The sequence below is a fragment of the Natrix helvetica genome (assembly GCF_964273705.1).
Source record: "Natrix helvetica genome assembly, chromosome: 4".
Lineage (NCBI taxonomy): Eukaryota > Metazoa > Chordata > Lepidosauria > Squamata > Natricidae > Natrix > Natrix helvetica.
In genome coordinates, this window is record NC_138550.1 from 771,342 (window position 1) to 885,618 (window position 114,277).

At 53.7% G+C, this 114,277-nt stretch overlaps 6 protein-coding genes across 14 annotated transcripts; 3 read left to right on the forward strand and 3 right to left on the reverse strand.

Annotated features, from left to right (window-relative positions):
- The first annotated feature begins 3,538 nt into the window (after positions 1 to 3,538).
- RHOG (ras homolog family member G) lies at positions 3,539 to 18,078 on the forward strand. 2 transcript variants are annotated; one of them, XM_081952682.1, is made up of 2 exons: positions 3,539 to 4,117; positions 15,577 to 18,078. In XM_081952682.1, the coding sequence occupies exon 2, from the start codon at positions 15,612 to 15,614 to the stop codon at positions 16,185 to 16,187; it is 576 nt and encodes a 191-aa protein (XP_081808808.1). In that variant the 5' UTR covers positions 3,539 to 4,117; positions 15,577 to 15,611; the 3' UTR covers positions 16,188 to 18,078. The 2 variants fall into 2 exon arrangements, with proteins under 2 accessions (XP_081808808.1, XP_081808809.1); XM_081952683.1 differs by lacking the exon at positions 3,539 to 4,117 and adding an exon at positions 13,852 to 13,940.
- A 1,693-nt stretch (positions 18,079 to 19,771) lies between these two features.
- PGAP2 (post-GPI attachment to proteins 2) lies at positions 19,772 to 29,393 on the reverse strand. Its single transcript, XM_081953162.1, has 5 exons — positions 29,096 to 29,393; positions 28,752 to 29,004; positions 27,199 to 27,305; positions 21,503 to 21,611; positions 19,772 to 20,898 (listed from the first exon to the last, which is right to left on the reverse strand). The coding sequence occupies exons 1-5, from the start codon at positions 29,264 to 29,266 to the stop codon at positions 20,768 to 20,770; spliced, it is 771 nt and encodes a 256-aa protein (XP_081809288.1). The 5' UTR covers positions 29,267 to 29,393; the 3' UTR covers positions 19,772 to 20,767.
- A 266-nt stretch (positions 29,394 to 29,659) lies between these two features.
- NUP98 (nucleoporin 98 and 96 precursor) lies at positions 29,660 to 69,240 on the forward strand. 6 transcript variants are annotated; one of them, XM_081953148.1, is made up of 33 exons: positions 29,660 to 29,947; positions 33,268 to 33,370; positions 34,419 to 34,520; positions 34,617 to 34,796; positions 35,457 to 35,596; positions 37,023 to 37,130; positions 38,333 to 38,519; positions 38,883 to 39,043; positions 39,905 to 40,042; positions 40,559 to 40,643; positions 43,662 to 43,754; positions 45,333 to 45,473; positions 46,111 to 46,244; positions 46,845 to 47,032; positions 48,254 to 48,370; positions 49,975 to 50,270; positions 51,596 to 51,709; positions 52,687 to 52,825; positions 55,196 to 55,373; positions 55,790 to 55,954; positions 57,062 to 57,238; positions 57,542 to 57,698; positions 58,434 to 58,857; positions 60,109 to 60,335; positions 61,451 to 61,720; positions 62,886 to 63,043; positions 63,136 to 63,279; positions 64,107 to 64,246; positions 65,041 to 65,262; positions 66,376 to 66,617; positions 66,731 to 66,885; positions 66,988 to 67,099; positions 68,111 to 69,240. In XM_081953148.1, exons 2-33 carry the CDS (start codon positions 33,295 to 33,297, stop codon positions 68,326 to 68,328), a joined length of 5,388 nt encoding a protein of 1,795 aa, XP_081809274.1. In that variant the 5' UTR covers positions 29,660 to 29,947; positions 33,268 to 33,294; the 3' UTR covers positions 68,329 to 69,240. The 6 variants fall into 6 exon arrangements, with proteins under 6 accessions (XP_081809274.1, XP_081809277.1, XP_081809278.1 ...); XM_081953151.1 differs by having other exon boundaries at positions 60,109 to 60,332; XM_081953152.1 differs by having other exon boundaries at positions 60,109 to 60,329.
- A 1,256-nt stretch (positions 69,241 to 70,496) lies between these two features.
- CHRNA10 (cholinergic receptor nicotinic alpha 10 subunit) lies at positions 70,497 to 79,829 on the forward strand (the record flags this gene model as incomplete). Its single annotated transcript, XM_081952362.1, has 8 exons — positions 70,497 to 70,665; positions 70,854 to 71,051; positions 71,338 to 71,491; positions 72,262 to 72,317; positions 74,410 to 74,555; positions 75,958 to 76,112; positions 77,038 to 77,570; positions 79,291 to 79,829. 8 exons carry the CDS (start codon positions 70,497 to 70,499, stop codon positions 79,827 to 79,829), a joined length of 1,950 nt encoding a protein of 649 aa, XP_081808488.1.
- A 3,938-nt stretch (positions 79,830 to 83,767) lies between these two features.
- On the reverse strand, positions 83,768 to 90,072 carry ART1 (ADP-ribosyltransferase 1). 2 transcript variants are annotated; one of them, XM_081950617.1, is made up of 5 exons: positions 89,996 to 90,072; positions 88,754 to 88,813; positions 87,594 to 88,338; positions 85,310 to 85,348; positions 83,768 to 83,902 (listed from the first exon to the last, which is right to left on the reverse strand). In XM_081950617.1, the coding sequence occupies exons 2-5, from the start codon at positions 88,802 to 88,804 to the stop codon at positions 83,823 to 83,825; spliced, it is 915 nt and encodes a 304-aa protein (XP_081806743.1). In that variant the 5' UTR covers positions 88,805 to 88,813; positions 89,996 to 90,072; the 3' UTR covers positions 83,768 to 83,822. The 2 variants fall into 2 exon arrangements, with proteins under 2 accessions (XP_081806743.1, XP_081806744.1); XM_081950618.1 differs by lacking the exon at positions 89,996 to 90,072 and adding an exon at positions 89,574 to 89,629.
- A 1,663-nt stretch (positions 90,073 to 91,735) lies between these two features.
- On the reverse strand, positions 91,736 to 107,796 carry LOC309391820 (short transient receptor potential channel 2-like). 2 transcript variants are annotated; one of them, XM_081952611.1, is made up of 13 exons: positions 107,719 to 107,796; positions 105,271 to 105,963; positions 104,021 to 104,233; positions 101,886 to 102,050; positions 100,198 to 100,372; positions 99,260 to 99,463; positions 97,598 to 97,760; positions 97,264 to 97,356; positions 96,084 to 96,276; positions 95,118 to 95,245; positions 94,657 to 94,726; positions 93,496 to 93,628; positions 91,736 to 92,542 (listed from the first exon to the last, which is right to left on the reverse strand). In XM_081952611.1, exons 1-13 carry the CDS (start codon positions 107,743 to 107,745, stop codon positions 92,082 to 92,084), a joined length of 2,718 nt encoding a protein of 905 aa, XP_081808737.1. In that variant the 5' UTR covers positions 107,746 to 107,796; the 3' UTR covers positions 91,736 to 92,081. The 2 variants fall into 2 exon arrangements, with proteins under 2 accessions (XP_081808737.1, XP_081808738.1); XM_081952612.1 differs by lacking the exon at positions 101,886 to 102,050.
- Positions 107,797 to 114,277: the final 6,481 nt, after the last annotated feature.

A 114,277-nucleotide genomic window follows, 5' to 3' on the forward strand; every position in this document is an offset into this window, starting at 1 on the left:
AGGCCTGCCTCCCTTTGTGGTTAACCACCAGCTCCCTCCCTCCCTCCCAGGGGCTGCCAGGCTCCCAGCCCCCCAGAGGCCCCTTCCGTCCCCGAGGGCCTGGCCTGGGCAGGGAAGGCCACCCGAAGGCTCACCCCACAAAGCCCGGGACCCCCCCAGACCTTCAGAGCCCCCCAGCAGCAGAGCCGGGAAGGGAGGGAGGGAGGGGGGCGCCTGTCTCCCTGGCGGTGTGAGGCAGGTGGAGGGAGACCCAGCCAGGCTGGGAAGGGACGAAGCCCCGCTTGCTCGGCCCAGCCTCCCTTTCCCCCCCCCCCCCCGGCCCAAGAAGTTTTCCCAGAGGCAACTTTTCCTCTCGCGCACCGCCCGACGCCGCATGGCAGCCGCCGAAGGACAGCCGCCCGCCGGGGCTTTGGAGGAGAAAGGGCCGCTCCAAGGGGCGCGCAGGGAGCAGAAGGGCCGCGGGGAAGGCGCAGCGCTCCGGCCGAGCGAGCCTTTCCCGCGGCCACTGCCAGCGCGGCCTCGGCGGGACAGAGCGCAGGTCCCGGCGGCGGCGGGGGGGTCTGCAGGGGCGCCAGAGACCCTCGCCCGCCTCCCGCACCTGCTGCAGCCGCCCAGGCGAGCCTGCAACTCAGCGCAACGGACGCAAGCGGCGCCCCGCCAGACGCCCCGAGCGCCTCCCGCTCCCCGGCACGGGGGATGCTGGGCACGGGAGTCCGGCAGGCAGGCGGGGCTTCTGGGCACGGGAGTCCACCGCCAGGCAGGCAGGCAGGCAGGCAGGCAGGCAGGCGCGTCCGCCTAATTGGCCCCGGAGCCTCCCTTGGAAGCAGGGGATTCTGGGCACGGGGGTTCCTCGCGAACAGAGGATTATGGGTCTGGGAGTCCTGGGCCCAAAGTCCCCGTGGAGCCCCCCCTCCCAGGAAAGCCTCCGGCGACGACCAACCTGGGGGGGGAGGGGGCCCCACCGGGGGGGGTCCTGGAGGAGGCGGGGGAGGCTCACCTTCTAGCCCGGCCTGGTCCAGGTGCGGCCCGGGGGTCGAGTGGGGGCCGGGGGGGCCCTCGGCGGGGCCCGGCGGCGGCAGCAGGACGAGGCCGCAGAGCAGTCCCAGGGCGATGCGGCCCCACGGCGCCATGTCTCCGGGTCACCTCCGCTCCCGCATCGGCAGGCCCGGGGCGGCCTCGGGGCGGCAGGTGGCGGCGCGTCCGGTGCAGCTCCGGCCAGGTGAGCCCCTCCCGGAAGCGGCGCGCCCTCGCCGTGCTCCCCCGCCCGTGTGGTCCGTCCCCTCCTCCCCCCGCGGCGCCGAATGGTCTCTCCCGCCCGCCGCTCGCGCACCAAGTCCGGGCAAGCGCCAGGGGCGTGGCCGGGCCCGCCCCTTCGCCTCCACCGGCCAATCGCGGCAAGGCTCGGCCGCGGAGAGCGAGCGCCTGGCCGGCAGCGGCCCCTGGCGGCGGAAGGAGGAGCGGACGCACGTGGAGAGGTGTGCACGGAGCCCCCCAGCGTGGGAATCTCCGGCAATCGCGGCTTCCTCCTCCTCCTCCGTGTCAAGGAGCGCTTGGACGCGCGTCGTAAGATTGCACGACGCGCACAGGTTGGGCTGGTGGGAGGTTGAATGGACGGGTGGACAACACTGACGCCGTTCTCCCTTATCCGCCCGGGCTTCTTCCCTAAACAAACCATTTTTTCGCACTATTAAGAGTCCGTTCAACGCGGGTGTTCAAATTCGGCAATTTTGAGACTTATGGACTTCAACTCCCAGAATCCCCTAGCCAGCAAGAGCGGGGAATTCTGGGAGTTGAAGTGCACAAGTCTTAAGGTTGTCGAAGTTGGCCATGCATGCAAAAAAACTGGAGCAAAATTAGGCTTTCCAGGCGCCGTCCGGAGGCGCGAAAGGAACACCGCCTTTCTTTCCCTTCTGCCGGGAAAACCCCTCGGAGGACCCGCCCCGCGTGGTCGTGACTCGGAAGAAGGAAGTCCCGGAGCTGCTTTTCGGCTACTTTGTTGCAAATGGCAGTTACCCTCCTTTAGAGCCCCCGGTCTCCCCGGCTGGGATCTTCCCCGCCCCCAGCGACAATCTGCCCGGCGGCCTCCTGCCTTCGCCCAGCCGTAGCAGGCTCCTTGCAGCCCGGGCGGTGGCTTGCTTGAGAAATCAAAGGTTTTAAAGAAGTCTTTTGTTAAGGGCGGGAAACGGATCGCCAAAGAAAACCAAGAGCTTCGTGTGTGGTTTTACAGCTTTGCAGGTCGATGAAGTGTTGCAGAATAATTCCAAGAAAGCTTTTCTTGGTATTTCAAGGAATCGCCTGTAGCTGATCTACCTGTACACAGTAAATGGCAGGCGATGCACTTAGGGTAACTTCAACAGCCCCCCTCAACAACAGAAATGAATGCTTGCTTCTCTCCCTCCCTCCCTCTTCTTTCCCTCCCTCTCTCCCTTTGTTCCTTCTCTCTCTCCCTCCCCCTTCCTTCCTTCCTTCCTTCCTAACATAGTTGGAAGGGACCTTCCTGCTCAAGCAGGAAACCTTACACCCTTCCAGGCAAATGGCTGCCCAATCTCTTCTTTAAAACCTCCAGTGTTGAAGCACCCACAACTTCTGAAGGCCAGCCTTTCCACCGATGACCAGTCAATGGTTCTCACTGTTAGGAAGTTTCTCCTTAGATCTAGGTTACTTCTCTCCTGGATTAGTTTCCATCTGTTGTTTCTGCCTTCTGGTGCTTTGGAGAATAGGTGGAGCCCTCCTCTTCCTTGGGGCAGCCCCTCAGATACTGGAATGCTGCTATCATGTCTCCTCTCCTCTTTACCTTCATTAGGATCCACATACCCAGTTCCTGCAAACCGTTCTTCCTGTTTTTGCCACCAAACCCTTAATCATCTTTGTTGCTCCCCTCTGCACTCTTTCTAGAGTCTCAACATATATATATATATGTTTCGGCCAATCCTGGGCGGCTCCCAGGCAAAGATTAAAAGACCTATAAAATTATTGTGAAAACTATCAAACACCAGCAGTTAAAACATAAAGCATGAAACCAACAAACATTTGGCACCCACCACTGCTGCGACTCTGCCGTCTGAGCATCTCCCTTCTCCCTTGGGGGAGACCCAGATCTTTTAAGGCCTTAAGGGAAGAGGGCGGGCTGGGGGAGGAGGTGGTCCACGGAGCAGGGACTGGCGCGAAAAGGCACCTGCCCAACTCCCATCAGATGGCAATATTCAGGGGAAGGGGCTCGCCCTCTGACTAAATAGGTCTGGGGGCACATGGGGTCTGGGGAAAAGCAGCCCTACAGGTAGCCTGACCCTAGACATGTGGGGCTTGGAAGGCGCAGCAGAAGGAAGGGGGGGGACCCAAAAGACCGGCTCTGCAGGCGCCTCCCGTGGGTCGAGGGGTTCCTCGGTTCGGGGATCCCGGCTGAAGGCTCGGGTGGCGCCCTGCAGGCGAGGCTTCTCGGCGCGGGCGGGGCGTCTGCGCCTCGTGCCGGCAAAGCGACCTCTAGAGCCGCCCGTCTCGCAGCGGCGGACGAAGCCGTCGGCAACGCAACCCCTGGACCCGACCTTCGGAGGCCGAAAGCCCGGGGAAGACGGGAAGCTGAAAGGCCGGGCCGCCTTCCCCGCCCCGCGCGGCCGGAGGGAAGGGAGGCGCTTCCCCAGCCTTGGATCAGAGTGCTGAGGGGGGGGCTTCCCTTGCGCCCCATCCAGGCGCAGGGAAGTGCGACCCGCTCTCCCGCCTCCCTCCTTCCAAAGACCCCCGAGCGTCCCAGGCGGCCCGCAGCCCCCGCTTTGCTTTTTCCTCCTTGCTGGAGAGGGGGCGCACCTTATCCGCACGCGGCAGCGGCAGCGGCTTTCGCCCAGCCCGCCCAGATGTTCTACAGCCCCCTCCCCACGGCCGGGGGGCTTCTAATCCCGGGAGCTCCGAAGCCAAGAAGGGGGGTGACCGTGGCCGGCGGGGGTCCTCCGCTTGCCGCCGCTCCGCCCTAGCCCCGGTACCCCCTCTCCCTCCCCGGGGCGGGGGCGGCGGGAAAGTTCCCCGTCGGCGGGCCGCCCCGCCTCGCGCACTTCCTCTGGCCGCGCAGACTTCCTCTTGCGCGCCGCCCGGGAGCACCGCCGCCGTCCGCTCGCCGTGAGCCCAGGTTAGTCTCGCCTCGCCCCGCCCTCCCTGCCCCCACCCCACCGCCCGGGACCCCCGCGGACGCCCCCAGCAACGGCGCCTCCTGCCTGCCCCGAAGCCCCGCGCGCCCTGCCGGCCCGCCCAGCGCAGCCTCTGCGCCCCCTTGGCCCGCGCCCCCAAAGGCAACCGCGGCCGCTGGAGCCCCGAACGGGCGGGGTCTCCGGGCCGGTTCGCTTCCCCCCCGCCGCCTCCCTCGGCGCCCTTGAAGGGGCTGCCTTTCTTCCGCCTGGGACGACTGGGGGGTCCCGGAGGAAAGCGGTCCCTTCGTGCGCCCGTCGCTGGCGGAGGGTCGCCGGGCGGGGGTCTTGCTACTGGCGCGACGCCGGGGGGCTTCTGGAGGGAAGCCGCTTCAGGCCGAAACTAAGCCCGTTGGGTCCAAATAGAGGCTTAGGCGGGCCGAGTGGGGGAGAACTTGCCGAAGGGGCGCTTGCCCCCGCAATCTCCCCCCCCCCGCCCGGCTTTGGAGCCGATCAGGTGAGGGAGGCAGCCGGGGACTCCCGGGTGAGGAGCTGTCCTCCCTACTTGGGTTGCGGTAGACTGCCTGGCGCGGGGAAGCTCGATTCCTGCTCCAAAGAGATGCTCTTTCGGGCGTAAACGCAACCTTTGCGCCTCCTGTCTGCGAGGGTCGCCTTGCCTTCCGTCGGCAGAACGAGGAGGTCCCGAGCAAAAGGGGGGTCGAGGGCGGACCCCGCGGTGGAAGAGCCGCTGTCTCGGGCGGGTTGGCGATTGGAGGGGGGGAGCCGGGAGGAGAGATTCAAAGGGGGGGGCTCTTTCGCCCGTAGCGGGAGTTGATTTTGGATTATCAAATCCCAAGGGAGGCCAAAATCCGGCCACCCTCACGTGACATAGGATCTGATGGGGGTCAGGGATGGGGGTGGGTTCCCCTTGCACGGATACTGCTTTAGCAGAGCAGCTTTGGGATCCAGAAAGCCCCCACCCCCAGCTGGAAGCAATTGGGGAGGGAGAAAAGCTACAGGATAACAGAGTTGGAAGGGACCTTGGAGGTCTTCTAGTCAAACCCCCTGCTCAGCAGGAGGTCCTGAACCGTTTCAAGCCTCTCTCTTTCTTTATTACTCTGTTCCCACCCAGGGAAATTGGGGGAGGGGGAGGGGACACATCAAGGCTGGTGACTTCCTCCCAGCCTCCCTCCATTTCTCAGTGTGGATGGTGCCTTCCGCTCTCAAAATCTGGCAGGTTGCTTGTTTGCCTCCCTGTTTAACCATGCCGGCTACATGCCGGCTAGATGCCGGTTAACCTTTCCCTTTTCCTAAGACGTCCTCCCGTCGCAACCCTCCCCCCAAAACACTGAGAATGCTGACTTGTCTTTTCCATCCCTCTGGGGGAGGCTGCCCGCTAGAGCCCCAAGTTCCTTTTCTGGACTTCCCCATAGGCCTCCGGGGCCTCCTTCCTCCTGCCTGGAGACAGATTCCCCTGGCTGCCTCTTTCATACACGCCTGACTCACCCAGGGAGGAATCGCAGTCCTGCGCCCCCCCCTTGGGGTATCCCACAAAGATTGGGGGGTCCCTTATGAGAGGATCTCTCCAGTCTGTTGGGGGGGGGTGATAGCATTGAAAGGGTGCAGAGAGGAGCAACCAGGACGATGAGGGGACTCGAGGCTAAAACATAGGATGAACGGTTGCAGGAACTGGGCCTGGCTGGTGTAGTGAAGAGAAGGACCAGGGGAGACAGGAGAGCATCTTCCAATATGGGGGGGGGGCTGCCCCGGAAAGGAGGGGGGGGTCAAGCTATTCTCCAAGGCACCCGAAGGTCAAACAAGGAACAATGGATGGAAACTGAACAAGGAGAGATTCAACCTAGAAATAAGACAAATTTCCTGACAGTGAGAACCATCAACCAAAGGAACAGAAGTTGCCTTGTGGGAGCGTCATCCCTGGAGGCTTTCAAGAAGACACTGGACTGCTATCGGTCAGAAATAGTGTAGAGCCTCCTGCTTGGACAGGGGGTTGAACTAGATGACCTCCAAGGTCCCTTCCAACTCTGTTATTGTGTTCTTGTTCTGTTCAGAATTGACGCATGATCTAACTGACCTCCTCCATTGCACCATTATACAGAGTTGTCACAATGCATGGGATGTGGGGCTGATGAGACTGATAGAAAGAGATGCCCCCTCCTCTCATGTCATTGTTGACGCCCCTCTTTTCCGCCCCCATTCCCATTTGCCATGTCCAGCCTTTCTCCCCGGAATGTCGTCTCAGTCGACCAGCAAAATTCCCTGCAGAGTGCCAAAAGGTCAAGGGTGCGTGGGGAGAGGGGGGGGGACAGACCAGTGAGTTGGAAAACCCAGTTACCTACTAGCCTTGGTTAGTTAGCAATTGGGCTTAGCTCACCCCTCCTGCGAAGGGTTCTTCAGCTGTGGTCCCAGGTTTCAGAGTACAGATTAACAGAGTTGGAAGGGACCTTGTAGGTCATCTAGTCCAACCCTAACCCTGCCCAAGCAGGAGACTCTACACCGTTTCTGACAGATGGTTTTCCAACTTGGGAAAATGCCCTCCCTTGGATGGGCGCTGTCAGTGCATTATAGGCTTTGGCATCCTTTTTTGTGATGGTGGAATGGGGGCTATGCCATCTCACGACCACCGGGTTCATTTTCCCCAAGGTTGGCAGCCGTGTTCGTCCTGGACAAGCTCCTAGGGGAGAGAGATCCAAAGCTGGACGGTTTTCTTGCAGACATTTCATGACCTGTCTAGGTAACTTCATCACTGCTAGAAAGGAGTGGAGATTGCAGGCAGGAGGAGGAGGAGGAGGAAGGCTGCAGGGTCCTTGGTGCCCTCTGAGCTTGGTGCTTTTCATACAGACGTTTCAGGACCCAACTAGATAACATTGTCAGTGCTGTCATCGTCATCATCGTGAGCACTGATGATGTTCCCTAGTTGGGTCATGAAACGTCTGCAAGAAACCCACCCAGTTCAAAGGGCACCGAGGACCCTGCAGGGCCACCCTGAGCTCCAGATATTCCCTTCTGGAGATGCCCAGCCTCGGCTGAAGGACCCGCAGGTGGGGAATGATGAGGCTGTGCCGAGGGCCGGTCCTTCAGCCATGCCTCGCCTTATGACCCCAACGGAGCCCTACATTTTTGTTTGGGACATTTGCTCCATTTTAGGGCCTTCCTTGCCACCGTTGTTAAGTGAATCACTGCAGTGGTTACATTACTAACACGGGAGTTAAGCGAATCTGTCTTCCTCATTGACCCTACTTGTCAGAAGGTCGCAAAAGGGGACCACGTGGCCCCTGGAACCGTCATAAACATGAGTCAGTTCCCACGCTTCTGAATTTGGGTCCGGTGACCCTGGGACTCCTGCAACAGCCAGAAGTGTGAAGACGGTCGTAAGTCAGTTTTTTCAGTGCCATTATCGCTTTGGTCACTAAATGAACTGCTGTAAGTTGAGGACTACCTGTCTCTCTTCACCAGGACCATTTGTGGTGTTTCCTGCTGTGGCTCGCAAGGCCCCTTCCCTGCCCCCGTCACTCCTCCCCAGCACAGGGATGGGGTTCCAAAGGGCCTGCAAAAGAGATCGATAGGCAGCCAGAGAGCCGCACCTGATGCCTACGGGAGCCATGAAAAGAGCTGATGCCATTCTCCACCCAGGAGCAGCTCAGGATGGGGTGACCTTCTCTGTCCCCAAGGCCCTCAGCTGCCTCTTCCTCCTCCTCCTCCTCTTCCTCTCCTCCTCCTCATTTCCTCCTCCTCATTTCCTCCTCCTCCTCCTTTCTTCCTCCTCATTTCCTCCTCCTCATTTCCTCCTCCTCCTCCTTTCATCTCAGGAAGCCCGTGCCTGGCAGGATCCTCCTTCCTGCTAACTCTTCAAGGCCCGCACTGTCCCAGCCTCCAATGGCCCCATCCTGATTCCAGCTAAAGTGGGAAGGAGAACGAGGGCCGTTTGTGACTTCCAGGCCTCGGAGCTCAGCCACCCGAAGAGCCGCTTGGCATGGGAAGTGCAGCACATTTGCGGGGGGGCAGCTGTGTGTCCCTGGCTGGCCCCAAACACCTCCCCCCACCAGGGCTCCCCCATAACAGAGTCTTGCGGATTTGGGGTCCCTGAGTTCCGTGATCCAGCTTGATGGTGCCTTGTAAGTCCTGGGTCACATCTTAGGGTAGCCTCTTTCTCCTGGGGGGGGAGGGGCTTTGGCCCACCCTCCTGAGTGTGGGGGTGATGCCCAGTGCATGCAGGCACCCCCAGGGCTGCCCCGATGGGAACAAAGCAGGGCCTGGACCAGGGGTTGGGTCCGGCAGGCACTGCTGCTTCCTGCATGGCCACACGCTTGGTGCGCAGGGCAATTAAGATCCTTCTGCACATGCGCAGAACTGGAAAGGAAGATGGCGGGGCCACTGGGGAACCGGTTCAAGGGCGTGGCAGGCCTGGCTCTCTGCCGGTTCCAGCAACCCAGGCCACCAAACCACCAGCAGTTCAGAACCCATCCCTGGTCTGGGCTGGCTTGGTCGCCTTTAGCAACTGCCCGTCTCCCCCTTTGCTCTGAGGGTGGGGGGCTGTGGGAGCGGATGGTCAAGGGTTGGGACAGCCGTTCATCCTCTGAGGGGTGCAAAGGTCCTGCTTCGGATCCCAAAGTAATTGCAGTGTTTCAGGAGGGGATGATTCAGCTCAAGACCCAGCCAGGAGCCAAAGGAGCTCTGTGCTATGTAGAGGAGGCCCTCGGGGGTTTTGCCCCTAGGCACGGGAGGGGGGGGCTGTGGTCATCAGGGAAAGGCCAAGCAGACCTCTGCCGGGAAAAGGGGCTTTGGCACCTGAATTAGTCCTGAGCAGCTTTGGGGGTCTCCTTCCCCAGGCTCAGGGGGGCTGCCTGCCAAGTTCTCCCCTTGGGCTTGCCTCGGAGGAGGAGGAGGAGGAGGAAGACTGTGCGCTCCTTGGTGCGCTCCGAGCTTTGCTGTTTTCTTGCAGACATTTAATTACCCGGAGTGGGACTTGCTCTCTGCTTATCTGTGGAACTGTTGCCCTGCCAGTGTTGGTGGGAGAGTTCTCGGTCTTTCCTTGATGAGGCTGTTGAGAGAGCAAGACCCCTCCCTTCTAGCTCTGATGACGTTCCCTAGCTGGGTCATGAAACGTCTGCAAGAAAACCATCCCGCTCAAAGAGGGACGGGGAGGGGGCTGTGGGCTCCTTGGTGCTCTCTGCCCTTGGCTCTTTTCATGACCCAACTAGGGAGCCTCATCAGTGCCAGGCTGAGCTTGGGAGGCAGAAGCTGCCAATCGGCCCAGAGAAGAGGGGAAGCATTTGCATGGCCCCAAAGGTGGGGCAAGAGAGGAGGGGCCTCCGCTTGCGCCACGTCAAACAGATCCTGAGCACTCAGGTTCCTGGCAAGGGAAGACAAAGGCCTTTGTGTGTGGGGGGGGGGCAGGGCAGCCTCAGCCCTCTTTGCATAGCATTTGCACACAGGTGCAGCCTTTGCGTAAGATGGGGGGGGGCAGGAGGAACGGCCTTAAAGGCAGGCGGGGATCCGAGAACTGAGAGTAGCAACACTTTTTAAGGGACCCCCATTCATGGGGACCCTCTTCCCAAAACAGGCCTTCTGCCATGGGATGCCTGACCTCATCTAGTCCACTCCATGGATGCTGGCACCGGTGCCCAGCACCTCCAAAGGCCTTCAAAACCTCAACCTGGGTGGGCTGTGTCCCCCTTCAGAGCTTGTTAGAGGATTTGGGGGTGCTTGTTGATCTCTGAGCTTGATTATGTCCCTGCAGACGTTTCATGACCCAAATAGGTGACATCATCAGTGCTGGAAGGGTGGGGGGGGGGTTGGTTTCTCCCTTACACCACTGATGATGTTACTGAGCTGGGTCATGAAACGTCTGCAAGAAAACAGCCGACCTCAGAGAGCCCCAAGGACCCCACAGTCCTCCTCCTATCCACAACCCTCCCTCCCTCCCTCCCTCCTAGCACTGATGAGGTTACCTAATTGGGTTGTGAAACAGCCTGGCTCAGAGGGCACCAAGAAGCCCACAGCCCAACCCTGAGCTACAGTGTTCTCTTCTATTCCTGCCAAGGACCCTTTGGGGCTTCTGTGAGACCCCCAAACGTGCAGGGACATTGGAAGCGCCTGGCCTGGCTCCGCTGGGCTCATTCCTGCCAGTCATTCAGAGAAGCCGGCGGTGTTGGTGAAGTTGGGCAAGAGGCTCTGAGCCACTCCGGAAGCAGACTCGGGCAGGGCCTCCTGGGGGGGGCGGGGGGGGAGAGAAGAGGGTCCTGCACGTGCATTGCAAAAGCGCCTCTCGGCTGCACCAGAAGAAGCCGGGAGTCACACGCTCCCAGCACAGGAAGGGGAAGTGATGGCGGCACATTGGCTGAGATGTTGGGCAGCCCTCTGAGACTTTGAGGAAGGAAGGCTCTCTGTCCTGGCCCTTATGGGGGAAGGGGGGTCCCCCAGAACCCTCCCTGGAATTGGGATCCGCCAGGGGTTGGGTGCTGGCAGGTGGCAGGAAGGCCTCCCCCCCCCCCCATGGCACCAGGGGACACTGAGTCACAGGGAAGAAGTCAGGTTCAAACTGAACACGAGTCAGCAGGGCCTCAAAAACTATTTAATTTGATGATTGATGCAAATTACATCAGCTCAATCCAACTGGACACCGGCCCTCCTTGCAATATCGGTGTGTAGGTAGTCCTCGATTTACAACCATTCATATAGTGACGGGCTGACATTACAATGGCACTGAAAAACCGGCTTAGGACCAGGCGGTTGCGTTGAGCTCCGAGGTTGGCGATTCGTCTGCAAACGTTTTGCCACCATCTGAGGAGACGTCGTCCGTGCGCTCTGAACTGGGCTCCTCTGTCCAAGCGGCGGCCTTTCAAAGCCTTTGGATGTGATGCAAATCGGGGAATGTGGTTTGTTCTGAGTCGTGGATTAATTTCAGACAAACGAGCCCAATTCAGAGCGCACTTATGACGGTTGCTGCGTCCCCAGGGGTCACATGATCCTCTTTTCCAGCCTTCCCAGCTGGATTCACTTAACAACCATTGCAAAAATGTGGTAACATTGGGCACGACTCTCTTAACAACCGCCTTGCTTAGCAGTGGGAATTCTGGTCTCAGTTGTGGTTGTAAGTCGAAAACTCCCTGTATAGAAACAAGCAATAGTAATAGAGAGGAGTTCCACGGGTTAATTGTTCTAACTGTCAGGAAATTCCTCCTCAGTTCCAAGTTGCTTCTCTCCTTGATTAGTTTCCACCCATTGCTTCTTGTCCTGCCTTCAGGTGCCTTGGAGAATAGCTTGACTCCCTCTTCTTTGTGGCAACCCCTGAGATATTGGAAGACTGCTATCATGTCTCCCCTGGTCCTTCTTTCTCTTAAGCTAAACATACCCAGTTCCTGCAACCGTTCTTCATATGTTTTAGTCTCCAGTCCCCTCATCCTCTTCCTTGCTCTTCTCTGCACTCTTTCCAGAGTCTCCACATCTTTTTGGTTCTCTTGGAGTTACTACTTGATCAGTTTCCGTCCATTGTTCCTTGCCTGGCCTTCAGATTCTTTTGAAAATAGCTTGTGGTGCATTGATGGAGCACCCACAATTTCTGGTGGCAAGCTGTTCCACTTGTTAAACGTCCTCACGCCTCAGTTTCTCCTCAGTTCTAGGTTGCTTCTCTCCTTGATTACTTTCCACCCATTGCTTCTTGTCCTGCCCTCAGGTGCCCTGGAGAACAGTTTGACTCCCTCTTCTTTGTGGCAACCCCTGAGATATTGGAACACTGCTATCATGTCTCCCCTAGTCCTTCTTTTCGTAAGATTAGACAAAACCCAGTTCCTGCAACCGTTCCTCTTGTGTTTTAGTCTCCAGTCCCCCAATTCTCTTTGTTGCTCTTCTCTGCACTCTTTCTAGAGTCTCCACATCTTTTTTACATCGTGGCGACCAAAACTGGATGCAGGATTCCAAGTGTGGCCTTACCAAGGCCTTGTAAAGTGACATTAACCCTTCACGTGATCTTGATTCTCTCCCTCTGTTGATGCAGCCTGGAACTGTGTTGGCTTTTCTGGCAGCTGCTGCACACGGCTGGCTCCTGTTTCAATGGTTGTCCACTCGGACTCCAAGATCCCTTTCACAGTTACTGCTATTGAGCCAGGTACCACCTATACTACACCGAATGTACTACAAGCCTTCGGTTTTTCTTGCCTAAGTGCAAACCCTGATTTTTCTCAACACTGAGAAAAGGGTCCCAAGGCATCTTCAGCTGCCCCAGCCCGGCTGGCTTCCTGTTTAGATTTCTGCAAACTGCTCTTCACTTCCGCTTCTCTCTCTCCCTCTCCCTCCCTCTCTCTCTCTCTCTGTGCGAGGTGCACCACGCCCGCCCTCAGCCCCTTCCTCTGCAGATGCGATGGGAGGGGGAAAGGGGGTGGGGGGAGCAACTCGGGGTTGTCCTCCCTTCCTCTTTGGGGCCCAAAGGGCCAGAGGTCGAGTAGGAGAAGGGGTCTGGTAGCCCCTCTTCTCACTTCCCCAAGGAATAAAAAGCAGAAGTTTCGTGAAGGGCAACTTGTTCCCTGAGATGCTGCGTCTCCCCAAAACTTTGGCCTTTTAGTAAAACATACAGGTAGTCCTTGAGTTACGACACAAAATTTCCATTGGTAACTGAGAAGAGTTGTCGAGAGAGTTTTGCTTCATTTTATGACCTTTCTTGCCACAGTTGTTAAGTGAAGCCCTGCAGTTAGCCACGTGGTTGTAAAGTGAATCTGGATCCCCATTGATTTTGTTTGTCAGAAGGTTGCAAAAGGGACCCCCGGGACACTGCGATCGTCATAAATATGAGTCAGGGGCCAATCTGAATTTGGAGCTGTAAGGTTGCTATAGCGGTCACAAGTGTGAAAAATGGTCACAAGTCACTTTTTCCAACGGTCACTAAATGAAAGGTTGTAAATCGAGGACTTCTGAGCTTCTTGAGAGGTGGGGCTGGTGGAGTCCTGCTGATGTTTGGTTCCGTAGTCCGACATGATATTCTCTAGGGCAAATAGGGGGAATGCTCAGGAGCCCTTCCGCAAGAGAGACGCCGGGGAGGAAAACAAGGGGGAAGAACCATCTGGAAGCCCAGAGCAGCCTGGAGGACCCCCCCCCCCGGGGTTATGGGGAGCTGATGCAAGTGGGGTTCCCTGTTTGAGAAAGAAAAGCCCCAGGGATTCTTCTTCCTAGAAGGAAGGCAATGGCACTTCAGTTGGCTGAAGACAACCAAGAAGGACCGGGGGGGGGGAGGGGGGGAGGAAAACAGCCTTCCAGTATTTGAGGGGCTGCCCCAGAGAGGAGGGGGTCCCACCTATCCTCCAAAGCCCCTGAAGGCAGGAGGAGGAGCAACGGGGGGGGGGGGAGAGAAGCAACCTGGGACTAATGAGAAACTTCACCAGTGGAACCGAAGTTGCCTCCAGAAATTGTGGCTGCTCCTTCATCCCTGGAGGTTTTCAAGAAGAGGCTGGGCAGCCATTGGACTGGAACGGTCTAGGATCTCCTACCTGAGTAGGGGGATGGATTAGGAGACCTCCAAGGTCCCTTCCAGCCCTGTTACTCTATAAACTTTGTGATCTTCCAAATGGTGCAGCCATCCCTACTGTGACTAAGTCCAGCCATCTTCCTCCTCCTCCTTTCCTCCTTCCTCCCCTCCCTTCCCCTTCCTTCCTCCTTCCCCTTCCTTTCCTCCTTCCTTTCCTCCTTTCCTCCTTCCCTCCCTCCCTTCCCTGTATCTAGTCATCCAACATAAGAACTAGCAATCAGCCCCTCAACGTTTCCAGAGACATAAATCACTTCCCGCCACTCCTGGGGCATCTTGAAAGCTCATCAATTCAGGTGAGAAGAGCTAAAGTGTGAAGTGTTTATACGGTGCCCCCCTCCCCCATCCGCCACCAGGCTTGTTAAAGTCTTACACTTTAACCGTCAATTTACTGTAAAACTGTCAGCTCAGACAAACGGCACCTCCTGGAAACGCTTACAAATTGATTTCGCATCGCCCACCAAGGCAGGTGACACCACAATTCACAGGGAAAGGAAAAAGGTGACAAAAGCGTTTGTACGTCGTTTTTTCATTGCAATTAGGAAAGGTTTCTGCAAGCCGATTGCGTGAATTTGGCTGCGAAGGAAGGAGGCTGGGAGGGCTGCGGCCAAGCTGCATAATCTTTGGTCGCTTGGAGAAAAGTCCCTGGACTGGGCTCCCTGGGAAAAGCCGAATCAGGCCGCTGGCCAAAATCCAGCAGAGCTGCTTTCAAGCGGGACGGAATAGTCTGAGAAAGAACTGACCAGCAATCTCTGTCTAAAGCCAGGTTATCCAACCTTGGCCACTTTTAAGACTTGGGGACTTCAACTCCCAGAATCCCCCAGCCAGCATAGCTCAGGCACCAGCTTGGCTCTTTAGGCCGGGGGGGGGGGGTGTCTCCAAATTCAGCAACTTTAAGACTTCTGGGAGTTGAAGGCCACAACAAGTCTTAAAGTTGTCAAAGTTGGACCCTGCCGGTCTAACAATGTGTGGCCGCCCCCTTGTACAGAGGGCAGGAAGTGGATCATGTGCCCCCACCCCCATTGAGGAAGACTGCTCCCCCCCCCCCACAGAAGAGCCTTGTAGCAGTAGACAAGTTCCCCTCCCAGACTACGGGAATCCCCCCAGGTGATGGGCGACCTCTGCAAGGCTCACGCCATCTCTTGCTCCAGCAGCCTCCGGGGGCTTTTGTGAGCCTCGCCTGGGAGTTCGAAACCTGGAGGTTAAAGCAGCCCTCCCAGCCCACAAGATATTAGAACGGGGGAAGTCTATAAAAACGGAAATGCTCCCTTGTTAGGGATGAATGGGCAGCCCTGGGCATGGCGGTCTTTTTGGTGCCTCCAGGGGGGCAGAGAGGAAGAGCGGAGCAAGTCGGGAGGGGCTGAGGAAGAAGAGACTGGACTGCCATCCGTCAGAAGTGGTGTAGGGTCTCCTGCTAGGCGGGGGTTGGACTAGATGACCTACGAGGTCCCTTCCAACTCCGTTAATCTGTAATCTGATGGGGCCACTTACATATATGCAGATAGTCCTCAACTTACAATCGCAATGGAACCCAAAATGTATGTTGCTAGGTGGGAAATTTGTTAAATGAGCTTTACTCCATTTTATGACTTTCTTCATTACCGTTCTTAAGTGAATCAGTGCCATGATTGAGTTAGTCGCACGGTTGCTAAGTGAATCCGGCTTCCCCATCGACTTCCCTCATGAGAAGGTCTCAAAAGGTGACCCCCTGGGACGGTGCGACCGTCATAAATATGAGTCAGTTGCCCAGTGTCCGAATTTTGATCACGGGATTGCTGCAACGGTCATAAGTGTGAAAAACGATCCCGTGCCTTTTTTCGGTGCTATTCTTAACTTCGAACAGTCCCTAAACAAATGGTTGTAAATTAAGGACTAGCAGGACGTCTGTGCCAGCCTCTTCCCAGCGTCTCCTGTTCTTTCTTTCTCCCGCAGGTCGCTGAGACGGAGCGCCCTGGAGAGCCGCCGCAATGCAGAGCATCAAGTGTGTGGTGGTGGGTGACGGGGCGGTGGGCAAGACCTGCCTGCTCATCTGCTACACCACCAACGCCTTCCCCAACGAGTACATCCCCACCGTCTTCGACAACTACAGTGCCCAGAACACGGTGGACGGCCGGACGATCAACCTGAATCTGTGGGACACGGCCGGCCAGGAGGAGTACGACCGGCTGCGCACCCTCTCCTACCCGCAGACCAACGTCTTCATCATCTGCTTCTCCATCGCCAGCCCCCCCTCCTACGAGAACGTCAAGCACAAGTGGTACCCGGAGGTCTGCCACCACTGCCCCGACGTGCCCATCCTCCTGGTGGGCACCAAGAGAGACCTGCGCAGCAACCCGGAGGCCCTGAAGAAGCTGAAGGAGCAGAGCCTGCTGCCCATCAGCCCCCAGCAGGGCGCCAGCCTCGCCAAGCAGATCCACGCCGTCAAGTACCTGGAGTGCTCGGCCCTCAACCAGGAGGGCATCAAGGAGGTCTTCACCGAAGCCGTCCGGGCCGTCCTCAACCCGGCCCCACCCAAGCCCAAGAAGCCCTGCCGGCTGCTCTGAAGGGGGCCCCTGCCCTCTGCTTATGCCCAGGCGCCCTCTCCTACTCTGCTTGCCCAAACTCTGCTTCCAAGGGTGGATCTGGGACCGGCCTGCTTGGAGCACTTGCCCAGGCGTGGAGCCTTTTTCCCCAAGGGCGGGGGGGAGGCAGAGGCCAGGATGACCGGCCCTCCACTTACGACCAGACTTCCCATGGCTAAGAAGTGTGGTTGCTAAATGAGTCACACCTGATCCCTTCGCCTTCTATTCCAGCCCCTAGGGCTTCACGGCACTCCCTGGGCGGTTTTACACAGCCAGCTTCATTTAACAAGCAAAATAACAGAGTTGGAAGGGACCTTGGAGGTCTTCTAGTCCAACCCGCTATTCAAGAGGAGACCCAACAATCTGGGTCCTCATTTCACCGACCTCAGAAGGACAGAAGGCTGAGTCAACCTTGAGCCAGTCAAGATCGAACCCCTGACAGTGGGCAGAGTCAGCCTGCAATGCTGCACTCTAACCACTGGGCCACCGGCACTCCATAGTTAAGTGAATCACTGCTGTTGAAAGAACCAGGCGGTCGTTAAGCAAATCCCCCATTGACTTTGCTTGTCAGGAACCGGCTGAGGAAGTCGCCCGTGGCAACCACGTGACCGCGAGAGGACGCCACAACTGCCTTAAGCACCTGCCCAAGTGCCCGGATTTGGATCGGGAGGCCGTGGGGATGCGGGAATGGCCCTAAGAACAAGGACTGGCCCCAAGTCACATTTTGCAGGGCTGTTGCAACTTTGGTCACTAAAGGGTGGTGGCAGCTTGGCAAAGCTTCCCATTCCCTGGATGGTGCCCGGAAGAGGCGCCCAGAGGGGCTTTTCCAAGGGGCCGCTGGGGTTTCCCTTGAAGACCTTTCGCTGCTCCTCATCCGAGAAGCTTCATTGGAGCTGAAGTGAAGCGTCTGGAAGGAAGAAAACGCCCCTCTGGGGCCACTGGAGGACTGATGCGCTTCCTTCTCCACACACCCTGGCCTTCCCCCTTGGCCTGCTCTTCCCGGGCAGAGGTGCCCTGCGATCCACTTTCTCTCCCTCGCGCCTGGGACCGCTTGACAGAAAATCCGCCCCAGGAGGAGGAGGGTAAAACTGAAAGCGCTCCAATCCCTTGCACTCAGTGCCGCCTGGCCGAAGGGTCCCTCAGACTGTGGGGGGAGGCCAGGCGCGCCTTGCAGAGTCGAAATATGGGGGAGTTTTGGCAGCTGCCAAGCGCGATGCCCCTTCTGCCACCTCCTCCTCCTCCTCCTGCTCTACATCCTGTTTACAAAGGAAACGCTCCGTTTTCAGCGCTTCCACCGCCTTCCTTTTGCGCAGACTCTCCGTGGGCTTTCCACTCCCACAGCTCTCCGCCGCCGCTGGGCCTGCAGCCTGGGCCTTTTCTCCTTCGCCTTCCCCTGCCAGAGGTCCCGGGGCATCTCCTGAGCATGTCAAGAGAGACTCCCTGCGCATGGCCACCCAAGGCAGCCGGGTTCTGCACATGCTTTGTGTTGAAAGAGGAAAGGCCCAAAGACCCCCAATCCAGATGCTTCCCACCCCCTCTCTCGGACTTGGCGAGGCCCGGCCATTGGTCAGCCAGAGTCCACGGTCGTAGGGACTAGAAACTTGCCGGAACGGCTTGGAGGTCAGGATTCTCAATGCTCAGGTAGACTTTTCGGATGTTATGGCTCTCAGCCCTTGTGGTGGGTCGTCCCTCCCGGAGTTTTCTTCATTGGAAAGAAATACGGGAGTCTTGCTGCCCACACGCCCCACCGAGGCTTCCTCCTCTTCCTGTCCAGCTCACTGGTTCAAGAGCCGCCTTTGGCCTGGAAGCCTCGGGGAGGGGGGGGGCTCGTCCTACATTCCCTGCACCAGGGTCTTCTGGTCACCCCCCCTCAATAAAGATGGCAACTGCCCCCGTGTCTTTGAGGCTCCTTCCAGGGTCGATGCGGGGTCTGCCGTATCCAGGGGTCTCTAGGGCAACTCGGGAGAACTTCACGCAAGGTAACTCCACTCTAGGCCTTGCCCTCTCTTGGCATTATTTGCAGTATCATCAGTGGATGATAACGGAGCAGTAACAATCTATGAGTAATAACCCAGTTTCCTCGCAGCCAGTTGTCCCCCCACGAGGGGTCCCATTCCATTGGCCAGCTCTGCAGGCGGTCTGGCCAGCTGCAAGGACAGAGGGGGCCGAGTCACTCAAAGCAACTCATTCCACTTCCGTGACGCGAGTGACCGCTTCACTGCTCCTGCCCATGGAGGTTCCATCAAGGCTCTGGCGCTTTGAGGAAGGCAGTCTCTTTGCCTTTTCTAAATGCCCCTTTCTAAAAGGACGGCTGGCGTTTCATGGCTCGATTGAGTTTGTGCCAGGCCGGCTGGTGCAGGATGGGGAAAGTAAGGGCGCCCCCTGCCCCAAAGGATTTCAGCCTGGAGAGGGGCAGCCCCTGTAATCCTTCTCCAAGGTCCAAAGCAAGGTGGATCCTCCACTCAATGGTGTCACCTGGTTGCTTTCTTCTATTGGAAGGTGGGTTTTGAACTCGGGACCACTGAGGTCTGCTCCTTAAAACAGGCCCCAGGAGGAGGAGGAGGAGGGAGACGTCAAGCTGGGAGTGGAAGCCCACCAGCCTCGAGGCCCCCTTGAGGTCCATGCAGAGAAGGGGCCCTGCTCTTTCTAAAAGGTCCCCTCCACGGCAGACATAACCGATCCCAAGGAGGCCGCGCCTCTGGGAGCTGACTGGCAACTTCTGACCACATCCACCTTCAGGCTGGCTCCCAATGGTCCAGCTGGCCAGCCCAGAGCATCCCCCCCTCCCCTCATCATGTGGCGCCGTGTTCCACTGGCCAACAATTTTTGCACTCATGAAACTCCTCACGATGCCTCGCCTGGCCTTTTAGCCTCACAGGTAGTTCTTCCCTTACTACCACAACTGAGGCCAAAATGTACGTTGTTAAGGGAGTCTTGCCCATTTTATGACCTTTCTTGCCACAGTTGTTAAGTGAATCACTGCAGTGGCTTAGTTAGCGACATGGGCATTAAGTGAATCTGGCTTCCCCATTGACTTTGCTTGTGAGGAGGTCACACAAGGGGATCACGTGACCCCAGGACACTATGACCGTCATAAATATGAACCAATTGCTAAGCGTCCGAATTTTGATCATGTGACCACGGGGATGTTGCAACGGTCATAGTGTGAGAAGTGGTCATAAGTCACTTTTTTCAGTGCCTTTGTAACTTCAAACGGTCACTAAATGAACCGTTGTACGTCAAGGGCTCCCTGTGATTTGTTGCCCCCTGAGCCAGGCCTTCTGAGTCCCAGAATTCCCCAGCCTGTCACAAATGATAGAGTTGCATGGGGCCAGAAGGACCCTTTTCTCCAGGGTTTCTCAGCCTGGGCAAGTTTGAAGAGAGATGGACCACAAGTCCCAGAATTCCCTAGCCAGGTTTCCTCCCCAGTGGGGGGAGAACAATCCATTTCCCCAGATGTGTGTGTGTGTGTGTGTGTGTGAGAGAGAGAGAGAGAGAGAGAGAGAGAGAGAGAGGAGGGAACTGATGGTGCACCCCCTCCTCTAAAGCTACCCAGGGAGCCCTCCTTTTAAAAAAATACTCCTTGCTTTATTTTGTGGGGAAAGTAAAAAGTAGATGAAGAGACATGATCCGTTGAGGCAAATGGTTCTGCAGGGGGATGGGAGGAAGGGGAGATAGAGCCGCTGCAGGGGGGCCCCGGGGTCCCACTGTCCGAAGGCCTTCAGAGGGGGCCTTTGGGGTTGGGCCCACCGACTCTGCCACCGCGCAGGAGCCTCCCCGCCTTCTCTGTGGGGCAGCCCCTCAGCTCAGCCTCCCTTCTCCTGGGGCAAATCCATCTCCCGTCCCACCCCCCCTTCCGGCTTCAGAGGAAGCCCAGGCCTTGTCCAGCCTCCCCTGGGCCCAAACCGTTCAGCAGAGCCTCTCCTTTGGTGGTGGTGCAAGCCCGTCTCGGCCACGCAGCCACCGCACAGCAGCCCCCCCCCCCCCGATCCTCCTCATCTGCATCTTAGAGGGGGGGAGGACACACACAACACACACTTTGACCCTTTCCCCAGCTTCCCTGCCTCTGGAAGGCAAAGGAGGCAAAGCCGGGAGGGCAACACTGTCAGACCACCGCAGCCCCCCCTCCCCCCTGCCTGCGGGGAGATCCATACCAAAGCTAAACACCGAGGGGAGGGGGCAGTCTCAAGAACCTCAGCCCCTCCTGCCCATCGGCTTCGCCTCCATGACCCAACCGTGCTGTCACCTTCCTTGTGGGCAGCAAAAATCCCAATGGGGGAAACCGAAGGGGCCCAGATGCCACTCCCCCCGGAGGGAGCCTTTCCCAAGGAAAGGGAGGGGCCCCGCCCCCTCCGTCCCGGAGGCTAAATGCCCCCCTCCCCAGTGGGCAGTGGCTTCCAACGTCCTTTGGAGAGCAGCAAGTGGGGGGGGGGGCTGGGAGAGTCATTTCCTGGGGGGCTCCTTCTTCCCCAAACTCCCCTCCTTCCCAAAGCGGCAGCATTGCCCCCCTTCTCCCCCATGAAGAGGTTCCTCCACCAGCTGGCCGGTCAGTCCCTGGCTGGCTAGAAGCGCTTGTCCTCCAGCTGGGAGCTGACCACCAGCTCCTTGTTGCCAAAGTCCCACCAGGCGGTCATGTGGAAGGCCATGTTGGACAGGACCACCAGGTACTCCAGGAAGGCGAAAACCGTGTACACTGCAAGAGGAAGCAGAGGCAGAACAGGGCATCTTAAGGCTGGAAGGGGCCTCAGAGGTCTTCTAGTCTGGCCCTGGCTGGCCTGGGGATCCTGGGAAAGCTGCCAAACCCACCATGCCCAGGACGTCCTGGTCCACATCGGGAAGACCACCACTTGCGTTCAACATCCGCACCTCCTCCCTTCTGGCAGCCAAGAGAGTTCCTGGCCATGCGCAAAAAACCTCCCCGCGGGGCTTCCAGGGGCCTAAAGCTGAGTTTCTGAGCCTGGGCTTTTCACTCCATAAAACCTGTGGGCCCCCAAGGAGGGTCTCTGGGCCCCCAAAAGGTCTCCTGGCTTTAATCACTCTCACTCCGTGAAAGGATGGATGCCTCCAAAATGGCCTCCGTCCCGATTTAACGGCCTAATAACGAAAGGCCGATAGGACTATGTGGCCTGTTGGATTGTTTTGACGTCTTGGGAGGCCCCTGGAGCGGAATTCCTCTTCTTCGCCTGACACCCCCCCACCCCCTCTAAAGGCTTCAGCCGTGGGAAGGGGAAGCAGAGAGCAAAGGGGGGGGTCTGAAGGAGGGGGGCCCAGGGGGTGGGGGGCAGGGGCTGCCTCACCTCCAGCCTCACAGTACAGGTTGTGGCGGAAGTAGCAGCAGACGGCCAGCAGGAAGGTCAGCAGGTTGAAGAGGAAGAGCCACCACTTCCACTTGTAGGACTTGCGCTCCTGCGGAGAGAGACCGGGATGACACCTCCAGCCCCCTCCTCTGCGCAACCCCCCCCCGTGCCCTCCCTCCGTTGCCAGCCCACCCTGGGGCATCCACACTGGCACAGTATCCAGGGTGTGTGTGTGTGTCTTCTCCTTTGCCAGCAGAAAGGAAAGCCGGGGGTTCATGGGGGTCTCTTTGGCTACCTCGATTGTGATTGGAACCCCTGGCCTTCCTCCTCCACATCTGGCCATGCTGAAACTGTCAGCGCTGAAACCCCGAATGTTTACAAGAAGCCAACTGGGAACTGCCCACCGGCAAGGAGTTTGCGACTGACGACCACAGTCGAGCCCAACGTTAAGTGAGACATTTGTTAAGTGAGCTTTGCCCCTTTTGCCTTAGTTCCGGGGGGGTTGGGGGGTTGCTCCTGGTTCGGCCTGGATCGGTGGCGGGCAGGGGGGTCCGCCCCCCCGGCCAGACACTTCTGCATGCGTGGGTGGGAGCACACCCGAACTGGTAGCAAAAAAATTAGCAACCCACCACTGCTCAATTGTTAAGTGAATCACTGCAGTCAATAAGTGAGTAGCCCGGTCGTTAAGTGAATCTGGCTTCCCCACAGACTTTGCTCGCCAGGAGGCCACAAAAAGGGGATCACGTGACCATCGTTGGTGTCTGCCAGTCGCCAAGCCCCCGGGTTTGGATCACGCGACTGCGGGGATGCTACAACGGTCGTAAGTGTGAAACGTGGTCCTAAGTCACTTTTATTTAGTGCCATTGTAACTCTGAACGGTCCCTCAATGAAGACCCTCTGCTTCTTTGCAGAATGCGTGGGAGGCTTCAGGGGGAGCAGGCCGTGGCTGAGGCCAGAGAAGGCCCAGAGAATGAGGACTGGGAGCTCCTCCTCCCTCCTGGTCATTCCAGGTAGATTTCCAGAAACTCACCCCCCAGGCCTCCCCCTCCCAACTGCAACTGCCCCGTGGCTCCCCTGGCCCCTCGGTGGAAAACTGCTGAACTGCCCCCCCCTCCCTCCCTGAATGGTATAGGGGAGAAGCAGCCGGGCGTTCCAGAAGAAGAGCAGCTTTTGTCCAGCTGCTGGTCAGCTCTGCAGGCGCCTCTGGCAGGAGCCCTCAATGCAGGGCTAGAAGGGTCTTTGGCCTCCCGCAGCTGCCCTGCAACCTCAGCGCCTGGGCCAAAGCCTTGCCTCCACTCCCCGGCTGGAAGGGACCTCGGCAGGAGACCTTCTAGAGTCCCCGTGAAGCAGCTGCCCTGCCTTTTCTCCAAAGCCTCCAGTGATGCAGAGGACCTGCGACTTCTGGGGGCAACTTCTCTTCCACTGCTTAATCGTTCTCGCTGTCAGGAAATTCCTCCTCAGTTCCAGGTTGCTTCCCTCCTCGGTTCCTTTCCATCCGTTGCCTCTCGTCCGGCCCTCGGGGGCTGTGGAGAACAGGATGACCCCCTCCCCTCTTTGGCAGCCCCTCAGATATTGGAAGATGCGATCACTCCACCCCCACCCCCCGTAATGGTGAACCTATGCGCGCGTGCCAGAGGTGGCACAAGATCCCTCCCTGGGGGTACGCGTGCCATCGACAGCTGCTCTTCTGGGTTGGCCATAAACAGCCCCAAAAGAGGCATGCACAGGCCAGCCAGCTGCTCTTGGGGTTTCGGGGTGCTCTAGCACGCACAAAGACCAGCTGGCCCGTGTACATGCACATGCCGGAAACCCCAGGACCAGCTGGCTGGCGTGCGCATGCCTCTTTTGGGCTGTTTATGGCTGCTTTGGAGGCCGAAACCGGAAGATCGGCTGGCATGTGCACCGGCCAGCTGCTCTTTGGGTTTCTGGTGCTGCAGGGAATGCGCACGTGCGCACGATCCGCTTTGGGCCCTTGGTGCCGAAAACGTTGACCATCCCTGCCCTCCTCCTCCTCCTCCTTTTCCTCCTTCAAGTGGACCTTCCCAATTCCTGCAACCGTCCTTCCTAGGTTTCAGCCTCCGTTGGCCTCGTCCTCTTTGTGGCTCTAAACCCCCTTCACGGCCAAGCGCAACTCCGGCCCTGCTGCAGCCGGAGCCAATCCCGAAGAGCTGCGGCTGCAGAAGCAGACCCTCGGATTCTCTCCCTGGCTCGGCTCTCTTGAGGCAGACAAGTGCAACTAGGGTGGTTTTGCACAGGGCTTTATTTAGAGCAGACAGGGGGGCGGGGGGAGGGGTTGGGGAGGCACCCCCCGTGACCCTGAGAAGCAGCCACTGGTAGCATCACAGGCACCGGCTACAAATAGCCCATGCGGCGGCGGTTTCAGTTTGAGAAACTTTGCAGAAGGAACTGCGCTCTGGAGGGGGCTGAGAAAGTCCCCCGTGCATCATCTCTCTTTAGCAACCTCTGCAAACCCCCCCCCCCCCCCCGTCTCCCTCGGATGCCAGGAGGCATCTTTCCCCCTTTGGGAATTTCCTCAAGCAAAACACCCACTTGGTTGAGAAGAGCAAACACGGCGGGCAAAAGCCGGGCCAAAGCGTGAGAGTGCAGACCACCTGACCCCAAAGGCCCCAAGCGGCCTGGCAGGAAAGGAGAGGCCTCTGCCGGCACCTCTTTGGCTCAGGAGGGGGCCTTGTCTGTTCAGGGGTCTTCAGCAGGTGGTCTCAGCTGCAGCAGCCGAGGGGGAAGGGGGCCTGCAAACTGAGACAGATTCACACATGCAAAGAGAGCCATCCCTCCCCAGGGGGCCTCCCGAAGTAAGGCCTCCTGGTTACTAGCTGTATCTACTACCCATAGTCCTCAATTTATGACAATTGAGCCCAAAACCTATGTCGCTAAGTAAGAGACTTGTTGAGTTATGCCCGATTTTACGGCCTTTCCTGCCCTAGTTATTAAGTGAATCACTTCCGCTCTTAAGTTAGTAACACGGTCGTTAAGTGATTCTAGGCTTCCCCTGGGACTTTGCTCGTCAGGAGGTCGCAAAAGGGGATCGCGCGACCCCGAATCGTCATAAATACGAGCCGGTTGCCAAGCATCCAGAGTTTGATTAGAAGACCACGGGGATGACGGAACAGTCATAAGTGAAAAACCGTCACAAGCCCCTTTTTTTTGCAGTGCCATTGCAACTTCAGACAGTCACTAAACGAACAGCTGTAAGTTGAGGACTGCTTGATGTGGACTGGGGGTGAATTTCCGAAGGAACCCCCCCCCCATTTTCTTTTCCTCCCCATCCCCCACCCCCAAGTCTCCCTGGGGCTTCTTGGGCTGGGCACGGACCCACAGGATCAGGCCCCGGGCTTTGGAGGAGGGGGGAAGGGGGGGGCTGGGTGCAGCTCAGGCTCAACTGAGGACCACAAACAAGCTGCGATGTGAAAGTTCACACAGGAAGTGGCAGAGGGGAAGGGTAACCGCTGCACTTGTGCCGGCTGTGTGCAAATCCTCCTCAATGGGGGTAGAGGGCGCCCCCCCCCTCCCTCCCTCCCTAGGGCTGGTCTACCGGAGGGGAGGACTCCAGGCCCACAGAGCTTTCTTCCAGTACCTGAGGGGCTGCCCCACAGAAGAGGGGATTGTGCCTTGTTCTCCAAAGCCCCTGAAGGCAGGAAGAGAAGAAGCAACCTGGAACTAAGGAGAAACTTCCTGACAGGGAGGACAATTTAATCCGTAGGACAGAACTTCTGCCTCCAGAGGTTGAGGGGGCTTGATCCTCCATCACTGGACAGCCCCCTATCTGAAACGGTCTAGGGCCTCCTGCTTGAGCAAGGGCGTTGCAGGCAGAAGGAGATCCTCACTTCATAGAATGCTAGGGCCAGGAGGGGCCTTTGGAGGTCTTCTAGTCTAACCCCCTGCCCAAGGCAGGAGCCCTTATGCCATCCTGAGCGAATGGTTGCCCGATGGTTCTGCCTGAAAGGGGGAGAGTGATAACAACAGAGTCCCCGGGATGCCTCCCTGACTCCGAGGGGAACCGAGCCAGCCTTCTGTTACGCAGACACTTTCCATCAGCCGGGTTTCCTGGCCTACCTCGAAGGGCTGGCAGCAGCAGTTAACTAGCTGGATATTTCTGGGATTAAACCCTGTCAGGTGGAGCAGCCTCCTGTTCCAGAGCCACACTTATTAGGAGGAGACGGGTGGGGGTCTTGGGCCTCCCGCAGAGAGGCTGGGCTGGCTGTGGGGAAGGGGTGGGGGGAAGGGGGGAAGCCCAACATTCTTGTCCAGAAGAGAGGGAAGGAGGGGGAAAGAGATGGGGAGGGATAGGAAGAGGAGGAGAGAGGTTAGGAAGGGGAAGAGGTAGAGAGGAATAGGGGAGGGGAAAGGGAAGAAGGAAAGGGAAAGGAGAGGAAGGGAAGAAAGTGAGAGAAGGGAGGGAGGGAGGGAGGGAGGGAGAAAAGGAAAGCGAAGTAGGGTGGAGGTAAGACAAAACAGGTGTATGGGATGGTAAGCAAAGCAATCCCGATCATATATTTTAATTTTTTATATGGAAAAATGAATGTTTAAAGTGTTAAAAGGTGATAAGAATAATAGCTGTATACTTGCAAATGTGGGTATGAGACTAAAACTTTAAAAAAAAACTTAAGAAAAAAATAAAAAAAACCTCCCTGCTCTCCAGGGGATTCTGGGAGTTGAAGTCCACAAGTCTTAAAGTGGCCCAAGGTTGGAGACCTCTGCCCTAAACCTTCTGGGACCCCAACCCACCCTCCCCTCTTCCCCCAATTAAGCTCCAGCCAGTAAAAACAGCAGCCCCAGGAGCAGAAAGCAACCAAGGCAAGCCAGGAAAACTGCCCCCTGGTGGCCAAGGACCATCCTTTCCCTCCCGCAGCCGGCAGAATCTCCGGATCAGCCCCCCAAAGCCAGGATTCAGTTCAAGGGGCCCCAAGCACAAGCAGGAGACCGGAGGTGGGGGGGGGGGGGAGACCCAAGGGCTTCTTGTACCCGGCAGGCACCAGTCCAAACAATATGGCAAGGATAAAGCTAAGCAAGGGGGGGGGGGGGCTACAGAGAGCCAGAGGTTTCTTCCAAGGATAAAGACTGCAGCCCCCCTCTCCACTTGGGATGAACTACGGGCAGTGGGAGGCCCTTTGCAAAACTCCCAGCCTGGGACAGCGTGCCAAGGACATTGACCTCGGATGCCTTCCCCCTCCAGCGAAGGATTCTGGATCAAACCTGCTTCACCAGACTGGGAGCTGCAATCGCCTCTTCGCAGGAGGAGGCACCGAGCGACCGCCATAACAGCCCCTCCCAACAAAAGGAGGCCCAAGGACCTGCTGGCCACTTGGCTCCTACCTGGCGCAGGGTCAGCAGAGGTCAGGCAAAAGAAGGACACGGCAGGCAAAGCCTTAAAGCCCAACATAGGTCAGAAGTGCCACCTCAGGGGTCGGTCTGCCACGAACCCTGGAGGGAGGCTGGGAGGGAGGGCCAAGCCTTGGGGAGTGAGGGGAGTGAAACAGAAGAGTTCTTGGAGGGAACGGAGGGGCTCCTGGGTTGTTTGCCTGGGAGCAGAATCCCCACGCTTAGGAGGGGATGTTTGCAAAAACGTCTCTTTTAGAACCGACCGGAGAGTGAGAGGCAAACAATGGGAAGGGACCAAGGGGGGGAGTGATAGGCAGCTGGTGGGGGGGAGGGGGGGGTCTAGGGGGCATTCTTACCTCGGGACTGATGGCATACTTCTTGGTTAGCCGCCAGAGGAGGCAGGTCAGGAACATGTGTCCGAGGGCCGAGACAATGAAGAGGCCGAAGGCATGTTGGTGGAAGCCTGCAGGGGAGACAAGGGGGAAAGGAGTGACGGTGTGGGGGAGGCGGGGAGGTTGGGGGGAAGAGAAGGAAACAGAGAGGGAGGGGCTGGGGGAATGATGGGGGAAACAAGGACAGGGGTGCGTATGTGGGGGGGGGGAGGCGGGGAGAAAGAATGAGGGGGGGCAGTCAGGGAGGAAGAGAAGGGGAAGGGAAGGAAGGGGTGTGACAGGGAGGGAAGACAAGGGGGCTTTGGTATTGGTGAGGAGGGGGTGATGACTCCCATGGATGTAGTTCTCTCTCCAGGTGTCAGCTGGAAGGAGGATGAGCCCTCCCTGGGCATGTCAGGGAGTTGGTCGATGGCTCCGAGCAGCCACCTGAGATGGATTTGGCTAAAGTGCAGCTCCAGCAGGGAAGCCCTGAGGCTCCGGGTGGGGAAAGCACGCAGGTGGAGGAGCTGCCTTCCGCATCTGATCGCAGGGCAGAGCAAAGGCAGGAGCAGAGAAGGTCAGCCAGATTATGGCGTTACTCTCTGGTTTGGAAGCATTTCTGCTTCGGACAGGAAGGTGCTGCCGGGAGGGTGAGGACGGCAGAGAAGATTATTGGCAGTTGAGGTCCATCTGTCCAGCACATGGCATACAAGCGACGCTTGCCCAGAGTCCGCAGGACGCCACACGCCCTCTTCACAACCCCTTTTCCTTGTTGTGGTCCCCGAAGTGGAACATCCAGATTCAGCCGCAGTTTTGCTCCATGGAGCATCAACCTTGGGGACGCTCAAGCTTCCGCTTTCCGCTATGTATTCAAGATGGACAGGGACTTTTGTCCGTACGTACGTATGTGTATGGACGTAGGTATCCATACATCATGTGTCTGTGTGTGTTGTGTAGATGTTCTCTTTTGGCAGCAGGCCAGAGGGTTTCACTCTTCATGGGTGTGCCCAGAGTAAAACATGACCGTGAAGGTGATCTTATCTTACCCGAGAGGAGAAAGCCTCGCCCTTTTTGAGAGGGGGGGGGGAGGTGGAAGCTGGCTATTGAGCACAGCAGGCAGACGGAGGGGATGCTGGGAGCGGAGGGCCTCTTTCCCTTCTGTGGGTCCTTGCCTTGAAGTTTGGGCCTCTTCGGCTGGGGCCTTGGGCGCTTCCCTTGGCCTCATCGGAGTGGCCGCTGGAGGTCATCAGGTTGGAGCTGGTGCCGGCACTGGACTTCCTGGGGGGCTCCCATTCAGGCGTGGGGGCCTTGAAGCCTTCTTGCACTGGTGGGGGAGGGGGTGAGAGAGAGAGGAGGGGGCACCACAAAGGGATGACGGGGAGGGAGGGGGGAGACGGGGGGGGAGGGTCGTGCCCAGTGTGTGGGAGAGAGTGAGTGGGGCAGCAGACTGAGGGGGGGGCTGGCAGAGGGCATGGAGGGGGGAGACGGGAGGGGTCAAGGGTCGTGCCCCTCCCCCCACCCTCCCCTCCCCCACCTACCGTGGTTCTCGGCGGAGGAGACGTAGGTGAGCAGGAGGAGGCCCAGGTTCTCGGCCAGCGACAGGGCCAGGACGGCGTGGCAGAGGCGCGGGTAGCGCGGGTGAGGGCAGGGGCAGGCGCGGTAGTGGCGCCAGTAGACGGAGGCCACCAGCAGCCGCGGCGCCGAGTGGAGGCCGATGCAGAGGCGCCAGACGTAGCGCTCGGGGGTGGCCGCTCCGATGGCGGCGCTCAGGGACGGCAGGTAGTTCGGCACCTGAGGGGGGGAGGGGAGGGGGGCTCAGCGGGGGTGGGGGTCTCTCCTCCCCATCCCTCCCTCCCTCCCCCCCGTGGCCCCCGCGACTGACCCCGCAGTGGGTGGCGGTGGCCTCCTGGAAGTGGAAGAGCAGCGACCAGGCCAGGCAGAAGAGGAAGCCGCCCAGCGGGCAGCCCACCGTCCCGGCCGCCAGCCAGGTGAAGCGCAGCCGCAGCAGCGCCCCGTCCCGCTCGCGCTCCAACGGCAGCGCCACCTGCAACATCCCGCTCGCCTCCTCCGCACTACGGATCCCGGCAGCCTCGACCGCCGCTGCACCGCCCGGGGATGCCGGGAAGCGTAGTTCCCAGGCGCCTCCTCCTCCGCCGGCGCCGCCCGCTTCCGGCCCCGCCTCCTCCCGGCTGCTATGGGAACGAAGCGCACCCGCTTAGGCCCCGCCCACTTCCGCCGTCCCCCCACCCCAGCAACAGGGCGCTGCGCTCCCCAGCCAATCGAAGCGTCCCAGGGCGCTCTGTGGCGACGGACGTCAGGAGGGACGGCCCGGCGGATTGGAGACAGGGCGACGTTTGGGGGACGGTTTAGGGCCCGACCAATAGAAAGCCAGCGCGAGGCGCCGACGTCGGGAGAACGGAGCGCCAATGGGAGCTCCGGGGGAAAAGGCAGCCAATCGGAAGCCTCGCCGCCCTGACGTCCCGCACGGATGAGCGTCGAGCGTGCGTGTATGACGCACTTTCGCCGCTGCCGCCCCCCCCCTCCGTCGCGACCTCTCGATCGGCTGAGGCGGGTATCGTGGTGGCGGAGCCGCCGCCGCCCTCCGGCTCTCCGTCGCAAGAGGCGCCGCTGCGAGCGAGCGAGCGCTAGGCCGGGCCGCGGGCCTTGAAGCGAACGCCGCCCTTCCCGTCTCCCTCGTCGGGAGGCCCAGCCTGGACGAGGAGGAGAAGAAGCGGTGAGGGGGGGAGGGGGAGGGGGCTTCTGGGAAAGGAAGGAGGGGCCGCGCGGCTCTTAGGCGGTGGGCGGGGCCTGTCCGTCACGTGCGGCCGGCCGAGGGGAGCGCACGTGCGAGGCCCGACGGGGTGTGTGTGATGGGGCGCCGTTCAGTCTGCGGTGGTGGGAAGGCGGCCCATCCTGGCTGGTTCACGAGAGCGGCGGGGGAGCCGTTCTGCGTCCCGAACTGGAGCCGAGGGGGGAGGAGAGTCTCCCGCATCCGCGTAAATGGGGCCGAGGGCGCCAGGACCCTCCCTCCCTCGTGGGGGGTCTGGGACAACCGGCCACGGCCTAGACGCCGCGGGACAAGAGCTACACGGACATCAAGGAAACGCTGGGGTAGAACTATTAAAGCAGCCCCCCCCCCCCCCCCCACTGTAAGACTGGTGGACTTCAACTCCCAGAATTCGCCAGCCAGCTCTGCCAGCAGGGACAGCTGGCTGAAGAATTCTGGGAGCTGAAGTCCACCAGTCTTAAAAAGGCCAAGTTTGGGGACCCCTGCATTAAAGGAAGGATGCAAAAGGAAACTGGAACGAATTTATTTTAAGTAATGAAATTGAATTGGTAAATTGTCTTGTGGTGAGTTGTCCCCTCCCCATGGCTCTCAACACCCCCCACCCAGAGCAGAGGTGGCCGGGGGAATTCCCCAGGAAGGGAGCCAGACGGCGAGCAGACCTGCCGTGAATGTGGTTTCCGGGCCGTTCCCTCTCTTGGAAGGCGGAGGACGTAGGAAAGGAATCCCCGCCTGCAGGAAGCGGCAGAGCCTCCAAGTATCCACGGAGCTTCTCCTCCATCCGGGCTGTGCTTGTCCCGAAGGGGCTTTTTCCAAAAGGCAACTGGACTTCGTTTTCCCTTGAAGACGTTTCCCTTCTCACCCCAGAAGCTCCTTCATTTCTGACAGGATGGTGGAGGATGGAAGAATTTATACTCCTTGCAGTCCTCTGGGCGTTGACACTCTCTCCCTGAGTCACCAAGGCTGCTTGGAGGGTTATCCGCACCTATGGGGCCACCCGAATCAAAGTGCAAATGTGTGTGGCACCTTCTTGGAGTTGCTGAGAGGACTGGGTTATAAACAGGAGATAGGTGGTGTCTATCCCTTCTCCTCTCTGGAGGGAGAGAGTGGCCTCCTTGAAACCCTGGAAAGGTGACCCCGAGGACACAGATACACCTCTAAGTGGCTAAAGAACTCTCAGAAAGAGTGCTAATGACCAGGTGACTGCAAGGAATATAAATCCTTCCATCCCCCTCCATTCATTCAGTCAGAACTGAATGAAGCTTCTTGGATGAGAAGCAAAACCTCTTCAAGGAAAAACAAAGTCCAGTTGCCTCTTGAAAAAGCACCTTTGGGACAGCAGAGTGTATATTCATCAAGAGTTGATTGCTCAACTCGGGACACAGCTGGAGAGCTTCAAGCAATGCGCGTGGACATGGGTTGGTTCATGTGTCACGCTGGCAGATGAAGCCAGGAATTCTTTTAGTTAGACTAGGAGTTCGTTTATTAAATTGTAAGTCTTTATCATATATATATCAATCTTTATTATTTTTATAAATAAGGCAGCGGACATACCTATTGCGCTGCCTTCCTCCTATTTTTCCCACAACAACAATCCTGTGAGATAGGTTGTGCTGAGAGAAATTGGCTGTCCAAAGTCCCCCAGCCAGCTTTCATGCCTAAAGTGGGACTAGAAGTCACCGTCTCTGGACTCTAGCCTGGTGCCTTAACCTCTAAGTCGACTTCTGATGTAACTAAACTGGACAAAACAGCTTATTTCAGCAGAGTATAGCACTTTAATTTTGCTATAGGTTTATATGACGTACCACTTGTTAATCAGTTAATAATCTTACATAAATCAAAGGGGGGAGGGGGGAAGGCAACTAGCAATTCTGGGATAAATTTTCCTATTCCAAGAAATAGCCTGTGTACAGGAGGAAACTTAAATCATCCCTTCTCAGAGACGCTGTAACAATCAGGTTTTAACTGCTTTCCTAATTGCATTAATTTTGGGGCAAATCAAATTGACCCCTGCTAATCATCAGCAAACTCTTACTAGATGTCAACAGCGTGTTGGGGTTGAATTCTTTGGACCTGCCTGTGCTGAGATTAGATCAGACGCCGGCAATTCCATATTGCAATTGGACCAGTTAGTTTTTTCATTCTAAAGGAAACTAGGAAAACCAGAAGGTTCTAGTTTATTCTGTGCAGAAAGCCTGGGAATAAAATACATTCAGCTGCTTCTGCTTGGTTAATGGGCTAATCTGGGCTGGGAAGAATCGGTCAGGTCTGCTCCATTGTGCCTTACAGAGACATTTTCTAGTAGCATCTGGGTGGCCCCTCCGTGCATGGGGAGGGTCTTTCAAATATGATTGGCTGAGATTTTGAAGAAACATTGTGAATGGCGGGGGAAGGTTGACAGCACTAATAAAAATAAGACATATAGCTGCTTGCATCATCATACACTAGAATATTTTACAACGTAAGAGATTGGCATGTCGGTCTCTTTCCGTCTTGAGTCTAGAAGAGAAGTATTTGTGACATTCTGGAAATACTTTTGTCCTAAAGAGATAATATATGTCATTTCTTTATGAATTTAATACTCTGGATTGGTCTCCAAGTCCAGAGGATTAGTCTCCCCAGCTTTCGGACTCATGCTGGAGCCCATCCTCAGAGAATTTCTCCTCTAGCACAGGGGGTGCTTTGGACTGTTTAGTCTGTGGTATTTATATGGTGCCTGTTGTGTGTGGCTTTTAGATGTTGATTGGGGTGTTGGTGGCTGGCTATTAAGTTGTTGGCTGTTGTTTCCTTGCGCTTCCAAGCGCCCACCACCACTACTCCTAGTACTTGACAAGCTGGTGGTAAATCAGCACTCCCGTTGACGGGCCATTTCCCAGGCTTCAGTCAGCTGTCGTTGTGCCTGCTCATCCAACAATCTTCATGGCTGCAAAATTGGATGTATATCCTTGTTTATTGCAATGAGGCCACCCATTTAATGCTTGTATGTTATAACAATTCCTTTTATTTTTAATAACAGTACCCTATGGTCATTATTTCCAAGACCCTCAGCAGTCTGTTATTTTACGCTTTTGTGAATCTGAGCCAGACACAGGTTAAGCAGTTTTGTCCTCTCAGGTTTTTCTCTTATACTTTAAGTTGTCCAACATTTTTTAATCCAGCTTGCTTCACATGTATTCATGACATTAAACCATCATTCTTTTGCGGGGGAGAGGGGAGAGCAACCTAATACAATCTGAGTTTGTCTAAAGTTTTTATTTCTTCTTTTTCAGGTTTTGAGACATTGAAATAATTTCAACATGTTTAATAAATCTTTTGGAACGCCTTTTGGTGGCAACACAGGGGGATTTGGGACAACTTCAACTTTCGGGCAGAGTAAGTGAGAGAGAAGGGAGGGACATTTTGGCCCAGATGGGTCATCTTTTTCCCTCCTAGCATGCTCTTTCTTTGAATGATGGTTTGAGGTTTTAATTTTGTCTTTAACCACCTCTCTGATGGAAATGCTTAAACAACATACTTTAAATTTTAATAGTAGTTTATCTTTGTGAACTACATAGAGCAGGGGTGTCCAAACTTGGGAACTTTAAGACTTGTGGACTTCAATTCCCAAAATTCCTCAGCCATGCTTGCTGGGGAATTCTGGGAGATGAAGTCCACAAGTCTTAAAGTTCCCAAGTTTGGACACCCCTGACATAGAGAATAATATTTGGCAATCTTACATGGAATGTAGAATATTTTCTTTACAGAAAATATTCTCAATATTCTCAACTTAAAACAGTTTGCTTAATGACCGTTCAAAATTATAACAGGACTGAAAAAAGTCACTTATGCCCATTTTTCACACTTACATCCATTGAAGCATTCCCATAGTCACGTGATCAAAATGTGGGTGTTAGGCAACCGGTTCATATTTTATGACGGTCGCAGTGTCCCAGGGTCACGTGATCCCGTTTTGTGAACTCCTGACAAGCAAAGTCAGCAGGGAGCCCAGATTCGCTTAATAGCTGTGTTACTAACTTAACAACTGCAGTAATTCACTTAACGGTGGCATGAAAGGTAGTAAAACGGGACAAAGCTCACTTCACAACTGTCTTGCTTAGTGACAAACATTTTGGCCTCAGTTGTGGTACGATGAGGACTATTTGTATAACGTGAATGTGGGCGGGATGGAACTGAGCTGAAAGTGTTTTATTTAACGTTCTGTTTTTTAAATGTGGGAAGCCGCCTTAAGGCACTTCTTAATGATCACGTAATGATCCCTGGAGCCTCGGCATTTAGAAAGACGGGGCTTGCAAACCCACCCTCTGCTATTTTCTTTTTAAAAAAAGTTTGCACTCTGGCCTGAAAGCGGCCATGGCAGCAGCTGAATTTCAACCCTTTTGTACCCCTCCCCACCCCAATGCCCCCTCTTCCCGCTTTGCAGATACTGGCTTTGGAGCGGCCAGCGGGGGAGCCTTTGGGACGTCTGCCTTCGGATCCAATAGCAATGCCGGAGGACTCTTCGGTAACACTCAGGCCAAGCCAGGTACACAGAGTCCCCCTCCCTCCGCCTTTTATGCCCCCCCCAATGTCCCCCTTCCCCTCTCGGGTGCCTGATGCGAGGGCTTCTTTTTGGTTGCAGGAGGGCTCTTTGGGGCAAGTACTTTCAGCCAGCCAGCCACGTCATCCACTAGTACCGGTTTTGGTTTCGGCACGTCCACCGGAACATCCAGCGGGCTGTTTGGGACCGCAAGCACAGGGGGAGGCCTCTTCTCAACCCAGAGCAATGCCTTCGCCCAGAACAAGCCGGTGGGGTTCGGCAGTGAGTATGGCTGCCTCTCTAAAGGACCCTGGAAACACCCGTGCCTGGTGCCATTTCTGCTTTGTGGCCCTGAGCGAAGGAGGCCCCTGGGCCTCTTTGAGGGAAGACCCCTGGGCCCTGTTGGGAAAGTGAGGTTTGTAAGGTTCACCGCGCTTGGGTCAGGCAGAAGGAACTAGAACAATGCCAGCGCCCTCAGCTGATCAGAGAAGTTGGGGTTTGGTTTTATTGCTGGTCGCCTCGGCAGACCTGAACTCCGTTGAGACCTCTGCCAAGAGCCTCCGGTCCTTCCCTGCAGTTTGGGTGGACTAAGCATCAGCAAGAGGAGGAATGAAACAGGCCTCTTCCCCTTCTCCACCCTGTTCCCTTTGGGCCCCCAAAAGGGTTCCTACATCCTCTAAGGGGTTTTTTTGGAAGGCAGAATTCCCTTCCGGATGATGGATTCTTAGCAAACATGGAAGCTGTTTTTCTTCCCCGACTCCCTGCAGAGGACAGAAAAGGTGGCCCTCATCTCCCCCTGCGTTCTTGCCTTACCCACCCACCCAGGAAAGACAAATAGGCAGGGAAATTGCCCCCGTCCCTGAATAAAAGAAGGTTTAGTTTTATCTGTGATACATTTGGACAGGGCTTTTATTTTATTTTATTTTTTATTTTTTTACACAGATTTTGGGACAAGCACCAGCAGTGGAGGGTTGTTTGGCACCACTAACACAGCCTCCAACCCCTTTGGGGGCACCTCTGGCTCCCTTTTCGGGGCTACAAGCTTTTCCGCCGTCCCTACTGGCACCACGATTAAATTCAATGTAAGTCCTGTTCACGGGCCCTTATAATGAGCTTTCCTGGCAGAGTCCCTTTCATTCTTGATGCCGTTCACTGCCATCGATAAGAGAACACAATTATCACGAATCCCTCTCCGACATCTGTCTTTCCATATGGGCCAGCTTAACTATCTTTAATTTATGGTTATAAAGTTCTTGTCAAGATGTCTTTCAGGAAGTATGCTGGGGAATCTGGATTAATTTTGCTGCTCTGGAAAACTCAATACTGAATGTTGTAAATGGTTCTGTTTGTGTGTAAATTATTGGAAGAAGGGAGAACGAGAATAACAGCTGTGCTTCTCTTTGTGGGATCCCTGGTGCTCTCTGAGCTTTGCTTTTCTTCCAGACTTTTCATGACCCAACTAGGTGACATTAGTGGAGGAGGTGTGGGGCTTGGTGTCTCTTTATATACTGGTGGCTTGTCCTGTCAGTGTTGGGAATTTTTCAGTGGTTCCTTAATTGGGGTGGTGTTTGCTGCTGGATTGTTGATCTGGTATTAATATCGATCTCTGCTTAGCTGGGTGTTGATTGCTGGTCAGGAGGCAAGCCACTGTATATAAACAAACCCCACTCCTTTCTAGAACTGATGGTGTTCCCTAGTTGGGTCATGAAACATCTGCAACAAAACCACCAAACTCAGAGAGCACAAAGGACTCCACCGTTCAATCCTGAGCTACAGATATTTTCTTCAACTGATGCAGCTCATCTCTTGAGGAATGGCACTATGACAAAGTGTTCTTTGCATATAGAAACTCTCACATCAAACCTCAAACCAAGGCAGGATGAGAGGCAGTTCTCTGCACAAGACCTTGGAAAGCTGCTGCTGGCCAGTGCCCATTGCCCTGAGTCCCGTGCACCCCCCACCCCACCCCATATTCTGCCTTGGCCTCGGGTGCGAAAGAGGGAAGGATGGGGGGCATTCATCGGCATTGCTTTAGGTAGGGCAGAGGCCCCTTTAAGGGGTGGATGGAATCGCCATTCTTGAGGGTTCTGTAGCAGTTGATGAAGTAGAAGATGGCGAGATCGGCTAAACGGGGGGTCTTGGGCCTCTGCAGAGGGGGGAGGTGGAGCTTTCCTGCTCACATTCCGTCTGAAAGGGCAGCAGCAGACAGAGCCAGAACCATGAAGGCTGCCTTCCAGGTAGGGAAAGCAGAACTCGGAGCAGAGCCCAGGCAAGGGGAGGGTGTGACCTGCCCTGCACAGCCAGGCAAGGGGCATCCAGAGGGCAAATTCAGTGACAGGCAACCTAGGCCTGCAGACTGACTGGTTCCCTAGCAGGATTTCCTGGATTGTCTCGGATCAAGAGGCTTTAGCCCTTGGAGGTCCCATTCAAGCCCATAAGGCACCACCAGTGCATGACTTCTTCCAGGACTTGCATTTTCAGTGAGTGCCTTTGTCGTTTCTCTTCCAGGCACCAACCGGTACGGACACCATGGTGAAGTCTGGTGTCAGCACCAACATCAGCACCAAGCATCAGTGCATCACTGCTATGAAGGAGTATGAAAGCAAATCGCTGGAGGTCAGTGTGGGCTGGAGGCCTCGGGGGGGAGTCACAGAGGAGAGGAGGAGGGGTCAGCCTCTTTTCCAAAGCACCAGACAAGTAGCAACAGATGGAAGCTGCATCGAGGAGAGAAGCAACCTAGAACTTGCTGGAATTTCCTGACAGGGAGAACAAGGAGTCCGTGGAATGACTTGCCTCCAGAGGTTTTGGGAGCTCCGTGGCTGGAGGTTTTCCAGAAGAGGCTGGGCAGCCACTTGTCCGGAATGGGATAGAGTGTCCTGCTCGAGCAGAGGGTTGGATCGAAGACCTCCAAGGTCCCTTCCAGCCCTAGGATTCTATGATCCACCCATCTTATATCTGGGGAATTCTGGGAGGCCTAACCTAGAAATAAGGAAGAGTCTCCTGACAGTGCAAACAATTAACCAGAAACAGAAAATAATGAAGATTAGTAGAACTGAAATCGGACTATATTTAGACAAATAGACAAATGAGGACAAGGAATATGTTTGTAAGATCAAGGTAGCAGTGTACGAAAAGAATGAATTGTATTTGTGGTTATGTCAAAATATGTATGGAAATGACCAAGCCAGGAAGAGCACCGTGTCCAATGTTTTTAATCTGGGTTTAATAAAAACTTATTTTTTTTAAAAAAAAAATTAACCAGGGGAATGGCTTGCGTTTAGAGCACGGATCTCAAACTCGTGGTGTCACGTTGCTGTCGCGTGATGCTTCATGACCTACCTTCCCTTCGCGGAGCTGGGGTGGGCGTGGCTTGCGTGTGACGCATCCAGCCTGCGGGCTGCCAGATTGACACTTCTGCTAGAAGTTCTGGTGCTCCACACTGGAGGTTTTCTAGAAGAAACTGGGCAGCCGTTTGTCTGAAATGTTGCAGGGTCTCTGGCTCAAGCGGAGGGGTCGGACTAGAAGTCCTCCAAGGTCCCTTCCAACTCTGGTGGTCTGTATTCTCCTAGAATAAAGCCCAGTTGGAGGGATTCACACAACTCTTCAGTCCCATTCTAGCTTAGCTGCACCTTCACCCAGTGTCAGAACAGCCACGTGGGGTTGGAAGCCCTTCCCTTTGAGAGCAATGTGTGTGTGTGTGTGTCCCCCACAACTCCTTTCCAGGTGTATGTCCCGTCCCCCCCACGCCTTCAAAGGCTGCCATTCCTGCTTTTGGAAAGTTGGCCCCTCTGTCCGCTCATTCAATGTTTCCCCTCCAGGAGCTCCGTTTGGAAGACTATCAGGCCAACAGGAAAGGCCCCTCCAACCCAGTGGTGGGAGCTGGAGCCACGCCGGGCTTGTTTGGGTCGTCAACCGCTACATCCAGCACGGCCACAGGACTCTTCGGCTCCTCCACCACCAACACGGGCTTTTCGTACGGGGCAAATAAAACAGCCTTTGGAACAAGTAAGTACCCATGGACTGGCCTTGCTGTGGCCAAGCTGGCAAAAAGCCCACTCTCAACTTTGGTGCTGTTGCTGCAGTCTTTGGTCTGACGGGTTTCCCAACCTTGGACACTTTAAGACTTGTGGACTTCAACTCCCAGAATGCAGAGTTGGGAAGGCCTTCCCTATGTGAAGTGTATCCGTCTATCCCTGATCGTGTGTCATCCCAAACTGCTGGATAATTTCAGGCAGAGTTTAAAAAGCAGAGGGGAGAGCAGCCCAGGGGCGCTGCTGTTTGAAGCCCCTCACACACTCTGGGTGCTTCGAACTCGGAGCTGGTTCCAGGAGAGGATTGTAAAAAGAGACCGTCATCTCTGTGTTGCAGGTACCACCGGTTTTGGGACAGGCACCGGGAGTCTCTTTGGTTCGACTCAGCAGACGCCCAGCCTCTTCAACAAACCTTTCGGTCAGCCCACCACCGCCCAAAACACGGGTTTCTCGTTCACCAACACCAGCACCCTTGGGCAGCCCAACACCAACACGATGGTAAGAGGAGGAGGATCACGTTCGGGAAAGCCCCTAGGAGTGGTAGGACAACTTCTCGCTTCAGACAGGCCTTTCTGGGACACTCCTGTCTGTCTCATCTTTTATGGAACTCTTGAAGAGTAGTTCAGGCCTTGCCCTCAGCCATTGGGTGGCTCGTAGGGACCGACAGATGAGAATATTTGTAGCTCATGGTTGAATTTTGGTGCTCCTTGGTGCTCTCTGAGCTGGGTGGTTTTCTTGCAGACCTTTCATGACCCGGCTAGGGAACGTCAACAGTATCAAGGATGTTCCCTAGTTGGGTTATAAAATGTCTTCTAAGAAAACCATCAAACTCTGATTGCACCCCACAGTCATCGTCCTTCTTGTCTCCACAATGCCTCTCCCTCCTAACACTGATGATGTTCCCTTTTTGGGTCATGAAACGTCTGCCAGAAAACCACCAAGCTCAGAGAGCACCAGGGACCCCACGGTCCTCTTCCTCCTCCTCCACTCTGCAAACCCCACTCCCTTCTAGCACTGATGATGTTACATAGTTGGGTCATGACATGTCTGCAAGAAAATCACCAAGCTCAGAGAGCACTGAGGACCCCCAAAATTCAACCCTGAGCCTATACCATTTGTCTGAAATTTGTCTGGGGTGGACTAGAAGACCTCCAAGGTCCCTCCCAACTCTGTTATTCCATAACTCCTTCTTCAGTTTAGCTTCTGCCCAGTTCAGCGGAATCAGCTCAAGCCCTCTCCCCCCCCCCTCCCAGCAGGGGTTGGTTCCTGTGGAGGTCTGCCCGGGTCTCTCTCTCTCTCTCTCCTGTTCTTGGATCCTTGGCAAAGGGTCTCTGTCTCGATGTTGCCTGTCCTTCCCAGGGCTTGTTCGGAGCTGCCCAGCCCACGCAGACCGGAAGCCTTTTCGGCACGGCGGCCAATACCAACACAGCAGCTGCCTTTGGAACAGGAACCGGACTCTTCGGGCAGCCCAACACCGGGTTTGGTGTCGGTGGCTCGGTATGTGGATTGACCTTTTAGTTTTCTGGAAGCTGCAGTTCTCGGGCAAAAAACTTAGCTTTGCATATTTATTTCCTAGCAGGGTCACCTGTGAAAGTGATCCAGGTTATCCAAAGACCCTCCCGTCAGCTTTTATGGCAGGAGGTGTCCTTGTCTGCAATTCCCTTGTGAATTTTAAGAAGCAGCGGTAAATAAATGAGGACTAGATTCCCAGCTAGGGCAAGGCTGTCCATCCCCTGCATTGCTTGCCCCGTGTGTGCAAAGGGCACCTTCTCTTGGGGCCTGTGCCCACTACGCTGGCCCAAAACTAGTTCTCACCTCTTCCTTCCTCTAGGGAGTTTTTGGGCAGAAGGAAAGGGCAGCTGGTGTCTGGCCTGGTGGCCATGCTGCAGGAGGGAGCAATTTTTTGCCTTCTTTCCTGATTGCGTGTTGTTCCTGCAAATTGCAAAAACTGCATGCTTTTTCTGGGTGCTTGCTTTTGTAAAAACTACACAATGCTCTTGTTTTTGTTTTTAGTCCCTCTTTAGTAACAAGCCTGCTGGCTTCGGCACCACGACCACCAGCGCGCCCTCGTTTGGGACGACAACAACTGGACTTTTCGGTAAGCCACGAAACAGTGTTCTCTGGAGGTTGTCCTCGGCCTGTTGTGTGTTTCCCCGGCTGGAACCCAGAAGCAGAATTGGAGGGAAGCAGGGATGGGCGCGTATGACAACTTTAAGACGCATGGACCAACTCCCAAAATTCCAGAGCCAGCATGGAAGTTGAAGTCCACACTCTTAAAGTTGTCATACTTGCCCATCCAGGATCAACTGAGGTGGAATTTTAGGCAGGATTTTTCCCTTTACAACCGTGTGTCGAGACTAGTGGCCGTGACTCTGATCACTAATCTTCTTTTCCCAACCGGAGAAAAGCTTGTAGTAGGCTAAGAATTTTGCCACGCAAATATATCGATGTACAAGGAGCTCCTCGACTTGGCAACAGTTCGTTTAGTGACCAAAGTTACAACGGCATAAGTGAAATAAGGGACTTACGATCGTTTTTCACGCTTAACGCCCCTTGTAGCACCTCAGAGGTCACGTGATCAAAATTCAGCCGCTTAGCAACTGGCTCATATTTATGATGAGTTGCCGGATCACGTGATCCCCTTTTGTGACCCTGTGAACAACTGTGTTAGTAACGAAACAGCTGCAGGGATTCTCTTAATAACTATGGCAAGAAAGGTCATAAAATAATAATAATAATAAATAATAATACATTTAAATTTATTAGCCGCTCCCTTTCCAGACAGGACTCGGGGCGGCGTACAATGGAGTATATAAAACATAAAACATGTATACAAACACATAAACATACATATATACAGGACATACATGCACGGAGGAGGTAACAAATTACATCACATTGGACAATTAAAAGTCACCATTAAAATACCCCGATTGTAAAAACACAATTTAAAATTTAAAAATTTAAAAGAACTGTCAGGAGGAGTAAGAAAAATTTACGGTTGAGCCAGGCCAGATAATTGAAAGAGGTGGGTCTTCAACTGTACACGGAAGGAGCGGAGATCGGAAGTAGTCCTGATGTCACGGGGGAGGTCATTCCACAGGGCTGGGCCCATCACAGAGAAGGCTCTGCTCCTGGGTGTCGCCCCCCGACACTGTTTGGCGGACGGCACCCGAAGAAGTCCCTCTCTGTGTGAGCGGATTGGTCGTAGGGATGTGTGGGGCAGGATGCGATCCTGCATGTAACTAGGTCCTGTGCCATGAAGCGCTTTAAAGATCATAATCAAAACCTTGAAACGCATGGGACAAACCTCAGTATATGTCAGGCTTAGCAACCGAAATTTTGGGCTAAATTGTGGTCGTAAGTCGAGGACTACCTGTACCCGAGGGCTCTGTGCTGGGAAGGGTGAGCAGGCTGTTGGGCCACTTGCAGCTCTCTTCATTTGTATGTCTGAGTCAGGTTTCCTGAAACTGGAGCTGAGAGTCAGCAAAAAGGGTGTGGTGGCCTGTCGGCTGCCAGCCCCTCCAGCAGCCAAATCGGAGGAGGAGGAGGAGGAGGAGGAAGCGTGGGAGTCCCGGGCAGCATCAGGGCAACCTGAGAGCTGCGAGGGGGAAGAGGGAATGGAGCTGGCAGAGAGGGGGGGGGCGGAGCCTGGGCCGTCCGTCAGCCCTCAGATGGAGAGTCAACAGTCCTCGGTCTGGAGGCGGCTGATGAGGAAGAGGAGGAACAGCTGGGTCCAGGACCTGACATGTGGATGCACAGAAGGCAGAGGAGAGGAGAGGAAATCTATGGGCTGGTCCTTGGGATGGAAGAGCCACCACTGCTAGCGAAGCCCACCCTAGCTCTGGGGATAAAAGGCAGGGGGCAGAGATGAATAGGTGTTGCAGACAGCCATTCAGCTCCCTTGCCAGGCGGACTTGTTAGCCTGTGCTGAGATAGAGAGAGAGAGAGAGAGAGAGACTTTTGCCGGGGCTTCCGGCAGTCCAATTAAAGGAATCGTCAGGGCCACAGGGACGGCACTCACAAAGGCTAGGGCAGGCTAGAACCTAATTTGATTGGATTCCAGTTTAAATATTATTTTTTGAATTTAAAGAGGCAAACATTATAACTTGAAGGTCATCTTAGACTTACCACCATAATTGAACTCAGAAGTCACTGGAATCCTTAAGGGGGACATTGCGCAGCTCAATTTTATGACAGCTTTTATGGCAGTCATTCAGTGATTGCCACGGTCATTAAGCAATCAGAGGATGGGCTTTGCTGGCACCAGGAAGTAAACACTAGAAACCGGGAGGGGGGGGGATTCAAAATCCTGGGGGTTGCGTGACTGCCAGATGCTACAAACAGCCATAAAGGTGGATCAGTTGCCAGGTGCAATCATCTGACCCAGGGTGTGTGTGTGTGCTTGTACGTGCGTGTGGCCGTGTGTGGCTGTTATAACCTGGAAGTCAGGTGGTGAGCAGCTTAGGGCCTGTGTGTGGATCCATTGTAACCTTCCATGGTTGACCAGGGACCGGTTGTGGGCCAAGGGCTTCCCGTGGGGGTAATGCAACTTACAACCGTTCTTTTAGTGACTGTTTGAAGTTATAACAGCATTGAAAAAGTGACTGAGGACCATGTTTCACATGTATGGCCGTGGCAGCATCCCCAGGGTCATCTGACCCAAATTCAGACGCATGGCAACTGACTCACATTTATGACGGTCGCCGTGTCCCGGGGTCACGTGATCCCCTTTTGCTACCTTCTGACAAGCAAAGTCCACGGAGAAGCCACTTAACGTCCGTGTTACTGAATTTACAACTCCAGTGATTCACTTAACATGTGGCAAGAAAAGCCGTAAAACAGGGCAAAACTCACTTAACAGCTGTCTCGTTTTGCAACAAATTTGGGGCTCCATTGTGGTTGTAAGTCAAGGACTGCCTGCAATGTTCTTGTCCTATATTGAGTGGTTTCCCCTTTCCTCCTGCTGAACATTGCCCCTGGGAGCCAGAGGTAGGCCTGTGGCCTCAGGCGGGGTCTTCTGCAGAAGGCTCGGCCAAAGGCTGCCTGGTCTCCCACCGCCCAGGAGGCCCAGAACATCAGCAGAGGAAAGCCACCAACCCTCCTTCTCTCCTAGGGTTCAATGCAAACGCCACAGGAAACAGCCTCTTTGGAAACAAGCCTGCAACCGGGGCTCTGGGTCCAGGCCTCGGGGCGGGATTTGGGACAGGTAAGATCGGGGTCTTTAACCTTCATTCCTTCTAGAAAGTTCGGCCAGGAATCGAGAGATTCACAAAGCCCAGTTGGCCTGGAATATCAGGAGCCTCAACCACCACAGTTCTCTCTCTCCAGGGTCAGGTTTTTCATCTGTTATTACTGCTAATTATTATACATTTGTCCTAGAAATGCTTTTTCAAGGGGCAACTGGATTTTCTTTGTTTTTCCTTGAAGGCATTTCACTTCTCATCCAAGAAGGTTCTCCAGTTCTGACTGAATGGTGGGGAATGGAAGGATTTGAGTTGAGCTGGTCGTTTGCGTTCTCTCTGAGAGCCACTGAGGCCACTTGGAAGGTTCTCTGTGCCCTGGGGGTCACCTGGGTCAGAGGGCAGGTGGGTGGAACCTTCTTGGAACTGCTGGAAGGACTGCGTTGTAAACAGGAGGGGGGGGAGGGGGGGTCCTCGTATCCCTCCCCCTCTGGTGAGAGAGGGCTGTTCAGTGTTAATGTGGGGGGCCTCTTTGAAACCCTGAAAAGGGGACCCCGAGGGCACAGGTAAACCTCCAAGTGACACTCAGCGAGAGTGCTGACACCCCCCCCGTGACCTCATCCTTCATTCAGTCAGAACCAAAGAAGAAATGAAGTGTCTCCAAGGTAAAACATAGAATGCCCAGTTGCCTCTTGAAAAAGCCCCTTTGGGCCAACCATGATCTGGATGACTGAGAATCTCCACAGACATTTGTTCCAATTCTTATTTTCTTCCATTTTACTGAAATTGAGAGATTAAAAAAACAGCTCCTGTTACAGAAGGCGAAAAACCAGTTTCAGCAGAATCAACAGATGATTTGAAGCCAAGTATGATCCTGTTGTGATGGATTCCTTGACAGTAATTATGTATTTGCACTTAGTGGACAGCCTGGCTCTGTGCTGATTCACCTGTGGGGATTCTAAAAAAAACCCTCCAGCCAGCTCTGCCAGTGAATCTAGAGGGGCAGGAAGAGGACGTCCAGAAGGCCCAGATGACGGAAGCAGCCTCAGTGGGCATCTCCCTCATTTGCTGAGATAGGAGGAGGAGGAGAAACAGCAGAACAATTGGACTGGCCAGATTGTGTTATTGGAGCCGATCTGAATAAAAGCAGTTTTAGCCTTCCTGTGAGGTAGTAAAAGTACTTGGACCCCATAGTGTTTTACATCCCTCTCTGGGAGGTTTATAATCTCAAAGTACTATTTGCATCTTGCCCCCAACAATCTGGGTCCTCATTTGACCGACCTCGGAAGGACGGAAGGCTGAGTCAACTTTGAGCTGGTCAGGATCGAACTTTAGGTTATGGGCAGAGTCAGCCTGCAATGCTGCATTTAAACCACTGAACCACCAGCGGTTATACTATGGGTATAACGCCACAGAGAAATTACGTCTCTTTTTAAAAAGAAGTCCGACCAAGCCAGCATTGGCCCATGGAAACATTTTCCCAGGAGCATCTTCAAAGTCTTCCTGGACTGTTTCAGGAAGGTGTGTGAGTGCCTTGGCGGTTGCTGGTTCATCACAGTCTTTCTCTCCCCCCCCCCTTCTCTTTCCCTCCCCTCCTTCTGCAGCCCTTAATCCAGGGCAGAATTCACTCTTTGGCAGCACGCAGCCCAAGCTAGGGGGCACGCTCGGGACAGGAGCCTTCGGTGCTCCTGGATTTAACACATCAGCCGCCACGCTGGGCTTCGGAGCACCACAACCTGCTGTGGGTAAGTTGCTCATGCCCCCCCCCCCCCCCCCCCGTAGGGCGACCTCCACAGCTGCTCCTGGCATGCTTTTTTTTTTAATTGAAGAATTTAATGGTTTTACAAATATTTCCCCTTCCCTCCCTCCCTCCCACCCCAACCCTACCCCTCCAACCCTCCCTCCCCCCAACCTCCCAGAGCAAAATACAGGGTATAAACATTTAACAATCATACACTAACATCAGCTAACTAACTATAGCATCCTACCTCCTCTTGTGCTTTAACTCCCCTTTTATTAAGCTAACTTTGGATAAATTGTAACATTCCTTGTTCATTCATAAGCTAATTGGAATTTCTTAGTCCGATATTTATTTTGAATGTAGTCAATCCATCTTTTCCATTCCAGCTTGTATTTCTCATCTGAATAATCCTTCAAATATGCTGAGATTTTGGCCATCTCTGCTATGTTTACTACTTTTAACGTCCATTCTTGAATAGTAGCTTGAGGCACCTGGAAGTGGACTGCCAGCTGCTTATTTCCACACACCCCCATCAGTGCCATCAGTCTCTGCAGCGATCCGAGGAGGCCACCTTTGCCCCATCCCGTTGAGCGGCCTCCGGTGGGCCAGTGGGCTCATCCTTGCCTTCCTTTCCCTCTCAGCCCTGACAGATCCCAACATCTCTGCGGCCCAGCAGGCCGTTCTGCAGCAGCACCTCAACAGCTTGACCTACTCGCCCTTCGGGGACTCGCCTCTCTTCCGGAACCCCATGTCTGACCCCAAAAAGAAGGAGGAGGTGAGGCAAGGAGCGGGCTACCTCCAGAAAGACAGCTGGGACAGAATCTGGAGGGCAGTTATCTGGCGACCCAACCTAGCAACTTTTGGGGAGGGAGCTCTGGCAGTTAATAGTCCTCACACACACACACAAGGAGTGGGGGCCACAGAGGCCTTTCTTGCTAGCCATCATTACGCTTGGAAGCCAAACATGGCTGGAGGTGACACCACAAATGTATTTCTTTTATTGATTGCACACATTTTTGAACTGCCCATCTCCCCAAGAGAGGTAAATAGATGGTAGACAGGTAGGCAGATGGTACGCAGGCAGATAGATAGGTGATGAGAGGATTGGTAAGTAGGTAGATAATAGCTAGCCAGCTAGATGGCAGCTAGGAGGTAGGTGATAGAGGATTAATAGATAATTGATTGATACATTGATTGATAGATGATTGCTACATGTTAGGGGATGGACAATTAGGTAGGGAACAGTGGCTTCATTTGCTGAGGGAAGGAGCAGGGAGTCAGCTGTTTAAAACTCTCGAAGGGCCAGAGGAACAATTCGCCCTGAGTTAGAGAGGACAGCCGTCCCCACATTGTAACGCTTGTTCCTTCTTTCCAGAGGCTGAAACCAACCAACCCAGCGGCCCAGAAGGCACTGACCACCCCGACACATTACAAACTGACTCCCCGCCCGGCAACCCGCGTGCGCCCCAAAGCTTTGCAGACAAGCGGCTCCTCCAAATCCCACCTTTTCGATGGTCTGGACGATGACGAGCCTTCTCTGACCAATGGGGCCTTCATGCCCAAGTTAGTAGGGTGATCCCTTCGCATCCACTCCGATTCTTCAGGGTTGTTGTAGACCAGGGATGTCTGACTTTGGCAACTTTAAAGCGTGTGGCATTCAACTCCCAGAATTCCCTAGACAGCATAGCTGGGAATTCTGGGAGTTGAAGTCCAGCCATGGTAGACTTGAGATCGCCCTGAACGGTCTGCCTTTGGATCCCAGGTCTTAGTGCCTAGGCAGTTGCTTCGACTTCACTCGATCACTTATCTCAAGCTTCACAGCTGATCCTAGGACGGCCGTTGTAACTGTCCTCCTGGGGTGATAGGAATTCCCGGCTGGTGGGACATTGAGAATTCCTCTGGGCTTCCTTACCCTTCTCTTATGGGACTTCAGTTCTTGAGGTGCAGCTGAAGTTGAGCTGGCATGGATTTTCTTTTCTACGTTTCATCTGACGCTCAGAATAAGCCACCAGAAATTAGAAGAGGGGAATTGAGGTGGATGACACCTCCGTGGGGTCCTTGGGGCTCTCTAAGGTGGTGGTGACATTTTATGACCCATCTAGGTAATGTCCTCAGTGCTGGAGGGAAGGGGGATATGTGGAGAGAAGAGGAAAGGTTCATCAGCAGCAGCAGCACTGTGGGGTCCTTGGGGGTGCCTGAGCTGGTGTTTAACTGGAGACATTTCATTAGCCAACTAGGGGGCATCCTCAGCAGTGAGGAAATTGCCTAGCTGAGTCAGGAAACAACTGCAACAAAACCACCAGCTCAGAGAGCAACAAGGGCCACGTAATATTCCTCCTCCACCTCCTCTTCCTCTCCACAAACTCTTCTCCCCCCACCCCAACTAGCCCTGATGATGTTCCCTAGTTGGGTCGTGAAATAATCTGCAAGAAAACAACCAATCTCGGGGAGCACCAAAGACTTTGTGGTTGTTATCCTCCACCTCCTCTCAGAAAACCCACACCCTTCTAGCCCTGATGATGTTCCCTACTAGGGTCTTGAAATGCCTCCCAAGAAAGCAGCCCAGCTCAGAGAGCCCCCAGGAGCCCCCAGTTGAGCCCTGAGCTATAAATGTTCTCATCTACATCAGGGCTTTCTCCTTCTCCTCCTCCTCTAGGCCCAACCTCAGCTGGATTGAGTGGGAGGGGGAGGCCGGATTCTGCCAGGGAGGGAGAGCTATTCCTTGCTTCGGCTTCCCAGGATAATCTCACAGGGCGTCTCCCTCCCTCCCTCCCTCCCTCCCAGGAAGAGCATTAAGAAGCTGGTTTTGAAGAACCTCAACAGCGGCAGCCTCTTCTCTCCCGGCGGTGCCGACGTGGATGACGTTGCCTCACCTTCCATCTATCCTGAGAACGGGGATCGGTACGTCTGCCCCCCCCTCCAACCACCCCCCCCCCCATCTCTGCCCGGTTCCTTTATGTCAGGAGCAGAAGTCAGTTGTTTAAAAAGGCTCCAGCTGCCGCTTAGTCATCTGCAGCTCTCCTGGCTGTGGCGCTGGAAGGGCCGTGTCTTCCTTCCAGGCTGAGTGCTTCGTCTTCCCTGGGAAGGATTCCTTCTGTTGGCCTGGGGAGATAGCAGCCACTGGGCCAATGGCTGCTGGGTGTTCCAGCCCTACATGGCCTGGGGTCAGGCTGCCTACGGGAACCATCTCATCGGGGGTGAAATCCAGCTGGTTCTGGAGAACCGGTAGCTGAAATTTTGAGTAGTTTGGAGAACCGGCAAATGCCACCTCTGGCTGGCCACGGCCCCATCCATCCTCTGCCTCCCGAGTCCCAGCTGATCGGGAGGGAATGGGGATTTTGCAGTATCCTTCCCCTGCCACGCCCACCAAGCCACACCCACAGAACCGGTAGTAAAAAAAATTGAATTTCACCACTGCGTCTCATTCCCATCGCATCAGCCCATCCCAGCCATCAGGCAGGGAAGGCATGTTGCAGACCCCCTCAGTTAAAGAATTCTGAGTGGTGGGATCCAGGGAAAGGGTCTTCTCTGCCATTGCCCCTGCCCTGTGGAATGTCCTCCTACACACACACGAGGGAGGGAGGGGGGGGAGAGAGAGAGAGAGAGAGAGAGAGAGATAGATAGATAGATGATAGATAGATAGATGATAGATAGATAGATAGATAGATAGATAGATAGATAGATAGATAGATAGATAGATAGATAGATGATAGATGGATACAACAGAGAAAGATACAATGGAGAGAGAGAGAGAGAGAGATGGATGGATGGATAGATAGATAGATAGATAGATGATAGATAGATAGATAGATGATAGATAGATAGATAGATAGATAGATAGATAGATGATAGATAGATAGATGATAGATACAATGGAGAGAGAGAGAGAGAGAGAGAAAGAGAGAGATCAGCCTTCCATCCTTCCGAGGTGGGTAGAATGAAGACCCAGATGGTTGGGGGAAAGATGCTGCCACACTAAACTGCTTAGAGAGGGCTATAAAACACTGTGAAGCGCTGTATAAGTCTTAAGTGCTATTGCTATATGACTGGCGCTCTCAGGTGGCTTACAGGAATGAACCCCAATGCAAAACCCCATAATGCCCCCCCCCCCCGGCCCGAATTAAATGAATGAATGAATGAAGGCAAGAGGTGGGGGTCTTGAGCTCCTTAGGAGGAGGAATTGCAGGGAGAGTCCTAACAGACGCACGCACCACTTGCTCACCCGGGGAGGTGAATCCACACCAGGGGTATCCAACCTTGGCTACTTTAAGACCTGTGGACTTCAGCTGCCCGAATTCTGGGCATTGGAGCCCACAGGCCTTAAAGTTGCCACGGTTGAAGGGCCCGGCTTACCCTGCAGATCTGCCCTCCTCCTGTCCAAGGGGCCTCGTTCGAGACTGACATCCCAGGCCAGCACAGTCCCTTCTCTTCCATGTGGGGCTTCCTTTGGCAACGATGGTTTCCGCCTGCCGCCTTTCCTTTCCTTGACCGAGTCTCCTCTTCAGGTCGCTTAGTGAGGACCACAGGCAGGACGAGGAGCAGGAGGAGGACAGCTACTCCCGGGAAATGTCCAGGTTCTTAGCCAACGCCATTGCCAAGCCCCTCCCCCAGACCCCAGAGAACGCCCCGCACAAGCATCACAACAGCAGTGTGGACGACACTCTCCTGGCCCTGAATGTGCGGCCGGCGCTGCGGAACGGCCTGGAAAGCAGCCTGGAGGAAGCTTCCTACCACGAGGAGTCCCTGCAGGAGGAGCTGGAGAAGGAGAGCGAAGAGCAGCTCCAGTGCAGCCACCCGGCAGGTGAGGTCAGAGTTGTGGAAGGGTTCGGCTCACTCAGATGGAGCCTTCATTTGTTATTTTGATTTGATCCTGCCTTTCTCTTTGCGTAAACAATTCAAAGCAGCCTAGCATATTTAATACTTCCTCCTCCTCCTCCTCCTCCTCTTATTTTCCTCACAACAATAACCCTGTGGGAGTGAGTTGGGCTGAGAGGATGATTGGTCCAAGATCATCCACCAGCTTTCCTGCCCGAGTCGGGACTACAGCTCACCGTCTCCCAGGTTTCTATCCTGGTGCCTTCCCCACCAGGCCAGGCAGGGGCTTCTTGGAATAGACAGAATGGCTTTCTGGGAAGCAGCCATTGGCCTTGCCCACCCCCACCCCTGTGTGGCTCTGCCATTGTTTGGCTGGTGCTCCAAAGAGCTAAGCTGGGCTTCTAAAAGCTAAGCCAAATTGCAATTCGTGGCCCAAATCTCTGCAGGCATCCAGTGTTTGTAGGCCTCTTCCAAAAGGGACAAAATCAGCCGGCTGAAATTTCAGATGTTCCTTAGAAAAAGAAAAAAGCATGCTCCGGATCACCCAGCTGTGGCTGTCAGAAGGCCAGTCTCCCATACTGGTGCCCAGTCAGTGAATTCACCACTCGTCCTGGAAAATGCCCTTCTCCCGGGCCCCCTCCGCGCCCTCCCCCAAAACTCCAGTAGAATCTGGGTTGCCAGATCACTAGAGCAGAAGGTCTGGGAACCAGAGGCAGCCTTAGAAGCAGCCAGGGCAAAACCTTAGGGTGCCAAAAATCCAGAAAACGCTTCACTGCTAGTCTCTCTCCCCTCCTCCACCCCCTCACACACACACACACACACACACCAACAAAAGAGAAACTTTCTTTACATATTTATTGCCTATGATGATGATGACATCATCCATTCAGTCACATCAGACTCTTGGTGATTCTCCAGGTCTCTCCTCATCTTCTGGTCTTGCATTGCTTCTTTGAATTGTTTGCGCTCTGGCTGGTGTCAGCTTTTGATGGCATTATGACATGGAAAGAATTACATGTTTATGTTTTAAAAATACAGTCCTGTAGTGCTGTGTATAGGGAGACCTCCAATAATTACCACAGAGAAAGGAGTAGAAGTAAAACGTTTTCAGAGCGTGGTTCCTGTCGGGTGTTGCTGGCCGCTGGCCTACACCCAAAATGTCGTGCCATGTCGCCATTGGCAGGTGTGTCATATATGTTCTCCAGCCCTGCCTTACAGGCGTGTCCCATGTTTTGCTGATGTGCTCAGAGACTGCCTTGCTGTCTGTGGTTTTGGGGGCCAGGACCCTCACTCAGATTTTGATTTTTCCAGGAATTGTCTTGACCCGCATGGGCTACTACACCATTCCCTCCCTGGAGGAGCTGGCCAGAATGACCACCGACACGGGGGAGTGCATCGTGACCGACTTCACCGTTGGCCGTAAAGGTGAGTGGACAGGAACTACTCCTGCCAGGGTTGTCCCTGTGGTCAGCTCACCTGCTCCTCTGGCCGAGATGCCTTCAGCCTTACCGACTTGTAAGGATAGGTAGTCCTCGACTTACAACCATTTGCTTAGTGACCGTTTGAAGTTACAAAAAGGCACTGAAAAATGACTTAATGGCCATTTTCCACACTTAGGACTGTTGCAGGACCCCCGTGGTCATGTGATCAAATTCAGACGCTTGACATCGACTCATATTTATGACGGTCGCAGTGTCCCGAGGTCACAGGATCCCCTTTTTTAACTTTCTGACAAGCAAAGTCAATGGGGAAGCCAGGTTCACTTAACAATCGTGGTTACTGACTTAACAAGTGCAGTGATTCCCTTAACAACTGTGACAAGAAAGTTTGTCAAACGGGGCAACATTCACTTAACAGCAGCAACATAAATTTTAGGCTCCACTGGGGTGGCAGGTTGAGGACTACCTGCATTGAACAGTAGACAGTTTGCATTTTAAGGTTGATGCAAGTTTTTCATAAACTCTCTATTCCTTTCTGGAATAAAATGATTCCTAGAATCATTCGAGCCAAAAATGGCACCCTTAAGAAATCTACAAGCCCTGAAGTTGTTTTCCTGGGCAACCCCTTTTTGGTGCCCGAGTAGCCAGAGGTATCGCCATTTATGTGTCAGGGGAAGGAGAATCATCTGTAAGGTTGAATAAATCTAGTTTACATTTATTCAAGCCTTTACACACCAATCCAGTCAACTGACAGCACAAGTTGGCGCTCGATAAGGCTCAGTGGGATTCACGGGCGGAGGGAGGGCTGGGCTTGGAGCTCTTGTGGCAACACAGCAATTCCAAACCGATGGCAGGTTTCATTCCGCCCGCCATCTCTGCCTCCTCTCCTCTCCTGCATTTTGAGCGACTCCATTAGGCGGCCCAGGGTGGCCGGTTAACCGTGGGGCCCTCCGTTCTCCTTAGGCTACGGCTCCATCTACTTCGAGGGCGAGGTCAATCTGACCAACCTGAACCTGGATGAGATTGTGCACGTCCGCAGGAAAGAGGTCATCGTCTACCCAGATGATGAATTGAAGCCCCCCATCGGGGAGGGCTTGAACAGGTGATGCCACTTCATCAAATTTATATGCCGCCCGTCTCACCGCCAGGCGGCTCTAGGCACCTCACGGCAAGATAAAACCGACAATATAAAACACGAAAATGATGTAATGTTAAAATGAACAGATAGCAAATGAAGGAAGCAATCTACATGTGGACTCAACTGAGGTTCATTTAGTGACCGTTCAAAGTTACGACAGCCCTGGAAAAAGTAGTCAGTGACTGTTTAACCAATGGCCCTTATGACCATTGCAGTCTCCCCATGGCCCCATGATCAGAATTCAAACTTGACTCTCATTTATGATGGTTGCAGTGTCCGGGGATCATGCCATTGCCTTTGGGGAAGCCAGACTCACTTTCAACAACCGTCTTACTAACTCAGCAATTGCAGCAAGAAAGGTCGTACAATGGGGCAAAGCTCACTTATGCTTAGCAACATAAATTTTGGGTCAGTTGTCAAAATTTGAAGATTAGCTACACAATGGAGGAGGTGGAGGTCTTCTCTTTTTATTTTTTTATTTTCAGAACAAACACAACACATAAAATCTTCCTTTTTTGCATACTGTAGAAAGTGTATCAGTTGGTTACAAAAAGGCTTTCGTGCATCTCTTCCACAGTCATCAAGCATAATTAATATTAACTCAAGTATTTTAACTCAGATATTTATACATATTACCATCATCATACCTCCATTTTCATTTGACTATAATTGTTTAAACATCCTTCATCATAAATAACACTGAATCCTTACGTCCTATTCTAGCTAAACATCCATAATATTCAATAACAAAATTTTATAATCCTCCTTTCCAAATCACTGTTTACAGTTTACATCCATTTTCCTTATGTTGTACCCATGCCTATATATATACACCTTGTTATCATTATCCCTCCTTTATTTAACTACATTGTATATCATTACATTTTCCCCCTAATATTCAAAACTTAACTCTATCTAACTAGTTCTTTTTTATTTATTTATTCATCTTTATATATAATCCAATACTGTTTCTAATCTTCCTTTCATGGGTACCATTCAATATTCATATCCCATTATTACTTATCATGACACTACACATAGTATACATTATTATCATTATCAATTATTTGTTTAACTATATTATCACTAAATTTCACTGAGTTTAGCTAGTTTTAAGTTATATTCTTCTTTGTATCTTTCCAATAACGAGGCAATCTCATATCTTCTGCTGTTTGTGGTATCAGTCCTCTTATCTTCTCTTTAATCAACTTTGTATGGACTCCTCTTAGCAGCTGTTTGCTTATACAATCTCTCTGGTAATTTCGATGCCCTCCTTCTGTTTCCTCAATTAGCTTATCTATAATTGTCAGTGGTGTTATCAAAACTATTGCTGAAAAAAAATTCTCTCTTTAGGTCCATAAATTCTTTTATTTTTTCTTCTTCTGTATCTTGCCATGTGGAGTAAATTTTCCCTCCATTTAATTCCTCTTTCAATATTCCACTCTTTCCATTTTCAGAGACGAACCCGTCGCTATAAATATCAGCAGTTTTGTTTCCAATACAGAAAGCCTAACTTCGCAGTGTTAACCACAATGCCGCAATTTTTTTCCTTTTTAAAAAGAAAATGTCTTTTTTGTATTTCAAGTTGAAGAGAAAGTCCAATTCTTAAATGAGTTAAAAAAACATAAGAAAGCTTAGTCCGTTCATTTTGAAGGTCTTACATAAATTCCGTCCGTGAAGATAGCATTGAAAAAAAGAGATAACCCCCTGTCAAAAACCATTCCAAATTTAATTCCGCCGCTTATTTCTTCTGTTCTCCAATTTGAATTTAATTTAAGTTTTTTATAGGCAGTCAGTCTGAAAACAATGAAATTTCCTTACCAGCTGGAAACACTTTCTCTTTCCATATCCTCCCATTTTGGAGCCGCCCCGAATTCGTCAGCCATTTGGCTGGATTTTTTGTCACCGGCTTGAAGACTTTCTCTTGGATCGTTCAGGGACTTTGCGGTGTCCCTGAGATCAGCAAGATATATTCTTCCTGTTCACCGTCTCTGCAGGACGGTTTAGGTCCATTTGGACCCCCCAGTGGCAAAAGTGTCAACTGCGATCTCAGAGCATTGAGATCGCATGCTGTATCGTCGCGACTTCGGCCCCGCTTCCAAGGTGGAGGTCTTCTCTTGATCCACTAACCCCATTGGAGATGCTAAGATGGGGCCCAAGGATCCCTCTTACTTTCATCTTTGGCTTGACACCAGCTGGGAAAGACTGTTTTACCCCACTCTTATGTCCTGTTCGGTGACAGAGGCCGCACTGCTGCGTACACACAGCACACACGCACACACACCCTTCTTAGACGTCTTCATTTCAAGCCTCCCAACTTCCTCTTTTGAGCAGGCGAGCCGAAGTCACCTTGGACGGAGTTTGGCCCACGGACAAAACCTCGCGTTGCTTGATCAAGAGCCCAGAACGGCTGACAGAAATGAACTACGAAGGCCGACTGGAAGCCGTCTCTCGGAAGCAGGGAGCCCAGTTTAAGGAGTACCGCCCCGAAACTGGTTCATGGGTATTCAAGGTAACCACCTCTTCTGACAGATAAAACAGGGAGCAGGTGCTGTGCGGCAAAGTCCCCGTTCTTTTTCGAAATCATAAGGAACAGGTGGAAGAAGAGCTTCGCTCACATGGGAAAACGTGTGTTTTGGGGCTCTTGAAGGGGGGGGGGGATGAAGAGATGGAGGGAAGAGGACTGTGGGGTCCTTAGGGCTCTCTGCCCTTGGTGGTTTCTTTGCAGACGTTTCAAGACCCAACTAAGTAACACCATCAATGCTATTACAATGGTAATGAAAGTGCTAATAAAAACACTTGACTGCTGTTACTCACTCTTCAGAGGGCAACAACAGGAATTGATGGGCAGGACTTTGTTTTCACACGAGAATAACCCGCTCTTGATCTTCTGATTTGTAAAACACACCTTTTTTTTCCTCCGTCCAGGTGGCCCACTTCTCCAAGTACGGCCTGCAAGACTCCGATGAGGAAGACGAGGACAACTTGGCCAAAGTGGAGGCTAAGAAGTTAAAAACGGCTCAGGTGCCCTTGCCGGGCCAGCTGATCTCTCAGCAAATGGCTGCAGCAGGGAAGTTGGCGCCTCCTTCCAAGGTAGGCAGGGGGGAGGGGAGAATAATAACTGTCCTCTTAAAATTGCCGGTTGAAATTTTGCTCCTGCATGAAGCAAAGTATGCCAACACAAGCAGATTGGAAATGGGGTTCTCTGGGGGTGATCCTGTCACTTTCCCCCCTTTGCACCCCAAAGGGCCTTTGCTGCGGTTGCTGCAGGGTGGAGGCAAGACTGGGAAATGGTCTGCCACCCCCAGCCTCTTCTGCAAAAGGTGCAGCAGCACACACACCGTTAGGATACCTGCCTCCCCTTTTCCACAGTCTCCTCACCTGAACAGGATCCTGAAATTCAGATGAAGTGAAGGTGGCTCTCGGACCTGCCCCCGTCCAATGAAACCTCATAGATAATAGAAGTAGAAATTAGGAGCTGGGAAAACATTATTATGTAAGCAATTGACCCAGACAATACACTGTTCACAAAGCACTCGTGTACGTTAAGTACAAATAAGCTATTCCTTTTAAAAAAAAAGAGCTGCCCCAATCTGATCCCTTAGGATGGAAAAACCCTCCACTTGGTTAAAGCAAAGGATTCCCAACCTTCTTGTGGCCCCACCTAAGCACCCTTAAAATCCTGATTGCCACCCCCACCCACCCACCCCCGTGACATATAATTCTTTACTCAAAAAGTGAACTCTGCTCACACGGAGGAAGCCTAAAAGGCCATTAACCTGTTTTAAGCAAGGTTCAAATCTTCCCCATTGAAAATCAAATTGCCCCCCTGTAGAGCCCACCCACCCACCCCCGTTGGGAGCCACTGGGTTAAAGCAAAGGGTCCTTTTTACGAGGGACGTTGGTTGCAGGCAACTCAAGCCGGCTCTGGAATTTCCCACGCTCGCTAGATGCAAAAATAAAAGTGTGAGGCCATCCCTCTCCCCCGCCCCGCCCCCCTGTGGCCAGTCCGATTCCAGCCAACCGGAGCTGGCCAAGATGTTTTGAGACCATCTAACCACTGCCCCCCCCCCCCTACGGCTCAGAATACGTACATCCATAATGTATTTTCTGTGGAGAGGGGGCATCCCAATTCCATGTTTCATGGGTGTTGAAAGAAAAAGCGATAACACAGGTTACCTTCTCCCCTGACTCCTGCAGAGCCCCGAGGCTGACCACCTGGGGAAGGGGGTCGAATTCGACAGCGACATGGCAGACATCACCCAAGAGCTGCTCCCTGAGTCCGTGGCAGAAGAGAACCTGGTGGAAGAACAGGAGCCAGTACCGGCCTCCACCCATATCGCATCCTCCCTGGACATCAACCCTCACACGCTGCAGGTGAGTCCTCCGCCAGGGGTTCCTCCCGAAAGTCCCTTTTGAAGTGGGCTTCCTCCACACAGGAAGGGGGCTCGTTCCCCTTCTCGCTTTGGCTTTTATCCAGGAAAAATTAGAATGCTTTATTTAAAATACGCACACCTGATACCGCCCTATAAGTTAAGCCAGCCATCAGTTTAAAACTTACAATAAGGAAGAGGAACCCACAGAGTTAAAAGCAGGATGGGATGGTATAAAGGATGGGACTAGAAGGCCTCCGAGGCCCCTCCCGGCTCTCAGGATCTACGTTCTGTATCTTCTTTGCAGATCATGAAGGCTTCTTTGCTGGCAGATGAGGAAGAGCTGGACTGGATGACGGATCCCCAGTTTGGCCAGCCAGCTGCAGAAATGGACCCTTCCCAAGAGATCTGCTCTCCGAGGCTCCCCATCTCCTCCTCTCGAGGGTGGAAAGGCCGCCCCCCAGGTACGGCCAGCAACCCCTTAGCAGGGGGAAAGCCACGCTCAGAGTGCCCCGGACCCCACAGTTCAATCCTGAGCCAGCAATATTCTCCTTCAAGAGAGTGAACGGGAAAGGGTTCCCTTTGGTGTAGGAGAAGCAGGATACACTGCTTAACTGTCCAGAGAAAATCCCAAGGGGGGGGGGGGGGATTGAACAAGCACCTGGTCAGTTGCAAGCTGGAAACCATGTGGAGGCCGGAGAGCTCCCGTCCCAGAGCCTGGCTACCACTATTGGGCCTCCCAATCTGTGCCCAGCGCTGCGGCATTCAGCAGGGTGCCAGGAGATGCCCCTGGGCATGGGCCCTTCCCATCAGGAGCTATAATAACCTAGATGAGGGCACTTTATAGGGATGCCTCTGTGAGTCTGCCTGGGGGGTGGGATGGGGAGGTGGACCTTGTGGTGGGACCCCCAGTTAGAGGGCCGAGAGGCGTGAAGTGCCTGCCTAGAGGCCTTGAACAGCAGGACTGACCACCCGCAGAATCCCCAAATCCCAAGGGAATGCGGTCGGTCTGGCGAGATTCTTGTAAACAGGCAAGCAGCAATAAAGAAGCGACTCTGGTCAGCTCGCGGGGCCTCCTTGGTTCCCTGGGCCCAGTGTCCGTTCGGAAGAGGCGGCTGCCAGGATCCGCTTCTGCTCCTCTGTTTTCAGGCTTTCCTTTCGGCCTCCTAAATGCCAGCTTTCCTCCTCCCTGCTTGCAGGTACCAGGCTGCTGCAGTCCAGACTCTCCACCGGCTCTTTCCTGCTCCCCAACGCCTCCCTCCAGGAGCGCCGCAGCCCGAGGACTTCCTCTCTGGGCGGGGCTTTGGCCGCCCCGCCTTGGGCTGCTCTTTCCCCCCTGGCCTCTGCCTTCGTCCTGCCGCGCTCGGCTCCTGAAGCGCCCCTGAGAACCGTGGGTGTCCGCAGGCAGCCGGGCTTGGTGGCCCTGAAGAAGTCGATCGCCTACGGGAAGGGACGGCTGCTGAAGGACATGGCCCTCTTCGTGGGACGCTCCTTCCGGGTGGGCTGGGGGCCCAACTGGGTTTTAGCCCACGGCGGAGACCGCTTGAGCCCTCTGGGCGAGCCGGAGGACCACGGGGAGGCCACCGAGTACGGGTTCCTGCCGGCCCCCGTGGCACCAAAGCAGTACGTCATTGCTCTGTGATCCTGAGGGCGGGAGGGGGTTCTGTGGGAAAGGGCCTCCCCCCCTGCCCCGTATAGCCAGCAGGGACCCCTGGGCTCTCTCCTCCATCTGAGTGGCTCTTCTGGGGTATTTGGGCCCTGCAGGGGTCTCCAACCTCTGAGAACTTTACGCCTGGCGGACTTCAACTCCCAGAATTCCCCAGCCATCTTTGCCAAGGTTGGAGACCCCACCTCTGCTGGGCCTTTGGGGGCAATGGAGGGGCTCAGTGTACTGATGGCTCCTGGGGAAGAGAAGGGAACCCCCTCCTCCTTTTCCTCGGGCTCTGTCCAGAGGGGGGGTGCAAAAGGGGCCCAGCCTCTTCAGTTCCCTGCCCTCCCGGCCCTTGCAGCCCTCTCCACGCAGTCCTCCACTTAAGAACAAGGCGCTTAGTGACCGTTCCAAAAAAGGAAAGTGAAAAAAGTGACTTATGACCATTTTTCACACTTAACAGCCTCCCCATGGTCACGTAATCCAAATTCAGAGGCAACTGGTTCATATTTATGACGGTCGCAGCATCGCTGGGCTCAGCTGATCCCCTTTGGTGACCTCCTGGCCAGCAAAGTCAATGGGGGAGCTGGATTTATTTAACAACTGGGTTACTCACTTAACAACAGCCATGATTCACTTAACAACTATGGAAGAAAGGTCATAAAATGGGGCAAAACTCACACGACAGCTGCCTCACTTAGCAACTGACACGTTGGGCTGAGTTGTGGTCATAGGTCGAGGACCGCCTGTAGTAGGAGCAGCTCTGCAGAGGAGTGGAAGTCTCTGCCAGGGGAGGGTCCTGAGGGAGACCCCACCCCCAAGGCCAGCCTGTCGGACTGAGGTCCTTGCTGGGGGCTTCATTCCACTCGCAGGAGCCGAACAAACCCACAGGGAGGCCTTCAACCCTCACAGGCCCCGGCCTGCTGCTGCCCGGTGTTTTGGGGAGGGGGCCGGAGTGACATGCGCTGGTGCCCACGCCCTCTTCTCAAGGGCCTGATTTTTACTCCCCTTGGAAAGCAGATTAAGAAGGGTGTGTGTGTGTGTGTGTGTGTGTGTGTGTGAACTCCCAGTGGTGAGTAGTTCAAAGCAGCTGCGCTGAGCGCCTGCTTCTCTGCACAGGGTGGAGTTTGTCCATCAGCCCCCTATGTTCTCTGCTGCAGCAAGGGAAGTAGGTGGGGAGCCAGCCGTTGACCCCCCACCCCCTGTCTTCCTGGCCCCCTCCCCAGGGTCTCCGAGTCCCCCTTTAAGGTCCACCTGGAGAAGCTGACCGTGGAGGGCAAGCCGACCGACCGCGTCTACCTCCTGCCATTAGAGATCAAGCTGAAGCACAGCACCGTCCACCTGGATGACCCCTGCCCCTTCCTGGCCCCCAACCCGGGCGTGGCAGCCATCCATGAATATGCCGCCTGGGCCTCGGAAGACGCAGAAGAAGAAGAAGAAGGTGGTGGTGGTGGTGAGGGTCTGGCAGAGGAGCAGTGGGAGGGCTCTGGGATGGCACCGGTGGGGGTGAGTGGGAGACAGCAAGGCCAAGGAGGACGCTGGGCCTCGTCCTGGCTTTAACCCCGAAAACAAGGGCCATCGGCCAAGGGGTCAGCACACGCGGAAGTCTCTTTCCCACAGAAGGTCAACAGGGCATCTTCCAAGTCCTGTAGAAGGGCCGTCTCCAGTCTTTCCAGCTCTGTCACCCAGCGCTTGTGCAAATCAGGAGAAACTTCCTGGCAGTGAGAACAATTAATCAGTGGGACAGAAGTTGCCTCCAGAGGTTGTGAATGCCCCAACACTGGAAGTCTTTAAGAGGAGATTGGATAGCTATTTGTCTGGAACGGTATAGGGTTTCCTGCCTAGGCAGGGGGTTGGACTAGAAGACCTCCAAGGTCCCTTCCAACTCTGCTACTGTACTGTACTGTATTCTATTCTATTCTATTATTTCTTATTCTATTATTCTAATCTGTTCTTTCTTATTCTATGTCTTATTCTATTCTATTCTATTTCCTATTCTATTCTATTCTATATTCCATTCTGATTTCATTCTATTCTATTAATTATTGTGAATGCCCCAACACTGGAAGTCTTTAAGAGGAGATTGGATAGCTATTTGTCTGGAACGGTATAGGGTTTCCTGCCTAGGCAGGGGGTTGGACTAGAAGACCTCCAAGGTCCCTTCCAACTCTACTATTGTATTGTATCGTATTAAATGGCACTTCACCCGCCACTCGCACGGCCTGGTTCCCAATGGGCCAGTGCCAGACCAGGGTTTGGGGACCCCTGCTGTGGAATAGGGGGAAGGTGGCCTTGATGGAGATCCCTGAGACTGGAATGCTTTTTAAGTCCAGAGCACAGTCGTCATGGGGCATTGGATGGCATGGTCTGATCTGCCTACTTTGATGGGCATCTGAGCTGCGGCTGAATGTCACCCAGGCGTTCAGGGCTGGAAACAGCGGTCTTCAGAGGGCCACTAAAGGAAGGGTTGTAGGCCGAGGACTGCCTGCACAACCTCCCAGAGGGAAGGGAGCGTCTGGCCGGAGTCCCCAGGGGTGCCAGTCTGACTGACTGCCGCTCTCTCCGCAGCGGTGGTCAGGGCCTGGGGCCTGGTCTGGCGCTTGTGCGAGGCGCTCTGGGGCCGCCTGAAAGAGCTGGAGGGGCACCTGGAGGAGCCCGGAGAGTACGGGCTGCTGCTGGAGCGCCGGAGGGCCTTCTCCCACTGGCTCTCCCGGACGGCGGCCGAGCGGGTCCAGGAGGAGGTCTCCCTCCGGCAGAACGACAGCCCCGCTGAGGCCGTCTTCAGCTACCTCACCGGGAAGCAGATCGGCAACGCCTGCCGCCTGGCTCAGCAGTCTGGTAAGACCCCCTGCCCGCTTTGGGCCTTGACTGGGGGGGGGGGGGGATACATAGCCAGCAAAATGCTCCCAGCAGGACCCAGGAAGCCTCCCCACCTCATGGCATTTTAAATGCTGCCCAGAGAAGCCTGAACTTTGGGGAGGGGAGGGGCAGCACTTTGGAGGTGGCTGATGGGATAGGGAACACCCCACCTCCTCCCTGGGCGCCCCCCACTCCGTCCTGCCTACTTTAGTCTTAAGTGCTGTTGCTGTAGGCCAAGATGTCAACTGGCTCAGCATTTCGTAACGCACTAACCTGCCCGACAGTGTGGCATATAAATTTCATAACTTACAACTTTGTAAAATCCACGCACGGAACGATCGGACGCCCGTCAATGGCAGAAGGCAGCTTTCCTTGGAGCAGCTGATATTCTGTGACGAGGCTTCCAACACCATCAACCCCCCACATCTGCCTGGATCTCGGGATCCTTGGGAAGGACAAAATGACAAATCCAGTCTGAACATCTGGCAGGCTGTGCGATAAGCATTAAAATAAACAGAGATTAAATACGTTTTTAAAACCCAGAATACTGCGGGTGGAGGTGGAGGTCTCTAATCCACCAGCCACCTCCCAAGGAGGGCAGGCCCAGGTTCCAAGGCCCCTGTGGGTGACCAAGAGGGAGGCCTTCTCTGGCCGATGGGCTCTGCCTGAGGCCCCTTCTGCTGGCCCCGGTGGCATTGGGGTGAGGCTGCTGATGGTTCCTGCTGGGCGATGCCAGGTCCAGGGATCTCTGGGGATTCTCCCTCGTGCAGGTCCTGGTTCTCCCAAAGGGGCTTTGTGTCTTGGTTTTTTCCTTTGAAAGCAGTTTTGCTTCCCATCAAAAGAAGCTTGAGAACTTCTCTGGAACTGAAGAAGCTTCTTGGATGGGAAGCGAAAGGTTTTCAAGGGGGGAAAACCAAGAAAAGCCCAGTTGCCTTTTAGGCAGGAAGCCCCTTTGGGATGTCCAGGTAAAGGGAAGCCAGCCTTCCTGCATGCCAGGCTCCCCTCCCTCCCCCCCCCTCTTTCCTGGCCTCCGCCTGGCAGGACCTGTGGGAGTGGTCATCTCGGCCCCTTGCGAAGTGCCGCCTCCTTAGCTTCAGAAGCTCTCAGGCTGCCTTGGATGCCAATGGGGGCTCTTCCGTTGCAGGGGACCTCCGCCTGTCTCTGCTCCTCTCCCAGCTGGTGGGGAGCCAGGAGGTCCGGGAGCTTCTCGCCCTGCAGTTGGCCGACTGGCACCAGCTCCAAGCGGACGGCTTCATCCAGGACGAGCGGCTGCGCATTTTCTGCCTCCTGGCTGGCAAACCGGTGAGTGGCTTGGCGCCTGCTTCCTTCCCCAGCTGCTGGCTGCTTCCTCTGGGTCGTTGTCCCTTTTTCAGCCCTTGGTCTCCCTGCTCCAGGTGTGGCAGTTATCCGAGAAGAGAACCATCAACATTTGCTCCCAACTAGACTGGAAGCGCTCGCTTGGGGTCCACCTCTGGTACCTTCTGCCTTCCACGGCCCCCCTCTCCAAGGCCCTCAGCATGTACGAAGCCGCCTTCCAGGTAGACAGCCGCTGGGGACGCCCAGGAGGACAGAGCCCTGCCTGAATTGGGAGTCTGCCTCGGGACGGGAGCGCTCACGGCCTCCCTACGGCCCAGGAGGGTCGCTTGGGAGAGCTTTGGCCTCTCTTCTTTGCTGGATGGCCTCCAAAAGGGCTAGGCATCCCCATCATCCCCAGCCACTGGTTGGGGACGGTGGGAGTCCCCGCTTGCCATGCCCTGTTCCTCCCTGTGCTTGAACCCCTCCAAGATTTCGTGAACATTTTTATTGTGCAACATCCAGGGTCCCTCGGGCGGCTTTAAAGCGTGGTGTATATAAATATATATAAAGAGAGAGGAAAATGAGGGAGAGAGAGTTAGAAACAAGTAAAGAGATGATAGAGGGAGGGGGGGAATAGAAATGAGAGAGAGAAAGATAATAGTATAACAGAGTCAAGAGAGGCTTCTAGTTCAAACAGGAGAGAGAAAGAGGTTGAGAGAAAGAAGAGGAGGACTGGAGAGACATTTTATAGAGGGGGGAGGAGAGAGACAGATAGACAGGCATAGAGATTTACACACACACACACACACACACACACACACACACACACACACACACACCGCAGAGGGAGGGGAGGCACTAGTGTTTTCATTAAACTCTGACCCAGAAATGGGGGTGCTCCTGATGGGGGAAAGTCTGTGGGCCAGAGTGGAGGCTGAGGCTTCCCTGTAACTGGAGAAGGCCTGGCTGGAGCTCTGGGGGGGAGGGGGGGAGGGGGTGCTTGATTGAAGAGAATCGGAGTGTCTCTGCCTGCGAAGACGCCTGTCCCCACTGGGCTCTGTGTCCCCAGGCCTCCCCAGACGGAGAGGGGTACGCCTGCCCCCCACTGCCTCCCTACCTAGAAGACTCGGGCTACGTGGCGGAGAACGACAACGCACAACGCCCGCTGCAAGACGTGTGTTTCCACCTGCTGAAGTTGTATAGTGACAGGTACCTTCTTTTGCCTTCTCCCCCGGGGCCTTGGGTGGATCCTGGGGGAATCCTGGGGGTTTACCCCACCCCACCCTCCCCCTGAGGCCTGGGGCTGTGGCTCCCAGCATTCCCACATCCCCAGATGGATTTTTGCTGGAAATGGGGCGGAGAAAGCAATATGTGGGTCTCCTGATTTCCCCCTCCCCTCTCCCTTGGTTGCCTTGGTTTCCCATGGTCCTATTTAAATTCCAAAATAAATTCTATTTGTCTTTTTGAGTTCCGGTCACTCCCCGGACTAGTCCCTGCTGTGGTGGCTCAGGAACTCTGGGGGTCGAAGTCCACCCGTCGTAAAGGGGCCACGGTTGCCCTGCCCTAAGACAAGAATCAAAACCCACCGTTTCTAATGCGGCGCTTTAAGCGCTACACCCTCCTTCCAAATCCGGCTCCCCTTAATTCTCACCCAGCTCCTTAGCTCCACAGCCCAGGGAAGCTCTGCTCTTTGCAGATTTGCAAAGTGGGGGGGGGGGGGGGCTTTCATTCTCTACAAACAGTCAGACTTCCGGTCTTTGGGGTCTCCGTGGGGCCCTCTGTGGAGCTGGGTGCTTTCCTGGCAGGTCTTCCAGGGGCCAAACTAGGTGACGGCATCAGTGCTAGCCAAGCCCTCCCATCGGTGAGGATGTTACCTAGATTGGCCCTGAAGTGTCTGCAGGCAAACCAGGCGCCTCGGGGGGCACCAGAGCCAGAAGTGCCGCTCCCCTGGGAGGACCGGGCGGGGCCTGGCATGCAGGGGTTGACTTGGGCTTCCCTTGCAGGTGCTACGACCTGCATCGGCTGCTGGACCCCCGCAGCATCACCGCAGACCCCCTGGACCACCGTCTCAGCTGGCACCTGTGGGAGGCGCTCCGGGCCTTGAATTACACCCACCTGTCCGAGCAGGGCCAGGGGGTGCTGAATGCCAGCTACGCCGCCCAGCTGGAGAGGGAGGGGCTGTGGGAGTGGGCCGTCTTCGTCCTGCTCCACACCTCCAACGCTCAGTGAGTGATGGGACCCTGCGGCCGCCCTTGGCCGTAATCGGCCGCTCTGAATCAGCTTCCGTCATTTCTCGGTCTGCTTTTTAAAGAAACGGGAGGGACTTTCCTAGACAACAGGCAGTCCTCGAGTTACGGCTGCAATTGAGCCCAGAATTTCTGTTGCTAAGAGAGGATTGTGAGTTTGGGCTCATTTTCCCTGCAAGAGTTGCTAAGTTAGTCCCACGGTTGTGAAGTGAGTGTGGCCTCCCCCTCCTTGACTTTGCTTGCCGGAAGGTCGCAAAAGGGGATCCTGTGACCCCGGAGCACTGCGACCATCATAAATGCGAATATTTATGGGCCAGTTGCCAAGCCTCTGAATTTTGATCATGTGACCGTGGGGACGCTGCAACGGTCGTAAGTGAGAGACACGGTCATGTCAATTTTTTCAGTGCCGTTGGACCATCAAATGGTCATTAAATGAATGATAATAAGTTGAGGACCCTGCAGCTTTTGGGGAGATGGGCTATTTTAAACGCGTATAATAATTCTGCTGAGAGGTTAGAACCTTTGAAATGGTAACTTCTGCCCCAGAAACTCCCTTGGAGACTGTGAGAAAGTGCTGAGCTGTGGGATGTTTCGTTTCACCCACCTAGGTAACCTCATCAGTGCCAGGAAGGAGGGAGGTTTACTCTCGGTTGATATCCTAGTGGTTGGGCTGTTTACCGTTGAGTTGTGTGTCACTTCCTTGACTGGGGTATCATTTACTGGGTGGCTGGTCCAAAGGGAACCATGGAGTTCCTCTCTGCTCATGTGGGGGCTGGTGGGGGCTGGTGGGGAGGTCCTGGGGCCTCTCCTTGTTCCCCTTTGGGCCGGTTGAGGGTCTCTCTTGCTGATGGCTCGTTTGCCAAGAGTGGCCGACTCCTAGCATTTTTGGACTTGGTCTAGGAAGATGAACATCAGACCAGCAGTCAAGTAAACCAGCCCCAGTCAAGGAACGGCCAGGGGTGACATGAAACATCTGCAAGAAAACCACCAAGGAGACCCCCTCATTTCAGCCCTGAGCTGTCCTCCTTCAGAAGGCTGCCCTTGGCTCTTCCACGCTCCACCGTCCTTCACCGACTTCCCTTCCCTCCCCAGAACGCGGGAAAGAGCCGTGCGGGAGCTGCTGAGCCGCCACTGCAAGCTGCTGGAGCTGCCCGAGTCCGCGGAGAAGGAGGCCTTCCTGACGCAGAAGCTGTGCATCCCCCCGGAGTGGATCTACGAGGCGAAGGCCTTGTGGGCCCGGAGGGAGGGGGACAAGACCCGCGAGGCCCTCTACCTCTTCAAGGCCGGCCACTGGAACCAGTGCCATCAGCTGGTGGTCAGGCACTTGGCTTGTGGTAAGCACTCACCCCCGCCAGTTGCTCTCCACGGGGCCGAAGCCCCCACTATAACGGGGGAGGCAGGCAGGCAGAGCCCTGCCCATTCTCCTCTTCCCTTCCCTTCCCCGCAGACGCCATCATTAATGAGAATTACACCTACCTGAAGGGCCTCTTGGAAGACCTGGCCAGTCCCGAGCGCTGCAGCCTCATTCAGGGCTGGGACACTGCCGGGCTGGTTTTCTTGGACTATCTCCAGGTCATCGAGATGGTCAGCAGGATTCAGCAGGTAAGGACGGTGCCCCTCCCCCCGGTGGGGCTCTTGACAACCTCCCCCCCCCCCCCCGATTGTCTGATGGCTGCTGACTCCCTTCCCCTGGTCTGTTTCCAGCTGGACTGCACCGGCTACGAGCTGGAGGAGATCCACTCCAAAGTGATCTCCCTCTGCGGCAGGATAGAGCTGGTCCAGTGTCACAGTGCCAAGGACAGGCTGGCTCAGTCGGGTAAGGCCGGGCGTGTCCCTTGGCACCACCTGGGGGTGGGGGGGGGCAGTGCTGCTGCCATGGGACGCCAGGTTCCCTTGTGAAGCCATCAGGCAGAACCCAGCACCTGGTGAGGACCTTCTGTGGAAGGGAGGGGAGGGGGCTTAAGATGCGGCTGAAGGGGCACCTTTTCTTCACCCAGGAGAGAAGCTGCTTGATGGACAGGGGAGCCCGCAGCTCCTCTCCCCTGAGGAGGCCGCCCAGGGCCCTGCCCAGAGCATTGGAGGAGGGGGGCACACGGCAGCCGATCTGCTCCCTAAAAGGCTCCCATTTGACCACTAACCCCTCCCCCAATCTATAAAATGAAGGCAAACGGGGCTTCTCCTCCCCCCCCCCCACCAAATGGGGATCCTCCTTGTGCACTTAGCCTCCTGCAGCCTCCGGAGGCCCCCCCACCCCCTCCAAAAGGCCCACTCTGAGTAAGGAACGCTTAGCACAGAAAAGCCCTGGGGAGGGGGGGGGGATCTTTATGCTAGACTACATAATCACATTGGGGTTTTTTAATGTTCGAATCGATTGCGTTTTATAGCTTTCATATAATTGTGTCCGTCTTTTAATTTAGGGTGGGGATCTACCTACAGCGGGTTGAAAGAAGGGAGACTAAACATTGTGGGCTGATGGACAGAGAGAAAAGAAATAACAAATAGGTGATGGACAGGTGTGGGAGAGAGAGGTCACATATAGATATAGACCAGACAGAAGTTGGATGGATGGATGGATGGATGGGCAGACAGGCAGAGCCCTCCCTCCCTTCTGGCTGCTCCCCCTCCTCTTGGCCTCTGGGTCCTCCTTCCTTCCCTCTCCTCCTGGGCAATGAGCCAGGCTCCCCGGGTCTAAGCCCCCAGCTCTTCCGCTGAGCCTCCTCTCTCCACGGAGCCTCCTGCCTGTGACCCGTTAGCAGGCGGGTAGAAAGCCACGAGGCCTTCCCTGTCTCTGGACTGACCGGCTGCCCCATCCTTTCTCTCCCCCCAGAAATGGCCAAGCGCAACGCAGACATCCTCCGTGTGGTGCTGAGCTTGCAGCATCCTCCGGACTCGGCCTCCGGCGCCACCCCCGACGTGCAGAGGGTCCCCCTGCGCCTGTTGGCCCCCCACATCAGCCGGCTGCCCATGCCAGAAGACTACGCGCTGGAGGAACTCCGCGGGCTGACCCAGTCCTACCTGCGGGAACTGATGGTGGTGGCCCAGTGATTAAGCCGCCCTGCCTGCGAGTTGGGGGTCCCTGTCTGCCGCACCATCGGGCACCCCTTTGGACCCAGTGGGGGGTACAGGACGCAGCCTGCCTTCCTGCTTTGGGGGGGGGGGGGAGCATAGCTACCGCCATCTAGCTTGCAAGGGAAGGAGGGGAGCAGGAAGCTGAAGGCCGGGCTCTGTGGTGGGACCCCCGTGAGCCCTCCCTCCCCTCCCCTCCCAGCTGCTTTGTGGTCTCAATAAAGTCTGCTGCCGCAGAACCCCGCAGTGCTGACCCTTCCCCACTGGCCTGGCTTTTGACAGGCCAAAGAAAAGGGCTGCAGCAGCGGCTGAGACCCTTCCTCCACTCGCTTGAGGGGGGGGCTGCTAGAAATCATTGTGTGTAAATAGCGCCTGATTCAGCTGGGCTCTGCCTGGAGACTTGGTCAGGGAGGGGGGGAGCGAGACAGCCCCGGAGGGAGGGCTTCATGATTGCCCCCTAGCCATCAGTTGGCCCAAGCAGGGAAGCCGGGGTCTGGGGCCCTTGCTTTGGCTGGAGAGGCCCCCTTGGGAGACCCTCCCCCCAGCAAGGGGGTCTCTCCCTCTTGAGGCAGTCAGAAGCCTGCCCCTCCGTCCACTCGTGGGGAGGGCTCTGTGCCTTCACCAGGCGCCCAGGGGGGCGGCTTAACCTTTTGCACAACCTCGGCCGGGGTCTTGCAGGGAGACGCACGGCGGGGGCTGCAGCTGGATCGGGGGGGGGCGTGTGCATGTGTGCTTGACTGCGTGTCTTGGGGGGGTGCCAGAAAAGTCGTTAACGCATGAAGATTATGTAAAGGTTTTTATTAAAAGTATAAATAAATGATCCAAATTATTTTCTTGTCTGTTTTTCTGGAAATACTTTCTACAAAAAAAATAAAATGTTTATAGCATTTTTCTGATTGTCTCTTTCTTTCTTCCTTCTGTATCTTCCATTGGTTTTTTGGGGGGTGGGATTTTCAGCATCCCACCAATAACCAGAGGCAGGGGCCAAGCGTTGCAGTTCGTTTTAAGGTAAACAATTCAAGTACAAAATTGCAATGCAAAGGAAAAAATGGGGGAGGGGGCGTCAACAGGGAAAGTTTAAAGCCCCCCACTCAAAATAATATAGGAAAACATTACTTCCAATTCTCTTCAATATGGGTGCAGTTGTAGGATAAAATATTCTTGTTTTAGTTTTAGTAAAAAGAAAACTTGCATATCAATAACAGTATATTACAGTCTCTTAATCAAAAAAACCCCACATAAATGCATCATAATATCAATTACACAAATGCAAATATGACTAAATATTGTTATAATCAAATGATGTTGTCCATTAAATCCTGTCGAGTCTGTGGGCCTGGTGGTCCCTCCCCCTCTTCCAATCCTGGGCTCCTTCCTTGAGTATAATCAAATCTCTCTAATAAGAGAATATTTTTACCTACTTAACCATACACCCCTTAACCTATTCATCTTCTTGGTTCACTGTCATGAACAGTATTATTGTTAGAGTCGCCTGTGGCAAGACGGCAGCAAATAGATTCAATAAAGAGACCCTTTGTATACGTTGGCAATAAGATATTCATCCTTAGGACAAAATCAGTTCTTCCATCTGTGAAAACAAAATTCTTTTTTGCCCATTTCAAATCTCCCAAAAGTTCAAGAGCATAAAGACCAAATATTTGGACCAACACTGCCACACCTGGAAACGCAGGAACTTTTCTACCATTGTTGGGGATTTGTTTATAACTTCAGTATTTCTTTAATATGATCCATTCAAAACTGGTTTACTTCTCTTTAATCAGGAGCGGCTGGTCCGGTGGGATGCACCCCTTCCGACCAAATGCAGGGATCCTGGAATTAAATGAGTTCCTCCTAAATACGGAATCCTTGCTACGATAAATGTATTCGAGAACTCCGTGGCTCTTTCTACTTCCCTTTGGCATTTTGCTAGAGATTTTCTTTTTAATTCTATTTTTCTTCACTTGCTCGCAACCTCTTCCGCTCCCTTTCTCCGTCTCCGGCATCTCTCCTTGTTGGGTGGAGTTCTGTTTCCAGCTGGCTGAGGTAAGGAGAACCCATCGGGGGGCCTGGCAGGCGACCTGCAGCCCTTGGAGAAACTCCTCCTCCCTTCTGCCCTCGGAGCGGCAAGGCAGCTCATGTATCTGCAAATGCCTCGCCAGCCTCCAGGTGAGGAGACCTACAATGTCCCGGGAGGTTTGGAGGGGCCGCCTCCTCCCTCCAGCCGCCTCTTGGGGGCCATGATGAACATGTCACAGGCTCCGGAGGTTCGCACCTTCCTGCTTCTTGGGATTGCCCTGGGATTCTTCGGGATGCCAGGTAAGGCGCCCCCCCGCCTCTCCCCCCCCCCCGGGGATTTGAAGGCGCCTGCAGGGTGTGTGTGCTTGACGAAAGAGGGATTGTGCGAAGAGGTGGCTTTATCCCTCCGCACCCCAATCCTTGCGGGTCTCTGGAAGGGCGTTCTGGCTCATTGGGGTCCCTGAGACCCAACCTCTCTGGACTTCCAGATCCTGGCAGAACAAGAATAACAGAGCTGGAGGGGTCTTTGTCCGTCCCTCAAGGATGGCAGCTGGGACCCCCCAGTGCAGCGCCTCTGCCTTTGCCTCTTGGCGTCTCCATGGCAAGGTGGCTGGTCCAGGCGGCCTTTGGGAAAGGCCATCGGCTGAGTTGCAATTCAATCGAGCAGGCGAGGATAAGCAGGGCCAGTAATTGGAATTGGTGTGTCTTGATCTGTAAGCGAACCTTACAAGATGTCACCAGAAGCCCCCGAACAGCGGAAACAGGACACCTGTCATTAAACTTTCAAACCAAGGGATGGCTCTGCATTTGGCAGATTGGACCAAGGAGGAGGTGGGTGCCGGAGGCAGAGAGGGAAGGGGTCAGGCAGCACCAGGGAGGCTGTGGTGAAGAGCAGTGGACTCTGGGTTCAAATCTGGCTCCTCTTGAGGGGGCTCCTGAAGACCCCCTATGCCCTTGGTGTGGCCTCAACAGGTCGATGTGTTCTCCCACCATCCGTGCCTGCAGAATGGTCTAATAACGAAGGATCCAAGCTCAAGAACGAAACAGCTGAGCTGCAAGAGCCACGAAGAGCTCCTTTCTCCATGCTTGCTTCTTCTTTGATCTTTCGCTGGTCTTATGGGTCCAGGTATCCTCATGGACAACCAATTAAATAGGAGCCAGCTGTGTGTCTGCTGCAGCTGCCAAGGAAGCCAGTGCAGCCCCAGCCTTCATCAACCGAGGGACGGCGTCAGGATCCAGAGGGGTGAAAGTGTTGCTCTGCCCTGCACCACTGGGGCCCCTCTTGGAATCCCACGTCCAGTTCTAGCCCCCACGGTCCTAAAAAGAATGCAGAGAAGAGCCACCATCAGTGGGCTGGAGGCAAAATAGTTGTGATGGACGGTGGAGGGAAATAGCCGTATCAAGCTTATCGGAGAAAAGGACCGGGGGGGGGGGGACATGATAGCAGCATTCCAATATTTGAGGGACTGCCCCAAAGAAGAAGAGGGGCTCAATCTATTCTCCAAAGCCCCTGAAGGCAGGAGAAGAAGAAGCAACGGGTGGGAACTCATCAAGGAGAGAAGCAGCATCCTGGAACTAAGGAGGGATTTCCTGATGGAGCAACCCATCCGTTGATAGAGAACCGGCCTCCGGAGGTTGTGGCTGTTCCAGCAGTGGAGTTTCAAGAAAAGTTTGGACAATCATTTGTCCGGGATGATATAAGGTCTCCTGCCTTGAGCAGAGGGTTGGACTAGAGGACCTCCAGGGTCACTTCCAAGCCTAGGATTCTATGAGCCCCTGCACCTGGTTTAGCCTCAAAGCATCCTTCTCTTTCGGGCAGGAGACGGAGGGGAGAAATAGCTTCTGGTGCTCCTAAACCTAAGTCCAAGGGAGAGCTCTTCTCTGCATTCTTTTTAGGACCGTGGGGGCTAGAGCCTTGCAACACTGCAAAGGGCGCCACGGTGAATTTCCATGTAAGCATTAATCCATCCAGAGCCCTCCTTTCATGCGAGGTCAGTTCGGTTTAATTAGAGTGAGCGCTGGCCCAGGGCCAAGGATCCGAGTCCCGTGAAGAAGAGAGAAGCTGAGCAGATGGCCAGCTGCTGGCACCTGTGCCTGGACCCAAATCCACCTACGCTCAGAGAATGGACTTACCTGGGAGGGGTGAGGCTGGCCAGCAAGTGACCTTCTCCAAACCTACCTTCCACTCACCCCCGGTCTACTCCCAAAGGTTTCTCCAACCCCAAATCAATGCGAAAAGTAGGAACTGCTGCGTCAACAGAGGGACGGAATCAAGATCACGTGAAGGGTTAATGATGCTTTACAAGGCCCTGGTAAGGCCACACATGGAATATTTGCATCCAGTTTTGGTCACCACGATATAAAAAAGATGTGGAGACTCTGGGAAGAGTCCCGAGAAGAGCAACAAAGAGGATTAGGGGACTGGAGGCTAAAACATATATGAAGAACAAAGAAAAAAAGAAAATTAAAACATATAAAGAACAGTTGCAGGAAATGGGTACATCTAGTTTGATGAAAAGAAGAACTAAGGGTGACAAGATAGCTGTAAGCCGCCCAGAGGTATCCTATGGTAAGATGGGTAGCTGATAGACAGATAGATAGCTAGATAGATAGATTGATAGATAGATTGATAGATAGATAGATAGATAGACAGACAGACAGACAAGTGTGCAGCAGCTGCCAAAAAAGCCAACACAGTTCTAGGCTGCATCAACAGAGGGAGAGAATCAAGATCACGTGTAAAAGAAGGGAAATGTGTTGCAAAGATGTGAACTTTGCATAAACACAATAAAAAGTTTTTTTTTTTAAAGAATCAAGATCACGTGAAGGGTTAATACCACTTTATAAGGCCTTGGAAAGGCCACACTTGGAATACGGCATCCAGTTTTGGTCACCACGATGTAGAAAAGATGTGGAGACTCTGGAAAGAGTGCAGAGAAGAGCAACAAAGAGGATTAGGGGACTGGAGGCTAAAACATATGAAGAACGGTTGCAGGAACTGGGTATGTCTAGTTTAATGAAAAGAAGGACTAGGGGAGACATGATAGCAGTCTTCCAATATCTCAGGGGTTGCCACAAAGAAGAGGGAGTCAAGCTATTCTCCAAGGCACCTGAGGGCAGAACAAAAAGCAATGGGTGGAAACTAATCAAGGAGAGAAGCAACTTAGAACTGAGGAGAAACTTCCTAACAGAGAGGACAATTAACCAGTGGAACAGAAGTTGCCTCCAGAAGTTGTGAATGCCCCAACACTGGAATTCTTTAAGAAGATGTTGGATAGCTATTTGTCTGAAACGGTATAGGGTTTCCTGCCTAGGCGGCGGGTTGGACTAGAAGACCTCCAAGGTCCCTTCCAACTCTGCTATCGTAATGTATAGATAGATAGATAGATAGATAGATGGATGGATGGATGGATGGATGGATGGATGGATGGATGGATGGAGATGATAGAGATAGAGATAGAGATAGAGATAGAGATAGAGATAGAGATAGAGATAGAGATAGAGATAGAGATAGAGGGGAGATCCATCTATTCTCCAAAGCACCAGAAGGCAGGACAAGAAAACAACGGATGGAACTAACCAACCTGGAGAAATTTCCCGGCAGAAAGGACAATTAACCAGTAGAACGAGCACTGGAGGTTTTCAAAAGCAGACTGGACAACCAAGTGATCAGGATGGTGTAAGATGGTCTCCTGCCTTGAGTAAGGGGTGGGACTAGAAGACCTCCAAGGCCCCTCCAACTCTGTTATTCTTAATAACCATTGAAATTCCAGAAGCATCAGAAGACCCATCCTTTCTCCGACAGCTCCTCTGTCGTCATCTCTCAAGCCTCCCAACTTACTCAACATCTAAACCCTGGTGCACTTCACAAGCTAACACCTTCATAAGGGGAGACCAGCCGTAAACCATGGATACAGAGAGGGAGGGGTGCTGTTCTCTTTTGAGGGAGGTTGGGAGAAGGGACCAGGAAGCCCCCTCTTGCCCCTCTTGGGCTTCCCTTGCCCCTTTCTGCCTGGTTCTCCTACCTGGACCTTTTCTCAACAGGCTGCTCAGGAGCTCCGGGCAAGGTGGCCTACCAGCTGCTGCACCAGCTCTTTGCCAATTACTCCAGTGCTTTGCGGCCAGCAGAGGACACAGAGCGAGCACTCAACGTCACCCTTCAGGTCACCCTCTCTCAGATCATAGACATGGTAAGGGCAAAGGTGTCAGGGTTCCAGATAGCATCCAAAAGTAAATCAGAGTCCCAGGCAAAGGATTCCTCAAAGTTCCAATTGATGAAGAGAGCCACGTTGGCACATCTAGGGAAACCCGAATCTGAAATCTTCCCAGTTTCCCCCACCCAGGTGAAAGTTGAAGATCTTTCCCCCCACACCCAAAAGTCCATCCCATGGTCCCATCTCCCACTGCCACGCTGGCAGCTTCCACCCATCCAGTTCCGGTCAGGTGCAGAGACAAAGGATGACCTTGGCTTTCTAAGAAGAATGTTGTTATGGCTGCATATCATCTAACATATCATCTCCGTACAATCCTCCCTCCCATTTTCCCACATTAGAAAAAGGATAGTAGAATAATAGAAAGTGTCTGAGATCCAAAAGAAAAGATGGCTGCAGGCCTGCAGAAGGGTTGGGTGGAATGCCCCATTTCAAGATTGGTGAGAATCGGGGATACTGTAGTCCTTGACTCACGTCCATCCTTGCATCCCAGATTTCTGTTGCTAAGCGAGGCAGCTGTTAAGGGAGTTTTGCCCCATTGTATGACCTTTCTTGCCACCTTGTTAAGTGAATCACAGCAGTTGTTAAGTTAGTAACCTGGTTGTTAAGTGAATCTGGCTTTCCCATTGACTTTGCTTGTCAGAAGGTCACCAAACGGCATTAACACCAAACCTCAACTTTTTACTTGAAAATTTAAAGGTACAAAAATACCCCACCCCCAAAAAAGGGGCATAGAAGGGGATCACATCCCCCAACCCATCATAAATATGAGCCAGTTGCCAAGCCTCCAAATTGTGACCACGTGACCAGAAAAGGGGGGGGGGGCTGCTGCAACAGTCGTGTGAAAAACGGCCATAAGTCATTTTTTCCCCTGCCCCTGTAACTTTGAATGGTCACTAAATGAACTATTTTAATTCAAGGACCACCTGTAGAAGACCCTCGGTGTTATCTCTCCATATTCTTCTGGGTCTGCCTTGTGTTCTTTGATTTCTTTCCCCTTTTTCTTTAGGCCTTATACCAGGGGTCCCCAAACTTGGCAACTTTAAGACTTGTGGACTTCAACTCCCAGAATTCTACAGCCAGCTTAAAGCTGCCAGGATTGAAGACCTCTGAGCTAAGTGGAGAGATTGCAGAGGAAGGGATTACAAGAGAGAAAATTATACTGGCTGTAGAATTCTGGGAGTTGAAGTCCACAAGTCTTAAAGCTGCCAAGTTTGAAAACCTCTGCCTTATATGCTATGGAATCCCAAGACTATCCTTATTCTACGGTATTCTTCTGCAGGTCTTGGTCCCTCTCAGAGCGACCTGCCACATCCCAGGACCTGCCCCCTTTCTCGGGGGGGGGGGGGAGGCAGCCTTTAATTTTTCCCTTTTGTCCCAGGATGAGAGGAACCAAGTCTTGACCGCTTACCTGTGGATCCGGCAGGTGTGGGTGGATGCTTACCTAAGCTGGGACAAGGAAGACTACGGTGGCATTGACAGCATCCAGATCCCCAGCAGCTATGTGTGGAGACCTGACATTGTCCTTTACAACAAGTAGGTGACGGAGGACGGGGGGGGGGAGCAGAGGTGCAGGAGGGGATTCCCTATGGAGGAGGAGGAGGAGGAGGAGGAGGAGGAGAAATGGCCCTGGAGAAGGACAAGGAAGAGCGGTGTGGAGGGCGGCATCCGAGGCTGGGCGGGGGGGGGGGTTCCCCCTGAGCCTTGGGGTCCTCTGATGCAGACTGGGCAGAAGGAGGCCCATGGTTTTCACCGGACAGAAGGTGTGATACAGAATCATACTTTTATTTTGGTACCAAGATATAAATAAGTTTGAAAAGCTAACCAAGGGCCAAGATTAAAATCTTACAAGAGCAGTTTTTAGAGGTAAGGGATGGTCGCCTTCAACCCTTTGCCCTTCCCTTAATAATGCATGCGTAACAGATGATATTGATTGGTTATTTCGATTTCAGGCCCCCTAAACCCTAACGCTTGTTATGTTCAATAGCTGAATGTCACATCACCTGTTTTCCACCCCAGGTCACGGGTATCTTGCAAAGAGTGCCAGCTACGTGGGTTTGGGGGGGGGGGTTCTTATAAGCAGCTATTCTTGTTCCTAATATCCTGGCTAGTGATTTTAAGGTGCTAACTTCTGTCTCACTGTTAATGTGCAGCCCCCCCCCCTCCTATTGCAGAGCAGAATAAAATAACAAACAGTTTTGTCTGAGGCAGCTCCCCTGTGACCCCCCCTTCCTCAGTGAGAGAGACAGGAAAGGAGCAAAGCTCTTAATTGCCAAGGCAAAGAAACGAAGACAAGGGAAAATATTGTATCAGCATTCATATTCCTCAGTCTCCTGTCCATTCCATCCACACCTGGGCCCTGCCTCCTCTGATCCCCAGGGCCTCATCTATGCATCCATTCCATCACATGATCCTTCAGTCTCTGCCCCCCCCGACCCCTGCCCTCTTCTTGCCTCCCAAGTGCCGATGAGCAGTTCACCAGCTCCATGGAGACCAACGTGGTGATCCGCTGCGACGGGCGGATCAGGTGGGACTCGCCGGCCATCACCAAGAGCTCCTGCAAGGTGGACGTCTCCTATTTCCCCTTTGATGGGCAGCAGTGCCCCCTGACCTTTGGCTCCTGGACCTACAACGGCAACCAGATCGACCTGCTCAGCATGCAGGAGACGGGAGACCTGACGGACTTCGTGGAGAACGTGGAGTGGGAAGTTCTGGGGATGCCGGCCAAGAGGAACGTCATCACGTACGGCTGCTGCTCGGAACCCTATCCAGACGTCACCTACACGCTGCTGCTGAGGCGGAGGGCCTCCTTCTACGTCTTCAACCTTCTGCTGCCCTGCATCATGATCTCCTTCCTGGCCCCCCTGGGCTTCTACCTTCCGGCAGACTCAGGCGAGAAGGTGTCCCTGGGGGTGACCGTTCTCCTGGCCCTCACCGTCTTCCAACTGCTGGTGGCTGAAAGCATGCCGCCCTCCGAGAACGTGCCCCTGATTGGTGAGTAGAGAGCCAAGGTCCCAGTGGTAGATCCTGCCACCGTCCCGTTCCCACACAGAGAAACAGGTTGGCCTGGATGTCTAGGGAGATCCACACCATGGTTGACCCAAAAGGGCTTTTCCAAAAAGGCTAGGCTTTCATTATGTCCAACCTCATGAGAAGAAGGACTACAGTGATATGATACCGGTGTTCCAATATCTCAGGGGTTGCCCCAAAGAAGAAGGGGTCAACCTGCTCTCCAAAGCCCCCAAAGGCAGGACAAGAAGCAACAGATGGAAACTAATCCAGGAGAGAAGCAACCTGGAGCTAAGGAGAAGCTTCCTGATAGAACAATTGAACAGTGAAACAGAAGCTGTGAATGATCCAACACTGGAAGTTTTAAAAAACAGATTGGACACCCATTTGACTGAAATGGTGTAGGGCTTCCTGCCTGAGCAGGGGGTTGGATTGGAAGACCTCCAAGGTCCCTTCCGACTGTTATTCTGTTAAGGCCACCGGACTTTCTTGGGTTTTATTCCTTGAAAATGGTTCACTTCTCATCCAAGAAGCTTCTAACAGTTGGAACCTAAGAAGCTTCTTGGATCAGAAGCAAAACATTTTCACAGAGAAAGCCAAGACAGTCCAATTGCCTTTTGGGGAGGCACCTTTGGGACAACCGTGACCTGGGAATAGAATGGACCCCACCAAGGATGGCTCAGGAGCCTCTAGTAGGACCACAAATGGAGACCGTCTGTCCTGCCCTGGGGGCCAATTGCCTGGATAGGCTGAGGGTTCCTTTGGGCCCATGGCAGCAGCCATGGGGAGTGGGCCCTTGCCATCTGGGGTGCAGCAATGGTGGGGATAGCCTTCACCTTTCATGGCGCCACCACAGGTCCTTTTATACACTGTGCTCCAAAACACCAAGTCAGCGAACACAACTCCACTTGAATGCAGAATAGGAGAGTTGCAAGGGATCTTGGCGGTCTTCAATCCCCTGCCCGAAGCAGGAGAGCCTACTACGCCATTGCAGACAAGTGGCTGTCCAGTCTCTCCTTAAAAGCCTTCAGAGATGAAGCACCCACAACCTCTGGAGAGAAGCCCTTCCACCGATTAATTGTTCTTGCTGCTAGGAAGTCTGTAGAGATTCTCAGCCATCCAGGTGATGCTTGCCCCAAAGGTGCCTGCCTCTTGAAAAAGCACCTTTGGGAGAACCGTCACCTGGATGGCTGAGAATCTCTACAGACTTTCAGCTCTACAATTTGGGGTGAAGACCCTTGGAATGGGGTGGGAGAAGGAATGGATTTCCAGAGGGGGAAAAATGGCAGACTACAGGAACCATTTGCATCACTCAGGGGACCTCCAGGTAGCCTCAAGGACCCTCCAAAAGGATGCCAATGACCAGCTGTCTGCAAGGAGAATAAATCCTTCCCTTCCCCACTATCCTGTCAGAGCTGAAGAAGCTTCCTGGGTGAGAAGAGAAACGTCTTCAAAAGAAAAAAACAAGAAAAGTCCACAATTGCCTCCTGAAAAAGCACCTTTGGGTCCCCGTTGGGAGGTTTCTCCTCAATTCCAGGTTGCTTGTCTCCTGGATGGGTTTCCCCCCCATTGCTCCTAGTCCTGCCTTTGAGGGAGAATGATTTGCCCCCCTCCTCTTTGGGAAAGCCCCTGGAATATTGGAAGATGGTCTGATGTCCTTCTTTCCACTCATTCATTTCCTTCCTTCCTTTCCCTCCACCTCCAGGGAAATACTACATCGCCACCATGACGATGATCACGGCCTCCACCGCCTTGACCATCTTCATCATGAACATCCACCACTGTGGCCCCGGGGCCCGTCCCGTCCCCCCGTGGGCCCGCAAGTTTATTCTGCGGTACATGGCGCGCATCTTCTTCGTCTACGAAGTTGGGGACAGCTGCAAGAGCGCCCCACAAGAGCCGGACCCACTCCCCCAAGTCCAGAGGGCCAGCGGAGAGGAATCCAGGGGGGGAGGAGGGCCCCCTCCTTGGGAGGCCCCACTGTTCCCAGGGCCTGGACCCCTCCCCAAGGAGGCGGAGCCTGAGGAACAGCCCCCTTGCCCCCGAAAGGCGTGCTGGTGCCACCAGGAGAGTATCCTTTGGAACGTGGACTACATCGCCAACTGCTTCCGAGAGCAGAAGGCCGCCTCCAGACGGACGGGGGAATGGAAGAAGGTGGCCAAGGTGATGGACCGTTTCTTCATGTGGACCTTCTTTGCTATGGTGGCCACCATGAGTGCCCTGGTCATGGGCCAAGCTGTGTGACGCTCAGCACCCATTGTGTGGCTGGGAAGGGCAAGGGAGGACCCACCTGACGGGAGGGATGGGAGCACGGGGCTCTTGAGGTGTGGGTCAGTGGCGGGGGTGGGTGGGTGGGCAACAGCTGTCAGGTGTGAAGGACCAGGGACGTTCGCCAGGTTCACAGCACAGAAGATTTTATTATTGTTGACTACACCCAGGAATCTGGTCAACTAACAGTCAAAGCTAAATTGGCACTCTGAGGCTGAGCAGAATTCACAGGGAGCCCGGCTTGGCTCTCTCGTGGCTGTGCAAAGATGCTAAACTGATGACATGTTTGAGCCCACCTTCCTTCCACCACAGCCTGCTCAGCTCTGACAACGGCCTTTCAGCAGCTTTCCCAGCCTGACGAATCGTGCAACCGCTCCTGGCTGTTGTCTGGCGTTTTAGGAGCATCTGCAAAGCAGCCCTGATGATTCGAAGTGAAGCCCAATGACCCCTTGGGCTGCGAGTGCGATTGTGCGGTGGTGCTGGCTTACAGGGCGCAGGAGACACAGGGAGTGGGCAACGCAGGGATTCGCACTTCAGCTCCTGCACGGAGCTGGTTCCATCCAGCTAGAGCAGGGGTGTCCAAACTTTTTGCAAGGAGGGCCAGATTTGGTGAGGTGAAAATGTGTGGGGCCGATCATTCAGCCTGACATTCTTTGAACCCTTAACATTAAATGCGAATTGACTACCGTATTTTTCGGAGTATAAGATGGACCAAGATTTTGAAGAGGCAAATTAAAAAAAAAGTTTTTGCACTCTCCCAAAAATGGCCCATTTTTCACAAAAATGGGCCTTTTTTTAAAGGGCATGAATAGCCTTTAAGAGGCTTCTAGAGTGCTCCTGGGGGCTGGGGGGGGGGGCAAAGTTGAGCAAAAAAATGGCCCGCTTTTTGCTCATTTATGCCCTCCACAGCCCCCAGGAGCACTCTGAAAACCTCCTAAAGGTTATGCACAGCCATTTTGGTGAAGGGGGCAGAGTTTTGGGAGGCAAAGAATGCTGTATTCAGTGTATAAGATGCACCCAGATTTTTAGCCTCTTTTTTGAGGGGAAAAAGATGCATCTTTATACTTCGAAAAATACGGTATTTTATGAAAGACTAAACAAATAATTCCAGTGGGGAGAAGAGGCTGCGGGCCGCTTGAAATTTGAAAAAGGGCCACATTTGGCCCCCGGGCCGCACTTTGGACATGCCTGAACTAGAGATTCAATGTTTGGTAAGATGCAAAGAATTCCTGCCCAACCCCAGGAGGAAATGGGTGACATGACCGCCATGGATGGATATGTCCATGGAATATTTATTTATTTATTTATTTTATTTATTTCTTGGATTTCTAGACCGCCCCCTCTCCCAAAAAGGGACTCGGGGCGGTGTACAGTCAATGCAGATAAAAATACAATCATAAAACAATTAAATACATTTGGATGGAGGAGATAGGCTGTACAAGAAATAAATATATTCTAAAACCCTAAAAACATCCCCAATTAAAAACCCAAACCCAATTAAAATAAATCCCCGGGAGGTAAAACTAAGAAAGTGCCAGGCCAGCTGATTGAAATAGGTGAGTCTTTAACTTTTGACGGAAGGAACGGAGGTCGGTGGTGGTTCGAATGTCGGGGGGGAGGTCATTCCAGAGGGTTGGGCCCATCACAGAGAAGGACCTACTCCTAGGTGTCGCCCGCTGACACTGCCTAGCGGACGGCACCAGGAGGAGTCCCTCCCTGTGTGAGCGAATAGGTCGCAGGGACGTGTGTGGTAGGATGCGATCCTGCAGATATCTAGGTCCTATGCCATGGAGCGCTTTAAAGATGGTGATCAATACCTTGAAACGCACCCGAAAGGCCACAGGTAGCCAGTGCAGCTCGCGCAGGAGCGGTGTTACGTGGGAGTAACGTGTACTCCCCATGATAACCCGCGCGGCTGCGTTCTGAACTAGCTGCAGTCTCCGGATGCGTCCCAAGGGAAGCCCCATGTAGAGGGCATTGCAGTAGTCCAGGCGAGACGTCACCAGCGCATGAGTGACCGTGCGCAGGGCACTCCGGTCCAGTAGGGGGCGCAATTGGCGCACCAGGCGAACCTGGTGGAACGCCCCCCTTGCCACGGCTGCCACATGGTCCTCCAGTGACAGCTGGGCATCAAGGAGGACGCCCAAATTGCGCGCCCGCTCCACAGGGGACAGTTGTTCGCCCCCTATGGCCAGCGATGGTGTCAGCTGGCTGAACCGAGGTGCCGGTACCCATAGCCACTCGGTCTTGGAGGGGTTGAGTTTGAGTCTGTTGTCCCCCATCCAGACCCCGACGGCTTCCAAACACCGGGACATCACTTCGACAGCCTCGTTGGGGTGGTTTGGGGTTGAAATGTACAGCTGAGTGTCATCAGCGTAAAGATGGTACTCAACCCCAAAGCCACGGATGATCTCACCCAGTGGCTTCACATATGCGTTCAACAGGAGAGGCAAGAGGACCGACCCCTGCGGCACCCCACAAGTGAGTGGCCTCAGGGACGACCTCTGCCCCCCTGTCAACACACATTGCTTCCGGTCGGAGAGGTAGGAGCCGAACCACCGCAGAACGGTGCCTCCGACTCCCATCCCCTCCAACCGGTGCAATAGGATACCATGGTCGATGGTATCAAAAGCCGCCAAGAGGTCTAATAGGACCAGGATAGAGGAACAACCCCTATCTCTGGCCCTCCAGAGATCATCAACCAACGCGACCAAGGCTGTCTCAGTGCTGTGCCCGGGTCGGAAGCCGGACTGGCGTGGGTCTAGATAGTCGGATTTGTCTAGGTGTCGTGGAAACTGCTGCGCCACCACATTCTCAACAACCTTCGCCAAGAAGGGAAGGTTGGAGACTGGACGGTAATTAGCTAGCTCCGTTGGGTCGAGCGAAGGTCTCTTGAGCAAGGGTCTCACCACCGCCTCTTTCAAGGCGGTTGGTAAGTATCCCTCACCCAATGAGGCGTTCACCAGGCCCAGAAGCCAGCCTCGTGTCACCTCCCAGGCTGCCAGTACCAGGAATAGGCAAGAGAATCTCTGTAGCCCAGGATTAAACCATGGGGGGGTCCTTGATGCTCTCTGAAATTGGCTGTTTTCTTCCAGACGTTTCATGACCCAACTAGGGAACATCATCAGTGCTAGCAGAGCACATCCCAAAAAACCAAGAAGGAAACAAAAAAAAAACCAAATGGCTGCTTGTCAGCGATCAACACCCAGATGAGCAGAGATTAACACTAAGATTAACAATAGACCAACAAGTAAACATTAACAAACCATCAGGAAAGAGCCTAATGATCAAAGACTCACCAGGAATATTCCCACAAGCAGAGGCAGGAAAAGCAAAGAGCAAACCACCCACTCTCTTTTAGCACTGATGATGTCACCTAATTGGGTCATGAAACGTCTGCAAGGAAACCATCCATCTCCGAGAGCATAAAGAACTCAACAATCCTCCTCCCCCTCCCCCTCTATGCAAGCCCCCCTCCCTTCTAACACTATTGATTTTATCTCATTGGGTCATGAAACGTGTGATGGACGGTCACTTTGGAGATGATCACCTGAAGTTCCTTCTAGAAAGAGCTCTGATGTTTCATGACCGCCTCTTCTGAAGTTCTCCATTTCCTCATTTGCACACTTGAAGCTTTAAAGCAGGGGTGTGTCCAACCGTAGCACCTTTAAGACCTGTGGACTTCAACTCCCAGAGTTCCCCAGCCAGCACGCCCAGGTTGAGAACCACTGGGCTAGGGGATCTTTCCGGTCCCTTCTATCGTTCATGGCTGGCTGGGGAATTCTGGGAGTTGAAGTCCACAAGCCTTAAAGCTGCCAAAGTTGGACATTCCTCATTGAGTAAAATTGAGCAAGGAAGCACCACCTCTTGGCCCACGGAAGCCACGCCAACCGGCCTCTTCTGCTGCTGCTGCTGCTGCTTGGGTGGCACCCTCAGAAAAGGGTGGGGAGACCTTCCCCAGCTGTTAAATCACAGGAACCCTGGAGGTCCAAGGAACCCCACAGCAAGGAGAGGACCCCAGAGGAGGAGAGGGGGTGGGTCTTTGGCACCTGCCCAGAAAAAGGAAGACAAGCTGGCTCCTGTTCAGATGACGCCCGCTGCCTGCCCAACTGCACTCTGCCACCTAAGACAATGACCCCCCTCCCCCCCCCCTGTGATCTCCATCCCAAGCAGCCCTGCCCCCAATCCCCCCCCCTTCTAAGGACAGCCTTTGGGGTGTGGAATCTTTTTTGCTTCACCCCCAGCTCTTGTGGGTGGGATGAGGACAGACCCTTCCCCAACCCTTCTGGTCAGGGATCTTCTCCAGGCCTGCTTGACACCCCCACCGGCCCCTTCCTGCCTCTGCTGACCTATCTTGCCAGGCTTCCAACAAGGGAGAGGAGAGGTAACAGGCAGAAGGAAGAGCTTTTGTGCCAGTTTCTCCGTACCAGTCAGTTTCAGTCCCTCTTCTCTTCCTCCCTTCAGATAAGAATCCGTTTTGGTTCTCAGGGCGTGACTGGCCTCATCATCGCTCTGCCCCAGGGCTTCCCAGGTGTTTCCTCATCCGTGTGCTTTTAGGGGAAATGGGGGTGATGAGGAGGGGATGCCACCGCTGGGTTCCCCAGACAGAGTCCTGAAGTCCATCCATCCCATTCCCACTGCAGGGCCTGATGGTTGATGTCTTCCCTGTGTTTGATGAGCTACCCAACGGGAGTACACCTGCTGTGCCCTCTAGCAACCAAGGAGGAGGAGGGGAGGAGGAGGAGGAGGAGGAGGAGGAGGAGGAGGAGGAGGAGGAGGAGGAGGAGGAGGAGGAGGAGGAAGCGTGGGAGTCCCGGGCAGCATCAGGGCAACCTGAGAGCTGCGAGGGGGAAGAGGGAATGGAGCTGGCAGAGAGGGGGGGGCGGAGCCTGGACTGTCCGTCAGCCCTCAGATGGAGAGTCAACAGCCCCCAGGTCTGGAGGTGGCTGATGTGGAAGAGGAGGAACAGCTGGGTCCAGTGCCTGATGTGCAGATGTGCAGAAGGCAGAGGAGAGGAGAGCAGTGGAAATCTATGGGCCGGTCCTCGGGAAGAACCACCACTGCTAGCGAAGCCCCACCCTAGTTCTGGGGATCAAAGACGGGGGATGGAGGCGAATAGATGTGGCACACAACTATTCGTCTCCCGGCCGGCCGGCCTTGTTAGCCTGCGGTAAGAGAGAGGCTTTTTGCAGGGCTGCCGGCACTCCTAATGACGGGAACATTGGTTTGGCTACAGAGGGTGTGTGGTGTTTGGGGAGCCGGCTCAGAACAAAACCAGCCACCAGCTCACTCCCAAATCAGGGCGATGCCCCAGAACAGGGGACTTGGGAAAAAGATGCACACAGGGATGAGAGAAAGGCAGCCGTTTGGGGGGGAGGGGAGGGGAAGGGATGGGGAAGAGGGGGTTCATGCAGGTGAGCAATTCCAACAAGGATGGGGGAGCCGCCTTCACTCACCTGAGCTGAAGAGGCATTTGCGTATCTTGCACTTTTTCTCTGCAAAGGGAAAAGACGTTTGAGAGTGAAAAGAGAAGAGATGGCTGGCTTCCCTGGGAACATTTGCATATCCACCAGAGGATTCTGGGAGAGCGAAGAGGAGCAGCAGAGAAGTGGGGTTCACCTGCATCGTCCCAAAGGTGCTTCTCCCCCCTCCTTTCAAAAGGGAACTGAGCTTCCTTTTCTTTTTTTCTTTGAAAGCATTTCACTCCTCATCCAAGAAACTTCTTCAGTTCTAACTTCAGTTTTGGGACCGCCATGACCTGGATGACTGAGAATCTCCTTTGAGATTTCCCTACACGGATTAGGCGTATTTAGCCTAATGAAGAGAAGGACCAGGTAGAATAACAGAATAATGGGATAACCTTCTCTTATTCTGACCTGCCTCCCAACACAGATCCCCCTGGGAGGGAAATACAGGAGGTCCTTGACTTACGACCACAACTGAGCCCAAAATTTATGTTGCTAAGTGAGACATTGGTTAAGTTATTTTTGTCCCATTTTGCAACCTCTCTTGATCCAGTTGTTAAGCGAATCACTGCAGTTAAGTTTGTAAACCGGTTTTTAAGCAAATATGGCTTCCCTCTGACTTTGCTTTTCAGAAGGTCGCAAAAGTGGATCAGGTGACTCCCCAGGACATTGGAACCGTCATAAATACGAGTCAGTTGCCAAGAGTTTGAATTTTGATCACACAACCATGAGGATGCTGCAATGGTCATAAGTGACTTTTTTCAGTGATGTTGTAATGTTGAACGGTCACTAAATGAACTGTTATAAATAAAGGACCACCTGTAGTCCCCAAATAAATGGTTGCAACCCATTATACCCACATTATACCTGCATAAGACCCCTGCAATGGTTAACACACCTGGCTGTGGAGCCCCTCTGTTTCTGGGGAGACCCCCAGGGTCTACGCTGCCAGTGGAGGCCAAAAATATGTGGACCATCTACAGCAGCTCAGCAAGAGACAATTTCTTGCCTCTACTCCTCCCTTGCTCAACAGTCTGCTTCCTTCTTGTTCAGTTGTGTCCCCCTCTGCCACCCCATGGACCACAGAAGCTTCCTGAATGAGAAGCGAAGGGTCTTCTAAGGAAAAACCAGAAAGTCCAGAGTTGCCTCTTGGGGGGGAAAGCACATCTGGAGCAACTGCGGCCCAGATGACTGAGAACAATCTCCGTAGACCAGGGGGTCTCCGTAGGACTCGGTCGCCTTGAGACTTGTGGACTGCAGCTCAAAGAATTCCCCAGCCAGCAAAGCCAGCAAATTCTGTCAGCTGCAGTCCACAAGTCTCAAAGTGACCGTAGACATTTCTTTGAACATGTTTTGCTTCCCATCCAGCTCCTTCTCCAGTTCTTGAGGTTTCTTCAGTTCAATTTCTCTGATGAGAAGCAAAATGTTTTCAAAGGGGAAAAAAAAGAAAGTCCAGTTGCCTCTTGAAAAAAAAAGCACCTTTGGGACAGCCCTGACCTGGAGGACTGGGAACAATCTCCATAAGCTTAGGAGTGGGTTCCTGCCGGCATTACCACCAGTGCTGCCCGCGCATTTGCGCATTTGCACTTAAAAAGGTCTGCGCATGCGCACACCATTAAAAAGGGGGGGGTTTTACATTTTTTCAATGAAGATTGTCTTGCACATGTGCAGAACAGAAAATAAAGATGGCAGCGTCCAGGATAGAACCAGTATGGTCACCTGTCCGGCCCAGTTACTACCTATTCAGCTGAACCGGGGCGTACTGGTAGGAACCCACCTCTGGATGCCAGGCCCCCCTTGTCCTCCCCCGTCTCCCAGAGTTTGTCCAAATGCATGTTTATCACATCAATGGACCTTCAAAGAACGAGAGGGGAGGGAAACCGACTCGCCTGAGCTGCAGTGTCAGAGGAGGGCCCTGCGCGTCCCTTGGACAGCAAAGGAGACCCACGAGCAAACACGGCAGCACGTAACACCACCAGACACGTCCCCGGAAGACAAAATCAGAAAATTGCGTCTCAGTTATGTTGGCCATGACTTGTGAGGGAATTCACTGGAGAGAGCAATTCTGCTTGGAAAAGTTAGCACTCAAAGGAAATTAGGCCACCCGAGAACATGGTGGTCGGACACCCTCAAAGTGGCCACTGGCCAGAGCACAGAAAAACTCAGTGCAAGATCAGGAGATGTGGGGAGACTACCTGGCCGAGAGGGTCAGGCATGACTGAATGGATTTCATCATCATCATCATCACCCATCTATCTGGTGTTTTAGCGGCTACCTTTCACAAACACGCAGTTGTAGGCGCTCTCATCTTCCAGTGAGAGAAGGTGGATGAAGTTGGTCTCTTGGCCCTTGGTGAAGTTGACCACCTTGAACTTCTCAAAGGGAGGGATGAGCACCTCTTCCTCACCCGGGAAGAAGGAATAATTCTTGATGTTGACCCCGTAGCAGGTTTCAATGGTGAAGAAGCTGTCGGTGCCAAAGCGCAGAGCGCTCTCGTTGCTCCGCGAGGACGAGGTGAATTGTCCAAAGCGGACCAGTTTGGCGCGCTCGGAAGTGAAGCGGACGTTTCTGACGCCCCGATACACCTTCTGGCATCGAGGCGCGGCGGTGATGCCCAGGAGGTGGAGGGCTCGGGTCAGGAGAAAATGGAAGGCCTTGAAATGGAAGTGGTTGAGGTAGCCGTCCCTGGTGCGCCCAGCCTCCCTCACGGCTGCGTTGAAGTCCTTGTGGAAGCTGCCTTGGACGGTGTAGGCCATGAGAGCGATGGCGTGTTCTGGTTTGAGGATGGAGGACCCTGAGAAAGAGGCCTTTCTCTCCTTCCACAGGAAGGCCGCCTCTGCCCAGGCGTCGGCGTAGACTCTGTTGGTGGCAAACTCTGTGCGGTTCAGCTCCACCAGTGTTGCTTCCATCAACTCCGCGCAACCCTTGTACTGGTCATCGAAAGACGTCACGGCCATGTCGAGAAGCACCTCCTTGGCGGAGAAGAGGCCTCTCCTCCTTTTGAGGGGGGAAGCAAAGACCTGGAGCAGGAGAAGGACAGGAGAATAGGCAGAAGGAAGACGAACGCCCAGATGGGGCTGGTGGTTCATAGAGCGGTTTTGTAGACTTTACGCTACTGAACTGAATGTTTTCAAATAGGAGGGGAGGGAAGAATGGGATGGAATGTAGTGGAGAGGAGAGGAGAGAAGCAGTGGTGCAGAGCATATGAGGTGGGGCCTGGCCAAATAAAGGCTTTAAACCACTGGTGTAGAGTCACCCAAGGTCCCTTTCCATGACTGACAGGGAACGGTAATCCAAATCTCACCAATTTTAGATCCAAACCTTCATTACAACACCATGGTGGGCGATTTAAAGAATTCTACACTCAACTTTGGCTGGTGGATTATTTCAGGGTTTTTGTTGGCACTTTTGCTGTTGCAAGCTCTTCCTTCATACCTGAACATTCCCCATCAGGAGCCACGTCAAACATAGCGCCAGGCACTTCATTCTTCACTCCTTTCAAAGCAAAACAGAGATGATCATTCCTGTTATTCCTGCCTTCTAATGCCCAAATAGAACAGGACAAAATAATAGAGTTGGAAGGGACCTTGGAGGTCTTCTAGTCCAGCCCCCTGCTCAAGCAGGAGGCAACCTATCCCATTTCAGAGAAATGGCTGTCCAATCTCTTCCTAACAACCTCCAGTGATGGAGCATTCACAACTTCTGGTGGTAAGTGGTTCCACTGGTTAATTGTCCTCACTGTTAGAAAGTTTCTCCTTAATTCCAAGTTGCTTCTCTCCTTTTATATCGTTTCCATCCGTTGCTTCCTGTCCTGCCTTCTGGTGCTTTGGAAAATAGTTTGACCCCCTCTTCTTCTTTGTGGCAGCCCCTCAGAAGACTGCTATCATGTCTCCCCTGGTCCTTCTTTTCACCAAACCAGACACCCTCAATTCCAGCCACCATTCTTCATATATATTTTAGGTAAGTGTGGCCTTACCAAGCATTCTAAAGTGGTGGAGCTAACGCTTCACATGACCTTGATTCTCCATGACATAGAAAAGAGGTCTGGGGGCTTATAGATCTCTTTCAGGATCTTTCCCTTCCCACCCACCCCCAACTCTCGATCCCTCCACAGATCCTCATGAGCTGCAGGGATTCTTCTCCCGTTAAACTGAGCAGCACCAGAAGAAAAGCAGAAAGTAAAGTTCTCCATCGCCCCCCCCCAAAAAAAACAACAAGGAAGCCTGGGAAAAGTCAGGAGGGATTATTGTCTTACTGGAATTGGGGGCTCAACGCAGGTGAGCAATCCAGCTTTAGCAAACTTGAAGACTTACAGACCCACAACCGTTTTGTTTGCAATTTGTTTGATTTCCTCTTAAGTCGGCATGCCAGCTACGGACGGCACTAGAGGAAATTGCCTCCAGGTTCTCCCCAAGGCAAGACGGCCTTTAATGAAGGCAACCAATATCCCCACGATGGAGGCCACTGAGCAATTCCACCAAATACCAAAATGTGGCTTTGCTGACCTCTGGCCAACTCCTGCTTAGAAGACTCCCAGCCTGAGGAGGAGGAGGAGGAGGAGGAGGAGGAGGAGGAGGAGGAGGAGGAGGAGGAGGAGGAGGAGGAGGAGGAGGAGGAGGAGAATTAAAGGGTTTTCAGGGAGGTCCAAACTGGGATTAAGGGAGGGGAGATGTTTACCTCTATCTGTGCAGGCTGGGACCGATGGGCTATGTGCCTACGTCCCACTTTCCTTCTCCCAGCCCTTTGCCGCCTGCCTCCTCCTGGGTGGCTCTTTGCAGCTGTGGGAGGCCGTCAATGTGACAGGTGGAGAGTCAGAGGGTGCCTTTTATAGACCCTGCTGGGAACCCTTCTTCCCCCCAGGGCTATTTATACCCACCGGTGTTGTACACAAGGACATCTGGAGTAACAGGGACTTTCAAAACAAGGGGGAAAAGACCAGAAGAAAAATGCAACTAAGACACACACACACACACACACACACCCATCCGCTCCAAACGGTTGCACAACAGATCTGGACAGAGATCGGGGACGATGGGAGTTTAATCTATGTGGGTTTTCCGTTGGTACCGTTTCCTCAGCTGAAGGACTCGCTACGGTGGTTGGATAGACTCCTCCAACATCTGGCGCAAATGCCATTAGGAAAGCATTCCCATTTCCAGAACATTCAATTGGGGGGGGGTCCTTGATGCTTTCTCCTTGGAGGAGAGAGAAGGAGAAGGTCCTTGATGCTCTCTGGTGCTTTCCTTGCAGATGTTTCATGACCCAACTCGGTAACATCTTCAATGCTGATGAGTGTGGGTTCTGCCCACTGCTTATCTATTGCAGTTTGTCCTGACAATGTTGATCAGGGCGAGGTTTTCTCCTTTATGGTTTCTTGAGTAGAACATTGTTTTCTGCTTAATTGTTTGTCTGGAGTTAATCCCTGCTTATCTGGATGTGGGCTGCTGAAGAGGATCTGTTCTGGTCTTTTTATTTCCCTCTTAACTCTTTGTCGTCTTTTTGCAATGGGGTGTAAATGTGCTTTATCTCTGTGTGATGCGTGATTTGTCTGAACAAGAAGCCTCCAGGAATTTGCTAGCATTTTTGGATTTGGCTCAATCTAATGTACTAATTCTTTCCAAGCGGAATCCATCACAGTCTTTCTCCCTCAAACTGCACGTACCTCCGTTTCCCCACATTCACATGTGTCCGTGTGTGCAAAGATGTCAGTGGAAATCTTAATTTGTAATCCTGTGCAGAATAACAGAATAACAGTGCTGGAAGGGACCTTGGAGGTCTTCTAGTCCAACCCCCTGCTCAAGCCGAAAACCCTCTGCCATTTCAAATGGCTGTCCAGTCTCTTCTTGAAAGCCTCCAGTGATGAAGCCTCCACAACGCCTGGTGGCAAGCTGTTCCACTGGTGAATTGTTCTCCCTGTCAGGAAATTCCTGCTTAATTCCAGGTTGCTTCTCTCCTTGGTTAATTCCTATCCGTTGCTTCTTTGATCTGCCTTCAGGTGCTTTGGAGGTCAGGTTGGGCCCTTCTGGCAGCCCCTCAAGTACTGGAAGGCTGCTATCATATCATATCAACCCCCCCCCCCTAGTCCTTCTTTTCATTAAACTAGACATCCCCAGTTCCTGCAACCGTTCTCCATATATTTAAGCCTCCAGTCCCCTCGTGATCCTCGTTGCTCTTCTCTGCACTCCCTTTTTCCAGAGTCTCAACAACTTTTTTATATATTGTGGTGACTGGATACATAATATGTAAAGAGCAAACTTTATTGCACTGCACAAAAGAATAAAAGAGGCACCGAAAAGAGGTGAATATTTGGTATGTATTTGTTTGTTTTTTGTTTGTTTATTATTTTGAAGGCAACTCTGAGTGGCTTACAGCTTATAGCAAGATCAGTGAGAGAGCAGTTGTTTTATTTATTTATTTATTTATTTATTTGCTGGAGATCCTCCCAAAGTGTCCTTCCTCCTCCGTTCAGAAGCAAGAAAAGCCAGAATAAACTGTGAGAACGCAACTTCTCCTCCTCCTCCTCCTCCTTCTAAGTGCATTTGCAAGAATAGCACAACTATGGCAGGACCTTCCTATGGAGGCGTCCCAGTGCAGCCGAAGAGGGCACTCAACCCTTTTTGGGGACCCAGGGAAACCTCTGGGAAGGAGTCTGGATTGTGTCCCCCACCCAAGGAAGCGACTTCGCAAAGCAGGCAGCCTCTGTGGTGGTCTGAGAGGGGCCGCGGACGTCCTTTGCAAGGCGTGGGAGCTGGGGAATGGCAGCTTAGGATTCTGGTGGCTGAGCTACCTGGTCTTCGGTCTCCTCCGGAGGCTCGTAGTCAGGAATGACCGGCTCGGCCTCCTCCTCCTCTTCCTCGGCCCCCAACATATCCACCACCTCCTCCTCTGCCTCGCCCCCCACTTCTTCCTCCCCCTCGGCCCCCGTTTCAGCCTCTGCCTGGCCCTCCTTCACCTCCCGGAGCAACGGCAGCGCACCCTCCATGACGAGGGGCAGGTCCTGGTTCACCACCACCTCCACGGGGGAGCCCCGGTCATCGCCCCCCATATCAGGCTCGTAGCTCTGGAAGCTGTTGCGCACCTTCATGATGTACTTGCGCAGCACGCTGGCCCCGTCCAGGGGGTTGGCGGCCACCCCACCGGAGGCCACCGACTGCCGGAGGTGCTTCATCTCCGTGTGGAGACGCACCACAGACTTGTTCAGCTCGGTCAGGCGGTTTCCCAGGTCTGAAAGGGAGAGAAGGAGGGAGCTGGTGGGCACTGAAGAAGGCCCGGGCCTCCTCGTGTCCCAGCCCAGATGCAGCCCCCCCCAGCCAATTCCCCCCCCCAACATGAGGCCATCCATGGCACCCAAACCTTTGCCCCCCCCCCCAGAGAATGGTGCTCAGGTGCTCCTCTGCCAAGAACCGTCCCTCCATTTGAGGACGTTTCTCCCAGGCTTGGGGACCAGGAAGAAAGGGAGAAAGACAGGCAGTCCTTGACTTACGACCACAATTGAGACCAAAATCTCTGCAACTAAACAAGACCGTTGTTAAGTGAATCACTCCAGTTGTTAAGTTAGTCGCACAGTTGGTAAGTGAATCTGACTTTCCTTTGCTCATCAGAAGGTCGCAAAAGGGGGTCACGTGACACACACACCCCCAAGGACACTGCGGCCATCATAAATTTGAGTCAGTTGGCAAGTGAATTTGGATCATGTGACTACAGGAATTCTGCAGCAGTGTGAAAAACGGTCATAATTCACTTTTTCCAGTGCTGTTGTAACTTCAAACGGTCACTAAATGAACCGTTGGAAGTCAAGGACTAGCGTGATCCCTTGGGCTCGGTGCCTGGGGCAGCCATTCTTGGAGCATGGCAGTCTTGAAGCAGGTGGGGGGGGACTGGAGGGAATGTGGGGAGAGGACCCCCCAGTGGAGAAAGCCAGGATGAAGGCTGTCGGCTGGGCAGGGGGGGGGTGGTAGCCGTGGGGTCCTCCCATTCGCCTCCCATCCCCACCCCCCACCCCCCACCCGACTTACTTCTTACTTCTCTGGAGGCTCCCAAGGAAAGACCAGGCGCCCTCTTCTCTGGGAAGCCACCAGGTCTTCAGCCTTGGGCTACCTCAGGGGACGCCCCCCCCCCCCCAAGCAGCAGCCAGGTGCAGCCACAGCCCGTTCGGACCTCCCCCCCTCCCCCTTCACCTTTCCTCCGGCTCTCCTCCAGCTCCCGCCTGGCCGTGTCGATGTAGCGCTGCACCAGAGCCTTCAGCACCTGGCGCCGATAAGACAGGCGGGTTTCTGTCCGTCCGCCCCCCTCTTCCACCGAGGGATTGCTCTGGGAAGCAAAAGGGCATCGCAGGCTCATTTGATGGGCGCCCAGGAAACACAGCCAGTCCCTGCATAACGATTCCCCCAGAATCTTTCCTCTCTTCTAAACTTCATTAGTATCTGATTTATTCAGATTTACACAGAACATGCACATTAGTTTGTGGGGTTCTTGGTGGTCTCTGAGCTTGGTTGCCTTCTTTCTGAATGTTGTTTGCTCTCTGTTTATATATCAATAGCCTGCTTGCAGAGAGAAAGTCCCCCACCTTCTAGCACTGATGCTGTTCCCTAGTTGGGTCATGAAACGTCTGCAAGAAAACAGCACAGCTCAGAGAAGACCAAGGACCATACAGACCTCCCTCTCCTCCTCTCTTCTAGCACTGATGATGGTATCTACTCTCCAAGAAGACCACCAGAGAGCACTGAAGGCCCCTCAATCTTCCCCCTCCTCCTCCTCCTCCCCACAAACCCCACTCCCTTCTAGCACTGATGATGTTCCTTAGTTGGGTCCTGAAACGTCTGCAAGGAAAATCACCACCCTCAGCCAGGACCTCACAGTTCAATCCTGAGCTATAAATATTCTCTGTCAGGTAATGAGGATTTAATAGCTGCCAACCGATGTAAGGTTGTGAGCTGTAAACTGTAGGCTGGTGCAATGAGGATGAATCAGCAATATAGACATAGCCAGTAAAAGACTCTGATCCACACAAGTCATTTACCATTTTAAGAGGCGTCTATATGTAGGTGGCCATTAGAGGGCGTTTCTCTATCTCGTCGTGTATCTCATTTCTCTCCTTGGATCTGTAGCTGAGTGGTAAGAGATTTACCTACCAGGTGTACGTCTGCATATATTTGTATATAAAGCACTATTGTGCTGTGTTGTGCTCCTGGGTTTATCTCATAACGATAGATACCTTGCCAAAACCCTGATAATTTTCTTTTATTGGTAACTCAGGGTTTAAAGATTAAGTGGGAGCCTGCCCTCAAAGCCCAGAAGGCAGCCAACGGGCCTTGGGAAAACCTTGAAGGGGAACTTACAATGGTGTTGATGGGGGGATATTTCTGACTCTTCTTTCCTTTGTGGCAGCACATGAAGCGAAAGGAGCCTCTAGAAAGTGAGAAATGGCCAGAGAAGAGTTGGCAAGGAGGCCTCTGAGGCAGACCCAGAAGGAGAGTTTGTTGCACCTTCGGGGTGGCCCAAAGGAACCCCAAGATGGTTGGTCGCAGGTTGGATCATCGCTGCCCCTTTCCCTGACGCCAACAGGGGGGACACTCTTAACCCCAAAGCCCCCCTCCCCCCGAGTTTCTGCTACAGGGAACCAAGTGGGCTTTCCCAAGGACCCCTCCCCAGGGCCCCCTGCGTTACGCCTGGCTGTGCCAGAAGCAAGTGTGCAAGTTGAGGCCCGTGGCTGGGGGCTCATGGCTCTCTGCCCCTGGGGAGACGTGGGGCTGGGAACCGCTTCAGAGGAGTGGGCCGAGCTCTTCCGCGCCCCCCATACCGGATGGCGTAGAAGATGGACTTGGGTGTCGGGATGATGTTGAAGGGAACCGGCAACGTTAAACCTTCCCTGAAGAAGGACAGGTAGAGCTTTGAGCGTGCAAATTTCCACTCTACGTCAGCGTCATTCTGTAGGAAAGGAGGGAGGGGAGATGATGCCCATAAATAAATGAGACACGAGGGAGGAGAACCCATCCGTTTGTAACAGAGGAACGGAAGGGACCTTCTAGTCCAACCTCTTGCTCAAGCAGGAGACCCTACTAGGCCATTAATGGTGAACCTGTGGCATGACGTGCCAGAGGCGCCACACAGAGCTCTCTTGGGGGGCCCGCCTGCCGTCGCCAGCTGCTCTCCTGTTTTCTGGCATGCATCTCCACGGGTGCCGGAGCACTGGAAAACGCCCTGAAAAACGCCCCAAATACCAGGTCTTTTCAGGCCGTTTTGGGGGGCTGTTTTCCGGGCCATTTGGGGGGCATTTTCAGGCAGCTTTTCAGGCTGTTTTCAGCTGTTTTGGGGCCAAAAATGGCCTGAAAACAGCCTGAAAACGGCCCAAAAAACAGCCCAAAATGGCCCGAAACCTGGCATGTGCATGCTGGTCTTTGGGTTTCCAGCACTCGGGCGCATGGACGCACATGCCCAGGCCTTCCAGTTTGGGCCCTTGGTGCTGAAAAGGTTCACCATCGCTGCCCATTCAGAATCACAGGATCAGAGGTCTTGTATTCCACCCACCCCAAGCAGGAAAGCTTATATATCATATATCATTGAACAAATAGTTGTTCGGCCTCTTCTTAAAGCCCCCTCCACTCTTCGAAGGGCACTTTCCAGCCTCCAGCCGGAGCGAATTCTTCATGTTTAACGTTAGAGCTGAATTCTCAGCCTTCAGAGAGTTTAGATCCGGATGTCCATCTCCCTTGGCTCCCCTGGATAAAGTCCAGCCTCCCCCCCCGCCCCCCCGCGGAAGACTCGCCTCGATCTTCTGGAAAGAGTTGGTGATCATGGCAATGAGCATGTTGAGAAGGACCACCACCATGACGATGGTGAAGACCCCGTAGAGCACCCGGCCCACCAACTCAGCCACAAAGAACTGGGGCATGTCCACCACTTTGTGCTCCTCCATCCCCATCATCGTCCAGAAGAGGAACTGGAAGGTCTTGTTGAAGCTGCACGAGAGAAGAGTCCTCAGTTCAGAACCTTGGAGGTCCATGGTTCCGTCTCCCCACATACCCAGGTGAGGAACCGGCAGGACCGACCCGTGGAGACTTTCCTCCCAAAGGCCTTTATGCTCCTAACACAGCCAAGGACGGGTCTAGGAAACGGCCTTCTGAGCATGGGCAGAGGGGATCTCCAGCTTGCCAGGTGGCTGGCTGAAGGGCCCTAGGTGGCCAGGAGACCAAGGTTCAAATCCCACCAAATGAGCTTTGGGAGGGGCCCTAGGCCAGCCCCTTCCTCTTCGGGCTCCTCTTAACAATTCTTACGAGGGGAACCAGAGAGGGGAAAGAACACCAGACCCCTTTCTTGGTGGGCTTGCGGAAGAAGGAAGGCAGGTCAAAATGTCACCCCCAAAAACCCATCCTATACTCTTGGGTGGGTTTCAGAGGGTCTGATTTTAATGGAGGAGGAATTTGGGTTGGAAGCTTCAAAGGGTTTCTGAATTTCATGGAGATGGTAGAGGTAAAAACGGAGGTAGATAAAGGTGGAGGTAATTAGAGGTAAAGGTACAGATGAATGGATGAGATAGATGATAAGATAGATAGATAGATAGATAGATAGATAGATAGATAGATAGATAGATAGATAGATAGATAGATAGATAGATAGATGGATAGATGGATAGGTAGGTAGATAGATAGGTAGGTAGGTAGGTAGGTAGGTAGGTAGGTAGGTAGGTAGGTAGGTAGGTAGAGATATGCTTAGAGTGATAGATATGGAGAGCTAGAGAGATAAAGATGAATAACAATGAGGAATCTGATGAAGAAGGTGGACCTGCCCCATCCATCCATTCATCCAGTCATTCCCCTGAACTCCTTCCTCCTTCAAGGACCTTCAAAGCCACCCTCCTGGTCTGTCTGGGCTTCAGCATGCTGGCTGCGTCCTGGTGTTCCCACCCAGTCCTGACCTCCCCTCCCCAGATCCGCCAGTGGCCCTACCTTCCCAGACGCTCCGACTCCCGATAATGGACGTAGATGTTGTTCATGCCACAGAGGAAAGCGGTCAGGATGATCATCATGATAAACATGAATCTGAGGAGAAGCCAAGAGGAGATCAGGCCCAAAGGAGGCGCCCCCCCCCTCCTCCTCCTTCTTCCCCAAAGACAGGCAGGGTCTGTGGGACCATTCCTCTGGAGACGCCTCTCCCTGGGGTCCTAAGCATCCCTCCTAAGGGGCCTTCTCCGGGTTGGGGAAACATCTCAAGAGCTTTCTAGGTCCTCCTCAGAGTGCAGCAGGGGACCCGAGTCGGAGGAAGGTCTCCTGCTGCCCGTACCGAATCATGTCGTCAATCATCTTCCCAATGGAAATCTGGAGCGTCCCCAGGGTCTCGTGGGCAGGGAGGATGTAGGCCAGGCGCGTGAAGCTCAGCATGCTGGTGACCGCAAAGAGCACCTCGGCCATGAACTGGGGGTCTTCAGCGTGCCAATCCGGCCGTTCTGTGTGAGAAGGAAGGTCAGACACCGGATGATGTCCATCCGGATCCATTGGCTCAGTTTGGCCTCAGGTGGGCTCCTCTTCCTGCAGCCCTCCTATCCCTCCCACCCAGGAAGGGACCGGAGCTCTCTCGAGTGGCCCCAGCGAGGCCCCAATCCTGCATCCAATTCTGGTCACCACAATAACTGAAAGACGTGGAGCCTCCAGAAGCTACAGCAAGCGTGGGGGCAGAGGGGGCAGGCAGAGCCCTCTCTGCGGGCACGGGCGCTATCGCCAGCTGCTCTTCAGCTTTTTGGCATGCTGGCCAGCTGGTCTTTGCGGGCCCAGAGCACCTGAAAATGGCCAAAACCCAGGTCGTTTTTCGGGCTTTTTCCAGGCCGTTTCCAGGCCATTTGGTGGGCTGAAATCAGTCTGAAAAACAGCCTGAAAATGGCCCAAAAAACAGGCACAGGCAGTGCCGCCCAGCTGTTCTTTGGGTTTCCGGTGCAGAGACATGCATGTGTGTTCTGGTTTGGGCATTCGGTGCTGAAGAACGTTGCCCTCACTCCTCTAGAAAGGGTGCAGAGAAGAGCAGCCAAGAGGATGAGGGGACTGGAGGCTAAAACGGTTGCAGGAACTGGGCCTGGCTAGTGTGATCAGCAGAAGGACTGGGGGGGGGGGGTTATGATAACTGTTCCAATATTTGAGGGGCTGCCCCAGAGAAGAGGGGCTTGACCCATCCTCCAAACCCCCAGAAAGGAAGACAAGGAGCAACGGGTGGAAACTGATCAAGGAGAGAAGCAGCCTAGAACTAAGGAGGAATGTCCTGACAGGGAGGACAATTAGCCAGTGGAACGGTTTGCCACCAGAGGTTGTGGGGGCTCCTTCATCACTGGAGGCTTTGAAGAAGAGACTGGTCAGCCCTTTGTCCAGAACAGTCGAGGGTCTCCTGCTTGAGCAGGGGGCTGGAGTAGATGATCTCCAAGTCCCTTCCAGCCCTATTATCCTATGCTCTAGAAAGTGGACCTGCTCAGATATTAAGGTCAGTAGGAAGATGGGCAGCCCTTCCAGGATCTCTTTGTGCGGCACACGGGAGGCGCCTCCCCCATCCTTGATGCTCTTCTCCCCAAGCTGCCCATCGTGCCCCATTGCTCTGAGGCACAACGGAAGCCCTTGGGTTGGGTGAGGGAAGACCTCCTCCTTCAAGAGCTGGCCACGGCCACAGGCCTCTCTGCTTCCGTCATAAGAATCCTACCCTTCCACTCGGCTTCTTCCGTAGCTCAGCAGCTGCTCTGACAAGGACGTCAGTCCCCCCCCCCTTTGGTTTTGTGGGGTCTCTCACTTGAGCTCCCTCCAAGCCTCAGGGACCTCCAACCTTGACCACCTGAAGACTTCAGCTATGCCGGCTGAGGAATTCTGGGAGTTGAAGTCCACATATCTTCAAGTGGCCAAGGTTGGACATCCATCCAACGGCGGACTCACAATTCTACCCAACCAGAATGACGCAACAACATTGACTCACTAGCTTGGGTGTAATAGTAGCACTCTGGAGTGGAAGGCTGGATGTCCAAGCAGAAAACGTGTCCTTTGAGGTAGACCAGCAGCCTGAGCACAAAGGAGGCCAAGTACATGCTGAGGATGACAATGTCCAGGAAGTTCCACCAGTCCAGCAGGTAGCTGCGCAGGCCCTCGATCCAGACCTCCTTGCACTCGAACCAGAAGAAGCCTGGAAGGACAACGGTGGCTGTGAAAGGAAGCCTCCAGAGCACTTGGTGCTCAACACCAACAAGGCAACTGGACTGCTGAAGGCCCTTCCAGCTCTTCCCCACCAGCCCAACCCAAAGCCTCTTCCCTGCATCTTCAACCAGGTTGGGTCTGAAAGGACCGGCTGGCTTCCACCGGTCCAAAATCTCCCATCTTCCAATTCCAGCCTTCCAAAAGGCCCGCCCCCCTTCCCCCCACCCCCCCATTGAGTTCTCTTCTGGTCTGGTCCTCTCCTCAATGCCAACGGTCCTCTCCTGTGGCCAGGTGGAGGCCGTTAAACAGCCCATTTCTCTCCCAAGACAGCATCCACAACAGCCCCCACCTCAACAACGGCAGCTGAGGAAACCCATTTGATTCTTCCTCCCTCCTCCTCCTCCTCCCTCCTCCTCCTCCTTTTCCTCCTCCATCTCTTCCTTTTTCTTCTTCTCCTCCTCCTCCCCCCCCCCATTGGTTGATGGTGACACCAACAATGAGAGTAAAGGATGTGATGGACAGACAGAAGGTGATGAGGAAGTGATGCCAGGCCAGGCTGTCCAGCCACACATCTCCTTCACCTTCAGGTCTCCCATTCTCCTGGGGGGAACCGAGAACTTCCAACTTCCAGGAAGCGGCCCAACAGGTGCCAAAGGAGCAGGCGCCTCTCCCTTCCCTCTCCCCTCCCTCACCCTGGGCTGGGGAAGTCGCTCAGCCACCTACCTGTCACCCAGATCATGTGGAGGGAGGTCCCCCACATGCTCTGGTTCCTCCCGTGGAAGGTGTCGTGGTGGTGCTCCAGGATCAGGGACTCCACCAGCAGGAAGACCAAGAACCAGACGTAGGAGGCCGAATGCAGCAGGAATTTGATCACCGGGATTTTCAGCATTTTGCCGATCTGCAAATCAGGGAGGGAAGCAGCCAGAAGGCGGTCACCCCGTGCTTTCAAAAGCATCACTGAGGCTCCCCTTGGTCCCTCAAACTCCTCGCCGTTAAAGACAACCATTGAGACTCAGCCTTCCATCCAGTGGTGGGTTGCAGGCGGTACACCCCGGTACGGGTGTAGCGGAGCCTGCCCAGAGCACCGGGTACCGTTCTGGCACAGTGCTCTGCCCGCCCGCACTCCTTACCTGTCTTTAAACCCTTTGGCGCTTACACGTACACAAACGGCATGTACAGCACCTGTGCGACGCTCCGCCGAGCAGCTGGAGCATCGCGGAGGCTTGTGGAGGCATCGCTGGATGGTAAGATGCATGCGCGTGCTGCGCGCATTCATGTGGAGGATGCCGGGCCCCGTTGCAACCGTACCTGTAGCAATGGGATCCGGAACCCACCACTGCTTCCATCCTTCCTGTTCGGTAAAATGAGGACCCTGATTGTTGGGAGCAATATGCTGACTTTGTAAACAGCTTAGAGAGGGCTGGAAAGCACTATAAAGTAGTATATAAGTCTATTGCTAGTGTTTGAATTCGTTTTGGAATATATTTCTATGCAACAACTACAGTAATGTTCAGCCAGTAGATGGCAGTGTTTACAAGTCTGGATCTATTCTATGGTATATATACTCTATGCTCTTTTGTTCTAAGTAGACTTTCCTGTTACAGTTATATAGTTGAGCAGTAAAGCACATGGTGACTGTGCTCTTTGTTTGCTCTGTGCTGATATATATATATATATATATATATATATATATATATATATATATATATATATATATATATATATATATATATATATATATATATATATATATATATATATATATGTATATATATATATATATATATATATATATGTATATATCTCAGATATAGATATCGATATAGATATATAAACAGAATTCCTAACAGCTAGTGCTCTCTCAGCCCTCTCCAGAAGATGCATCATTGCAGTCTCTCAAAGTCTGCACCACTCAAGGCCACCACCAGTTCAGCACCAAAGGTCCTTTTTCAGGAGCAACTGGACTTTCTGGGTTTCTTTGAAGATGTTTTGCTTCTCATCCAAGAAGCTTCTTCTGCTCTTAGGTGAGAAACGGAATGTCTTCAAAGAAAAAAACAAAGTCCTGTTATCTCTTGAAAAGCACCTTTGGGACAATCATTACCTGGATGACGGAGAATCTCCCTAGACACCAGCTCAACCTTCTCCACCTGAGGCCCAAGGTACGCCAGGACTCCAAATCCCAGCATTTCTGGACAAAATGGCCACTGACTAGGAATTCTGCGGTTTGCAGTCCCTCCACCTGCAGGGCAGGTGCCAGGGAGAACATCACCCACTGGGAGTCTCGCATTCAAGCTGTTCAGAGAAGCTGCAGATGCAATACACACACGCACACACACACACACGCACACACACACGCACCATTCCCACGCTTGCTTGGTTGCTCAGCCCGGTCTGAAAGTCCAGGGACCCACCTTGGATTTGGGGGCGAAGTAGTAGGTCAGGGACAGGAAGGGCATGGCCAGGAAGATGGAGAAGGATATGAAGACCTTCCAGAGGTTTTTGCTGCCCCGCCAGCTGGGCAGGCTCCCACACCAGATGGACGACAGGACTTGCTGGCAGACGGGATGAGCCACAAACTGAGCCAGGAAGGAAAGATGGGAAGGAAGGAAGGAAGGAAGGAAGGAAGGAAGGAGGGAGGGAGGGAGGGAGGGAGGGAAGGAAGGAAGGAAGGAAGGAAGGAAGGAAGGAAGGAAGGAAGGAAGGAAGGAAGGAAGGAAGGAAGGAGAGAGTCAGCTCCAGCAGCACCTGGTTTCCAGCTGGACGCACCCCACGGATTCCAGAAGCAAATACAGAATAACAGAGTTGGAAGGGACCTTGGAGATCTTCTAGTCCAGTGTTTCTCAAAGTGGTCCGTACCGCCCCCTTGGGGGGCGTTAAAGAAGTGCAAGGGGGCAGTAGGAAGTTCCGCCTTACATAGGGGCGTTGAATGTACAGAAGGGGGCATTGAACAAATTCTATTTATTACTTGTTCTGTGACTAGGCGGACTCACACAGCAGTCATTGTGCGCGGCACGCGGGCAAACCTGCAACACCGATCGTTGCTGTTGGAAACATGGCTTTCATACGAGCGAATGTGCACTTCCTTAGTCAGTCTTGGGTCTAACATTGCGTCTCCAATAGCGCAAGGAATAGAAAATTCAATAAAATCCCATAGAATGCTGATCAAATTTCTATGAAATCCTATTCAAATTTCTATGGCTGTGCTACTGGGGGTCTAGTGTTTGCCGCGCGCAGTGACTGCTGTGTGAGTCAGCCTCCTTTCACTGCGCCAGGAATGGAGGCTTCCCCAGTAGCACAAGGAATAGAAATTTCAATAGAATCTCATAGAAAGGTGATCAAATTTCCACGGTATTCTATTTAAATTTCTATGGCTGTGCTGTTGGGGTTGCTGGGTCTTCTTCCTTTAGAGTTTAGGCGTCCTTGGCACATCTGACGAGCGAAAATGCCAGTTTCGGATACGTCCTTCCCTTGTGTCTGAACAGCCAATCACGTTACAGACCGTCATTTGTGTGTCAGACGTCGGAGATGCCCAGTAATTTATTTACATGTAATACATTTTGCAATTTAATACATTTTGTATATTATACAATTAAATAATCTTTAGGGGGCGGAGGCAAATAAAATTGTGTCTTAAGGGGGCGATGGTTAAAAAAAGTTTGAGAAACACTGTTCTAGTCCAACCCCCTGCTTAAGCAGGAGACCCAAGAGTACCAATATCGTATCGGTAGGGTTCAAAGCAGACAAGACCTTTTCCTGGGCAATATGGCTCGATCCCTTCCATCCATCCTGACCCCATTGCATGGCATCACAACACACACTGAGCTTGGTTGTTTTTTGCAGACGTTTCGTGATCCAATTGGGCAACATCATCAGTGTTACAGTTATAATGTAATACAATACATAGCACTGAAGATGTTCCCTAGGCAGGCAATGAGAAGTCTGCAAGGAAACCATACAGCTCAGAGAGCATCAAGGACCCCACAGTCCTCCTCTTCCTCCTTTCTTTCCTTCCTTCCTTCCCCCCTCCCTCCGTCCCTCCTTCCAGCACTGATGATGTTCCCTACTTGGGTCATGAAACATCTACAAGGAAACCACCCAGCTCAGAGAGCACCAGAGAGCCCCCAGTCGTCCTCCCCCTCCCCCTCCCCCTCCTCCTCCCTGCTCCCAGATCCCACTCCATTCTAGCCCTGAAGAAGTTGTGGGTTGTGATCATTGTGACCTAAGAGCAACAAATGATTATGAACCTTGGACACCCCCCCCCGCCTCAAATATTTCTAATTTAATGAATAACCTTCCAATCTATAACTTTCAAACAGCTGGGAAATGAAATATTGTAAGAAGACATTCCCCCCCCCCCCCCATGGGGTTTTGCCGCCTAAACCGGCCCCATCGACAGCTTCCTCAGGATACTTTTTCCAATTTCCTTGTTCTTCCTCTTTTAGAAAAGGAAAGGGAAGTGCAGCATAACATAAAACGGAAAAGGGAAAGGAAGGCAGAGGGCCTCTCCCTCCCTCCCTCCCTCCCTCCCTCCCTTTGGCCCCCTCACCCGTTTCTGGTTGTAGTTGACCGCCAGTCGGAGCCTGGCCAGGTTGGGAATGCCCTCCTCAAAGGCCTGGTCATCCAGCCCATCGTCCTCCTCGTTCCCCTCGTCCTCCCCCAGCTCGTTCAGGACGGCCGTCACCTCGCTCTGGTTGCGGCACATGCCCAGGAGCTCAAAGGCAAACTCCTGGCACAGGTCCTCCAGCGCCAGGTAATCTGGCTGGATCGGAGAAGAGGGAGAAAGCAGATGAGCAAGAGCTCCCCCCACCCCACCCATGCCCCACGGCTCTGCTGCCCTGCTTCATCACAACCCCACTCTCCTCTAGCACTGATGACGTTCCCTATTGGGTCATGAAACGTCTGTGAGAAAAGCACCCCGGCGTTCAGAGACCACCAAGGACCACACAGGTCTCCTCCTCTTTCTCCCCCTCTCCACAAACCCCCTTCTGTCCCTGACGATGCCTATGGAGACTCCATGTCACAGTTCTCCGAAAGGTGCTTCAACAAGAGGCAACTGGACTTCCTTGGCTTTCCTTTGAAAATGTTTCACTTCTCATGGAAGAAGAAGCTGAAGACATCTTCAGAGAAAAGCCAGAAAGTCCAGTTGCCTCCTCAAAAAGCACCTTTGGCATAGCACTGATGATGTTCCCTAGTTGGGTCATGAAGCTCAGAGAACACCAAGGACCCTACGGTTCTCTGTTCTTCGTTAGAGAAGGGTCAATGGAATTCGAGGGGAGGGACTTAGCTTGCTTAGCTCCTCCCCCGGTTCTGCCACTCCTTCCCCTACAAGGACTAATGGCTCAGCAACGCCCCACACTCCCCACAGCGGCCCTCCCAAGAACAGGGTCAGGCCTGCAGCCATCTTTTCTTCTGGCTCTTTGGCCTGCCACACTTCCTATTCTTCTACTATGCCTTTTCTATGGTGGGAAAATGGGAGGGGGTTAGATGATATGTAGCCATAATAAAATTCCTTTCTAGAAAGCCAAGGTCATCCTTTGCCTCTGCACCTGACCGGAACTGGGTGGGTGGAAGCTGCCAGCGTGGCAGTGGGAGATGGGACCATGGGGTGGGCTGGTGGGTGGGGGAGGAAAGATCTTGAACTTTCAACTGGGTGGGGAAAACCTGGGAGCTTTCAGATTCGGGTTTCCCCAGATGTGGCAACCGTGGCTCTCTTCATAAATGGGAACTTTTGAGGAACTTTTTTGCCTCGGACTCTGATTCACTTTTGGACGCCATTTGGAACCCCGACAGGCAGACCTTGAACTCCGGCTCCTTCTTGGAGAGCCACTTGAGCTCCCGGCTGAGTTTGAAGGCGGTCAGCATGGGGTCCTCGCTGGCGATGGAGAGGTAGGCCCGGCTGGCGATGCCCTTGTAGGTGTTGATGCGGGAGAGCGAGAACTTGAGCAGGTCAAACTTCCGCCCGTTGGAGCACTCCAAGCAGGCGCAGGAGACCTTGTGCGGCGGGGAAATGGTGTGGCCCTTTTTCATCAGCATCTCCACGATCTCGTAGAGGTCCTTCTCGCAAGCCAAGGTGAGGGGGGTCACCCCGGGGGCGAAGCGGGAGTTGTCGATGGAGTTATCAAAGAAGGCCATGGAGAAGGACTTGATGTCCATCTTCATCCCTTTCTCTTGGTCCAGCCGGTCCAGGAGCTGCTTGACCACGCTGGGCTGGTTGGTGTCCACGGCCACCAGGAGGGCCTCGTGGACCTGACGGAAGTCAAACTTCACGAAGCGCAGCAGGGTCTTGGTGATCTCCACCCCACCCGTGCGGATGGCCAAGTTGAGCGCCTCGCGCCAGGCGCGGTCCTCGCTTTCGTCCAGCTGCCGCAAGATCCCGTCGCTGGTGTGCAGCATCTGCTGGATCTTGACCAGCTGCCCATCTTGGATGGCGGCCAGGAGACCCTCGGGAAACTTCAGCTTCTTGTTGACTATTTCCTTCCAGTTGGAGGGCTGAAAGGAAGAAGGGAAGGCCGCTCACGGCATCGGCATAAAAAGGTTTGGGTGGATTCATGCTGCCTCTCCCGTGAGAGATCCCACTGTCGTGGATTCCAGTGGATCCCAGGAACTGTGGGGACACAGTGATTAGAGTGCAGGATTGCAAACTCTGCCCACAGTCAGGAGTTCGATCCTGGGGACCCTCAAGATTGACTCAGCCTTCCATCCTTCCCAGGTTGGCCAAATGGGGACCCGGATTGTGGAGGGCAAATCTGTAACTGCTCTGTGAACCACTTAGAGGGGGCTGGAAAGCAGTGTGAAGCGGCATACAAGTCTAAGGGCTTTGCCTGTCCCTCCCAGGTTTTTACTGTTGTTACTGTTTAAGTTTTAACTGGTTCTGTCTTAACACTTTTGTACAATGATGTTAAATGTCTTATAATCCTGGACTGGCAGCCGCCCAGAGTGGCATTAAAGATGGGAGGCTACATAAAGGTTTCAAATAAATAAATATAAATAATATGCATGGAAATATTCATGCAGATATAAATGCAAATATAAATGCAAATATACATGCAAATATAAATGCAAATATAAAATGCAAATATAAATGCAAATACAAATGCAAATATACATGCAAATATACATGCAAATATAAATCCAGGGAGTCCTCAATGTAGAATGAGAATTGAGTCCAACATTTCTGTTGCTAAGCAAGTCAGTTGTTAAGTGAGATTTGTCCCATTTTATAACATTTCTTGCCACAGTTGTAAAGCAAATCACTGCAATTGTTATGTGAGTAAGAAGGATGCTAAGGGAATCTGGCTTCCCCGTTGACTTGGCCGGTCAGAAGGTGGCAAAAGGGGATAATGTAACCCCGGGACATTGCGACCGTCATAAATATGAGTCAGCTGCCAAGTGTCTGAATTTTGATCCCGTGTCCATGGGGAGGCTGCAATGGTCAAAATATGAAAACTGCTCATAACTTTCCCTTCAAATGGTCACTAAACGAACAGTCATAACTCAAGGACCGCCTGTAAATGCTCTGTTTTCATTGCACTTCTCATGCCATCTTACACTCTGACCCTCCCGGGGAGACTCTGCCTCAAAAGCTCCAGTAAAAATCCTGTGGATGGGAGCTAGGGAGACCCCCTCGGCCACTTCAACCTCCGAGGGGGGGGGAATGGTGGGCTGGGGGCTTTCTCCCGGGGCTGGCGTTGAGAGGAAGGGAAGAAAGTCGGACCTCCACTGTCCGAGCTGTAAATAAGGAAGAAGCTGGAGGGGGACGTGTTCCCCCCCCACAGGCTCTGCACTTTCTGCACGCTTTCTCTCCTCTTCCCCCCCCCCCACCAATCCCTCCCCCCAGCCCTTGGCAGGCATCTCCTGGGGCCCAGCAGGGAAGCTGAGCGCTCATGGGGGAGGGGGGATCAGTTATCTGGGGAGAAAATTGGGGGGGGGGCAAAGTTGAACCCCGGACCCATCACCTCTGTCCTGCTTTCCAGGGGGGGGTTCTCTTTTGGGAAAGAGCCCGGGGGTGTGTGTGCGTGGACGCTCCACCGCCTTTGGCAAAAGAGGCGCTCTGAAGAAGCGTGTCCCACAGTTCGTGTGTAAAAAGAGAGAGGGGGGGACCATGGGGAGGGGGCCACGAGCTGCAAGGGTGGCAGGTGGGGTGGGGGCGAGGCAGCCAGGAGGACGTCATGGCCCCTTCGCCCCAGCCGAGGACGCAGAGGGGGCTCAGCCCTCCCGCCCAGGGACGCCCCCCCCAGCACTCACCGAGATGCCCTCGTACTCCGTGGCCATGGCGCCCTCCCCGCGCCTCTCCCGCCAAGCGCCCCTTCCCCGCCGCTCAGCAGAGCCTCCTCGCCATCAGCACCGCCGCTGTCCGCGCCCCGCGCTCGGCCTTTGCTGCCCCGACGGCCGCCGGGCTTGTTTTCCCTACGCCGGGAGGAGCCCCGCAGCCCAGCTGCCAACCCCCGGGGGGCCGGTTGCCGCACGGAGGCCCCGGGCGGAGGCATCTCCGGGGAGGGAGGGAGGCACAGGTGGCTGCAGGTGGCAGCCTGGCCCGTCCACGCCCAGCCGCCAGGACGGCATGGCAGCGCCGGGTCCTTGTGCCAACTGCCCCCCCCTCCCCGAGGCAGCATTTCTTGGGGGGGGGGGGCTCAAAAGTTTTGCTTTAGAAATGAAAGGAGCTCCTGGTGCCCGGGGAGTTTGCAGGCTGGACGGTCAGAATGAGTCTTCCTCCTCTTGGGGAATCACTTCCAGGAAAAGCTGAAATGTCTTCTTAGCTCTTTTGTTTTTGAAAGCTTGGTGGTTTTCTTGCAGACCTTTATTACACAAACTAGACAACATCATCAGTACTAGAAGGAGCGAAGAGAAGGGGGAGGAGGGGGAGGAAGACTGTGGGGTCTTTTGGTGCTCTCTGAGCCTGGTGGTTTTCTAGCAGACGTTTCATGACCCAACTAGGGAACATCATCAGTGCGAGGAGGAGGAGGAGGAGGAGGAGGAGGAGGAGGAGGAGGAGGAGGAGGAGGAGGAGGAGGAGGAGGAGGATGGTGGGGTCTTTTGGTGCTCTCTAAGATTGGTGATTTTCTTGCAGACGTTTCATGTCCCAAACTAGGTAATATCATCAACGTTAGCATCCTCTCTAGCCCTGATAATGTTCCCTAGTTGGGTCATGAAGCATCTGCCAGAATACATCCCAGCTCAGAGATCCCCAAGGACCCCTCATTTCAGTCCTGGGCTACAAATCTTTCATTAAGAATGCAACCGTTCTGGTCGTGGGCATGGCTGTTGCCCAGAGTTGGGGCCGAGCCCTGGGTGCCCTGAACATTTATGAAGGGCAAGAAGACCAGAAAGCTTTGGAGTGAACATTTCCAGCCTAGTCTGAATCTAGCCAAGACTTTTAAAGAGAGCCTGGACAGCCGTTTCTCTGGAATGGTATAGGGTTTCCTGCTTGAGGAGGGGTTGGACTAGAGGACCTCCAAGGTCCCTTCCAACTCTTGTTATTCGGCTATTCCCCACATTCACAGCTGTGGCTTTTCCCGGATAGAAAAACAGGGCTCTCATTCTGGAAGGGCTTTGCCTGCCCCTCCTTTTCAAAAGCATTTTTTTATTTTCATGACAAACAGGGTTGTTGTTGTGGGGGAAACAGGTGGACGGTGTGTTGAGAGCTTTTCGTAAAAATAATGAAAAGGGAGGGGTGTGTGGTTTCTATACATGTATGTATGTATGTATGTATGTATGTATATATATATATATATATATATATATATATATATATATATATATATATATATATATATATATATATATATATATATATATGTAACTTTCACATAATACATACACAACCCTTGATCGATTGTGATTTGGATTGTGGATTGTGGTTTGTTGACTGTGGATGTTCGCTTCCTCTCCCCTCTCACTTGCCTTTTAAGTGCTCTGCTTTCCCATCTACACCTTGGACCTGCTACAGATGAAACCCTGCCATAGCCACAGCCATGGCCTGTTACCAACATCTTAATTTACTCAAGGTCTGACCTTTTACGACTGCGAGGGTCCCCTCTCTCGCAGGCATGCCTCCCTGCCCTGGCTAGGGCCCACCTCGATGAAGGGTTTATTAACCCAGAGAGGTGGAGGAAGCGGGGGATTAGGGGTTTTTTAGTAAAATGTTTTTTAAAAATTTTAAGGGGTTCCAGGGTTGGGGGGGGATGGATCAGGTCAGGAGTGATGGTAGAGCCAGGCGAATAGGTGTGGTCGAGAGTGGAGGGAGCGGAGTGGGGGAGGAGAGGGAAGACAGCATTCCAATACAGGGCTCTTTGATACCAACGGTCGTGGGGAGGGGCAGGTGCGAGGACAGATTAAGAAGATGTAGTCAGTTGGGAGACCGTGGTTTTTGGTCATACCCGGTCGCTTGTACCAACCCCCGCATACTAGGTGGTCAGGATCTACAGACCCAGGGCCTGAGGCTGTTGTTATGCAATGCGAGGTCCATTGTCAATAAAGCCCCCCTCATCAATGATCTGATTCTGGAGGGGGAGCCGGACCTCGCAGGAATAACTGAGACCTGGCTGGGCCACGAGGGAGGTCTACCCCTCGTGGAAATGTGCCCACCAGGTTATTGAGCATTTCACCAGCCTCGGGCCCAGGGAAGGGGCGGTGGGGTAGCAGTGATTATCCGGGAAGACCTAGAGCCGAGAGAGTTCACTGTGCCGCAGACATCCGGGTGTGAGTCCCTTGTCGTGAGATGGGGCCCAGGGAGGCAGTTGGGCCTGCTGATAGTATACCTGGCTCCTCGCTATACATCAGCGGCCCTGCCCGAACTCCTCGAGCTGATCGCATCGGTGGCGGTTGAGACCCCCAAACTTTTAGTGATGGGGGATTTCAACCTGCCGTCGATGGGAGAAGCGTCCGAGGGGGTTCGGGAGTTCATGGCTTCCATGACAGCCATGGACCTGACTCAATTAATTCAGGGCCCTACACACGAATGAGGCCACACGCTGGACCTTGTTTTTGTCTCTGGCCAGTGGATGAGTGATCTGGGAATAGGGGATTTAACTATCACTCCCCTGTCATGGTCAGATCACTCACTTCTCCGACTTGACTTCCCTGGTGCTACCCCCCGCTGCAGGGAGGCAGAACCGGAAGGCATTAGATGGTTCCGCCCCAAGCGCCTGATGGAACCAGATAAGTTCCAGACGGAGCTTGGGCCACCTCCTGTAGACCTGACCCGCCCCCGGGTAGAGGACCTGGTAGCCGCATGGTATAGTGCGACTGCCGGGGCCCTAGACCGAGTGGCGCCTTTGCGGCCTCTCCTGCGGCAACGAACCACCCTGGCCCCTTGGTTTACCGAGGAGCTAAGGGTGATGAAACGCCACAAGAGACGCCTAGAGAGTCGTTGGAGATCCTCCCGCTCCGAATTTGACCGAACACAGGTACGAACCTACCTTAGGACGTACCTTGTGGCATTAAGAACGGCCAAATGTCGACATTGTGCCGCTCTTATTGCGTCCGCAGATAACCGCCCTGCCGCCCTGTTCCGGGTGACCCGCTCCCTTCTGTTTCAGAGGCCGCGGGAAGCCCCCCTACAGGGCAGGGCAGAGGAATTTGGGAAATATCTGCAGGACAAAGTCGCTCAAATCCGGAGGGAATGGGTCCCTTTCAGTGGTCCAGTGGAGACGCCAGAGGCGAGTCTTGAGAGACCATTCTGGGAGGAGTTTGACTCGGTTGCCATCGAGGATTTGGACAGGTTACGTGGACGTCTGCGACCTACCACATGTTTATTGGACCCGTGTCCCTCCTGGCTTGTACTGGCATCCTGGGAGGTTACACGCGACTGGCTCCTGGGCCTAGTGAATGCTTCGTTGGGCGAGGGGTCTCTGCCAGCCGCCTTGAAAGAGGCGGTTGTGAGACCCTTACTCAAGAAGTCTTCCCTGGACCCAACGGAGCTAGCTAATTATCGTCCTGTCTCCAACCTTCCCTTCTTAGTGAAGGTTGTAGAGAGTGTGGTGGCCCAACAGTTTCCACGTCACCTGGAGGAGAATGATTATCTAGACCCGCGCCAGTCCGGCTTCCGACCCGGGCACAGCAGGGAGACGGCCTTGGTCGCGTTGGTTGATGATCTCTGGAGGGCCAGAGATAGGGGTTGTTCCTCTATCCTGGTCCTATTAGATCTCTCGGCGGCTTTCGATACCATCGACCATGGTATCCTGTTGCGCCGGCTGGAGGGGTTGGGAGTTAGGGGCACCGTTTTACGGTGGTTCGGCTCCTACCTCTCCGGCCGGACGCAACGTGTGTTGGCAGGGGAGCAGAGATCGACCCTGAGCCCCCTCACTTGTGGGGTGCCACAGGGCTCGGTTCTCTCGCCACTCCTGTTCAACACATATATGAAACCGCTGGGCGAGATCATCCGTGGCTTTGGGGTGGGATACCATCTGTATGCTGATGACACTCAGCTATACATTTCCACCCCGAACCACCCCAACGAGGCCGTCGAAATGATGTCCCGGTGCTTGGAAGCCGTACGGATCTGGATGGATGACAACCGACTCAAACTCAACCCCTCCAAGACGGAGTGGCTGTGGCTTCCGGCTCCCCGGTTCAACCAGTTACTTCCATCTCTGGCCATCGGGGGCGAGCAACTGGCCCCCATGGAGCGGGCGCGCAATTTGGGCGTCCTCCTGGATGCCCGGCTGTCCATGGATGACCATGTAACAGCCATGGCAAGGGGGGCGTTCCACCAGGTTCGCCTGGTGCGCCAATTGTGCCCCTTATTGGACCGGGATGCCTTACGCACAGTCACCCATGCGCTGGTGACGTCTCGCCTGGACTACTGCAATGCTCTCTACATGGGGCTTCCCTTGAGATGCACTCGGAGACTGCAGTTGGTCCAGAATGCGGCCGCGCGGGTGATTATGGGGAGGACTAGGTACTCCCATGTAACACCTCTCCTGCGCGAGCTGCACTGGCTTCCTGTAGTCTACCGGGTGCGTTTCAAGGTTTTGATTACGATCTTCAAAGCGCTCCATGGCACAGGACCTAGTTACTTGCGGGATCGCATCCTGCCCCATAAATCCCTACGACCAATCTGCTCACACAGAGAGGGACTTCTCCGGGTGCCGTCCGCTAAAGTGTCGGGGGGCGACACCCAGGAGCAGGGCCTTCTCTGTGATGGGCCCAGCCCTGTGGAATGACCTCCCCCTTGACATCAGGATTACTTCCGATCTCCGCTCCTTCCGCGTAAAGCTCAAGACCCACCTTTTTCAATTATCTGGCCTGGCTCAACCGTAGTCTATCCTCTCCTCCTGACAGTCCTTTTAAATTTGTAATTTTATTTGGGGTATTTTTTAATGGTTAATTTTATTATTATTATTGTGATATATGTAATTGTTCCTCCTCCGTGTATGTATATGTATGTGTATATGTGTATATGTATTTATGTATGTTTTTTATTGTACGCCGCCCCGAGTCCCTTGTGGAGAGGGAGCGGCTAACAAATTAAATTATTATTATTATTATTATCTTGTCACCCCTGATCCTCTTTCTTTCCTTGGGCCTCTCAGCAGCGTCCACATAGCCAGGTGGCGGTGGCACCATTGTGCCACTCTGAAGGAGGCATTTGGCATGCAGGGTCCCTCCCTGCATCAGTACCACGAGGCCTGGCTGGCAGAGGAGCATCTGGGAAGCATCTCCTGTCCACCAGTGTCACCCACGGCCTCCGCCAAGCTCCCTCCCGCTGCCCAGAATGCAAGATGGCATGGTGGGCACCACCCCTGCCTTCCTGGGTCTTCTGGCTGCAGATCAAGAGGGCAAACATGGAGAGAGATAAAAGCTGGAGCCCCAGGAGAGCAGGCCAAGCGATCAGCCCAGCCCTGGAGTAAACAACGTTGTTTATCCAGAAAGTGAGGCAAAGAGACGGCTTTCAGGGCAGAGAAGGATGGGAGGAGAAAGGCCCAAATTGCCCTACTCAGAGGAGGGGCTCAAGAAATGGAGGGCCGGGGCACCAGCAGCATGAAAAAGTGAAGCTTTTGAAGTTTTGTGGCTGAATTTAATAGCGTTTTTAAAGTGATTTTACAGGGACCTTGGAGGTCTTCTAGTCCAGCCCTGTCCAAAGTAGGAGTCCTTATTCCATCTCAGACAAATGGTTGTCCAGTCTCTTCTTTAAAACCTCCAGGCTCGTCCGGAGCACCCACACCTTCTGGAGGCAACTTCTGTTCCACTGGCTAATTGTTCTCACTGCTAGGAAATTCTTCAGTCCTAGAAAACACCTGGGGCCGTGATGCCAAACCTCTGGCACTTGGGCTGCAGGGGGCACGCAAGCAGCCGCCCCCAGCTCAGGTCCACCGTGCATGGGTGCGCACCTCCCGCTGGACAGTTGATGCTTGGGTCTGTTGCACAGGCGCGGGGGCACGGGCGCATGCATGGGTGGTGCAGGGGGCTGCATGCACCCATTTCTGGTCCCAGGAGGCTGCAGGGAGGCCTACTAGGCCCCAAATGGAGCACAGGGTGGGAGGGTACGCATACATGTGCGGGGGGGGAGGGGGAGTCACGCACGCATTGCATTATGAGTGCAGGCTGTCACACATCCGCAAAAAGGCTAGCCATCACCGATACAGGGTCTCCTGCTTGAGCAGGGGGTTGGACTAGAAGACCTCTAAGGTCCCTCCCAGCTCTATTCTGGTTGATTTGTTTCGATCCATTGCTTCTCGTCCTGCTTTCAGGCACCTTGCAGGATAAGTTGAGCCCCCTCTTCTTTGGGGCAGCCCCTCAAATACTGGAAGAATTTAACAAAACCTTGCAAGATATAGAAAGGGACTCAACAAGGATCCCCCTT

What these genes read in the sequence shown, in the direction of transcription:
- RHOG (XM_081952682.1), top strand. Translation starts at nt 15,612, where the DNA reads ATGCAGAGCATCAAGTGTGTGGTGGTGGGTGACGGGGCGGTGGGCAAG.
- PGAP2 (XM_081953162.1), bottom strand. Translation starts at nt 29,266, where the DNA reads ATGTTGCAGGTGGCGCTGCCGTTGGAGCGCGAGCGGGACGGGGCGCTG. An exon ending in CCACCGCCACCCACTGCGGG is followed by an intron (nt 29,005 to 29,095) that starts GTCAGTCGCGGG and finishes TCCCCCCCTCAG; the next exon opens with GTGCCGAACTACCTGCCGTC. An exon ending in CTCCTCCGCCGAGAACCACG is followed by an intron (nt 27,306 to 28,751) that starts GTAGGTGGGGGA and finishes TCTCCCCTGCAG; the next exon opens with GCTTCCACCAACATGCCTTC.
- NUP98 (XM_081953148.1), top strand. Translation starts at nt 33,295, where the DNA reads ATGTTTAATAAATCTTTTGGAACGCCTTTTGGTGGCAACACAGGGGGA. An exon ending in TCAACCCTCACACGCTGCAG is followed by an intron (nt 57,239 to 57,541) that starts GTGAGTCCTCCG and finishes TCTTCTTTGCAG; the next exon opens with ATCATGAAGGCTTCTTTGCT. An exon ending in TGGTCAGCAGGATTCAGCAG is followed by an intron (nt 66,886 to 66,987) that starts GTAAGGACGGTG and finishes GTCTGTTTCCAG; the next exon opens with CTGGACTGCACCGGCTACGA.
- ART1 (XM_081950617.1), bottom strand. Translation starts at nt 88,804, where the DNA reads ATGAAGTGCCTGGCGCTATGTTTGACGTGGCTCCTGATGGGGAATGTT. An exon ending in TCCTGATGGGGAATGTTCAG is followed by an intron (nt 88,339 to 88,753) that starts GTATGAAGGAAG and finishes CTCCTGCTCCAG; the next exon opens with GTCTTTGCTTCCCCCCTCAA. An exon ending in CAACTGCGTGTTTGTGAAAG is followed by an intron (nt 85,349 to 87,593) that starts GTAGCCGCTAAA and finishes TTCCCTTTGCAG; the next exon opens with AGAAAAAGTGCAAGATACGC.
- LOC309391820 (XM_081952611.1), bottom strand. Translation starts at nt 107,745, where the DNA reads ATGGCCACGGAGTACGAGGGCATCTCG. An exon ending in CGGAGTACGAGGGCATCTCG is followed by an intron (nt 105,964 to 107,718) that starts GTGAGTGCTGGG and finishes TCTTCCTTTCAG; the next exon opens with CCCTCCAACTGGAAGGAAAT. An exon ending in TCCATCTTCTACGCCATCCG is followed by an intron (nt 94,727 to 95,117) that starts GTATGGGGGGCG and finishes CTCACTTTCTAG; the next exon opens with AGGCTCCTTTCGCTTCATGT.